The sequence below is a fragment of the Amphibalanus amphitrite genome, unplaced genomic scaffold (genome assembly GCF_019059575.1).
Source record: "Amphibalanus amphitrite isolate SeventyFive unplaced genomic scaffold, NRLGWU_Aamphi_draft 000429F_arrow, whole genome shotgun sequence".
Lineage (NCBI taxonomy): Eukaryota > Metazoa > Arthropoda > Thecostraca > Balanomorpha > Balanidae > Amphibalanus > Amphibalanus amphitrite.
In genome coordinates, this window is record NW_024881923.1 from 216,585 (window position 1) to 327,401 (window position 110,817).

The 110,817-nt window shown below is 48.4% G+C and overlaps 1 protein-coding gene and 1 long non-coding RNA gene across 2 annotated transcripts; both read right to left on the reverse strand.

The window, feature by feature from the left end:
• Window positions 1–11,058: 11,058 nt before the first annotated feature.
• LOC122391280 lies at window positions 11,059–27,273 on the reverse strand. The gene is made up of 5 exons (XR_006258319.1): window positions 27,241–27,273; window positions 17,202–17,339; window positions 14,911–15,045; window positions 13,261–14,505; window positions 11,059–12,729 (listed from the first exon to the last, which is right to left on the reverse strand). It is a non-coding gene; the product is annotated as an uncharacterized LOC122391280 (long non-coding RNA).
• Window positions 27,274–35,649: 8,376 nt separating this feature from the next.
• On the reverse strand, window positions 35,650–61,252 carry LOC122391286. Its single transcript, XM_043385077.1, has 7 exons — window positions 60,990–61,252; window positions 60,215–60,474; window positions 49,453–49,590; window positions 48,259–48,468; window positions 37,008–37,145; window positions 36,559–36,601; window positions 35,650–35,656 (listed from the first exon to the last, which is right to left on the reverse strand). The coding sequence occupies exons 1-7, from the start codon at window positions 61,247–61,249 to the stop codon at window positions 35,650–35,652; spliced, it is 1,056 nt and encodes a 351-aa protein (XP_043241012.1). The 5' UTR covers window positions 61,250–61,252.
• Window positions 61,253–110,817: the final 49,565 nt, after the last annotated feature.

Consider the following 110,817-nt stretch of genomic DNA (forward strand, 5'->3'; position numbering starts at 1 on the left):
CAAGACATGGCGACGTCATTTCGAAAATTTTCTTGACCTGAACTTCGAAACAGCAACAGCACAACACAAGCCAGAGCCACATTTGGCCATCGATTCTACTCACTCGTGGCAGGACGTTGAAGACGAAGCTTCTAGGGTACCCTCGTCTGAGAGGTAGTGGACGGCCCTCCTCGTTCAGCCGACACCTCGGCCCAGAGACGGCGGTCTGAGGAAACGTCCTCACCCGAGCACCGTGACCACTGGAAGCGCTCGTCGCCGACGCCAGTCCCACTATCTCCTCCAGTTCCGGACCCTCGGACAGTAGAGGCGATGGCACAGCGCGTTAAGCGGCAAAATCGCCCCTCGGAGCAACTCCGCAGCAAGAGGAAACTGACGCACTAGTCGGTCGCTGCGCGGGGACCACATCCTGGGCCGCTATCTGCAGCGGAGGGGCTGAAAACATGTCAGCCCGGACGGACGGCGCCTCGGCCCCGCACCAGTGTCTCCCGGGCAGACACACTGAAAAATTTTGAACACCGTTAACTGGGTAAGTGGTTATTCTGCATACCGGAGTTTTTATATACCCGATAATGGGTGTTCAGGGAGCGTTTCACACCTTTAACCGTGTATGACAGGCTTCATGACACTGTAATAAGTGTCACAGTACACATTTAAAAGTGTCTGACACTCATCATACACTGCAAAAACACCCGAACCCGGTTTTTAAATTTTCTCAGTGCAATATCGATAATACTAAACAATGTTTCATGGCTGCGACAACTGAGCTACATGCAAAACAGCTATCGCAACGCGACCCAAATCGTAGCCACATGAGACTCAAGAAAGGCACGAAAACTTGCCAATTAGGACCTCAAATGCTTTCATTTTGACCGCCTATATCACAGAACGGATATTACACAGAGGACGGCCGGAACAGCCAAATGTGGTGAGGGAAACGACTAAGGAAACCGCCGTCTCCGGGATGCACTCAGATAGATCTCTAACGATTTGAATGAAATCGTTCCTTTCAAAGACTGAGTCAAGCTTTGAAGTTACACTGAAAAAAATAAATGCCTGGGGAGAATTTTTGAGGTATCGGACACCGTTATGACACCCGTGAAGGTGTACGTTCTGCTAACATATATCTCACATATCTTTATATAACTCCTAATAAGCATTCTTAGGGTGTATTTGGAGTGTCAGATACCCCAAAAAACACCCATGCAAAGTGTCAACTTCATTATCAAAGGGAGTTTGCGAGGTGTACAAAACTAAGCCAACACCTTTAAGAGTGTCAGTTTGATATTTGACACCTACATAATGCCAGCATTACTCCCCACAATAATTTTACAGGTATCTGGAAGGTGTAAAAAATCCCATTTACAGATTTCAGCAGTGTTTTAGGGGTGATGAACACCGTTCATATTACCATCGTACTCCCTTGACGACTTTTTGAGGAATATCCCTCGCCCTGGCAGGGCATTTTTCATAACACGGCCTGGCAGGGGGGGGGTCGATGCGACCCCCCCCTCGCGATTGGCTCCTATGGCATCTAGAAACACCAAATTTGGTAGGTAGGTGGGCCACCTAGAGTCCTCGCCGTCGCCCCTGTGCAAATTTGGTTGCTCTAGGTCAATATTTAAGGGGTTTTGGGGGTATAAATGTCAAAACTTCGCTAAAAACAGGTCAAAAGTATTTTCGCCTATAACTTTAGATTTAATTAACCCGCGCCGTGCTGGGGGGGGGCGTTTTTACGCCCCCCCCCCCTCAGGTTTTTCGCGAATATCTCAAAAACGGCGGCGCGCAGCGCCGCCGTTTTTGGTACACGTGTTCCTACATCATTTCCGCACATGTAAAAATTTCAGACCTAGGCCGTCCAAGGTCAGGTCACCAGGTCACGTCAAGTGACCTTACCTCAGAAAAAGTTCAAAGGCTCGCTATAGCTACACCGACTGAACGATCACTTTGAAACTTTCAGCGATTGATATGAGTAACAGTATGTATAAAATGTATATCTCGGATTTTTGATATCTGTGACCTAAGGTCAGGTCAATTTTGCGACCTCTCCATTATAAGTCAATGGGAGAAAATTGAAATGCGCCTCTTTTGGACGAATGTCGTTCAAAACGCTCTCAAACATCGGTTCATAGGTAAACATGACACACTGAATCGGAAAAATGCACCTGTGACCCCTCTGTATGCCCCTGAGGTCATCTCAGGTCATGAACGGTCGCCAGCAGTTTTTTTTTGCTATAACTTTTGATAGAGACGTGCTAGAGCGGTGAAAACACGTCAGATGTGTTCAGCTCGACGATACGGATCGACTGATATGCAACATGACCCTTTTCGGTCTGGTCATGACCTTGACCTGAGGTCAAATTTTCAAAATGACCTTTCAAGGTCAACAAATAGTTCATTCGACGCGTCTCGACGAGAGGAACACGATGCTGGCAAAAGTAATGTCGTGGCTCTCTTGAGTCAAAAGTTATTGCCGAAAAACAGTTTTCGTGAAAACTGCTATTTTTACAGTTTTTGCCCTCTGGAGGCTAAACCGTTGACCTGAGGTCAAATCTGAGAACATTACTCAGAAAGGTCTGTAAAAGAGCTATCGAATGCGCTTTTCCGCGGCGCTGTAGGTTGGCAGTTTCCAAAATTATCGAAATGAACTAAATTTGACCTTTGATGACCTCTGGTGACCTGACCTTTGACCTGACCTTAAAAATGACCGAAGTGTTTTCTTCGTTATTTTTGACGCTCTTTCGATTGCCGCTTACCGCGTGTCGCTACGTGGCCCAGGAGCCGAGTTAGACGGGGGGCGTGAAAACGCTCCCCCCCAGCACTCGGCGGAAAGTTCAGGCCACCAGCACGGCGCGGGTTAAGATAGAGCAAAAAGAAAAGCACCAGTGAACTTAGCAGTCAGCACGTCAAGGTGCGTCAAATGATGTGCTTTTAAGCTTGCTTAATTGTACTTAAAGTTTTGCTTAATTTTTAAGTAAACTTAAATTAATCAATTAAGTTAAAGTTAACCAAATTGCATCATATCGCATATCATTCGATTCGGCTGACCATCAGGAGCACAATGATACCATTTTTTAAGCTCTAGCGTCATTATGTGCCAAGTTATTGGCAAAAACGTCATTTAACCTCAGTTGACCTCATTTGACCTGACCCATGGATAAGTACACCAAACAAAGAAGCACCAAGTGACCTGCTGTTAAGTACTGTGGTTTTTAAGCACAAAAGTGATAGAACGAAGCTGATATCTCCAGTATTTTCCGAATTTAGTATTTTCCCATAGGCTTAACATTACGACGTAATGACCTCTAACTGCCCTCAGGTCAGTGACCTAAAAAAAACGAACTATATGTTATACAGGGCTGTCTCATCCCTATCTCCGTAACGTGTCGTGTGCGACCAATGACGTCACGGCATTGCGGCGTTCTGATTGGGCGGCAGCTCTGAATCGCCCGACTGGTGGTCCCCGCTCGACAAGCGCACGTGCGCCGACTAGACATTTGTAATGGCATTAACGGCAGAAAAAGTGAGGTAATGCAGAGCTCTGAATATACTTGAATAGAGTCTAAGCCGTTAGTAATACGTAAAAACGTCAGATAGGTTTCTTGTTCGTCTTGATTTGAGCTTTTATGTGATATAACTTTTACCTTAGTGTCGAGGTTGGCAGCTATGTGGGAGAGCCCTAAAGTTGGGTCATTTTCCATAGGATTGCATTACAGCCGTCCGACCCTTCGTACCAGTGACGTCACGGAAATCGCTGCTTCGGCCTAATGAGCATACCTTCTATATAGGGCCTTGTATGTTATACAACTCGGTGAACTTAGCACATCCTGAAAGTTTGAAGGAAATCAGTCAAAAACTGTGAGTTGGACAGCTGCAAAAAAAATTGAAATTTGACCATAACCTTGTACCGGTTTTTCTGACCTGGTGACCTGACCCAAGGTCACCCGGACCTGAAATTTTCAGGTCATATGTAAAAAGGCTGCCCCATAGGCTGTGCCGCGCTGCCGTTTTTACGCTATCTTTGAAAAACCTTAGGGGGTCGCATCGACCCCCCCCCTGCCAGGGCGAGGGATATGCTAGGTGTAAATCGCTTGATAACACCCATGAAGGGTGTCAAAAGATAATGGTAAAACACTTGTTGTGAACATCTCCAGTGTCAGACACCCCTGAAACACCTCAAATAGTGTACGTTCTGCTGATACCGACACCTTAAGAGTTCCCCAGGATAATGTATCGAGGATATTGGGGGTGTTAGACTCCCCATGGATATTCCGGCTCGATGAATGACACCTATGTAACTTGTACGCAGTATCCACAAAATTTACGAGTATCTGGAAGGTGCATGGAAAGATTCCGAAACAAAATCTATTTTTTCATAGTGGCAGTGTCTCGGGGATGACTAACACCGTTCGTATTCTTTTGGTACTTCATGTAGTTATAAATGTTATTGTTTAGCTGGGACAGAGACATTCTAGCATAGAAATATTCAAAACACCAGCTTCGTTTATTAGTTACGGGAGCTTTCGAAAGACGTTCGTCTTTCTTCGTCAGCCTGTCTTAAAAGCATTTAACACGCGCACCGACGGGGGGGGGCGGATATCCGCCCCCCCCCCCTGAGGTTTTTCGCGAATAGCGGGACCATCTCGTCCACGACATGTCATATCCCGGCCCCACCCCGTGCCGTGCTGCCACCACACCACCGAACGCCACTGACCAGCCCTAAGGTGTCGGCGGGTGTGCCTCTTTTCTACGGCCATTTTCCAGCGGCCGGCCGGAGCCAGTCGCGGGAGGCGCTGCTGATTGGTCCGTGCGTAACGCGAGAGCCGCAGAGGCGTCTGTTGATTGGTCTGTGCGTGGCGCGCGAGCCGCAGAGGCGTCTGCTGATTGGTCTGTGCGTGGTGCGCGTGCCACCGGCGCCGTCTGCTGATTGGCCAGCTGCCTGGGCTGCGCCGTCTTCTGCCTCCTTGGCCGGGACGCTCCACCTCCTGGTCAGTGGACGTGGCGCCGGCCGAGCGTAGCCGCAGGACCAGTGGCGGCTTCTGGTCCTATCTGTCCGTATAGTTTTGAGACACCAATCCGTAATTTTGTTAGAAAATCACACTTCTTTGTTTGTAAGAATTACTTTTTACTACAGCAATAAAGAGTAATTTTTGCATCATTCATTTTCGTTGATTAATAATAATGGATTCAAAATTGGCATCCATGTAATGTGTACCGCTCTTCAGTAGGCATTCAAATAACAATACAAATATATGCACAGCCATGCCATTTATTAATATGACTCTTAACCCTATTAGTGGCAGGGGGGGTTGTTTTTATCCACCCCTCAGGTTTTTCGGAAATATCTCCGAAACCGCTGAAGCTACGGTGCTGAAATTTTCTGCCTTTTCTTAAAACTAAATTGGGCACATTCCCTGAAAATTTCAAGTTCATAACTTTACCAGGGACGGCTCCAGAGCACTGGGAATTGGGGGTCCTATTCGTGAAGCGAGTCATTTGGGCGAAGATCACGATGCTGCACCAGTTTTACGAACAGTGAATGAAAGGTATCATGTGATAACATATACAAAGTTATTGTGCATCCTCTTTTGACACGTTTTTGCTATAATAGGTGGATCCAGGCGTCCAAAAAGGGGGGTTATTTTTTACCTCCCAACATAGGTGCCCTGACACCGCCTATGCATGACCAATACAATTTTAGTCGTTCTCTCATAAGAAAATTGTAACATAACAAGACCATTGCCACCCTTTTAGAAACAGTGCCAACAAAAACCTTATTTACTATACTTTTTGTGTACCCCCAATCTCAATGATCTGTATCCGCCTATGATTTTTGAAAATGCATATTTTTAGGATCCATGTGAATTCCTGGTTCATTCTCTATCGATCGGCAAAAGTTGCGTTAAGATTGGTTCAGAAACCTGGCCGTGATAAACAGTCTAAAATGTATCTGCAATTTGCCCGTTTTTACCCCCCTCTACCCCCCTATTGACATTTTTTAATTTCATTTTTTTTTAGAAATGTAGATCTCGTTGAGCCAAATCGAATGCCGTTTGAATTTTGAAAATCGGCCGGTTAGATCTCGAGATATCAAGGGGGGTCGTAAACAGCCCCCCCTGCCACTAATATGGGGTAGCCAGGAGCCTGCCACTAATAGGGTTAAAAGGAAAAGCGTATCTTCAGAGGCTGCATTTTTATTGTTCTTGGGACCCATCCATATGACAACAAATCGATTATAACATAAGCATAGACGTCCTTCAAATTGCAGTATCATGCCATAACTGCGATGTGTATCGTTATGCCACAGGCAATACAGTGGGCATGTCAACTACGATCAGATGTAGCCGTGAGTCCATCTACCGCTCGCTAAGCCTGTTGTATGTGAGTGAGTGGTCAGTACGGGGAGGCCGATGGCACGCCGCCGCCGGCCCGGCCTGACCAGTGCAGCGTCTGGCTATCGTCCAGCCGTGCACGGTGTGTTCCGTTTCCGGCGGGCTGAGTCCCTCGGCCGGGCCGGGCCGGCCGTGGCGCGTCTCGCTGTGGCCGTCTGTCCGATCGGCCGCGTCCCCCTCACCGCCCCCTCCGGCCGAGACGGGTCCGTCTGGCGAGACGTTCCGAGCCGTGTGTCCATGTGGAGTGAATGCACTGCTAGCCACTGCAGCTATTTGGTGCCCGGCTGCCGGAATAGAGTGTCGGAGCGGCGGCAGAGGAGTGACGGCAGCTGTTTGTGGTGGATTCTGACGGAGCTGACCACCGGCACAATAAGACTGCAGCGGCACCAGCCACGGGGAGGGGGCTGCAGCTGGGAGTGTCACCGGACCGCTCTCCGTGCCGGCAGCTGACACTGACCGGTGGCCGGTCTGACACTGTCAGGGGCTGCAGTGTCAGTGTGTCAGTTCAGCTGACAGTCGGAGCACCAGCAGCTGGACACAGCTGACACTTTTTTTTAATTTAGTCTTCCCGGCATGCCTAAGGCAACCGCCAGGGAAGGGGAAATTACTAAGGCTGGCAATGAGCCAGATCTTTCGTTTTACTTTACTTTACTGTCAGCTATTTAATTCTGACCCAAGCAAGAGAGAGAAGCAAACTTTACTTTAATTCGGCTCATGTGGCGTCCGATTAACAAGGCAAGGGTGTCCAGAAAGGGGTAGAATATTCATACTTGCTGCTGTAAATCTTGCTGCTGATGGTGTGAGGTGTTGCAATGTGTGATGTTTGCTGTGGGATGTATTTACCAGGAAAAGTCCTAACTAGAAAAAACCTGGTGCCTAAGTCAAGGGGCAAAAACTGTCGAGTACAGTAAAAATCCCCGCAATAGCTACGTTACGTTATATCTCTAATGTGGACAGTGAAAGTGTAATTGCGCAGGCTGTTCGCAGGGATCGGCCAAAATAAAAACCGGCCTACCGAGTGAGACAGCCAGCGGGTTATGGCAGCCGGTGTGACCCGGGTGCCCCAGTCATGTCCCGCCCGTCTCAGGGGTACAACTTTGACTGGAATTTGGTGGCTCTGGAGGAGTAGCCGTGAGGCATAGCTCGACTCCTAGGCAGCGATGTTGGTAGGACTAGTGGTTACCCGTTGGAGGAATTATCTGAAGGAAGATACGGCGTCCGTGGTGAGGGGGTCCGTCAAAATAGAAGCCAGCCACGGCTGCCCTGTACGCTTTGGATTCTGGGCGAAGGTCAAGGTCGTATAGTCGGATTTCATGGTCAAACCAGTAGAGGGTGGAGGGAGGGTAGGAAAGTCGCCTGCCGCTGGCGTACTCAAACTTCAGCGACCCGATGTCAGGTGGAGGGATCTCACCCCTGGGACGTCTCTTCGGGATCAGGTCTGGACCGGGATCGTCGGTGTCGTTTCGGGGGCTGTCAGGCTGGAAGCTCGCCGTGTAGCCTCGGGTGAACGGCCTGCTTCGAGAGCAGCCGAAGTCGTCGGGGTCCGTGGTTGGTGTCGATGAGTCGGGGGTGTCAGTCTGGACTTCGGCAGAGACCAGTCGGGCGGGTCGAGTTTGAGAGGTCGAGTCGAAGGTGGTCAGTTTGGTCGTTTGGGTGCTGGCGTCGGTCGTCTGAGAGCTGGCTGTCTCGGTCTGGGTCTGAACAGGGACTGCGGTCGCCTTAGGGGCCATGACCTCACCATCTGTCTGGACAGAGGCGTCTGTGCGAGCCGGAGGGGGCTGCATCGTTCGGTGCTGACTCTCAAGTGGAGGCCAAGCTGTGGAGTTGAGCGGCGGGGGTTGGAATGGCGCTCGCTCTCGAGTTTCTCGTTTGGTGGTTTTCCAGACGGGGCAGCTGTTTCGGTATATATAGACCACTGTCACTCGGACACTGACACGGACTGGGACGGCACGACGGTGTGACGTCACACTGGCCTCCAACACGGCCTCCAACAGCTGCACCCGGCTGTGGGCACGGACACACCGGCTGCAGCCAGTAACGCTCGCCGCTGTGCTGGAGCCGCCCGCTGGACACAGCAGGGACGGGGGCTGACAATCGTCCCGCACTGCAACGGAAAGGCCACACGACGGCAACGGGGGTGACTGCTGTGGTGGGATTTTCCGATAAATACGGGAATGGTGGTGAGCTCGGTGTTATTTTGTGTGTATTTGACGAGGGGTGACCGGTTGATTTGGTGAGTGCGTCGATGGACAGGCGAGGGTGATTGGCTGATTTTGTGAGTGCGTTGATGGCCTGGTGAGGGTGATGAGTTGATTTTGTGAGTGCGTTTATGGACATGCGAGGGTGATAAGTTGATTTTGTGAGTGCGTTGATGGACAGGCGAGGGTGATTAGTTGATTTTGTGAGTGCGTTGATGGACAGGCGAGGGTCATTAGTTGATTTTGTGAGTGCGTTGATGGACAGGCGAGGGTGGTTAGTTGATTTTGTGAGTGCGTTGATGGACAGGCGAGGGCACGTGGTTGACAGCGAGACAAGCCGGCTGCTGGATGTGCTGTGACAGTGTGTCGGTGCTTGTTGTCGGTGTCTGGTGGTGCAGCTGGCGGCGGCCCGCTGCCATACGGGAGCGGTCGGTCGGCAGGCCGCTCGGCGGCTCGTCCAGCCGGTAGTTGGTGTCAGATCTCTGAGGCCGGTGTGTCAGAGCCGGTGAGCCCGGTCAGGGCACGGCCGGAGCACGGCCACGGCCCCGGCGGCGGCACGGCGTGCTTGTCAGTGGGCCGGCCGTGACCTGGCGGTGACCGGTCGGTCTGTCTGCCGACCGACCACCGGTCGAGCCCCGACCGACCACTGGGACGGCACCGGTGGATGATCAGGGGGCGGGCGGGACATTTGAGACTATTGACTTATGGAAGACCATCGTTATTCGTTCGTGACTGCTGATTACATAGTTCAGAGCGTATGTTCTGTATGTTTCTCGATAAACAGGGGCAGGTGTGTTGTATGTGAGTGAGTGGTCAGTACGGGGAGGCCGGCTGGCCGGCGGCCGATGGCACGCCGCCGCCGGCCCGACCTGACCAGTGTAGCGTACTGGGAGCAGCGAGGTCTGAGGCTGTCACCTCGGCGCCGCGGGCAGCGTCGGCCGGCCGCCGCCTGCCCTGTCCTCTCCGGTGTGGACGGAGACGAACATCGGACATAGGAGCGTCCCCGGCGGCCGTTTGTCCCAGTTGTGGGGCCATGCCGGCGCGTCGGACGGCACGGAGGGGAGTCGGGTCGTAGTCATGTGACTGCACGGTGGTGTGTAAGGTCGATCGACGAATACAAGGTGCATTGGAGAAGACACCCAGTTGACCACGTGACCTCGAGCGACCCTACACAGCGGACTGGGGAGAGGAGAAGGACAGGGTTGGGGGCTCAGCGGCCGCCGCAGAAACGGACACTCACATATAGGGTAGGGACAGTCGGCAGAGACAGTCCCACCGGTCCCACTCATGGGGTAGGGACAGTCGGCAGAGACAGTCCCACCGGTCCCACTCATGGGGTAGGGACAGTGGGCAGAGACAGTCCCACCGGTCCCACTCATGGGGTAGGGACAGTCGGCAGAGACAGTCCCACCGGTCCCACTCATGGGGTAGGGACAGTCGGCAGAGACAGTCCCACCGGTCCCACATATAGGGTAGGGACAGTCGGCAGAGACAGTCCCACCGGTCCCACTCATGGGGTAGGACAGTCGGCAGAGACAGTCCCACCTGTCCCACTCATGGGGTAGGAACAGTCGGCAGAGACAGTCCCACCGGTCCCACTCATGGGGTAGGAACAGTCGGCAGAGACAGTCCCACCACTCCCACTCATGGGGTAGGAACAGTCGGCAGAGACAGTCCCACCGGTCCCACTCATGGGGTAGGGACAGTCGGCGGAGACAGTCCCACCGGTCCCACTCCTGGGGTAGGGACAGTCGGCAGAGACCGTCCCACCGGTGCGCGCCGCTCAGTGTCCCAGAGGGTGCGTCGCTGAGGTGCCGCGGCGCGCCGCAGCCCCGGCTCCGGCCGGCCAGCACCGCTCAGGTGACTGACGGCGGTCAGCCCAGCCGGCAGCGAGTCGCCGGGACCGGCAGCTCGGCCACCGGCTGCAGTCCGGGCCGCCGACAGACGAGCGGCCACGGCCGGCGGCACCGCACCAGTCGGCAGACAGCTCTGCAGCCGCGCCGCACCGCTGTATGGCCGGGACGGGGGGACTTGGTGCTGATTATAATACCACATCAGTCGAGTAGTTCTGACTTTCACTCATCACTTGTTTCGCTGTAGCTCGAGTGGATATGGCCGGGCAGAAGCCAGAGACCGTGTATGTCCGTGTCGAGGTGTCTCTCCGTGTCTGTACGTGTCGAGGTGTCTCCCTGTGTCCGTGTCGAGGTGTCTCCGTGTATGTCCGTGTCGAGGTGCCTCGGTGTCTGTCCGTGTGTGTCACTGCAGTGTCTGCAGTGTGTACGGCTGCTGTACGGTCCGTATATGACGGGTACGGAGACGGTGTACGGAGACTGCCGCTCCGCTCCGCCGGGGCGGACTGTCTGTGACCGCGCGGGGCGGGGCGGAAAATGACGGTTCACAGCGGGGCGGGGCGGAAAATGACGGTTCACAGCGGAGCGGGGCGGACGGTGCAGTCGGACAAACACTCGGCACACTGCTCATTGGTTTATTGAAGGCTACATATATGATACAGCTCAAGCAACTCCTCTCGTGTATGTATAGTAGACAGAGAGTAGAACAGACACCCGCTTGCCGGAGCGGGTGGGCGGGCGCGGCTGTGAGCCGCCGTCTCAGCTGACACCGCCTATACAGCTCGGACGGCCTGTTATCCAGTAGTATATTGATATATACCTGTCCGTGTGAGTGTCACAACACTCACCCTGAGCACTCAACATGGCGCGCTGTGCACTCGAGATGTCAATCGGATACCAACGTTTTGGTATACCGATACCAAACCGATACCAACTTGGTACTTGGTGTTTCAATCGCAATGTGTTTGGTATTTTGTTGGTATCATAAACCCTCGCTAATGTATAAGAGGCTAATAAATCGGTAAAAAGTTGGTATTTCCCTCATTTTCCCAAGTTGGTTTGGTTTCGGTATTTTCCCGGGATTTTCGTTGGTATTTAGTTAGGAATCGGTATTCTGATTTTCTGTAATTGACATCACTACTGTGCACCTCGGTGCCCGGTGAGACAGCGTCCCCGTCCGACTGCCCGCCGAGCCGACCCGGCACGGCGGTCACGTGACCGATCCGTTCGACCCGGCACGGCGGTCACGTGACCGAGCCGGCCGACCCGGCACGGCGGTCACGTGACCGAGCCGTCCGACTCCACCGGGGGACGGTCACGTGACCGAGGCCGGCCGTGCCGCCGGGACCAGGCGCGGTGAACCGAGTCGGACGGTCCGGGATGGCCCGCATTCATACAGCTCAGCTAAGATGTGGGTTCCATATACAAAATATCGCAATGTCGCGATCAGTTTCTACACTCAATCACATCACTTTTCACTGTCCCATTACCCACAATACCCGCCCGGTAATTACCCACTGGGTCACATCCCTCCAGCCAATTACCCACAATACCCGCCCGGTAATTACCCACTATACATCACACCCGTGTGCTAGTACTACATCTACACTACTACTACTACAACTACATGACTACACTAGAGCGGACACGGGGGCCGTGTGCCGGCTGACCGGCGCCGCTCTCAGTGCCGGCTGGTGCAGCACACACGGCAGCAGTCAGCTGGCGGCCCCGGCCGACTGGCTCGGCCTCTCTGCAGTCAGCTCATCACTGCACGGTCGGTAGTGCAGCGCATCAATCCCTCCACCAATACACTCCGACCCCATCGCCGGACTGGCTCTCCAGCTGACGGTACAGCTCCCCTGTGAACAGAGCAGAGACACGTCTGAGGTGGACACCTCACACACAGACAGACACACAGACAGCGGTACAGCCATGTCCACACACCGCCGGACAGTGACGTCACACACAGGACAGACGGCTGACGTGACGTCACCGTCGGCCGTGGTGGCCGTGACGCGTCACGTCACCGTCCGTGACGTGGCCAGCGGCGGTGGTCGAGTGTGTGTCTGAGAGGCCGGTGGCGCCGTGCAGCGTCTGTTGTGAGGGACTGACTGGTCAGAGGCGCGGCGCGCGGCGCCCTCTCACCTACCGGGGACACTGAGACGGATGGTACGGGTCCAGCCATTACTGTCCCGCAGGTCCGCCTCCTTCAGGGCGGTCAGCACGGCCCGGCCGGTGTCTGCCGTGCAGTGAAGGTACAGATGGCACAGCTTCCGACACGACTTCACCAGTCTGTAACAGAGCAGAGCAGCAGAGCCGTCACACACAAACACAGCGGCACCAGCCGGCCGGACGTACGAGTCAGTGTCAGTGTCAGTAGTTCAGTGTCGGTGTGTTGGTGTCAGTGACAATGCGTCGGTGTCACTGTGTCAGTGTCAGTGTGTCAATGTCAGTGTGTCTATGTCAATGTGTCAGTGTCAGTATGTCAATGTGCCTGTGTCAGAGTGTCAGTCATTGTGTCATAGCCGGTGTCAGTCAGTGAATCAGTGTCAGTGAGTCGGGGTTAGTATGCTGATGTCAGTGTCAGTGTGTCAGCGTCAGTGTGTCACTATCAGTGTGTCAGTGTCAGTGTGTCACTATCATTGTGTCAGTATCAGTGTGTCAATGTCAGTGTGTCAGTGTCAGTGTGTCAGTGTCAGTGTGTCAGTGTCAATGTGTCAGTGTGTCAGTGTCAGTGTGTCAGTGTCAGTGTGTCAGTGTCAGTGTGTCAGTGTCAGTGTCAGTGTCTGACAGGACACCCCTCGCCAGTGTCTGCTGACTGACCTGGTGACCGCTGCTGCTGTGAAGGCCGTCTCTGCCGGCCGCTGGCGGTCCCCCAGTGTAAGGAACAACAGCCCGGGGCAGCCGCTGAGACTGTCCAGCACGGAGTCAGGGACGCCGCCGGACAGGGTGAGATACTGCAGCTCAGGGCACCTGGTGAGGGGCTCCAGGCTCACGGTGTCAGGGACGCCGCCGGACAGGGTGAGATACCGCAGCTCAGGGCACCTAGTGAGGGTTTCCAGGCTGCCGGTCGTGAGATCAGTACAATCTGGAAAACACACAGACACATATACAGACAGGATCAGTTGGCTGTAATATATGTCAATATATGGAAAAAAACGAAACAGCTATGAATTCGCATGGTTTTATGGACACAGACGATGATATAACAATGGTACCTACTTGCTCTCTAATCGTAACAATGCCTGCATTCCCGTGCTGGCCGCCTTCGATCGTGGCGACACCTATACTGTGTATAACCGCCGCGCCAGGGCCGCGGCCAGTCGGGGCCAGTCAGTCTGCTCAGACTCGTCGTCAGCGAGCTCTCTCTATGTAGTCAGTCAGTGTCAGTTGTCGATCAGGCGTGCGTTCGACATCCGGAAAATGAGGGATAATTATCCCGGATCACCGGTAATAATTTGGTATTGCAAGGACTATCGATGCAAAAAGTCATATTTTTATATTGCTTTTGCTTCAGTAATGGCTCTTTTACTCATTGGCATGTGCGTTGTGCACGGTGTCAGCCTAAAACACCGAATGATCCCGTTGATCCCGGAAAATTATCCCTGATTTTCCGGATGCCGAATTCGCACTAATACTCAATACTTTTGTTCGGAAATTTGCTGCTTGTGACAATGCAACTATCGCTAGTACCTCAACTTTTAAATCACCCCGTGACGTTACACTAATATTCCACGCATATGCCACAAGCATGGACACTATCGAAGGGCGTGCATTGAACCCCTTCCCCCTCTCACCACAATACGAGACGAGTAATATACACGATTAACGACGAAACTTGCTAGTTGAGGCTGATCAGTTCGTCCATTTGCCGTCTCCCCTGTTCATTTGCATATACCAGCATTACATGTGTGATCCGTGGTATATCACCTCTGACATTGAGGAGTATGAGGCCCTCCGGCAGCTGCCCCCTCAGTCGCGGAAGGTCGGCGGCGGTGACTGATAGGCATCGCAGCTCAGGGCACCTGGTGAGGGGCTCCAGGCTGCCGGCCGTATGATCAGTACAATCTGGAAAACACGCAGACACACATACAGACAGGATCAGTTAGCTGTAATACATGTCGATATATAACAAAACGAAAAAACACCTAATTCACATGGTTTTATGGACACAGTAGACAATGGTAAAACAGTGCTATTATATGATATATGCAATCAGTTCAGCAAATGCATTGAACTTCATTGAACAGTGCAACACGATTGTTATGAGTATGATCAACTAACTCTGAACGAATATGTCACTGAGTGAACAGTCCTCCATTTTGGAGCTCAATTGGCTTCATTATTTCACAAAGCACATTGGCTATGTATCACTTCTGTCTCCATAAGGTCCGACAATGGCACACCGTTACTCGGTGGCCGCCATTCGCTGAGCCCGTATATCAGCGGCCTGTCCGTGCTGCCGCTGCTCACCGTATATCTCCAGTCGTGTGACCCTCCGTCCCAGGTCAGGCAGGTGACTGATGGTGTCGGCAGCCACCCCCTGGAGCGACACTAACAGACCGCCCCAGTACCATCCCGGCCACCTCGGCTCCGTCACCTCCGGCCCTGTCGGCCAGAGCTGTGTCAGCTGACTGCAGTCGGACAGAGCTGCCGCCAGCTCCCCGCTGCACTACTGACACCAGAGTGTCAGACACTGACACAGCCAGCACTGATACAGCCGAGCGGCAGCACAACAATGCCTAGCAACAGCAGTTGACTTGCAGTCATATGTAGAATGTAAATATGAATATATAAAGTATATGCGATAAGTATATGCGTGATACAGTAGTCTATGAAACTACTTTATATATGCAACTACCAGTGGTTGCGCTGTAATCATTCCTCATTGGAACAACTGCCTACTAACTGTAACCATGCCTGCATTCCCTCCCGTGCTGGCCGCCTTCGATCGTGGCGCCACCTATACTCTGTAACTGGTTCAGTTGTCATGGAACCACTCTGTATAACCGCCCCGCCAGGGCCGCGGCCAGTCAGTCTCGCCAGTCTGCCAGGGCCTCGGCTAACATGTTAACTACTGGGGCAAATGCCCCAGTAGAGTCGAGACTCGAGGAATGCCCCAGTAGTGGTCAGGCTTTGCCCAACCTCCACAAAATGAGAATACATCAATATTAACGCACATTCTTTCATTCAGGAGCGGTTGAAGACGTTTATGGCAAGAAATCAGGGGCGGCGGAAGAGGGAGTGCACGGCGTGCAGCTGCACCCTCAATGTCTATCCAAAAACATAGGCGTGCATTGGATATCTTTTTGCACCCCATAACCCATCTTCATTCGAAAGAGCGTCAAAAATAATGACGAAATTACTTCGGGCACTTTTTTGGTCAGGTCAAAGGTCAGGTCATGGTGAAGGCCAAATTTCGCCGATTTTCAGGTCGAATATCGACAGTTTACAAGATGCCGACGCATAACTCGGGAACCAATTAGAGCTACAGCACCGCGGAAAAGCGCATTTGATAGCCATTTTATGATATTAGCATGCTTTCTGGTTATTTCTCTTAGATTTGACCTAACGTCAACGGTTTTGCCTGCAAGGGGCAGAAACTACCAAAATAGAAGATGTCATGCCTTGCACGAGCTTTTTTTTACCGACATCGTGTTCCTCTCGTCAAGACGCATCAAATTAACTACAATTTCACCTTGAAGGTCAACGTGGAAATTCGACCTCAGGTAAGGTCATGATCTGACCGGAAATTGTCATGTTGCATATCAATCGATCTGCATCGTCGAACCAAACACAACTAAGGCATTTTCATCGCTCTAGCATGCCTCTTTCAAGTTATTCGCGAAAAACTGTTAGATACCATAAACCATTCGTGAACTGAGATGACCTCAGAGGCATATAAACAAGGGTCACGGGTGCTATTTTCATGTTCAGTGTGTCAAAGTCACGTACAGTGTTTTATAGTGTTTAGAACGACTTTCGTCCAAAAGAGGTGGTTTTGAATTTTTCCCATTGACTTATAATAGAGGTCGCAAAATTGAGCTGACCTTAGGTCCCCGATATGAAAATTCCGAGATATAAATTTTGTACATGCTGTTTCCCTTATCAATCGCTGGAAGTTTCAAAGCGATCGGTCACTCGGTGTAGCTACGGCATTCATTGAAACATTTTATGAGGTGAGGTCACTTGAAGTGACCTGGTGACCTGATCTTGAATGACCTTGGTCTGAAATTTTACAACACGTGTAGAAGTGATGGATGTTGGAGCGCCGCCGTTTTTGAGATATCCGCGAAAAACCGCAGGAAAAACTGCAGGTGTTCAACCTCCCCCCCCCCCAGCAGGGCGCCAACACACTTTGACGATTTGCCCCAGTAGTCAAATTTCCTTAGCCGAGGCCCTGCAGTCTGCTCAGACTCGTCGTCAGTACGCTGTCTATGTAGTCTGTCAGTGTCAGTCGTCAACCCAGACTAATTACTTTTGTTCGGAAATTTGCTGCTTGTGACAATGCAACTATCGCTAGTACACCTCAACTTTTAAATCACCCCGTGAAGTTACACTAATAGGTATTCCACGCATATGCCACAAGCATGACTACTATCGAAGGGCATGCATTGAACCCCTCCCCCCTCTCACCACAATACGAGTAATATACACGATTAACGATGAAACTTGCTAGTTGAGGCTGATTGGTTCGTCCATTTGCCGTCTTCGCTGACCATTTGCATATACCGGCATTACATGTGTGACCTGCGGTATCTCACCTCTGACATTGAGGCGTCTGAGACCCTCCGGCAGCTGCCCCCTCAGTAGCGGGAGGTCGGCAGCGGTGACTGATAGGTCCTGCAGCTCACGGCACCTGGTGAGGGGCTCCAGGCTGCCGGCCGTGAGATCAGTACAATCTGGAAAACACACAGACACACATACAGACAGGATCAGTTGGCTGTAATACATGTTGATATATGACAAAACGAAAAAACACCTAATAACTCACATGGTTTTATGGACCTAGTAGACAATGGTAAAAGTAAAACAGTGCTATTATATGATATATGCAATCAGTTAAGCAGATGCATTGAACTGCATTGAACAGTGCAACACAATAGGGTTGGGAACTCGATTTTTGAAGAATGTATAGAAATGATCAGACTATTTTTGCAGAATTTATGGTGCATACAGTTTCCTCATAAAAGCATTATGCTGAGAGAAATGGGGGAAGACAGAAAGAAAACATATTTTTTAAAGTTCTTGAAAAAGACGCTCTTGATGCTGTTACGTCACATGTCACCTTCTGCGGTTGACAAATAATGGCGCATCTGGCGCACCACCGATCACATGTTATTTCTATATGTGAAAGAGGTTGTTTGTTTCACTCTGCCATTCGCGCTGTTTTTAGCTTTAAATTATGCTAAAGCATTCACGAATGAAAGTTTCAGTGTCAAAAATTGATGCGTCTGCCGTGTACTGTTCCCATTTAACATTGAGCGCGTGGTAAACATTTTGTGAACCTCGAATTTTCAAATGAAAAACATGATGAATCGGAAGATGCTGAGGCCTCTTGCACCAAAATACCTAGCTAGGTAGAATCGGCAAAATACCTACCTACCTAGTAAAACTACCTACGGCGGTAGCTTCTCTTGCACCATCCTACCTACCTACCTAGGTAAATTTGACAACTCGCGTTTTTAGGATTTGTTTTGATTGGCTGTTTGGCGACGAATTATTTGTGGGCGCAAACAAATATTAACTTAAGAAAACAATTAAATGGATATTGTTTTTATTAATATACATTTTGGTATTATGAAATCATTTTTTATTTACGTAAATACCGATCGAAGTTATTTTGATGTTAAATTACTTGAACAGATAAGTTTCGTTTCCATGGCAACGAGTGAGTCTTGCACCTGGCTGTTCTGCTGCGGAGGTTTATCGCCTTGGTATGGAGAAGCACCTCTGTGAACCCATGGAGCATTTGGTCAATTATATTATTATTCACTCATAAAACATTGATTTATCATTGTCTAAACATTTTGTAATGCCTAATTTACATAAACGTACCCGTGGATTATCATGTATTGTGCCTATTGTTGCTAATTGAATCATTTTACCTAAGGTTTTGCTAGTTATTTTGGAAGCCCGCGTTTACTGTCAAACCGTGAACAATTCCTCCGCGAGTACTTCTTTCCGGCTTTCTGTGCAAGAGGAAAACAGCCAGTCGGACTTTAACAATTGGTAAGTTGTTATGCCGCTCGGTAGAATTTCTTGGTAAATTTTCACGGTAGCGTTTTTTGGTAGGTAGTTTGGTGCAAGAGAATCTAGGTAAAATCTGAATTTACCTAGGTAGGTAGTTTGGTGCAAGAGGCCTCTGAAGGGCAAAAGCCTTTCCAATACGCATTTGGCCTAATTTACAATTAAAATTTTAACATTTCTCTAATCTTATTAATAATTGCTTTGTTCTTTTTTCATAAAAATAAATTAAGGCGTTGAGAACCGAGGTAATTTCTATCTACCGTGCCTTAACTTACCAGCAACAGCAACCTATCTACGCCCTACGGTGGCAAGGGAGACTGTGAAAGAAGCGTAAGATGGATTCTAAACAATTATTTTGTGATATACTGAAGGGCAAAGTGCAGAGAAAAGCGTACAAGTCCTGTTTTGTGTCAGGCTGTTGCAGTAGCACTTATGAAACTCCGAAAACGATCTTCGTTTATGTCCCGAACAACATCACCCTGAGGAGATGATCGTCTGCAATAGCAAGAAGAGCTGATGCAAGTACTTTGAAATCCACTATCAAGTCGGAGATATTGTAATGATCACTGTGAGGTGAGATATTTTGTGCAAGGGCTGAGTGTAATGCCCAGGAGATGACCTCCATTCGCCCCCTGACCGGTCAGGGTTATAAAATTTGAGTGGATGGCGGTCCGTTTGGGGTTCAGAGGCCTCTTGCACCAAAATACCTAGCTAGGTAGAATCGGCAAAATACCTACCTAGTAAAACTACCTACGGCGGTAACTTCTCTTGCACCATCCTACCTACCTACCTAGGTAAATTTGACAGCTCGCGTTTTTAGGATTTGTTTTGATTGGCTGTTTGGCGACGAATTATTTGTGGGCGCAAACAAATAGTAACTAAAGAAAACAATTAAATTGATATTGTTTTTATTAATATACATTTTGGTGTTACGAAATTATTTTTCATTTACGTAAATACCGATAGAAGTTATTTTGATATTAAATTACTTAAACAAATAAGCTTCGTTTCCATGGCAACGAGTGAGTCTTCAACCTGGCTGTTCTGCTACGGAGGTTTATCGCCTTGGTAAGGAGAAGCACTTCTGTGAACCTATGGAGCATTTGGTCAATTATATTATTATTCACTCATAAAACATTGATTTATCATTGTCTAAACATTTTGTAATGCCTAATTTACATAAAAGTACCCGTGGATTATCATGTATTGTGCCTATTGTTACTAACTGAATCATTTTACCTAAGGTTTTGCTAGTTATTTTGGAAGCCCACGTTTACCGTCAAACCGTCAAAAATTCCTCCGCGAGTACTTCTTTCCAGCCTTCGGTGCAAGAGGAAAACAGCCGGTCGGACTTTAACAATTGGTAAGTTCTTGTGCCGGTCGGTAGAATTTCTAGGTAAATTTTCACGGTAGCGTTTTTTGGTAGGTAGTTTGGTGCAAGAGAATCTAGGTAAAATCTGAATTTACCTAGGTAGGTAGTTTGGTGCAAGAGGCCTCAGATGTCAATTGTATTTTGTTACTGTCAAACAATACATGTTATGCTGGCAGCGAATGTGTGTAACGTCGGTTTTCGAAACAGAAGTTTGAACTGTAACGGCAGAGTGCTTGCTGGTCTCATCGTAAGTATTGTAACAGCATTGTAAGCATTGTCAATATTGTAAGTATTGTGAGCATTGATGTATGGTAATTGGTAGATATCACCTCACATGATCTCGCCCTCAGATAACCCTCTCCGTTGTCCCTGTCAGTAAATGGCACCTGGATCATTACAGATTAGATAATTTGTCATAATTCTTAAAGAATTGGGCGGTTTTGACTCGTTTACTCGAGGCAGGTCGCATTTCAATATTTTTTTTTCATAGGCTTGCAATGTAAAGGTCACGACTCTGACCTAACCTCAGGTCACAGATAAAAAATTCTGAGATATACAAACGACACATACTGCAGGTACTGTTTTGAAGACTTGATGAGAGGAAATAACTTCGTGAAAAACTCAAGCTCTGACGTGATTGCAAACTTTTCTGAGGTGGGGTCAACAAACCCGCTCTGGTTACCTGACCTGACCTGACCCGTCATTTTTTTTTTTTTGCTGAGATGTGCGCAATGAGCCTTTAGGAAAAGTCACCAAATATGAGCTGAATGTCTCGCGGCGTTTGACAATTGTACAAGAAAATCCTGAAAGGCCTCCCCCGTCCGAAATAGGGTTAATGTGTATATGAAGAGTTGCAGATGCTAAACATACCCAGATCTAAGACTGCAGTTCCCAGCGCCGCTGCAACGTTTTTAAAACAAACATACATACATATAACATACAAACATGTTTATTTGCCTCTGTTTTGAATAATAGCAACTCATGGAGCCATCACCCGCGAGAACTGTTAGGATTTGAGATATATTTTTATTTAGACCATTAGTTTGGCTGTAATGTTTATTAATATTAGTTGGGCGGAGTTTGGTAGTTTTTTATTTAACTTGTGGTATGTTGTGCTGATTGCGGGTTGTTCAAACCTTTCAAATGTAAGGACCTTATTGAGCTCAACCCTACCCCTACACTACCCTCTGGACATTTTCCAAGCCCACAAGCATCACGACGCCGAGATGGCATGTAGCCGGGAAATCACCCTCGCCATCTGCTCTAGAGCTAATCGGTGTGGGGCGGCGTGTGGGGCGCCGCTTAGCCTATGGGGGTGCACTTCTAGTGGATGGGGGACGGGGTGCACCTGCACCCCTTTCATATGGAAAGTTACTTCCCTGATTACAGCTCTAGAGCTAATCGGTGTGCTAATCGGTGAGCTAATCTAGAGCTAAACTTCCCTGATTACAGCTCCCCGTATTGCACCTAATCAGGGAACGGCCAGCAAATGAAGGAACTATTTCTGGATGACAGGCGAATAGCCGCTCACGCAAGGAGCGGAGCTCCGCCCCGTCCAAAGTGGCCAACAAAGCAGAGACAGAGGCAGTATCACATCTTCCATCAAAGAACTGGCTTCTGACTTGGAAGATGAGCTCCATCTTTGCATCTGAGTCGGTGCTGTCAGGAATCAGCTGGTCTAATGGAGTGAGACGACTAGCCATCGTATCAGAGCTGCCTGGTCCTCGTAGCATTTGCACCGATTCTTCTCGATTGGACTCTGAATTATGTCCCTCCTGCGTATTACTTGAGGCATTGCTATGTAGCTAAGTCTTTGGCAGTTTCGTTATCCATGCTTTGCAAACAGTGCCATAACAACGCAGTTAATTAATCACCAAGCTTCTTTGCAAGCTCCAATACAGTTGAATCGCACGCGATTTGAGTGCAAAAATCAAGAAAAGTGCCAACTTGTTCCCGTAAAATATTTTGAATATTGACCTAGAAAATGAGTAATTTCCAGATAAAATAACAGCGGAATCAGTTTTCGCCTGCCAATAAAACTCACAGATATTGAAGCTCCACTATTAACCCGCGCACCGACGGGGGTCTGCGCCAACTTCGCACCGACGGGGGGGGGGGCGGATGACCGCCCCCCTCCCCTGAGATCTCGAGAACGAAGCAAGATAGCGACAAGAGGTAAACGGCATCGGATACGCACGGCCGAGATCTACAATTTTTACAAAGGTCATTTTCAGGTCAGGTCAAAGATGACGTCACAGGGGTCGAAAAGGTCAAAATGGCGGCGCTAGATATGGAGAGAGTTTTTCTCGAATAACTTTCGAATTAGTCAAGATAGGAACAAACTAAGGGCATCATCGTGATCCTCTCGTCAATCCGCATCGAATGATATATATGTTGACCTCGAAAGGTCAAGGTCAAAGGTTGACCTCAGGTCACGTGACCTCGAGGTCATCATGTATATCATTCGATGCGTCTTGACGAGCTGAACACAATGAGACCATCCACGCGTCTGTATCTTGTTCCTGTACGGAGTTATTGGCCAAAAACCTTTGGTGACCTTTGATGACGTCACATGACCTCACAGCTGCCCAACAGCAAAACAGACCTCAAGGTAGTGAAGGTTGATCGTATATGAAGTCATGTATGGTATATGGGGCCATTCCGACCCGTTTTAGTGGTAAAAACAGGGAGTTGATTTTTCCCCCATTGACTTATAATGGGGCGGTCGCGAAATTGACCTGACCTTAGGTCACCGATATCAAAATTCCGAGATATACAAATTGTAGCTACTAATGACCTAATAATATCCTGCGACTTTCAAAGGCCTCCGACATCTACTGTAGCTCTGGCACGGTGACAAAGTTGCAAAAAAGTGACTTGAGGTTGGGTCATTCAAAGTGACCTGGTGACCTGAGCGCTATTGCATAAACATAAGATTTACTCCACCGGAGTAGATCGTAACTTTTTTACGAAACGGCCATACTCTACGAAGCACCGTAAAACCTGTTGCATAAAGGCCGTGACCTACTTCGTAAATATTTGGAAAATCTAGGTATGACGTCATACATGAATGAAAATAGTGCCGGATCTCATCACGAAATGCAGAAGAATGGTGACAATAATGAAAGTGATTAAAGTCCCAGTGTACTGAAATGTGTGAATCACGTTGTGTGGATAAGTGGTTCAAATCACCTTGAATTGATAGCGACTTTAGAAAACCTTTCGTACTTTTCAATATTCATGCGCCGTCCCACATCAAGCGGCGGTCGGCTTGGTAAACAACATCGATCGCGGCATCTTGGGAGTGTGGGATATTCTAAGATCATAAATAATTTGCCCTCGCTATGGGTTTCAGTCGATATTCTACATAAATTTGCATAGAACTGAGTGCACTGCATCCGTCTAGAACAGCGCCGTAGCTGCTACTGCCACCTTTCGCCAATTAACCCTATTAGTGGCAGGCTCCTGGCTACCCCTATTAGTGGCAGGGGGGGGCTGTTTACGACCCCCCCTTGATATCTCGAGATCTAACGGGCCGATTTTCAAAATTCAAACGGCATTCGATTTCGCTCAACGTGATCTACATTTCTAAAAAATAAAAATTAAAAAATGTCAATAGGGGGGGTAGAGGGGGGTAAAAACGGGCAAATTGCAGATACATTTTAGACTGTTTATCACGGCCAGGTTTCTGAACCAATCTTAACGCAACTTTTGCCGATCGATAGAGAATGAACCAGGAATTCACATGGATCCTAAAAATATGCATTTTCAAAAATCATAGGCGGATACAGATCATTGAGATTGGGGGTACACAAAAAGTATAGTAAATAAGGTTTTTGTTGGTACTCTTTCTAAAAAGGGTGGTAATGGTCTTGTTATGTTATAATTTTCTTATGAGAGAACGACTAAAATTGTATTGGTAATGCATAGGCGGTGTCAGGGCACCTATGTTGGGAGGTAAAACATAACCCCCCTTTTTGGACGCCTGGATCCGCCTATTATAGCAAAAACGTGTCAAAAGAGGATGCACAATAACTGTATATGTTATCACATGATACCTTTTATTCACTGTTCGTAAAACTGGTGCAGCATCGTGATCTTCGCCCAAATGACTCGCTTCACGAATAGGACCCCCCAATTTCCAGTGCTCTGGAGTCGCCCCTGGTAAAGTTATGAACTTGAAATTTTCAGGGAATGTGCCCAATTTAGTTTTAGGAAAAGTCAGAAAATTTCAGCATCGTAGCTTCAGCGGTTTCGGAGATATTCCCGAAAAACCTGAGGGGTGGATAAAAACAACCCCCCCCTGCCACTAATAGGGTTAAGTAAGCTGAGATTTGTACACTCGCCGTCCGGTGGTTGCTAGGTAGGACACGAAAGTAAACAACATTCCAAAGAAGAATTTCAAGCCGTTTGGAATGCAAGATCGAGCAAGATCATCATTTGGTGGCTGAAAATGAAGAATTAAGATAACCAGGGCCCAGAGACAAGTAAGTTTTCTATTATAGCGAATTTGGTTAGTGAACAATTGTGGGTTCATTGGCGGCGACAGTTCATTGCACAGTGCACTGCTCACTGCTGGTAGCCCTTTCAGACCAATCGTGAGCTTTTTCAATAGTTAATGGTTAAAGGTAATGCTGCTACAATTCCTGAACTATATTTTCTTTTGGTGTATTTTGAATTTGGCATCGTGTTTATTAGCCTCAGCAGTCAGCCCTCAATTACTCGCGACATTCCAATGTTCTGTCGCTTTTTTCTTCACCATTATCTACAATTAGGTATGTTGAAATGCCATATCATATTGATATGGTGTCTAATCAGTAAAATCATCTAAATATCCACAAAATTACGTTTAATTATATATTTGCAAGCAACAAGCCTTCTTGCGCTGAATTAGTAGGCACAAAACGGAATGCATAAGCTAGGTATTACAAGATGTAGGTACATATACCTACCTATTCGTCTGTGGGCTTGCATGATATTTTTCAGTTTCAAACGTAAGCATTAAGATTTAAGGGCATATCAGCATAGCATCTAGACACCTACTGGAGTATTCTGAGTCTGCCAGTGAATTGCTTATTACTTTCAATTCACTGGCTGTAATTAAATGGCTAATAAAATTTAATTAAATGGCACTGGCTAAAATTGGCTTTAAAAAGTCAACTTTGCACTAGTATAGCAGGGCACAGACCTCTATGCTTGCATTCAAAGAAGTCTGAGAGGGAGGAGATACATGGTGTCATAAAAAGTTCATTATTCGCTCGATTTACTTTTTCCGCCCCTGTCTATGTATTGCCTCTTTGCTGATTCCCTCAGTCCTGTCCTCTCTCCTATTTCATGCTCTGTCAGCCACTTTGCCTTCGAAAATGATCTCCTCTCATTCCATTCGTTCTTATCTTTCTGGTACTTACCGACATCTTTATTTCTGTTTCAGGAATTTCTATCCGACTTCGTGGAGGAGTCTTCTGACCACGGTATTCGGCTGTTCTACATGAAGCTTGAAGAATCCCGCTGGGTTCAGCCGACAGAGGGCTCTGATAAACCGCCGATAGATGGCGGATGCTACGCCAAGAGTCACTACCTTCGTTGAAATCGTCATATCAGCAGCGTCTTATCCCGGTGTTGGCGCACTCGGGAAAAGTGAGGCTGTGCAAGCTCAGCATCATTTGTTCCTTTTTTAAAGAAGCGCTCTGCGTGTTACGATTACAGTGACATGTCAAGTTTACGTGGATCTCTAGCTCAACTTGAATCGCGGCCGTATTGGTGCACCGACGTTAATCTCTGATGTGCATACGTATTAGAATCTGAGGCGAGTGTGTTTGGATGTTCACTAAAATAGTCAACGGAATGTGGGAAACACAAATAAACATCGACACGGCTGATATGTTTGATGACTAATGCGTCTGCAGTTCCTCAAACGAGCTACGAGCGTGCTTTAACGTCAGTCACCACCGTTGTAGTACGATTGTCAGGAACGACCATGCTTATGTCATGCTATTGCATTGGTTGAGAAATGAGAGGTGCGGTTGCAGTCTTTCTATACATTGTTCGAGGATAAGAAAGCATCAGTGTGTAAAGGAGTTACCTTCATGTGCATTCTTAGCTGTATAAGGACTCAAAAACTTGGAATTCGGCGTCAAACAGCTGCAATAGCCGACATTTGGCTAAAATCTACGGAGCCCACCCCCTCCGTAGAATATTTTACGATTTCTACACATTTGGTGCATCTGCGACATTTTCTGCGCGCTTCGGCGAACTACTTTTTCGTAAATCGTAGGTTTAATGCAACAGAAACCCCCAAAAGTTACGTCACGTGCTGGAGTAAATTCCTTGCTCTCCGTACTATTTTCAAGACCTTTGTGAAACAGATCGGCGTAGAATAAGTACGATTCTAAGACAATTCGTAAAATATCTGGTGCCGTAAGTTTTATGCAATAGCGCTCTGACCTTAAAAGGTAGGAAGTTCAAACTTGCACACCATGTGTAAAATTGATGAGGTTATAGTCATACCAAATTTCGCGGCGCGTAGCGCCACGGTTTTCCCTCTATTCGCGAAAAACCTCAGGGGGGGGGGGGCGGATATCCGCCCCCCCCCCCGTCGGTGCGCGGGTTAAAGGAACATTTTTGTATATGTCATTCTTGATAAAACTTCTTAGCCACGCAATACCAGCGCAAAATAAAGAGACACTGAATAAACGACCAATCACTCCGATTTACCATAGGGAAATACATAGAAAATGTATGCCTCAACTGCGCCAAATATACAGACAGCTATATACCTACATGTGACGTCATGATTAGCCCGACCAATCAGAAGCAAGTTGTTTTCAGTCACAATTAATTAATTTTTGAGCTAACTAGGCATTTTTTTTTTAACAAATTGATTTTAAATTAAATCATTAAAAATTCTGAGCTTTCTTATTTTACCAAAACATACAGAGCATGCAGATAGGTCCCAACCCTATTGCTATGAGTAGGTATGATCAACTAACTCTGAACGAATAGGTCATTGGTTGTACAATACTCCTCCATGTAGGAGGTCGATTGGCTTCATTATTTCGCAAAACACATTGGCTATGTATCGCACCTGTCTCCATGAGGTGCGACAACGGCACACCGTTACTCGGTGTCCGCCATTCGCTGAGCTCGTATATCAGCGGCCTGTCCGTGCTGCCGCTGCTCACCGTATATCTCCAGTCCTGTGATCGTCCGTCCCAGGTCATCCAGGTGACTGATGGTGTCGGCAGCCACCCCCTGGAGCGACACTGACAGATCATCCTCGTTCCATTTCGGCCACCTCGGCTCCGTCACCTCCGGCCCTGTCGGACAGAGCTGTGTCAGCGGACTGCAGTCGGACAGAGCTGCCGCCAGCTCCCCGCTGCACCACTGACACCAGAGTGTCAGACACTGACACAGCCAGCGGCTGCACAACGATATTTTTATCAAGAGGGACAGCATTACGCGCAGCGTAATAAGTCAATTTTCATTGCAATCGGCCCAGTAGCGGCCGAGTTATTGCCAGAATAAATTTGGCGTCTCCTCTTGGCCGGCGGTGCCCTGCGCCGGTGTTCATTGCCAAAGGTCAGTGACCTTCCGGCTCTGATTTCGCTCAGTTTTGCAAGCGAAGAAACTGAGCCTAATGCGCGTGCACACTGCTCGGCGACGGCCGCGGCCCAAAATGCCGCAAAGATGCGCCCGCCACGTGCAAACCGCTGCACGCACCCCCTCGAAAAGTTGATACAACAAACAGATGCACGCGTCCGACTTACGTTCAAAATTTCACCCCCGTAGCCCGCACCGTTCCACAGCAATAGCCCGCCAAGCGTGACGGACGCGTCACATACATACATACATACATACGGACATTTTGACATAACAGCAGTGGCGCAGCCAGAACTCTGGCGACGGGGGTGAGAGACGTTCCCGATGGGCCCCCCAGCAAAGTGGGCCCCCCTCAGCCTAATAGGGGCCCCTTACCAACAACGAAAGGTCAGATCATAGTCCTGATCATTACACGCGAAATCGGGGGAAAGGACAAATATCTCTTGATCATGGGCGCCGCCACCGGGGGGGACGGGGGGGACGCGTCCCCCCCACTCTCAGAATGGAAGGGGGACGTCCCCCCCAAACTCATGACGGAGCGAGCGAAGCGAGCTTAGTCTTTCGTAGATAACGGAAATTTCTGAGTACATATGAGCGGCCGGCACGCTTTTGCGAGGCTTATATCTCATCAGCCACTTGACCGAATTACATGCCATAATTTTCGGTAGGGTAGCTTTATTCCTTCTAACAAGTGTTGGACTATTCCCGATGCATGTGGGTGACCCCTTATGCACGTGCCACGTGAAAAAATGAAGAGGTGTCAGTTTTGTAACAATTGCAATATCTCGGTAACTACTGGGCCGATTGCGCTGAAAGTTGGCATGTATAGGTAGGTACCCACTAGGCAATGCATATTCATGTGCTACAGTTGGGGTGCTGCTGCACGTGCGCACGTGCAGGGGTCGATTCCAGATCTCGAGAACGGCTGAACCGATTGTGCTGAAATTTGATACATGGTTAGGGACCGGTTAGTAGGGTACCGTGCAAATGTCAGTTGGGACCCATTTTGCACGTGCGCACGTGCAGGGTGCCGCTTCCAGATCTCGAGAACGGCTAGGCCGATTGCGCTCAAATCTGGCACATCGTTAGGGACCGGTTAGTAGGGTGCAGTGCACAAGTTAGTTGGAGGTACCCCCTTGCAACATCGCACGTGCAAGGCCCACCCTCTCGCTCGCTCCGTTGGTCGCCTCAAAAGGTGTTTTACTGGTTGTTATCCATACTCGAAATTTGCTTAGGCCCTTCTGTCCAATGAGACCATTTCAGAGCCGGAAGGATGAAAGAATTAGTGGGAGACATTGGTCTGGGCAGCCACCCCAGTGAGCCACAATTGGGCTGAACCCGACCAATTGAACAGGCAGCCCAGCCCACTGGCATTCACTGCACCCGGCAAAGGACTATAGCTCCAGTGGAGCCATTCCTGCATGGGATAGTTGCCCGTCCAGCCCGGAGCAGTGGGTTGCGGCGTGGAGGAGAAGGATTTGACTGTCCTGAGGATGGAAGAGATAGAGCGGTGCCGAATCTGAGAGGGTCCAGGAGGTTTACATACTCAGTATATGGGGTGTGGGCCTACATGCATTGGTCTGACCCCTGACACCTCGGCCAACAAAATATCCAGCTCTTGTCCGACCTGTCATCGCGGAACTGCCGATTTTTGATATCGTGATCAACGTGTGTCGTATAACACGACTGGCCGAAAATGGGCCTAATATATTTCGTCAAACCAGCCAAGAGAGCATGACTTTAAACCAATCCGACATCGGAGTCAAAATCCGAACAATTTCGAAGACTTCAACTCCGACTCTAGCCAAAACTATCAACTCCGACTGATTCCGGCTCCGACCCCACAGTTCTGCAGTCACTCGACACTAAATTTCCAGCTTCTAAGAAATAAGCTATACGGTTGAGAGGACAACAAAACTTTGAGGCGACTTGACTACTTCACTTGGTGACCTGACGTAAGGTTTTCTGGTATCAAGCTTGTTATACGGGCTGCAAAATCTGTATTTTGGAGCAGTTTTGCCTGATGTTTTTTGCCAATTTTCGCGGCGCTTCGCGCCGATTCATGCACAACCAGAAAAGAGAGATTGTTACTATACAACGCCCCCTCCCCCACGCGGGTATGCAATATGCATTTCCTATGCAATATGCATTACCGATCAGATTAGTGGCATACATCAGCAACTATAGCCTGATAGAGCACTGGAGGTTTTGCCTTGTCAAATTGAATCGGACATCGGATGTATATATATGTAGGTAGGTACTTGGTGGGAAATCGATCTATAGACATACCTACCTAAACTACTTTCCTCAAACCAGTTGTTTTGCCACATTTATGAGTTTTTATGCTTAAAATGGGCAGAAAATAACGTAATGAATATTTGCAAAGAGGATTTTATTTTATTTTTGCATAAGAACTGTTTTCCATCTTTCGTAGAGGCTACTTATATTGCAGCGGAAGCTGATTATACGCGTTGACCAAGCATACTCGTATTACGTAGTTCAAACCAGCTGAATGCTGATTGGCTAGCATTTTTCCGTAAGGGAATGGATTCCTCGGTAATGGAATGACAAAGTGTAGTCTATGGGAATGACTTCAGTCTTCAAACCTAAAATCGATACCGATATCTTTGGCTAGGGTGATTGTTGGGCCATAAAAGCTCTTGATTTGTTAATTCTTGTCTCAGCTCAAGCTACAAAACTGTTACGTCAGTTTAAAACCCCATGCTAAAAGTGGCATATTTGCTTTAAACGTTCAATACATCGGACCGAAAAAGCCACGGTAAAAATGTCTATTTTTGGGTTTTAAGTTGGTCAGTCCGTCCCCCCCCCAGTCAAAAATCCGTGGCGGCGCCCCTGCTCTTGATCTGAAGAGGCACGTAAAAAACAACAGCATATTTACAGAAACACGACCATTCTGCCCATATTTGATGGACAGCGTGCAATTGATGGCCAGCGGTCACTCAAATGGTCGGGCTGGGTCAAAAAGCTTTTAAAAAAGCTCAACATCAGTTTTTCGACTATTACTATCAGGTATACTTTTGATATAGGAGACGAGGTAGAGTAATGAAATTGTCTTGAATGTGTTGATCATCCATATGGATCAGTTGATGACCATCATGAACTTCTCAAGTAAGGGCATGACCTTGATCTGCGGTCACATTTGAAGTTGAACTTTTTATGTGAAATTATAGGTGTTAACGTAAAATGCGACTATTTAGATGGTTTTGCCCTCTGCTCTGTTGCCAAACCATTGACATGAGGCATTGAGGTCAAATCTTAAAAGCGAAAGCGTTTTAAAAAGCCTATCGAATGAGTTGTTCCGCGAAGCTCTAGCTCTTTGGTTCACGAGTTATACGGTTATTTGTGAAAATATAAAAACAAGAATTTTTTCGTCATAATCTTGTCTTTGTGTTTATCATAATTTTATCATTATTTCATCTTCAATGACCTCAGCGATGGCCTAATCGAAAATTGAAAAATGACCTGTACGATTCTGAAGCATCCTACAGCTATCTGTTGTTTTTCTCGTCTTTCTAGCCTTCTTAAATTATGATCGGGTTTGGCCGATAGCCCCCCCCCCCATGGCTGATTGCACTCGTTAGAGAGCTATCGAACCCACTTTCAGCGCGCTATAGCTTTATATGTCCTTGAGTGTCGAAATAGGCGACACTTTTCCTTCGATGAACCGATGATGACGTGGGCTTTGGTCTGAAGTGCAACATGACTGAAGTAATTTCTCCATGATTTTCGACGCTCTTTAGAAAGCCGCCTACCGCCGCACTTGTCGCTACGTGACCCTGGAGTCAGGTTAGAAGGGAATATTCAAACACCCCTCAGGGGCGTAAAACTGGAAAGCCTAGGGCCCTGCTCTGCGGGGCGCGGTCGAGCTATGCTTGAGCCAGTTCGGGATGTTTACAAGCCCACGTAAAGCACTCAAGAATCTGCATAGAGCACAGGCCTTCCAAGACTTGGGGGTTTAGGTATCAACAATCGACATGGTCTTTTGAGACCTGCGTGGTGGCTATCAGAGGTCGGTGGGCCCCTCAAAAGCCGGTGCAGGAGCCTCAGGTGTCAGTTTGTAGCCATCATGGACCGGTGTGGAGTCCTGATGAATACCTAGGCGTCAAACCCCTTGACGTCAGGGTGGGGTCGGGCGGTGAGGCAGGCACAGGTCTGAAGAGAAGAGGAATTTTCAGATGTCGGCTTGGCATCTTAGGGCCCTGCATGGCTTTCTCAGAGGCTGACATATCGTACTGCGGGACCTCCATGAGCCTCTAAAACCTCTATGGGCCCCCTCACGCTTGGGGTAGGCTTCCTGAAGCATAAAATCTCTGAGTCTTGAGATGGGCCCATTAGACATGAATGGGCCATCAATATACATGTGGTGAGTTGACCTATATCAAACATGATATCGGCTCAATCAGGATTGGGATAGGCCCTCTCAGACCCAGACCAGGCACGGAGTACGGACCCTCCCACACATAGGATGATCCTTTCATTCCTGGGATGTCTTCTCAGGCCTGAACTGGGCCCTCTCAGACCTGAAATGGGCCCCTCTCAGGCCTCAACTAGGTCCTCTAGGGCCTGAAATGGGCCCTCCCAGTCCCGACATTAGCCCTCTCAGACCTGAAATGGGCCCCCTCAGCCCGGAAATGGTCCCTATCAATTATCATGTCGAAAAAGGGCCCCTCATACCGTAACTGGGCCCTCTCAGGTCTGAAATGGTGCCTCTTATGTCTGAAACGGGCCCCTCTCAGGCCTCAAACGGGCCCTCTCTTGCCTCAAACGGCCTCAAACGGGCCCTCTCTGGCCTCAAACAGGCCCTCTAGGGCATGAAATATGGGCCCTCTCAAGCTTGAAATGGGCCCCCTCAGGCCTGAAATGGGCCCTACAGGCCTCAAACATGCCCTCTAGGGCCTGAAATGGACCCTCTCAAGCTTCAACTGGGCCCCTTCGGGCCTGAAATGGGCTCTCACAGACCTGAAATGGCCCTCTCAGGCCTGAAATGGGCCCTCTCAGGCCTGAAATAGCCCTCTCATGCCATGGAACGGGCCCTCCTAGGCCTTGGATTAGTTCAATCGGGCCTTGGATGTACCCTGTTAAATAATAAAATGGGACTATAACCCTCGCCCGCACATGCCATTTTCCCATCCTAGAACGCACATGGGGGGGGGGTGGTTGCCACCCCCCCCCTTCCCGCGCCATTTCGTTCCTGTTAGAGATAGAGCTTAGCAGTAAAAACCAAAAAGATTCTTTGGGAAGAGACGAATCCAATGATACCCAGTTTTACCTTCTCAGGTCAGTCATTGACCTTCCAGGTCAGGTCAAACTAAAAAATGTTGCTGTTTTGGGTCACCGTTGGATATCAAGTGCGCTGCTTATCAAATACCGATGACGATGCTGTTTTCTGGTGCCAAGCCAGCTAGAACCTCTTTGTCACACTATCCGACCAGAATTTTGCTGCTGAGGTCATTACAGGTCAAGTTAGGTCAAGGTGAATTATATGTGTTTGTATGTCTGTGTGTGTCTGTGTGTATACTGATGTGTGCACCGATTGTTTTTGGGTCCATATCACATGAAATCATGATCTGAGAAGCTTTTACCAAAAATGCAGTCAAAAAACTTCACAAAAAGTAAATTCCGCTTGCCTAAAACGCAATTATCTTAGATGACCTAGGTTGACCTTGACCCTGACCTTGACCCCTGTACATCGTCGAACAACATGTTCCATGATAGGTGGGAGGTAAGACTGGCAAAAAAGGCCGAAATCAGGGTGTCAAAAGCTCACAAGGCCCATGGCAAACGCAAGATGTTGAGAATTGGCCATTTGGGTCATGACATGACCTGAAAAACAAGGTCATATCTCCGAAACCAAAAATCACAGAAACTTGAAATTTTCAGTGGACATCAAGAAAGGATAGACGAGCAGCTATACGAAAAATCAGCCTTCTAGCTCTAAAAATGTTGAGTGCAGAGCAGAAAGACTGCCTGGGGGGGTGGCAACCACCCCCCCCCCCCATGTGCGGGCGAGGGATAAATCCTAAAGCGGGGCTATCAAGACTGAAAACTGTTTTTCAGTCCAATGACGGACCTTGACATTAGTGATAAAAAATTGTCAGGCTGCATAACGTTACAGTTCGAATCGACGGTGGGCCCCTAGGATAAGAGACGGGGGTGAGATCTCACCCCTTTCACCCCCCCTGGCTGCGCCACTGCATAACAGCATACATACGTGAATATGCAAATATGAGCAACATAAGTATTACGCAGGGGGGTGCCGTCCCGGCATTTGGAGCCGCCCAGGGGCCAATTGCATTACCCGGCGCGATTACGTCACTGGAGACCTGGTCTCCAACGGCTCTCATTGGTCGGTGCTTAAAACGCTGCAACGGCCATTAGGCTGCAAATTAACAGTATGTGTGTGCGCGCGCCTGCGTGCATGCGAAGCTTGTGTTGGTGCGTGCATGTGTTCTTCTGTGTGTATTTGCATATCCTTTTTAGTGACATTCATTGGGAATGCGCGCAAGGTCCATCTAAAGTGTTTACTGCAGTGCGGAACGTTCCAGTAATGCCTATAAATCGCACATCAAGGTTATAAAGAAGGCCCAAGCTGAGACATTTCATGATCGCTGAGCTCATGCAGTCTTGATCGACGAACCCGACTCGCTCGGACTCGTCTGACAGGAGGGGGAGGGTGGCGATACATTGGGTCTGAACCAGCCTGTCACCGGTCACTGGCTCTGGTGCCGGTGTCGCTGACGCTAGCTACGGTGGCCAGAGACGGTGACGGCTCGGAACCCAACTAATTGTTCATATCCACGTTTTAGGACAAAGTAAGATCGTCTTTATCGGACGGTTGGATTGCACACTGTCTCCAGACGCTGCTGATCGGAACGGCTGTTCTCATCTTATGCCGAGCAGAAGCGGACGCTGATTGTCGCCCCCCTCCAGCCCGACTGCTCTTGGGCCTCCTATAAGCTGCGCGCCGTGTAACACAACTCCACCTCCCTCACAGCCTCTGCATGCCCGCAGTTCAGCGTCGTGTCCAGCTCACCAGCCGTAACTCAAAACCGCACGCCAGCGGCGGTGTTAGTGTCACTGACCACGGCCCCCGTCGCTTTTACCGAAGGCGTTACCGAATCTGGGGGTGCTACTGCTAGGGTACATCGGTCATCCACGTGGTGTGATTCAGCCTCGCATATGTGGCACGTGTTTCCACGTATAGCCTCGGCCCGACCCATTAGTAGCTGCCGCACTATAGTGCGGCCTATAGGCTGACCGCTGGCACTCAGATCCCACAGCACCTCTAGTGCCCGGCTCGGCAGGACCCCTAGGTACTGGTTGACCTGACTTGACCTGACCCGACCTGGCCTAAATGCATAAAGACATCATCTGTGATCAAAACTAACGTGATATTCGTGATCAGCGCCCCGAAAAACCCCATAGCAGCCACCCTTTACGACGTTCTAAGAGGTCCCGATTTTCCCGACTTTTGGGTCATTGACCTGACCTGGGAGGTCATCCAATGACTTAGGACCTTAAAATTGGGCATCATCGGCTTGCTCTCTTTACGGGCAACACGCTCGTTCTTTCCGCGAATCTCTAGCTCAATCAGGGTCCAAACGCGAGGGGGGGGGGGGGTCGTAACACGCCAGGGCTGAAGGAATGGCGTTCGGGGATCGAGGAGCAGGCTACCGGTCCGAGGCCGCGAGCTACATTACAGTTAGGTGGGGCTGGCAGAGGGGTAGCCGTTCCTGTAAATCCATTAAACATAATGAATGTGTAATAGGTACTCGAAACTCCTTCATTTACGACGCCTCGCCGGGATGCCTAACCCTCATACATAACCATGCAGCGCCGCCGACCGTCGGAGCGCCGAAGTCTCCAGTGACGTCACGTAATGTTAAAGTTTTCGGGCGGCAAAAACCCCGGGACGGTTTTACCTTCTCTATACGGCCTTGAGTATTACGATTTTTGCAAGGCACATTGGCTTAGGCACTGGGCAGCCAGTCATGGTATAGTAACGGATCAGGTTGGTAGACTACATAAATATATGGTTCGCAGTGGTTGCAATGAAACCATTTCAAATTACCATAATTGCTACAATAATATTTCATGCATGCACTTGATGCTCACACTATATGCAAATGCATGCATTGCATCACTCTAACAATACCATATAAAGCGGCACTTGTTGCGCGCAAAGCAGCATATACCACCGCGTGCTACAAAACGTTTTAGTCAAACATTTAAAAATCATTAGATATCTGAGCTGACGTCACACATTCAGAGGGGTATTCCTATGCATTAGCCCCTCTGAATCAAAATGCTGCAATTTTGAAATTCAATATTTCCGATTTAAGGCATTTCTCGATGTTGTGAGTGCCGAAACCGGTAATTGTGAGCCAGGGACCCCATTTTGGCTATCTCAACTCAAATATAATGTTAAGGTGGGAGGGTCCCTTTAAAGCGAGCTCTCTATGTACCTAGTCAGTCAGGGTCAGTCGTCGTGTCAGACTAATAACTTTTGTTCGGAAATTTGCTGCTGGTGATAATGCAACAATCGCTAGTACCTAAACTTTTAAATCACCCCGTGACGTTACACTAATAGTCCACGCATATGCCACAAGGATGAACACTATCGAAGGGCATGCATTGAACTCCTCCCCCCTCTCAACACAATACGAGTAATATACACGATTAACGACGAAACTTGCTAGTTGAGGCTGATTGGTTCGTCCATTTGCCGTCTTCGCTGACCATTTGCATATACCGGCATTACATGTGTGATCTGAGATATATCACCTCTGACATTGAGGAGTCTGAGGCCCTCCGACAGCTGCCCCCTCAGTCGCGGAAGGTCGGCGGCGGTGACTGATAGGCATCGCAGCCCACGGCACCTGGTGAGGGGCTCCAGGCTGCCGGCCGTGTGATCAGTAAAATCTGGAAAACACACAGACACACATACAGACAGGATCAGTTAGCTGTAATACATGTCGATATATGACAAAACGAAAAAACACCTAATAATTCACATGGTTTTATGGACACAGTAGACAATGGTAAAACAGTGCTATTATATGATATATGCAATGTTAAGCAAATGCATTGAACTTCATTGAACAGTGCAACACAATTGTTATGAGTATGATCAACTAACTCTGAACGACTATGTCACTGAGTGAACAGTCCTCCATTTTGCAGCTCAATTGGCTTCATTATATCGCAAAGCACATTGGCTATGTATCACTTCTGTCTCTATAAGGTCCGACAATGGCACACCGTTACTCGGTGTCCGCCATTCGCTGATCTCGTATATCAGCGGCCTGTCCGTGCTGCCGCTGCTCACCGTATATCTCCAGTCGTGTGACCGTCCGTCCCAGGTCAGCCAGGTGACTGATGGTGTCGGCAGCCACCCCCTGGAGCGACACTGATAGATCATCATCCTCGTCCCGTTCCGGCCACCTCGGCTCCGTCACCTCCGGCCCTGTCGGACAGAGCTGTGTCAGCGGACTGCAGTCGGACAGAGCTGCCGCCCGCTCCCCGGTGCACTACTGACACCAGAGTGTCAGATACTGACACAGCCAGCACTGATACAGTAGTGTTGTTAAAAAAAAAAACGAATTTTGGAAAAGTATATGGGCTCATGGCTCATGTGGTGCGGTATTCTTTTTTGAGACCAATGATACCCTTTTTTCTAAAAAATATTAACTGTTAGGGGCTCCTCAAACGGCTTAAAGAGGACCATGCTACGCCCGCCGACCGGCCGGTGTCAATGAACTCGACGCCGCGCGCCGGCGGCAGCGCCTTATCGGCACCGCGCGCCACGACATCTGCCGGGCGGCCGGCTGGGCGGTGGGAAGTTATAAGTGCGTGGTCTTATTGCACACGATCGGGGTGAGCTATCCCATGTTTTCGGGGCGGAAAGTTTCAGTGCAGCATCGGTGCGTCTGCCACGGTAGTCTGTGTCGATGGTATAGAAAATAACTCAAGCAGAGCTCAGAAAAGAGTGAGTGATTCTGGGTAGTTACCTCGAAACAATCCGTTTTAAGAATACAGCTGCCTTCTTAACGTACCGTATCACTTGTTAATTCTTCAAAAAACAAACTCTGAGCAATAACACACCTCTTTGCATTGCTGTTGACAATTTACGTTAGTTTTTGACGGTGGCTCGCACCCCCAATATGCTGCCGCGCAATTTTATTCCAACGGCGAAACGGCAACTTCGCGAGAATCGAAAATTCACGATATACGTACAGCAGGGGCTGGCAATGCAGTATGCACAAGGACAGAATATGGAGGAGACCCGACAGTCATCGGCCCAAGTTTGGGGGTGGCTTTGACGAGCATAGGCGTCACCAATGTCATTATTCAGATACGTTGATGTCAGATGCTGGGGCAACAGAATCGACGCCAGGTGTAGCTTAGATTAGCGGGTCGAAAGAAAACATAACATGTCTGGGAATGACAGGGTGGCCACCCTGACAGTGTGACGAAGTGAGACATGAGTAGAGACATTCGCCGGAGTACCTACTCATATAAATGAAGCGCCGTTTATCCAATCCTTCGAGCATAAGCGACGCCGGCAGTCCGGCCAGGGCGGCCGTGCCCACCGATGCCGATCAAGACCCGAATCCAGACCCGGCATAGAACACAGCTCTGCCCTGACGTGACACATTACCCCGGTGTGTCACTCATGACGGATAGACCAATGCAGGAGCCTTGCCAGCTCCTGTTGTACCTACTTCGTTAAATTTTCGATTCTCGCTACGTTGCCGTTTCGTCGTTGGAATAGAGTTACGCGGCAGCATATTGGGGCTGCGAGCCACCGTCCAAAAGCAACTTAAATTGTCAACAGCAATGCAAAGAAGTCTGTTATTGCTCAGAGCTTGCTTTTTGAAGAATTAACAAGTGATACAGTACGTTAAGAAGGCAGCTGTATTCTTGAAACGGATTGTTTCGAGGCAAGTACCCGGAATCATTCAGTCTTTTCTGAGCTCTGCTTGAGTTATTTTCTATACCATCGACAAAGACTACCGTGGCAGACGCACCGATGCTGCACTGAAACTTTCCGCCCCGAAAACATGAGATAGCTCACCCCGATCGTGTGCAATAAGACCACGCACTTATAACTTCCCACCGCCCAGCCGGCCGCCCGGCAGATGTCGTGGCGCGCGGTGCCGATAAGGCGCTGCCGCCGCCGTGCGGCGTCGAATTCTCGCCCTTATTGACACCGGCCGGTCGGCGGGCGTAACATGGTCCTCTTTAAGCCGTTTGAGCAGCGCCTAGCAGTAATACTTTTCGAAAAAAGGGGTATCATTGGACTCAGAAAAGAATACCGCACCACATGAGCCATGAGCCCATATACTTTTCCAAAATTCGGTTTTTTTGAACAACCCTACTGATACAGCCAAACGGCTGAACAGCGCTATTTAGCACCAGCAGTGATATGTAAAATGTACATATGAACATAATAAGTAGATGCGATAAGTATATGCATAATACGTATACAGTAGGCTATGAAACTACCTATACGACTCTTATTGGTTGCACTACGTCTATAATCATCCCTCATTGGAAATAACTGCTCACTAATTGCAGCAATGCCTGCATTCCCGTGCTGGCCGCCTTCGATCGTGGCGCCACCTATACTCTGTATAACCACCGCGCCAGGGCCGCGGCCAGTCAGTCTCGTCAGTCTGCTCAGACTCGTCGCCAGCGAGCTATCTATATAGTCAGTCAGTGCCAGTCGTCGATTAAAGGTAGTGTGCCACCTTTGAAAGATTTCCCATTTTATTTTTCCTAGGATAAGAAGCTTCTGTTTTTACCTAATATCGCAAAAAAAATCAAAAATGGGCCTGGAATAGTGCCTTTTTCGCCTAAAAGTTTATCGGTTTTTAGATATGTATAACAACTGTAGTGGGCTCACCTGCAAACAGGCGTCGGGCAACAATCGCGAATGCGGCGCACTTGTAACAATAAGCAAAGGTCATTATAGTGTTACGACCATACGACGTACGGGAATGAGTTATCAGCTGTCTAATCGTAGACAACACAATGTCGAGCCTTAAACTGTAAGCCCGTATTGGTATTGTTTCTTTTATTTGGCTGTCGAACATTATTTATCCCTCGCCGGACCTATTGGTTTTCTACATACGCGCCGGCCGAGGGGGGGGGGGGGCGGGTACGACCCCCCCCCTCGCCGTTTCGCCCCTGGTGGAGCTAGCGCGTCGCGGAAAAAACGAGCGTGTGCGCCGTTACGAGACGCAGAGATTGGTACCCGATTTTAAGGTCCTAGGTCAACCGGTGACCTCTGAGGTCAGGTCAAGTGCCCCAAGGTACGGTTCAGTTTTTGGTGAATAACTTCGCAAAAAACGGCCACAGAACGCCGATTTTGGCAGCATCGTGTTCGTCTCGCTCAGGCGCGTCGAATGATATACTTTTTGTCCGGGTCAGGTCAACTTGGGGTGTTGACCTCAGGTCAAGGTCAGGTCAGCACCCCCAGGTCACGAAGTTGGTCGAAAGAGGTCATGTCGCATATCATTCGATTCGGCAGGTCTTCCTGAGTCCATTGGTGGCTTTCCCGACTCGCTAGCTCAATTTGATTAAGAGTTATTGACGAAAAACTAATATGACCTTGATGACGTCATAAATGACGTCACGCAAGGTCAACATTGCAAAAGTGACGCATCTAACCTTGCAAGGAGTGCATCAAATCACGATTCTGTGTGCTTGAGATAGTTGGAGATCGTTCCCGGCGCCAGAATAGCAGTTTTCATTTTTCCCCATTGACTTATAATGGTGAGGTCACGAAAATGACCTGACCTCATATGACCTTAAGGAAAAATCCGAGATATACAAGTTGTGGGACTCATAATGGATACTAGATCCTGCAAGTTTCATTTCCCTGTGACATCTCCTCTGGCAGTGAGGGCGTTGCGAAGTTGCGACATCTGAAGACCGTGCAGAGGTTCACTTATGACGTCATAGGTCAGTGACCTGACCTGACCCAAAAATGCGATTGGTGTCAAAAGATCCGGCTTGGATCAAAGGTCAGGTATGCCAAGTTTCAGCTCTCTATCGCCAGCGTGTTCGGAGCTATCGCGAAAAAACCCTATGGGGGGGGGGCGGCACCCGCCCCCCCCCCCCCTCGGCCGGCGAGGGTTATGGTTTGAAATATAATTTTATGTAAAATAATTGATATGAAAAAGCCGTCTTATAAGTTATGACCCCATTTCACCACACGCAAGTGGCAGAAATGACAATGATCAGCTGACGCATTTTTCTTGGCCGAAGTCAGAGCGCGCAGCCCGACGCACCACCACCGCACCACAAAGTATGAGCAGAAGCCGCGCCCAAAGCCAGGGCCCCGGTAACGTGAGGTAGCCGAGTCGGGGCAGCGTGCGCTGATCCAAGCCGGGGCCGCAGCTTTGGGCGCGGTCTACCGCATCCCCGCGGGCAGCCCCGGGCTATCACATGACACCGGGAGGACGCGCGGCTCCGGCTTGGGTCAGCGCACGCTGCCCTGTCTCGGCTACCTCACGTTACCGGGGCCCTGGCTTTGGGCGTGGTCTACCGCACCACCTAACAGGCGTGTTCGAAACCGCAGGAGCTGATGATGAACGGGTTTATCGAAACTTGATTGGATGAGCATATCGGTAGTAGCGATTTCAGTGTGTGCATTTATTGTTCATAGTGGTGTGAAATGTGATTGGGGTACGACCGACAACCCGTCGGGGCGAATTTCGCACTGGGGTACTCAAAATTTGAAGAATTTAACCCTCGCCCGTAAACGGCGATCTGCCACCTTCGCCCATGCAGGGGGGGGGGGGTTGGTGCGACCCCCCCCTTGGCGTTTGAAAACGGAGCGTCGTAGAGCTTAGCGGAAAAGACCAACGGATTGCTCTCGCCGAGATCTCGCGATTGGTGGTATATTTTTTGGTCCTAGGTCAACATTTGACCTATTTTTGACCGGTCAAAGGTCAAATTTTCGGAAAAATAGACTTTTTTCAAATTTTCCGCGGCGATTGCGGCAAAACGGTGGGAGATATCGACTTGAAACCTTCACTATCGTGTTCCTTGATCAATTCTCTATCGTTTGGTATGTATTTCGTTTCCCTAGCTCTAAAAATGGCGCGTTGGGAGCGCCGGAAGTCGGCAAGGTCACAGTCGGCGGCAGAAATTCGAAAAATCAAAATTTAAATTTTTGAAATCTGATTGTATTTTTGGATTTGGGATGTCCATTTGCTCCCTATAGAAGCTAATATTGCTGCATATTCCCATTGAGGTGACAAGAATTAGCAAAATAGTGGTTCGGGCGCTTTTCAAAAATAGTAGGGGAGAGCGGGGCCAGTTGAACCACTTTTTATATATTGACATGCACAGCGAGATCTAGTTTTCATATCGAAAAATGCACAATGCCATGAAAAAAATATGATCTTTTGGCTTTATTTTAAGATATGTAAAATTATGTTTCAAACATATTTTGCTGCCAAACGCATGCTTATAAAACAGCTCTACGCCCGTTTCAAATGACCCCGATGCGAGGGTCAATTGAACCAGCCCATGGGGTCAATTGCACCTATCCTTAACAATGGTATGTTTTCCTCTTTAAGGCTACTTTCTTAAGGAGATATTTTGTCCGGCTTACTTTTCCAAATGCTACATTCAATAGGTCGTTGGAAAGCTAAAAGTGCAAAGTTCCTCATAATAGGTGACATAAAGTACATAGACTATGGTAAAATGGGCGGATGAGGAAAATGAGAAATATCTCAGGCTATAGTGTGCTTTCAAGCAAAAGGCTGGAGAAAAAGGGGTAAAAAATTGAGCTCTATTAAACTACTATTTCAGTTTAACCCTCGCCCGTAAACGGCGATCTGCCACCTTCGCCCATGCAGGGGGGGGGGGGTTGGTGCGACCCCCCCTTGGCGTTTGAAAACGGAGCGTCGTAGAGCTTAGCGGAAAAGACCAACGGATTGCTCTCGCCGAGATCTCGCGATTGGTGGTATATTTTTTGGTCCTAGGTCAACATTTGACCTACTTTTGACCGGTCAAAGGTCAAATTTTCGGAAAAATAGACTTTTTCAAATTTTCCGCGGCGATTGCGGCAAAACGGTGGGAGATATCGACTTGAAACCTTCACTATCGTGTTCCTTGATCAATTCTCTATCGTTTGGTATGTATTTCGTTTCCCTAGCTCTAAAAATGGCGCGTTGGGAGCGCCGGAAGTCGGCAAGGTCACAGTCGGCGGCAGAAATTCGAAAAATCAAAATTTAAATTTTTGAAATCTGATTGTATTTTTGGATTTGGGATGTCCATTTGCTCCCTATAGAAGCTAATATTGCTGCATATTCCCATTGAGAAGACAAGAATTAGCAAAATAGTGGTTCGGGCGCTTTTCAAAAATAGTACCGGACGCTGTTCCTCTTGTGACGTCATAGCTCCGTGACCTGACCTGACCCGGTCAAGTTTCTTATACCATATGATAGCCAATACTTGCCCCAACATGCATGGGAAGTTTCATCACGATCCATCAACCGATGTCCGTACCACCGGCAGGAAACCTCGGGCGTTGGCACTCAGTTTGTGAAAATCCGGCCTGAGGCTGTTCCCTTTGTGACGTCATAACTCCGTGACCTGACATGACCCGGTCAAATTTTTTTTTATTAAAAGATGCGCAAGGTTTGCCCCATAAGGTACCTAAAATTTGGCGGCGCTGCGCGCCGCCGTTTTTGCGCTATTTCCGAAAAACCTCAGGGGGGGGGGGGTTGCACCAACCCCCCCCCTACATGGGCGAGGGTTAAAAGCTCATTTCAAAGGTGGACTATTTCCTTTGAAATGAGTTCACCTTCACAGCCCCTGAACAATAACCAATGCAAAGGTCACCGGGGTCCATTGAAACGGCCTGTGGCCCTGTTTCAACTGACCCTCAGAGAAGCGTTTCAATTGACCCCATCCGCTCCCGCCATCTCGCACGCGCCGTAAAGCACATGCCAAACGAGCTGGAGGGACGGCATCATGCTGAATGAAGGGCCAAATAAGGTGTTATTCCGGAGCCAGGAGTTCTTCTTTCAGCAAACAAAGGTATATGAGATATCACAAAATATTCATGAAAACGATTTCTCCCAAACGCCCCTCAAAAACACAAAAACAAGTGTCAAATCAAAATTACCGTCCGTTTGCCGCCCAAACGCCGTTGACAAATGAAGTGGTCGAGCGTGGATGCGCACTGGTGTCGGCAACGCCATATGTTGCATACTGTTGAAAATAAAGCCATGTTTCATCTGACCCCGTGTTTCAACTGGCCCCGCTCTCCCCTACCGGACGCTGTTCCTCTTGTGACGTCATAGCTCCGTGACCTGACCTGACCCGGTCAAGTTTCTTATACCATATGATAGCCAATACTTGCCCCAACATGCATGGGAAGTTTCATCACGATCCATCAACCGATGTCCGTACCACCGGCAGGAAACCTCGGGCGTTGGCACTCAGTTTGTGAAAATCCGGCCGGAGGCTGTTCCCTTTGTGACGTCATAACTCCGTGACCTGACATGACCCGGTCAATTTTTTTTTTTTTATCAAAAGATGCGCAAGTTTTGCCCCATAAGGTACCCAAAATTTGGCGGCGCTGCGCGCCGCCGTTTTTGCACTATTTCCGAAAAACCTCAGGGGGGGTTGCACCAACCCCCCCCCTACATGGGCGAGGGTTAAGACGTTTCCATGAGTTTTGAATGTATGGATAAGTTCTAAAAATCCGGTTCTCCTTATCTGGGCCATTAACTCCATACGGTCCAGGAAAGCTGGCACACTACCTTTAACCCTCGCCGGACCTATTGGTTTTCTACATACGCGCCGGCCGAGGGGGAGGGGGGGGGGGGGGGGGGGGGGGGCGGGTACGACCCCCACTCGCCGTTTCGCCCCTGGTGGAGCTAGCGCGTCGCGGAAAAAAACGAGCGTGTGCGCCGTTACGAGACGCAGAGATTGGTACCCGATTTTAAGGTTCTAGGTCAACCGGTGACCTCTGAGGTCAGGTCAAGTGCCCCAAGGTACGGTTCAGTTTTTGGTGAGTAACTTCGCAAAAAAACGGCCGCAGAGCCGCGATTTTGGCAGCATCGTGTTTGCCTCGCTCAGGCGCGTCGAATGATATACTTTTTGTTCGGGTCAGGTCAACTTGGGGTTTTGACCTCAGGTCAAGGTCAGGTCAGCACCCCCAGGTCACGAAGTTGGTCGAAAGAGGTCATGTCGCATATCATTCGATTCGGCAGGTCTTCCTGAGTCCATTGGTGGCTTTCCCGACTCGCTAGCTCAATTTGATCGGGAGTTATTGACGAAAAACTAATATGACCTTGATGACGTCATAAATGGCGTCACGGAAGGTCAACATTGCAAAAGTGACGCATCTAACCTTGCAAGGAGTGCATCAAATCACGATTCTGTGTGCTTGAGATAGTTGGAGATCGTTCCCGGCGCCAGAATAGCAGTTGAATTTTTCCCCATTGACTTATAATGGTGAGGTCACGAAAATGACCTGACCTCATATGACCTTTAGGAAAAATCCGAGATATACAAGTTGTGAGACTCATAATGGATACTAGATCCTGCAAGTTTCATTTCCCTGTGACATTTCCTCTGGCAGAGAGGGCGTTGTGAAGTTGCGACATCTGAAGACCGTGCAGAGGTTCACTTATAACGTCATAGGTCAGTGACCTGACCTGACCCAAAAATGCGGTTGGTGTCAAAAGATCCGGCTTGGATCAAAGGTCAGGTATGCCAAGTTTCAGCGTTCTATCGCCAGCGTGTTCGGAGTTATCGCGAAAAAAACCCTATGGAGGGGGGCGGAACCCGCCCCCCCCCCTCGGCCGGCGAGGGCTAACCCGCGACCTGGTGGGGGGGCTATTTGTTGCCCCCCCCCCCTACAGACTTTTCGATATATCTCCAGAACCGCTGCGCCGATCGTCACCAAACTTTCAGTACCCTCCCGGACATCAATTTTACACATTGTGACCAAAAAAAATTCCAAAGGCTATGATAGGTTGGCCGGAAATGACGTCGGAGTGACGTCATGTTCTGCCGTTTTCGACCCAAAAAAGGGTTTCGCGGGAAGAGCTGTCAGGCCTATAGCTTTGCAAATACAGAAAAATGATAAAGACATAAAAGCTGAAGAATGAACAGGGCTACAAAACTGGTATCTCGGATTTTTGAAATTTTTGGATTTTGACCCCAAAAAATCAAAAAATATTTTTTTTTGATATAATAATCGAAAAATCCGAAAAGTTTTTTGAATTTCGCAAAAACCGGAATATATGTGATAGTCCTTACCGCCTTCCATCCACATACCAAATTTGAGATTGATACCTCTTTTTTGGCTAAGTTATAGCGAAAAAACTGTTCAAAATTGATGACGTCAAATTTTCAAACTCAATTTTTAGCAATTCTAGACCCCGTAGCGCAAAACAAAGACCACCTTTAGACTCCCCGTGACGAGCTGCATCGAATCAATACCAATTTTATGCAAAACTATCAACTTTAAAATTTGACCTTTTTTGGCCTGACCTTGACCTGACCTTGACCTGCACTTCACCAGAAAGTGACCTAAGCCGTACCTGATTGTCTTATAACCAACACCATTGAGTTGGAAATGAAAAATTGGCCATAAAACATGCATTACACAACCTTAGTAAAGTTGGGCTCATGTGACCTGACCCGTGACGGCCGTGACCCTTGGAGACCTGACCTGTGACCTGACCTGGTATTGTCAGTGACCTCTAACAGCAACATATCTACTAGGCAACTGACGCCCTATCGCTGATTCTCGACAAAATGCGTTTTCCTCGGTGTTATAGCGCATTCCCTAGAGGACCCGTGAACGGTGAAACATTTCATCTTTGACCTGACCTGTGACGTCATCGGTGACCCCGAGGTCAATGAAATTTGGTTTCCTTCGACAAATTTGACAGGCCTTTCGAACGCCGTTTGAATTTTGCGGATCCGTCCAGTAGTTTCGGAGATACGAGGAGGGCAAAAAATAGCCCCCCCCCCCCCCCCCACCAGGTCGCGTTATAAACAGACCCCACCAGGGCGCGGGTTAATGCTCAATACGTTTGTTCGGAAATTTGCTGCTTGTGACAATACAACTATTCCTAGTTCCTCAACTTTTAAATCACCCCGTGACGTTACACTAATATTCCACGCATATGCCACAAGCATGAACACTATCGAAGGGCATGCATTGAACCCCTTCCCCCTCTCACCACAATACGAGTAATATACACGATTAACGATGAAACTTGCTAGTTGAGGCTGATTGGTTCGTCCATTTGCCGTCTTCGCTGACCATTTGCATATACCGGCATTACATGTGTAATCTGCGTTATATCACCTCTGACATTGAGGAGTATGAGGCCCTCCGGCAGCTGCCCCCTCAGTCGCGGGAGGTCGGCGGCGGTGACTGATAGGCATCGCAGCTCGGGGCACCTGGTGAGGGGCTCCAGGCTGCCGGCCGTGAAATCAGTACAATCTGGAAAACACACAGACACACATACAGACAGGATCAGTTAGCTGTAATACATGTCGATATATGATAAAACGAAACAACACCTAATAATTCACATGGTTTCATGGACACAGTAGACAATGGTAAAACAGTGCTATTATATGATATATGCAATGTTAAGCAAATGCATTGAACTTCATTGAACAGTGCAACACAATTGTTATGAGTATGATCAACTAACTCTGAACGAATATGTCACTGAGTGAACAGTCCTCCTCTATTTTGTTTGGAGCTCAGTTAGCTTCATTATATCGCAAAGCACATTGGCTTTGTATCACACCTGTCTCCATGAGGTGCGACAACGGCACACCGTTACTCGGTGTCCGCCATTCGCTGATCTCGTATATCAGCGGCCTGTCCGTGCTGCCGCTGCTCACCGTATATATACAGTAGTGTGACCGTCCGTCCCAGGTCAGCCAGGTGACTGATGGTGTCGGCAGCCACCCCCTGGAGCGACACTGACAGATCATCCTCGTACCGTCCCGGCCACCTCGGCTCCGTCACCTCCGGCCCTGTCGGACAGAGCTGTGTCAGCGGACTGCAGTCGGACAGAGCTGCCGCCAGCTCCCCGCTGCACCACTGACACCAGAGTGTCAGACACTGACACAGCCAGCACTAACACATCCGGGCGGCTGCACAACGATATTTTTAGCAACAGCATACATACGTAAATATGAAAATATGAGCAACATAAGTATTACGATTTTTGCAAGGCACATTGGCTTAGGCACTGGGCAGCCAGTCATGGTATAGTAACGGATCAAGTTGGTAGACTACATAAATATATGGTTCGCAGTGGTTGCAATGAAACCATTTCAAATTACCATAATTGCTACAATAATATTTCATGCATGCACTTGATGCTCACACTATATGCAAATGCATGCATTGCATCACTCTAACAATACCATATAACACAAACAAGGCTGTAAGATGTTGGCTGAATTCGAACGGTTCGTCCATTTGCCGTCTGTCTCCCTGTTCATTTGTATATCCATATGCATTGTCCATTATACCGGCATTACATGTATGATCCGTGGAATCTTACCTCTGACATTGAGGCACCTGAGACCCTTCGGCAGCTGCCCCCTCAGTCGCGGGAGGTCGGCGGCGGTGACTGACAGCCGCTCCACAGTCTCCCGTGAGCTCCGCAGCTCCGTCAGCTCGCTGTCACCGACTCCGGCCGGAAGGATGATAGTGTTTGGGTCCACCATGATGATGGCACCACGAAGTTGACTTGGAATAGTAGTAATTTGTGCTGGAAAGGTGATTGAACCAATGTCAGGCATTTGTCTAGGTCAAACATTGTACACTTACCTACAGGTGTAGAAAACACACAGTGAAAACTGTTTGTGGCTACAATGCTGTGATAATTCCGTGTCTGAGTAAATATGTATGTACTTTATCAAAACGATGTGAATTTCATAAGTTACTTTCCGTAACATAATATTCAACAAATACAATGATAATGGGTCTTTGACATATAAAACAAAATCACCACTAATTAGTCCATTATATTCCAAACTAGGCATATTTTCATGATGTCAATTGATCAATATGACATCATGGTGAGTTTTTGAAACCTTTTCACATAAGTATTTTGTTCAGCACTTATGTGTAGCTAATTATAACAATTTTGTATCGTTATAAAATTTGTAGCGTAAATATTACGTCCAATAGAGGCCCAAATCATTGACCATCACCATTCACCACACGGCACACGACTTGTCATCCTACAGCTTGCCATGGCTTATGGCTTCCGTCTTACCTTAGGATGAGGCAGCATTACCTGCAATACATGTAATATGTGTTGTATCCAGATATTCTTGGTTTGATTTAGGCTTCAGATTTTCAGGGATAAACTGCTTCTCCACGTTATTTATGAACATATGCTAGAAAAAAAAGCAGTATCTTAGAGCAAAAATCACAAGCAAGGAACGGTGCCGCCGGCCTGTTTCTCCGTTCTTCGTGTCCCCGTGTCGCCCCCTGCCCCTTTCAGGAGCGCCCGGCAGCGCCACCTGCACCTGACCAGTCCGACAGCGTTTGGGGTCGCCACGCATGCACCACCGACAATCAGCTGACGCGGCCGGCGGCGCGTCTCAAGGTCACTGGAGGTCAGCCGGGCCGCGGCCCGCCGGGGTGGCCGTGACGTCACAGCCAGCGAATGCTAAGCGCCGGAACAGCTACTGTTGTTTATCCCTTCCTAGCCATTCATATATGAGTAACTTCAACCGCTGCTCACCATCCGTGACTAGTAGGGTAATCCGTGACCCCAGCTCCGTGGCCAGGTGACTGATGGTGTCGGCAGCCACCCCCTGGAGAGATACCGACAGACCACTCCCGTACCGTCCCGGCCACCTCGGCTTCGTCACCTCCGGCCCTGTCGGACAGAGCTGTGTCAGCTGACAGCAGTCGGACGGAGCTGCTGCCGGGTTGGGAGGCGGCTGACACTGTGGTGTCAAACCCTGACACAGACGACACTGACAAAGCCAGGGTCGATCGGCAATGTTGGACAGTAATTGAAATTGAACATTGTGCACAATGCATGCGCTACGCTTATACATGCGTCAGTTAAAACCCGCGCCCAGATGGGGTCTGCCGAGCAACGCGGTCTGATGGGGGGGCATTTTGCCCCCCCCCCTCAGATCTCGAGAACCACGCAACATAGCGACAAGCGGTAAACGGTGTTGGATAGCCCCAACGGGGAACTACCTTGTGACCCAATTTCATTGACCTCGGTCAAACCGATGACGTCACAGGTCAGGTCAAAGGTCGAATTTTCACCGTTTACAGGCATTTCAAGAAATGCGTTGTAAAATCGTGTAAAATGCATTTCATTGAAAATCATCGATGGGGAAATGTTCTTCAAACACATATTCTGCTATTTGAGGTCACTGATACCAGGTCAGGTCACAGAGGTCAGGTGACTGGCGGGTCACAATATGAAAGTGTCGTGTGATCATAGGCGGCGGAACGGGGGGGGGGCACCGGGGCACCGTGCCCCCCTTGAATTCTGCAAGGGGGGCACCAATAGCAAGGTGCCCCCCCTTAAATTTGATGTATTAGTACCAGGAGCAGATTCGGGAAAACTCCAAGGGAAGGGTCATGAATCGAAGTGGTGCCCCTACCTATACCCAAAATGAAAACCTCAACGGATTTCGGCCACTTAATTTTGGTGGTGCCCTATTTTCAGTTTTCTATTTTCTTTATTTTTGGTTAGTCGTGTGATGACTGGTGCCTCTGCTAGGCCGCTGGTGCCCCTGGAAAGATTGTGGTACCTACCTACCCTGCCCCCTGACAAGCCCACGGTGGGCCCTGGGTGCCATGGGTCCTAACAGGCCCGTGGTGCCCCTGACAGGCCTGTGGTGTCCTTGCTAGGCCTGTGGTGTCCCTGGGCCTTGGCAGGTCTGTGGTGCCCCTGGCGAGCCTGTGGTGCCCCTGTTAGAACGTAGGTGCCCTTAACAGGTTTGTGGTGCCCCTGACAATCCTAAAGTGCCAACGACAGGCTTGTGGTGCCCTTGACAGGCCCATGGTGCCCTTGCGAGGCTGGTGGTTCCCCTGCGAAGCCGATAGTACCCCTGGCAGGCCTTTGGTGCCCCTGGCAGGTCTGTGGTGCCCCTGGAAGACCTGTAGTGCTTTTGCTAGGCCGATGGTGCTCCTGACAGGCCTGTGGTGCCACTGACAGGCCCGTGGTGCCCCTGCTAGGCCTGTGGTACCCCTGGCGGGCCTGTGGTGCCCCTGTCGGCTGTCAGGCCTGTGGTGCTCCTGGCAGGCATGTGGTGACCCCAGGCCCAAAGTCATGACCCATGTGACCTCCCCCCTGGGATTCGCCACTGATTAGTACTGCAATGGCTTCTTGGTAATTTGATACATGTAGGATTAACCCTCGCCAGGCGAGGGCCTTTTCCATAACACGGACGGCGAGGGGGGAGGGTTGGTACGACCCCCCTCGCGATTGGCTCCTATGGCACTTAGAAACGACAAATTTACAGGGTAGGTGGGTCCATGGGAGATCTCGCCCCTAGGAAAGTTTGGTGACTCTAAGTCAATATTTAGGGGGTTTTGGGGGTATGAATGCAAAAATTTTGCTTAAACATGTTAAAAATTTTTCGCTTATAACTTTTTACCTAGCAAAGATAGAGCAAAAATAAAAGCACCAGTGAACTCAGGACGTCAGTGCGCATCGAATGGTATACTTTGTTACCAATTTTAGTGAACTTTGGAATTCAGTTGCCGCTAAGCTAGTCCAATTTTCCCCTGACCTTGTACCGGTTTTTGTGACCTGGTGACCTGACCTGAAATGACTGGGACTTAAATTTTCAGGAAAGGTGCGAAAATGTTGCCCCAGAAGGTATGCCAAATTTGGCGGCGCTACGCGCCGCCGTTTTTACGTTATTTGCGAAAAACTTTGGGGGGGTTGCATCAACCCCCCTCGTCGGGCGAGGGTTAATGGAATTTATCAAACGAGAATAAGAAAGAGACAAACACATAGGTACTTGAGGATCAGCTTCAAGTTAACCACACATACGGGAGTGTTCTGCCATTTTCGTTTAGTAAAAAGAAAAAAGAAAAAAATCATCGTGTCAGGGCTGTGACGAAAAATAAGTGGCCTAAATCCGATGAGAAAACAGGATTTGGGGGTACCCTAGGTTTGGCTCCTTGAGCTGGTGCCCCCCCTTGTCTCAAATCGTTCCGCCGCCTATGCGTGTGATACATGTTTTATGGTCCATTTTACATGACAAATGCGATTATGTGGATCACACAGACTTTAGGGCCAGCTTAGGTCACGTTTTGGTCAAGGTCAGGTCAAGGTCAGGTCAAGGTCAGGTCAAATTAGGTCAAATTTCAAAGTTGATATTTTTGCATAAAATGGGTATCGATTCGATGCAGCTCGTCACGGGGAGTTCAATGGTGGTCTCCGTTTTGCGCTACCAGGTCTAAGATTGCTAAGAATTGAGTTCAATATTTGACGTCATCAATTTTTAAGTTTTTTTCGCTATAACTTGGACAAAAAAAGAGGTATCGATCTAAAATTTGGTATGTATATCGAAGAGTGCAGGGACTTTCACATATATCCCGGTTTTTTCGAAATTCGAAAAAATGGATTTTTTTTAAGTTTTTCTAAAAATTCAATATTTTTGATTTTTGGGGATCGAAATCCCAAAATTTCGAAAATCGGAGATAGCAGTTTTGTAGCGCCGTCTTTTCTCTACACAACCACATAAAGAACTTTAAAATTGCTTGTTAACTGTAGAATTGGTGAGCGTTTCAAGATGTCATGTTTTTTGCTCATTTTTACTCGAACATGACCTCAGTTTGACCTCAATAACTCCTGACCTGAGGTGGCCTGTGACTTGAAATTTTGTGTGAAGGTGTCAAATTGATGCCCGGTAAGGTACCCAAAATTTGGCGGGTTCTGCGCGCCGCCGTTTTTTCGCTATTTAAGAAAAACCACAGGGGGGCCAAAATGCCCCCCCCCATCAGGGCGCGGGTCCTCGCCCGCACATGGGAGGGGACGTTGCCACCCCCCAGGTAGTCTTTCTGCTCTGCACTCAACATTTTTAGAGCTAGAAGGCTGATTTTTGGTATAGCTGCTCCTCTATCCCTTCTTGATGTCCACTGATAATTTCAAGTTTCTGCGGTTTTTGGTTTCGGAGATATGACCTTGTTTTTCAGGTCATGTCATGACCCAAATGGCCAATTCTCAACATCTTGCGTTGGCTATGGGCCTTGTGAGCTTTTGACACCTTGATTTCGACCTGTTATGCCAGTCTTACCTCCCATCTATCATGGAACATGTTGTTCGACGATGTACAGATGTCAAGGTCAGGTTCAAGGTCAACCTAGGTCATCTAAGATAATTGCGTTTTAGGCAAGCTAAATTAACTTTTTTTGAAGTTTTTTTACTGCATTTTTGGTAAAAGCTTCTCAGATCATGATTTCATGTAATATGGACACATAAACAATCGGTGCACACATCAGTATACACGCAGACACACACAGACATACAAACACATATCATTGACCTTGACCTAACTTGACCTGAAATGACCTCAGCAGCAAAAACCTGGTCGGGTAGTGTGACAAAGAGGTTCTAGCTGGCTTGGCACCAGAAAACGGCATCGTCATCGGTATATGATAAGCAGCGCACTTGATATCCAACGTTGACCCAAAACAGCAACATTTTTTAGTTTGACCTGACCTGGAAGGTCAATGACTGACCTGGGAAGGTAAAACTGGGTATCATTGGATTCGACTCTTCCCAAAGAATCTTTTTGGTCTTTATCGCTAAGCTCTATCTCCAACAGGAACGAAATGGCGCGGGGGGTGGCAACTAGAGTTGCAAAATTTCCCCCAAAGGCTGCTACCGACACCGCCCCGCCCCACAGAAATTTTCTGGGATACCGGCATGCTACCACGACCCAAGCAAAAACACCACCAAATTACCGGCACACTAAAAAAACCTCCAATGTTGATTCTAGCTTACCCCTACAAGAGATGCCACACTTTGGCAATTTCAGTACCCATCCCAGTTCCCACCCAGCAGCCACCCAATGTCCAACCTAACTACGAAAGGATGATTTTGGCTCAGTTGGCCCCACAAATATCCACAATTTTGAAACTCAGTTCCAGTCTATAACTGTTAAAATATCACGTGTAATCAAAGAGGTATTGCCTACAAAAAAGCAGTAAGAAAAAAGCATCAAAAAAGCAATGACAAAAATAACTTAAATTACTGAATTGTTTCTGAAGACTGGACAGTTCAAGTTAGCAGTAATCTCATTAACATTTCAGAGGTGTTCTACTATTCCACATTCTCCTAAAATGTTGCAGGAACCCACCAACCAAAATCAAATTTTGAAATCTAGATGGCCACAACATAAAAGTACCTACAGATTCGGCCATGTGCCTGAGGAAGCGAGATCAACACCTTTTTTTCCTTTTCGCCATGGCTTGCTGGCTCATGAATAAGATACGAATCATTTGAAAAATGTGAAAAACTCACTTGTCCTGAGAACAGTCACCAAATAATATGCATAAAAACGATATAATACCAGTAGGCGGAACTATGGTCAAGCGTACCCATTTTCGGGAACGCATTTTCGTTCCCATGTTTGGGAGCGATAAACCCAAATATGGGAACGCCATGTAGGCATTATTTAAAACAAGAAAAAGAACCGTTAAATGACGTCCAAAAAAATATAAAACGATCGTGAACCACCTGATATTTGTCCCAATATTGTTGGGAAAGAGTTTGATGTTGTAAGGCCCATCGTAGTTTCAAATCGTTCCCCTATTTGTAAAGCAGTCCATCATCCGGGCCGCGAGCCCAAATTTGGGAACGCTCTCGTACACTGGCGCTGCAAGCGTTCCTTATTATGGGAACGGCGTACCCAAAATTGGGAACGATTTTACCGACGCCTTTCAGGGGCTCTTTTCATTAACAAGCATCACGTCCAACGCCGCAAATTATTGTTAACGCAACAATCATCAGATGACCTTTCCGGCAAGACCGTCGCATGTTTCGCCCGGTCTTCTGCGCTTTTATTCCCGTCGATCTCGCAGCGGGCACGCCCCCCTCTGCAGGATTACGTAATTCACAACGCTCAGCGATGTTCAACAAGGTCTTCCATACCTATATCCACCGTCCGCGCCGAGGGTGGAGACATGTCAAGCACCTGTCTGTTTATCACCGATAGTTGACGAGCACAAGGGAGTATCCAAAAATGGGAACGCTGAATATGTTACACCCTCAAAACACCTAGTCCCAATGAAAATCTAGTTTTTTCCTTTCTTGATGAGTGTAAGTGGCAAAAGGCCTGGTAGGATGGGCACGAGGAATGATCGAAATCAGCATAAAAATTATAAATAAGCCACACAGAGCGACCTATATAAGAGAAATTCCCCCAAAACGATCACGCTTAGAAACACGGAAGACAAAAACCACGCTCATGACGCTCCTTATAAAACAACTCTAAACAGCTAGCATCCAAATAAAATATGTCTATCTGGGATGATATAATACAGCTGAATAATTTTAAACCACTGAAACTAAGTTTACAACAGTAGTTCGGTAAAATCACTGACGTTCCATGCGGTCGTGCGCCCCGACACCAAATGTCACCAATATTACCCCCGGACTGTCCGCGTGTTCGCTTGCATATGTCAGCATCTGGTGTCGCTAGTATGAAACTTCATAACCAGGCGAAAATTATTATACTTGACCTCAAAATGTAAAAACCGCTTCATTTTCCTTAAAATTGCAAGTTAAATGTAGTATAACCCATGTTTTCAGCATTCCGTCATTTCAAAAAATCATTAAAAATATCATTCGACGGTCAATTTCCTTGTGCAACGGTCAGATTAAAGATAATTTTATAGAGACTTGGTAGATACTTAAATTAGCGTGCACTTTTTTGAGACGTGATGCACTAATGAGTTTTAGTGGGCGAACGGCCGAAAAATTACCTTCCGTTCCCATAAATGGGAACGCCCGTTCCCATATTTGGGAACTCCGTTCCCAAAAATGGGAACGTTCCTATATTTGGGTACTCATGACCATAGTTCCGCCTACTGATACCCGCTTTCTCGAAGAATCTTCCTCTTCAAACACAAGGTTATCAACTATCAAAGATTTCGAAACAGATGCGCCATAATAACAGACTTTTAACCAGCTGATTAAATTGCTGCAAAAAAAGTTTCTGAACTGTAGCAAACTGCCTCATAAATGATTTGTTGATGTAAATGATCCAAAACGATATTGAATTCTGATGTAATCAACATTGTGAGTTTAGTTCACTACAAGAAAATGCATTCCCTCTCAGGAATTAAACCAAAAAGGCATACGAATAAATATTACGTCATCATCTTACATCCTTCCATCAGGGGAGAGAAGATCTAAAAAGTAAATCCTTGGAACCAAGGCTTGGTTCCCCTGTTATTCTGCGCCACTTTGTTTATTTTGTATGCATATTGTGTTTTCTTGTAAAGATGAGACAAAATGCCAGTTTATTTGATTTTCATTTCATTTTTGGGACCAAAGTCAGACTCAGGGCTACCTAATACCTGCCTTTTCAGCTGGATTTTCAGTGTCAAATACTTTGTAGAGTATCTCAGACCACATCTCAGGACTCAAGGCCAGTTTCCAAACAATGTGTTTTGTGGTGTTTTGATTCTGCCTTTTCCTGTAGGAACGTTGTCATGAACATTTATTTATTTTGTTGTATTTTACCTATTACATACCATTAGACTTACTGATTGATCGAGCTTTTGCAGCATGAATAAAATTCTTCCATTTACCTATTGACCACAGTAGATTCTTGACAATCCTAATTATAACGAAACCTGTGAATCGCTGAGGTCCATAATGTTATCCCTACCCTTAGCAATGTAACTTCTACCACAAATTGTATTTTGCAGTGGCTAATATTGCTGTTATTATAATTTGATAGCCTCTTAGTGCCCAAAGTTTAAACCTATTAGAAGGATGAATAACCTGTTGCTCATTTCTATCAGAAATAGAAAAAATAAACCAATATATATTCGGGCGTGGCCCTTCTTCAGTGGTACAAGATCACAATAAAACAAGAGAGACGTATGTGACACACATGAGGCAAAATACAATATTTTGAATCAAATCACTCACAGATATTTTGCATGCGCTTCCAAGATAGGCGTCGATGCGACAACAGCACCAACAGCAGCCCCAGCAGCAACAACAGCAACAACAACCCACGCACATAAACAACCCTAACAACGACAATGATCAAAACAGCCAGCCTAGTATCAAACAACTAAACTTAGCACCAAGATTTAGTGATACAGACACCAGAATGGCACCAACCTCTGACCAAGACACAGAACGTGCACTCAGAGCACTCAAACAAAAGGTCATGAACTGCTTCAAAAACCATCGCACCTCGAACAAACCTAACCACTCAAAAGAAGATTTAGACGCTTTAGATGCTATTCGCTCCGATCCAGAAATTATTGCAAAACGCTCTGATAAGGGCAAAGGATTTGTTCCTAAGGATACATATGTTCAAAAAGCACAGTCTATCACATCCCAGTATGAACAGATGCCTAAGAATCCCACACCCCGACTTGAAGCTGAGACAAAAAGAATCATTTCGGCAAACCTAGCGGGGAAAGTCAGTGACAAAGTCGTCAACGCGATAAAACCCTCCTCTTCTAGGACTGCTGAGCTATACGGTCTACCAAAGAGCCACAAGCCCGATATGCCCCTTAGACCTATAGTTTCAGCCTGTGGTGACCCCTTGGATAAACTGACATGGTTTTTGGAACGGCTCATAACCCAACTTCTGATCTTCGTCCCAGCTCACTTGAAAAACACCTACGAATTTCTCAACCGCTTAAATGAATCCTTCCCCAGACGTGTGCCAACTGGTTCGATTTTATTCACAGTTGACGTAGCGAACCTCTACGGAAACATTCCCATAAGCGAAGCGATAGATTTCACGATGAAGCTTATCTCTAAACACAAGGAAAAGATAGACCTTTTAGACCTTAGCCCACCTATCATAGAAAACCTCCTGAAGCACTGTTTGACCAACAACTACTTAAGATTCGGACAACAATACTTCAAACAAACCCATGGGATTGCCATGGGCAGCCGCGTGGCTCCCCCTTTGGCCATTATATTCATGGACGCGATTGAAAGTATGATCCTCGCTTCAGCAAATCTACAACCAGCCCTATATGTAAGATATATTGATGACATTTTCGGAGTCTGGACACACGGACCTGATACTCTAGACGCCTTCCTCGATTACCTCAACAACTTCCATCCCTCGCTTAAATTTTCTATCGAACGCAGCGACCGATCTGACAAAAAACAAATCCCCTTCCTCGACACCTTGGTAACGCTGGAAAAAAATAACTCATTAGCCACTGAACTCTACATAAAACCCACGGCCGCTCCCATCATCCTTCCATTCACATCAGCCCATCCCTTCCAGACCAAAAGATCGGTGCTCTACTCTCAACTTCTAAGAGCTCAGCGTCTCGGAAGTTCAACATCAGCCCAGGAACGCGGCATGAACAGAATTGAATCGCTGTTCATCGCCAACGGCTACCCCACTAAGCTCATCAGAAAAACTAAATTCTCAGTAAAAACGAACAGCAAAGTCAAAACGAGTGATAAAGAAAAGATGAGCCCGGCACAAAAACTATCTAAAAGCCCTAGTGACATCACGTACGTCACCCTTCCCTTCATAGATGATAACCTCTCTAAGAAAATCGAATCCATCGTGAAAAAGTCCAACCTGTCGATGCGAATAGCATGGCAAAGTGGCCCCACCCTCTCACAGAAACTCACCAGCTCAGCTCTAGAAAAGCCACCGTGTCCAGCAGGGAACAAAAAATGTCACTGCTGTCTAGCTGGACTCAAGGGTAGATGCCACGTAAAAAACGTAGTCTATCAGATCATTTGCAACCTCTGCACCCAAAAAGTCACCTACATAGGTGAAAGTAAAAGAAGCGTTAGGCTCCGCTTTAACGAGCATCTACGTGACGCCAAAAACCACACAAGAAACACCCCTTTCGGAGAACACTTCATGACCTGCCATTGTAACGTAGAGCCGAGCCACGATGCCCTCTCCATTACAATTCTTCAAATCTGCAAAGACGTAGCTGAGCTGAAGATCGCCGAGTCCATCGAAATTCGCAATCATCGCCCCACACTCAACACAATGACATCATCTTGGACGCTCATCAAGCCAGTACCATACTCAGAGCTATAGACGGTCTTGTGATCACGCCAGATAGTACATACTTAGATTTTGATTAGATCACATTATTTGACGCCTTCACTCACACATCGTCGGGACTAATTCCCTTACTCTTTCTTGCTTTTACCCATTCATCCCCCAATCTTCACTTACATATTCACTTACATATCCATGATTAACACATACACAAACATAGCCCCCCCCCCCCCACACACACACACCTACACTTACGCTCATGCACTCGAACTCACAAACACATAACAGTGACCATACTGTCTGATGTCTGATGAGGCTGATGTCGAATAGTTAGCAATGTTATACAAAGTGCTATTCTTGGTATAGGCTATGGTGACAGTATAGGCTATGGCGAATATCATGCCCCGATGTACAGGACGATGATTCGATAAAATGACATATCTAGGCATATAAATGTTGTTATGCAAACCGAGCTTACCTGTATCGTATTGAACTGTACCTATATATATGTATGTATGTGCCATATGTATGTACTGTGCCACCATTTATTAGCTATTTATTACTATATAAATCTAGATCGACGCCTATCTTGGAAGCGCATGCAAAATATCTGTGAGTGATTTGATTCAAAATATTGTATTTTGCCTCATGTGTGTCACATACGTCTCTCTTGTTTTATTGTGATCTTGTACCACTGAAGAAGGGCCACGCCCGAATATATATTGGTTTATTTTTTCTATTTCTGATAGAAATGAGCAACAGGTTATTCATCCTTCTAATAATCTTATTAACAATGCTCAGCTCAACGTTCAAATACCTGAAAGTTTAAACCATATGCTGATATTTTCTATTTTTGAGCAAAATCAAAAATACCGGCATGCTACCGGCAAGACATGCCAGATACCACGAAAAAAACCTGCGGAAGTGAAAATTTACCGGCATGCCGGTAGTGCGGTAGGGAAACTTTGCAACTCTAGTGGCAACCCTCTCCCCCCCCCCCCATGTGCGTTCTAGGATGGGAAAATGACATGTGCGGGCGAGGGTTAATTAATACAGTTCAGTACATACAGGTCATACAGGTTCAGTACATACAGGTTCGTTTGCAAGAGTATAAAGTAGGTATGTACAATACAGTGGCTAATGTTTGTGTAGCATGTAGGTAGCATGGCACACATATGTCCGCTGAACGTTTATCACTGAAACTGTTACTTTATGTACTATGTAAGTACCTACCACCATTCAGAAGTAATAGTACGCGTTTCCTCAACTACTTCTCACCGGCAACGTATAGCGTCCTCAGTGACGTCGGCAGCAGCCGCAGCCACCGCCCCGTTCCGAAGGACGGGACCCTGACGGTCAGCTCCTCCAAGCGGGGAAGACTCTGCAGGAGCGCCGTCAGCTGGTCCTCGCCAAGGGCTGACGGAGCGTCGAACGTCGTCACGGTCCTTAGCGCCTCTCTCAGCACTGTGGTATCACTGTCTGCCGGTGGCTGCGGCTCCGTCTGTACTGTGACGTCATGACACGCTTTTGAAATTTTACTGAAAAGACAAGAAAAAAGGAACATAAATCAAAATGCAAAAGAAGTTTACAACTTTAGTTGGCTCCTTTGATGATCCGATATGCATTTACATATCGTCGTCAGCAATAGTATGTTGTCAAATCTATTCAGTTGTATAAAATCGTTCAGAGTTGATTTCATACGAATCTGAACGATTTGATGCGACCGATTATATTTTGTGACACGATTGTTGATGAAGACATGTAAATACGTGCGGGATATGATGTCCCGATCTGGCCAACTTTATGCAGGACGGCTGTCGAAAACTGGAACAATATGATCGAGACTAAACGGCTAACTTGCGAAAGATGGTACGAATTCAAGGCATGTTTCTTTGATTGGGCGGAAATTACAATTACAAGCTACTCGACCTTCAAGGACCTAGTTATGTTTTATTTTTTTTACACCTTCTACAAATAAAGTTTACTTTTCACCATGACAGCTCTCCGAAATATCTCAGCCCCCGCAGCCACCCCTGCTGCCTCCCAGTCTCACCCCTGGGGACGGCCGGATGGCGCCGCTCGCCGGCGGACGCAGTAGAAACACACCAAACCGAGTAGAAACACGCCACACGCCAAACCGTAGCGATCCTCCACCACGGTCTGGCGAGTGGTCCGCTCTTCAACCAGTGCTTGCTCCAGGAGGACCACCGCACCGTGTGGTGCGGCGTTCTCCCCCTGGACTTTGGCCACCTCCTCGCGAAGGGAGGCCACCTCCCGGCGAAGGGCGGCCAGGTCTTCACGCACATCTGTCATCTCCATCTGGAACGCAGAATTACCGTTTTTTTACGTTTCTACTAATCATTTAAAGGTGACTTAGTACGTAGCGTTACGTCGTACGCATTACGACATGTCGTGCAGCGTCGTGTCTAATCATGTCACAAAACGACGTGTTATATCGTATTACGACATGTTTTGTCATGTAACCCGCACTGTTGCATACCAGGCAGGCAAGCTTGGCAGGCAGGCAAACAGGTCTTAGGTAACCAATATCAAAATTTACTATCGTTACTACTTTTTCGCAAAAAAAAAAGAGATAATAAAGACACGTTTATCACTACGAATGTTTACCCCGTGGCCAGGCCTTTTTCATAACGCGGACGGTGCAGTGGAGGGTCTGGTTGTACGACCCCTGGCGATTAGCTCCTGATGTACTTAGAAACACCAGATGTATACTTATAGGATGGATCGGATGTATAGGATACAGCCAGTCACACAGCAGGACTGACACAGTCACACAGCAGGACCTCGGCTAAGGAATTTCGACTGGGGGATGGGGGACAAACCAGACTCCAGAAATCAGAATGTCATATACCACCTAATATGCACCGTATAAGCGGACCTTTACACCATACCTAACATTCATACCATATACCGTAGGTAACGGTACACCAAAATTCTGCCTAATCAGTTAAGCATACGTAAACATGTCTAAACAAACTTCTATCAAAGGTTTGGAGGCCAGCGTAGGGCCCTCAGAAGCCGAAGTCGAGCCGTCGGAGGCTAGCATGGTCATTTAGAGTCCGCTTTGGGACCTTAAATAGCCAAATGTGGACGTGGGGCCCAAAGAAGCCAGTGCGTAGCCCTTTAGACCAGCGTGGGGCAATATAAGGGCAGCGTGGGTTCCTCTAAGACCAGCGGCGTGGGGTCTTCTAAGGCCAGATTGGGGCCCACTGGGAACAGCTCAGCTTGGGGCTATCTAAGGACAATGTAGGCCCTCTTAGGTTAACGTGGGGCCCTCTGTCCTCTGAAGTCTAAGGTTGGCGCTGGGCCCTCAGAGGCTGGCTTTGGGCCATCAGAGGCCACCTAGAGGGCCTCGACGGTCAGACTGTAGCCCTTATGCATGTTTAACCCACGAGCCGCTGGGGGGGGGGACATAGAGTTGCCCCCCTTTACGTTTTGCGGCATATCTCCGAACCCTGATAAGCTACGAACGTGAAACTCAAGGTAGCTTCAAATGAATACCAAGGCAATGTTTGAGCAAAATTTGGTGGTTGTAGCACTTAAGATGACGTCACAGTGACGCCATAAAATATTGTCGTTTTCCTATACGGACCGTTTCTGATGTCGCTGAGCATGAAACTCAACTGTAAATGAACTAGACAGCAGACATGTGCATGGATCCGAGTGGTGAATCTATGATCTCAGTGGATCTCGAAGCAAAGTACAGGTTGGGATCTATGATCCCACCGGATCCGGCGTGAAAAATACATCTTGGATCTATGATCTCATATGATCTGACGATAAATTAAGAACATGGATCTATGATCTGAGTGGATCCCACCATGCACCACATTTGAAACCATGTTTTAACCCTATTCCTGGCGGGCTCCGCCGGGACAAGAAACTGGCGGGGGGGGCCGATTCGGCCCCCCCCCTGAGATCTCGAGAACGAAGCAAGATAGCGACAAACGGTAAACGGCATCGGATACGCACGGTCAAGATCTACAATTTTTACTAAGGTCATTTTCAGGTCAGGTCAAAGATGACGTCACAGGGGTCGAAAAAGTCAAAATGGCGGCGCTAGATATGGAGAGAGTTTTTCTCGAATAACTTTCGAATTAGTCAAGATAGGAACAAACTAAGGGCATCATCGTGATCCTCTCGTCAATCCGCATCGAATGATATATATGTTGACCTCGCAAGGTCAAGGTCAAAGGTTGACCTCAGGTCACGTGACCTCGAGGTCATCATGTATATCATTCGATGCGTCTTGACGAGCTGAACACAATGAGACCATCCACGCGTCTGTATCTTGTTTCTGTACGGAGTTATTGGCCAAAAACCTTTGGTGACCTTTGATGACGTCACATGACCTCACAGCTGCCCAACAGCAAAACAGACCTCAAGGTAGTGAAGGTTGATCGTATATGAAGTCATGTATGGTATATGGGGCCATTCCGACCCGTTTTAGTGGTAAAAACAGGGAGTTGATTTTTCCCCCATTGACTTATAATGGGGAGGTCGCGAAACTGACCTGACCTTAGGTCACCGATATCAAAATTCCGAGATATACAAATTGCACATACTGGTACCCTAACTAAAGCCTGAAGAGAAGAAATTGATCGGTCAAAAACTCTAGCTCTGGCGTGATTGCAAACTTTTCTGAGGTAGGGTCACCAAACCGCCTCTGGTGACCTGACCTGAGGTCAGATCAACTCAAAATTTTCAGACATGTTGCGTAGAAGCCTTTTAGGAAAAGTCAGAAAATTTGAGCTTCCTAGCTCAACGCGTTTGGGAGAAATAACCAAAAAACCTCAGGGGGGGGGGGGGCTCCTGAGGCCCCCCCCGCCAGGAATAGGGTTAAAGGGTTTCTTTGCCAATAAGTGACACAAAGCTATGGATTATGACGTGCGATTACATAAAATCACTAAAACAGAACGTTTGTGAGTTGAAACAAGTGCTTTTTTGGGATGTATGTGGTAACAAAAAATAAGTGAGGATCTATGATATCACTGGATCTCAAGCAAAAAATGAGACTCGGATCTGTGATCCCTATGGATCTCTCGATAAATTACAGAGCTGGATCTATGATCCCGACGGATCCGAGATCAGGATCCGTGGGATCAGATCCCAGATCCATTTTTTCGGATCCATGCACATGTCTGCTAGACAGCACCTGCTGTCATCCTGAAACACCTAAATACACTTCCATCTAGGTCCTGACCAATAATCGGCCCTTTATATACGGTCCCATATATCTGATATATCGTGAGGAAACTGGAGAGTCGCAAATCTATAATTTCACTGATGACGTCACTGTGACGTCATTTCAGATGAAATCGACATTAAATTTGGACACAACCTCGGCTATGTATTCAGGAAGATATGTGCAAAGTTTCGCTTCTCTATCTTTTCGCGTTGCGACGATATCGTCGCAGAAATAAAGGGGGGCAACTATATGCCCCCCAGCGGACGGCGGGTGGCGCGGAGGCCCAGCGGCCGCCGGGTACTTTAAACAAGGATTACACAACACTTTCATATTGTGGTCCTCAGTGACCTGACTTCTGTTACCTGACCTGGTATCAGTGACCTCAAGTAGCAAAATATGTGTTTCACGCGCAATTCTTGCGCCCATTCCGGGCGCGGGAATTGCAAAAAAACCGATCTTTTTGTTTTGCAAAACTAAAATGCAAACCAAAAAGATCAGTTTTTTATTTTGTTTTGCATTTTAGGGGATTATTTCAAAAGTCACTTTTTTAACCCTCGCCCCGTTGGGGGGGGGCAATTTGGCCCCTCCCTGTGGTTTTTCCTGAATAGCAAGAAAACGGCGGCGCGCAGCGCCGCCAAATTGTCAGTACCTTCCAGGGCATCAATTTGACACCTTCACACCAAATTTCAAGTCTTAGGTCACCTCAGGTAAGGAGTTATTGAGGTCAAACTGAGGTCGTGTTCGAGCAAAAATGAGCAAAAAACATGCAATCTTGAAACGCTCACCAAATCTACAGTTACAAAGCAATTTCAAACTTCTTTATATGGTCTAGTCGACAAAAAGCGGCGCTACAAAACTGTTATCTGGGATTTTTAAAATTTTGGGTTTTTGACCCAAAAAATTCAAAAAAATTATTTTTTTCCAAAACTAAAAAAAAATCAAAAAATTCTCCGAATTTCGAAAAAAAACGGAATATATGTGATAGTCCCAGCGCTCTTCTACATACATACCAAATTTCAGATCAATATCTCTTTTTTTGGCCAAGATATAGCGAAAAACTGTTCAAAAATGATGACGTCAGATTTTTTTACTCAATTTTTAGCGATTCTAGACCACGTAGGGCAAAACAAAGACCACCATTGAACTCCCCTTGACGAGCTGCATCAAATCAATACCCATTTTGTGCAAAAATATCAACTTTGAAATTTGACCTAATTTGACCTGACCTTGACCTGACCTTGACCAAAACGTGACCAAAGCTGGCCCAAAAGTCTGCCTGACCCACATAATCGCATTTGTCATGTAAAATGGACCATAAAACATGTATCACGCGACACTTTCATATTGTGACCCCCCCCCCCCGCCCCAGTGACCTGACCTCTGTGGCCTGACCTGACATCAGTGACCTCAAATAGCAAAATATGTGTTTGAAGAACATTTCCCCATCGATGATTTTCAATGAAATGCATTTTACTCGATTTTACAACGCATTTCTTGAAATGCCTGTAAACGGTGAAAATTCGACCTTTGACCTGACCTGTGACATCATCGGTTTGACCTAGGTCAACAAAATTGGGTCATAAGGTAGTTCCCTGATAGGGCTATCCAACAACGGTTGCCGCTTGTCGCTAGGTTGCGTGGTTCTCGAGATCTTTGGGGGGCAAATTGCCCCCCCCCAACGGGTTGCGTTGCTTGGCAGAGCCCAACGGGGCGCGGGTTAATTTGGGGTTCAAAATCAAAGCAAATATATAACAAACAAGATAGCAATTTTTTAGCGCTGCTCGTTTTATATCTTTTTGTTTTTCAACATTTTCCTTTATCTTTAAAACTTTGGTCTTGACAGCTCCTCCCATCAAACCTCTTTTGGGTCGGAAATGCCTGAACGTGACGTCACTCTGACGTCATTTGCGGCCAACCTATCATAGACTGTGGAAGAAAAGGTAACGAGGTGTAAAACCGATTTACAAGAGGGTTCTGAAATTTTCGCGGTGATCGGCGCATTAATTTGGGAGAGAGTGCGAAACGACTGGAACGGGGGGGGGCATAAAACACCCCCAACCAGGGCGCGGGTTAAAAAGTTTCCACTGGGTCCTCTAAAGTAAAGGTAACCTCAGGATTGTGGATACGCCGCTGGATGTTCTCTACGATATTAGACTAAGAGCAGTGTAAACACGGGCGACAAAATATGAAAAGGAATTAGGATTGATTGACTTTCACATTGGGTTTGACAGCTTGGAGAATATTTATTTGAAGCGCATTATATTTACTCCGACAGGGTGAGCAAAATCTCTTCACTGCAGAGGCAACTGGCAGCCACTGCTGGACATTTGTCCCCTTGCAGTAGAGCGGAACACCTTTAATTAAGGTGGGGGGGCGGGGGGGGGGGGGGCATTGCCGACTTTTGGTCCCATTCTTTCCATGCAACGCCCATAGGGCTTAAGTTAAAATGCCGAAATCAAGGGGACACGGTTCCCCGGTGCACCCCTTCCCCCCGTTCCGCCCCTTATGCCCTCTTCCCCGTTAATGCATGTAAGCACCCACATCCAAACACTCAGACGGGTACCTAGCACACAGAGAAGACACACAAAGACTCACAGAATCACATACACACCGTTACATAAACACCTATGGTCTGACTATAGACACAGACGCACAAAACACACTCAACAACAGACACAGGGACACACAGATCCCCCCCCCCCCCCACACACACACACACACAGGTCGGTCCTGCTCACCTGATATTCGCCGCCTCCGCCGTGTTCGGCTCCGGTGGACAGAGCTCGGTACCGTCCACACACTGTTGGACCACCCGCTCTGTCCACTGACCCGGCCGGTGGACGCAGTGCAGCTCGTGCGGCTCCGGCTCCTCCGTCGGCCTTTGTCCCGGGCTGGAACTGCACCGAACATCAACACCGCGAGTCGGTGTGTAGGGAGAATCGATCGTGTTCAGTGAGTCGGCGGCGCGGTGTCCTGGCCTGATGACGTCAGTGGGGGGTCACCAGGGTTACAGGGACAACACGGGCCGCCGGTCGATGTGCAGCACCCCCCCCCCCCTAACCACCCCCCTTCCCTTCCTCAGTACCCGGGACAACTCGGCAACTCGGCAAAACAAAACATAGTGACGAACAGACATGTGCAGTGTGCAGGGATGGAAGAGGCGGGTCTATGATCTCAGCGGATATCTAGACAAAATGGAGGGTTCGGAGTCTCGGACCTACATCTCATCCCTCGCCCGGTCAGGGGTTGGGGAGGGGGAGATTGATTAACCCGCGCCCGCACATGGGGGGTGGTAACCACCCTCCCCCCAGGTAGTCTTTCTGCTCTGCACTCAACATTGTTAGAGCTAGAAGTCTGATTTTTCGTATAGCTGCTCCTCTATCCTTTCTTGAAGTTTCTGTGGTTTTTGGTTTCGGAGATATGACCTTGTTTTTCAGTCATGTCATGACCCATATGACCAATTCTCAACATCTTGCGTTGGCCTTGTGAGCTTTTAACACCTTGCTTTCGGCCTTTTTTGCCAGTCTTACCTCCCACCTATCATGGAACATGTTGTTCGACGATGTACAGATGTCAAGGTCAGTGTCAAGGTCAGCCTAGGCCATCTAAAATAATTGCGTTTTAGGCAGGCTGAATTTACTTTTCGTGAAGTTTTTTGACTGCATTTTTGGTAACAGCTTCTCACATCATGATTTCATGTAATATCGACACATAAACAATCGGTGCACACATCAGTATACACACAGACACACACACAGACATACAAACACATATAATTGACCTTGACCTAACTTGACCTGAAACGACCTCAGCAGCAAAAATCTGGTCCGGTAGTGTGACAAAGAGGTTCTAGCTGGCTTATCACCAGAAAACGGCATCGTTATCGGTATATGATTTGCAGCGCACTTGATATCCAACGGTGACCCAACGGCGACAACGGTGACGAGGGTTAAGCGGGAGGGGGGGGGGGGGAATGAAAAGCTTTTATACATAAATAAGTAAAAGTCTTTTCTTGAATGAATTGGAAACGGTTAACCTTCCAGGCGGTGGGGGAGGGGCATTTTTTTGCCCCCCCCCCTTTAGTTTTTCAATACAGGGTGTCCCAAAAAAATGTACCTCATTTGAAATGAAGATATCTCAGTGTCTGAGCATACAATGATCCCAAATTTGGTGCCATATGAAAGCTCATTCCATAGCATTTTGTTTGATATAAACTATTTTGCTGTACGTTACGTGACAGCCGAGTAATAACGGAAGAGCAAAACCCTTGCAATTTCGCTCTTCAACTATTTCCACGGGTCTTCCTGGGAAAAAAAAAACTTTCAATTGTTTTGCCGATATTTTCAGCAACTCAGAAGAAAACAATTAGAAATATTGAAAATAGGTTTCGTTTCATTCATGCATTGCTAACATAACAAGCACACATCGCATCACATCCCAGTTAAAGGTTCAGCCGTGCTAACGCTCGAAGTGCCCTCCCTTTTGCTCGGCACACATGGCGGAGCGTCTTTAGGACTCCGGCTACGCGTGCACATGTTTCAAGCGGGATTTTCCGGATGCATGTCCAGGTCGAGTTCCTCAGCTTGCCCAGAGTTTGAGGATTCTTTGCGTATACCACACTCTTGAGGAACCCCCACAGATAAAAGTCAAGGGGCGATAGGTCTGGGGAGTGTGGCGGCCAGCTAACGTTGGCACGCTGGGATATGATCCGATCACCCATGCGCTCGTTGAGCCAGACCATCGTTGATCTCGGAAGTGTGTGGAGGAGCCCCGTCCTGCTGTAGCCATTGGAGGCTGATGGTGTTCACACACTTTTTGCACACGTGTGGGAGGAGCTTTTTTGTTTGTTTGTTTTGAAGTGGGCCTTTAGTTTCCGCTGTGTTTGCACCACAGAGCCGGTTTGGGGGTAGGATTTTGCAACTTGAATCCTTCCCTCCTTGCTCAGTTGCCCTATTGTGCAAAATGAAAGATGTGGAGCATTAATTGGCATGAAATAGCTTTAATAAAATATATTAAAGCTATCATCACGTGCGTATTTTCTGAGATGTCTTCAGTTGACATGAGACACAATTTAGAATTACTTGTGGCAGTAATTCAAGTGCGAAATTGCAAGGGTTTTGCTCTTTCGTTATCACTCGGCTGTCACGTAACGTACAGTAAAATAGTTTATATCAAACAAAATGCTATGGAATGAGCTTTCATATGGTACCAAATTTAGGATCATTGTATGCTCAGACACTGAGATATCTTAATTTCAAATGAGGTACATTTTTTGGGGACACCCTGTATATCTCAAGAACCGCTGCGCCGATCGTCACCAAACTTTCAGTATTCTCCCGGGAGCAGCTAGCGCACATGGTGACGATTTTTTTTCCAAAGGCTACGATAGGTTGGCCGCTAATGACGTCAGAGGGACGTCATTTTTGCCATTTTCGACCCCAAAAAAAGGTTTCGCGGGAAGAGCTGTCAGGCCTACAGCTTTAGAGATACAGAAAAATGTTTCGGACATAAAAGGTCTGGAATCAAAAGGGCTACCAAACTATTATTTCGGTTTTTCGATTGTTTTTTTTATTTTGACCCCCAAAAATAAAAAAAAGATTTTTTGAATATAATAGCCAAAAAATCCAATTTTTTTTTAAATTTCAAAAAAAAAACGGAATAAATGTGGTAGTCCATACCGCCTTCTATCTACATACCAAATTTGAGATCGACACCTCTTTTTTTGGCCAAGTTATAGCGAAAAACCTGTTCAAAAATGATGACTTCAAATTTTCAAACTCTATTTTTAGCAATTCTAGACCTCGTAGCGCAAAACAAAGACCACCATTAGACTCCCCGTGACCAGCTCCATCGAATCGATACCCATTTTATACAAAAATATCAACTTTGAAATTTGACCTTTTTTACCTGACATTGACCTGAACTCCACCAGAAAGTGACCTAAACCGTACCTGATGGTCTTATAACCAACACCATTGAGTTGGAAATGAAAAACTGGCCATAAAACATGCATCGCATAACCTTAGTAAAGTTGCGCTCATGTGGTGACCCTTGGTGACCTTTGGTGACCTGACCTGTGACCTGACCTGGTATGACCAATGACCTCTAATAGCAACATATGTACTAGACAACTGACGCCTTATCGCTGATTTTCGACAAAATGCGTTTTACTCGGTGTTATACCGCTTTCCCTAGAAGCCCCGTGAACGGTGAAACATTTTATCTTTGACCTGACCTTTGACGTCATCGGTGACCCCGAGGTCAATGAAATTTGGTTTCCTTCGACAAATTTGACAGGGCTATCGAACGCCGTTTGAATTTTCCGGATCCGTCCAGTAGTTTCGGAGATACGGGGGGGGGGGGGGGAATGCCCCCCCCCCCACCGCGCGGAAGGTGGCTAGTAGGCCCACCACCTGCCGGGTTAAAATGCACAAAATACGGGGGTCACAAATGCGGTTCACTGAATCGTTCTCGTAGGGCCACGTCGGCCGCGTCGTACGTAAGGCCACGTCGGCCACGTCGTGCACCGGGCCGTGTCGCACCGGTGGAGTCCCGTCGAAGACTGTCAGGCCCCCGTCCCGTCTCAGCCCTCGTGGTAGCACAACACGTGGGCCTGAGAACCAGGACAGGGGCCAGATGACACATATGTGCGCGGCGCGGCGCGGCGGACCGACCGCCGCGCTCCGAGCGCCGGCCGTCTTTGCGAAAATACCTAAAAATACCAACGTATTTACATGCTAACACCAAGGTTTACCAATGTTGTACAGGAGGGACATTTTTATTGGTCCACCTAGTAGGGGAGAGTGGGGCACATTCGTGCATGGGGCACATTCGTTTTTAGCAGTTTATGGGAAGACGAGTGACTGCACGAGCTAAAGGTAAATTATGAAAATACGTCTATCATTGCCGCCCTTCGTTCACTGTAAAAGACAACACTGTACCTGCTGTCATGCTTGATAAAAACGCAAATTTGTCATATTCGTGCGCTTTCCAAACTTTTCTCATATCATCCATCTTCGTGATCCTGACTCGGAAATGTGGTTTAACTTTTCAAAATTGGGGGCGAAGAAGCTCACTTTATTCCCGGAACTGCTTCAAACTTGTTTGTTGAAAAACTGTCATTTTTTCAATAAGAAATTTTGAAATATATTACAAATAACGCCGTGGGGCAGGTTCGTGTACGCACTGCCTAGGGCACATTCCTCCATATTTTTTTCCGTTTTTGCGATTTATGACTTTATCTGTAGTAGTGACGCTCGCCTGACTACGTCTGGGCTGCTTGCGACGTCGTGACAAGTAATTCACGTGACCTTGGAGAGGTCACGGAGGCGGGCCGATGGCCGGCAGTTGGCACATTCTTGTTGGCCAGCCCATTCTTTCTACATATGTTGTGCAATGCATTCTTGTCGAAAGGAATCAAGTGAAAGGACCCCCTGCCAATTTCTTTTGGTAAATTTCTGGCAATGCCCGGTAATTCCTCGAACTTTGCAGGGTGCACGGAAGTGCCCCACCCCTTGCACGAATGTGCCCCATACCTGGGGCAGTTTCGTGCAAACGTTCAGAGTTATTAAAAGTCATATTTTTCTAATGGAAGCGATAACTTTAGAGGATAAATTTTAAAGAGGAAAAATATCTGCAATAGTTCCTTCCCATACTACAATCAACAATTTTGCCATTGCACTAACCGACGAACAGATATATGGATTTATCCATTTTTTGCACGAATGTGCCCCACTCTCCCCTACCTACCCTTTAAATATCGTGTTTCTAGATGCCATATAAGTCAATCGCCGGGGGGTCATACACCCGTCTCCTGGCCGCTCGCATTAGGAAAAACGCTCTGGCATTGAGAAGAATCTGACACACCTACAGCGTTATGTCGGACTTACAGCGAAGTAATAGGTACTGTGTATTGCAGGGACCGTGAAATTTTACACCGAATCATGTCACCTTGCATATCAAAACAATGTATTTCCAAACGAACAAAGAAGTAGCTGTTCAAACTACCTATGTATCAATGTGGGACGTACCGGCTGGGGACGTTCCGGCTGGGGACGTACCGGCTGGGGACGTACCGGCTGGGGACGTACCGGCTGGGGACGGCTGGGGACGTACCGGCTGGGGACGGCTGGGGACGTATAATCTCTCTTGAAAGTATTGCGTCATGCGCTGCGGCGGCTCGGCGAACTATTCCGTTCAGTTTGAGGACCCCAGCAGTGAGGTCATGGCCTGTATCATAAAAAGTACGCTCTAGCACGATCCTACGCCAGCGGTAGAAGGAAACTGCTATATGACGCAGGCACCAGCGGCTGACAACTGGGTCGAGGCAGGTGGAGGCCGGCCAGAGGTCAAGCTCGTATCGCTCTCCGTTGACCCGGTCCACCGCCCCCGGCGGATACCTGTGCCGCTTGGCTTCACCAGCCGAGCGCTCATGGTGGGCGCCCATCACGTGACGTGTGAAATCGCAACGGAGAGCAAAGCTCCGCCATAGCCCTACTCTGAAAGGATCTCTGAACGACTTTACAAATTACAGGTCATGGGAGGGGGTGGCGTGCAGCCTGGCATTTTTTTCTATGCCGTCACCCATTAGCAGGTGACCAGGAGTGCCCCATCCCTCTATCCCAGCGACACACAGAACCTTACGTTAACACCATAATAACTTAAAATTGCAAGTCGCGGCACTCCCTGCAAGGAAATGAAATGTAACATAAAAAAGCAGAAGGGAGAAAGCCATACGAATTAGGGGAACAAAAAAGAAGCAAAGTAGTCAACACTGCAATCAGTGGTGACTGCCCACTACTGAAAGCCCCCAATTTATCAGCACACTCACACATTCATTACATTCATAACATTCATACACGTTGGGGAAAGTGTCCAAGTCCACTGGGGCAGGTTAGTTAGAGGGGGATTCACAGTCATAGCCAAGTCATCATCAAACTCTGGTCAAATTCAGCGTATGTCAGCAGCAAGGTAGCCCGGGCTCCCAGAGCACCCAACGAAGCGAGGCTTGTTGTCGGGCGCTCCAAGGTCCCAGGCCGCCAAACAGATGGGGTGGCATATTACAGTATCATGCACACATCACACTTACACACTCATTTACACAAATAAATGATATGCACAAATCTATGTCCACAAATCCAAATCCATCCATCCATGCACAAATAAATGCGGTGAGGGCGACTTTAGCGAGTGTCATTCGAGCGAACGTCATTTGAGCGAACCATTTTCAGCGAAGGCAATTCAGCGATTATCAAGTTAAGCGATTATCAAATATAACGATTATCAATTTTAGCGAAAGCTAAGTTTCAGCGATACCTATTTCGTCGACTACAATGTGAGCGACTGTCAGTTCAGCGAAACACTTCATCGTCCTATTACGGTGTATTTTTTTTTTTACTTTTGCCAGCGCATACGTATAATAGTAAAGTAACCGTGCGTACGTATGTTTTCGGAGTTTCTCATGGTTATCCGGAACTGGATGGCGGATGTCACGTTCTAAGGTCAGACATTGAGTTCCAAATTTAATGCTACATTTCTAAAAAAAAAATCAACGGTTCAATTCCACTCCCCTGCTCTTTGCCAATAATGGTGACCAAACATTTGTTCAGAGATTCATATCGCTTGCGCTGTTTTTCACGAAATCCCCCCGCTTGAATTTGGATCAGTTCCCATGTTGTAAAAATTTGTTCTTGCCCCAAGCACCGTACAAATTTCCAGGTATTTGGGTGAGGTCCCTGAAACATAGACTGGATTCCCCTGTGCCATCTCTCTAGTTTGTTATTGGTCCTTGGCATTCCTTCCGTCGTCCTATCTCTCACATTCCACATTTTCAATTCAAATTTTGCCCGCCTCCTTCCCCTCCCGCCCCTTGTTGGTCGTCCGATGTACGTGTCTTCAAATGATGCGTAAAGCGGTGCAATAATTTTCAAATCACTTTGTTCCCGAAGTTCGTCCAGCTGCTCAAAACTATTGACCACAAGCTGAGAAGCAGGGCTGTCTCATCCCTATCTCCGTAACGTGTCGTGTGCGACCAATGACGTCACGGCATTGCGGCGTTCTGATTGGGCGGCAGCTCCGAATCGCCCGACCGGTGGTCCCCGCTCGACAAGCGCACGTGCGCCGACTAGGCATTTGTAGTGGCATTGACGGCAGAAAAAGTGAACTAATGCAGAGCTCTGGATATGCTTGAATAGAGTCTAAGCCGTTAGTAATACGTAAAAATGTCAGATAGGTTTCTTGTTCATCTTGATTGGAGCTTTTATGTGACATGATTTTTACCTTAGTGTCAAGTCTGGCAGCTATGTGGGAGAGCGCTAAAGTTGGGTCATTTTCCATAGGATTGTATTACAGCCGTCCGACCCTTCGTACCTGTGACGTCACGGAAATCGCTGCTTCGGCCTAATGAGCATACCTTCTATATAGGGCCTTGGCTGAGAAGGAAGAAATGCCGGAAAGCCAAGGACTTAACCCTATTCCTGGCGGGCTCCGCCGGGACAAGAAACTGGCGGGGGGGGGGGGGCGATTCGGCCCCCCCCCTGAGATCTCGAGAACGAAGCAAGATAGCGACAAGCGGTAAACGGCATCGGATACGCATGGACAAGGTCTACAATTTTTACAAAGGTCATTTTCAGGTCAGGTCAAAGATGACGTCACAGGGGTCGAAAAAGTCAAAATGGCGGCGCTAGATATGGAGAGTGTTTTTCTCGAATAACTTTCGAATTAGTCAAGATAGGAACAAACTAAGGGCATCATCGTGATCCTCTTGTCAATCCGCATCGAATGATATATATGTTGACCTTGAAAGTTCAAGGTCAAAGGTTGACCTCAGGTCACGTGACCTCGAGGTCATCATGTATATCATTCGATGCGTCTTGACGAGCTGAACACAATGAGACCATCCACGCGTCTGTATCTTGTTCCTGTACGGAGTTATTGGCCAAAAACCTTTGGTGACTTTTGATGACGTCACATGACCTCACAGCTGCCCAACAGCAAAACAGACCTCAAGGTAGTGAACGTTGATCGTATATGAAGTCATTCCGCATATTTACGTCTGGACAACGAGTTGCGTTGGAGAGGCCGGAAATAGTGGCGATTTCAGGACCGCAAGAATGGACCGTCATTGGAATGATTCTTTTTTAAACCGTGCACTGTTTTCGGCCGGAATTTAATAGTTACTACAAAATGTTTTGTGATTACGTTTCCACCAAGAATGAATGCCATCAGGGCTAAATTTTTACTACTTTTGCATTTTGTCAAGAAGCATATAGTGCTGTTATATTGCAGTTTTAGCGCGTTTGTTACAAAATATGAAGCGAATAAGCGTAAGTGCAATTCATCAGTGTCAGAAATTGACTTGAGGGGAAGCTATGCTAATTGCTTTTGTCCATCCACTAGAAGTTTTTAAATATTTTGCTTTGTGTATTCCAAAAGGAGAGGGAACTATTTTATTTGTGCCTTCATGTCTGAATTGAAGGTAGATCATGTTGAATGATGTTGAGGGTTTCTTTGAAAATGAGCCCCATTATTATTAAAAGATAAGCAAGTAATAGCCTTTGGCTCATTGTATAATAGACAAAATATTCAAAATAGACAAAAAATATATGCACATATATTCTTTTCCATTTCTTTTGTCTATTATACAATGAGCCAAAGGCTATTACTTGCTTATCTTTTGAAGGTAGATCATTAAATTTTCAAGGCAGTTTACAAACAAGCATTTGGTCTTTCTCGTATATAAGCAGTGGCTAAGAAGAAAAGGTTGATCAATCCTGAAGTTCAGTCATCTACCTCCACTTGGCAGCAAGATCCCCAAGGACAGAGGATATATTGTGTACCTGTCCTGTAAATCAAAGCATTTTTGTGCTTGCAAAGGCTTAACCCTCGCATGTGTAGGGGGGGGTCGGATGGACCCCCCCATGGTTTTTCGCGAATAACTCGCGTAAAAAGCGGCCGATCGCGACGAAATTTTTAGTACCCTCGCATTGATCAATTTTACACCTACCCTGAAAATTTCATGACCCTGACCCAAAGGACCTTTGACCTGTGACCTCTTTTCCGAGACCATGTTTGGCCGGAATCGCGATTTCGCGTATGTCGGCTCGCACTAGCCGCGTGTTTGCAAGCTTTTTGTGGTTTCAAACGTTCAAACATGTGATTTGATGTTACTCCCGTGTGTGTCAAGGTCACCTGAGGGTCAGGTCAGGTCATTGACCTTTGGTGACCTCGGGTGACCTCGGGTCACTTTTTCGAGTTTTACATGTTTCTAGGCTAGTTTTTGGAGCTGAATTCGAATTTAGCAACCATTTGAACATTTACGAAGTAGTTTTGGTGACTTCGTAACATGTTACGAAGCTGTCAGAGGCGATTGACACGTACTACGAATACCCGTCACGACGCCTACTGGTTGACCTGACCTGACCTGACCCGACCTGGTCTAAATGCTTCAAGACATCATCTGTGATCAAAACTAACACGATATTCGTGATCAGCACCCCGAAAAACCCCTTAGCAGCCACACTTTACGACTTTCTAACAGGTCCCGATTTTCCCGACTTTGGGTCATTGACCTGACCTGGAAGGTCAACCAATGACCTAGGACCTTAAAATTGGGTATCATCGGCTTCCTCTTGTCACGGGCAACACGCTCGTTTTTTCCGCGAAGCTCTAGCTCGATCAGGGGCCAAACGGCAAGGGGGGGGTCCAACCGACCCCCCCCTACACATTAGAAGCTGGCAAACGCCGCACACATGCGAGGGTTAACCCTATTAGTGGCAGGCTCCTGGTATACCCCTATTAGTGGCAGGGGGGGGGGGCTGTTTACGACCCCCCCTTGATATCTCGAGATCTAACGGGCCGATTTTCAAAATTCAAACGGCATTCGATTTCGCTCAACGTGATCTACATTTCTAAAAAATAAAAATTAAAATATGTCAACAGGGGGGGTAGAGGGGGGTAAAAACGGGCAAATTGCAGATACATTTTAGACTGTTTATCACGGCCAGGTTTCTGAACCAATCCTAACGCAACTTTTGCCGATCGATAGAGAATGAACCAGGAATTCACATGGATCCTAAAAATATGCATTTTCAAAAATCATAGGCGGATACAGATCATTGAGATTGGGGGTACACAAAAAGTATAGTAAATAAGGTTTTTGTTGGTACTGTTTCTAAAAAGGGTGGTAATGGTCTTGTTATGTTACAATTTTCTTATGAGGGAACGACTACAATTGTATTGGTCATGCATAGGCGGTGCCAGGGCACCTATGTTGGGAGGTAAAACATAACCCCCCTTTTTGGACGCCTGGATCCGCCTATTATAGCAAAAACGTGTCAAAAGAGGATGCACAATAACTGTATATGTTATCCCATGTATACCTTTCATTCACTGTTCGTAAAACTGGTGCAGCATCGTGATCTTCGCCCAAATGACTCGCTTCACGAATAGGACCCCCAATTCCCAGTGCTCTGGAGCCGCTCCTGGTAAAGTTATGAACTTGAAATTTTCAGGGAATAAGCCCAATTTGGTTTTAGGAAAAGTCAGAAAATTTCAGCATCGTAGCTTCAGCGGTTTCGGAGATATTCCCGAAAAACCTGAGGGGTGGATAAAAACAACCCCCCCTGCCACTAATAGGGTTAAGTTCTTTGTGGTGTGTTCGGAGTGAGGCTATATGGCCGTTTGTTGTATGTTTATGTGGAGATTGAATATAACTGTGACCCTGTGCTTGTTTGTATACTTACTATGGTCAAATAGGGAACAGCACATTCACATAACATACTCACCTAGCACCTAACTCATAGCTGTACGTTGCAGGATCTGTAGGTACTTGTTCATGTCTCGAGCATTAACAAAGCACTAAAGTAGCTTAGTAATCATTTCCCACATTTTCTGAGCATCTAACATGACATACAGCAGCTTGCAGAGCAGCTTCAGAGAAGAAACACTTTAAATGCACAGACTCACACCAGCCACCCAATGAGCCAGTTCCTCAGTTGCCTGTTTCCCTGGATGCAGCTTGGCAAGGTGAGCTAACTATTGGCAAGTTGAAGGTTAGCAGGTAAGATTGAGTTAGGGTGAGTACCTACCTGTAACTGGGTGCTACTGCTATGCAGGTCTTGGCCAGGCTGCAAATATGTGTGATGATTGAGGTTAGGTCAGCTGTCAGGTTATTCAGGTATGCTCATTGCTCAGGTCACATTTTTATGGACACTTGGCAACCTAAAAAACTAACATATCCTAATCTAAGCTAACCCGACTAAACCTACACAACTGCTGACTATAGGAACTAAGCACCTACCTACTTGTGCCTACATCTCATACCATGTCAAAGTAGAGTTCCTTGGTGGAAGATTACCCTCAGTACTTTTTATCCCAGCCCTGTGAAGAAAACTAATACTTCTAAGCTCTGAGTCACTGCTGGCCAGCCACAGGCAGAAACGCTGAAACTGAGAGCTTTGCCATTGTATATTGGACCAACAATCACATATCACGAATGACTATGAACACATTATATGATCACATCGTTGCATGGATTGTCACATTGACAATTTTATAACAATCCTTTTTTTCAAGAAATACAGTAATGATTAACTTCAAAATCAACATAAAGTGGATTTAGTGATCCAAGCTTTCTCCTCCAGTAGCAATGGAATGACCCCATGTTTCATTTGCCAGACACTGAGTACCTGATGCACATATTACAATCTGCATTGCATCTAAGCATAGTAAAGCTGCCAAAGTCCATTCATTCTAGATTTTTAACTTGATAGTTAGCACTAATTTATCTTGCTGTTGTAAGTTATCATTAAATATTCATACCAATCCAATACATCAATATGCGCTCATCAGACAACATTTTCTGGCATGATCCTGCTCAGCGCGCTCTTCAGTATTGCTCCAAGATCTGCAATATCATAGCTTGTTTTCGGCCAATAAGCTCTTTTAATTTTACTTTTTCTTGCTGATATATGAGCCCGATCAACTTGTGTTTATCAACCAAAATTTCATAACTTCATCAAGGTCAACTTGATATTGATATTGTTCAGGAGTCAGGACCTCTGTCAGCTTCCTGGATACTTCGGATTGTTTTCAATCACATGCTTTTTAAATATGATATAAGTCAATCTTAAAGGATTCAAAACATCCAACAAAACGACGTACAAGAGTACGGAAACAACCAGATAAACTTAAAAAGCGCCTTGGAACAGAGCCAAGTGGTGCTCCATTTGTTTGTTTACAATGATTGTAGTGCTGATGTATTTTTAGGACTCTGAATGTCGGCTTATAAAAAATGAAACGTTTTTACAAAAGTTGTAAGGTGATTAATATTTATCTGAAAGAACTAAAATATTCAAAAGCCAAACACTATGAAATACATGAATCGGAACGAAAAAGTAACCCCAAAATCCAGCCTAATTACCGGCTCCTAAAACTGCAACAAAAGCAGCACTTTTCCCCGCAACTCGTTGTCCAGACGTAAATATGCGTATGGTATATGGGGCCATTCCGACCCGTTTTAGTGGTAAAAACAGGGAGTTGATTTTTCCCCCATTGACTTATAATGGGGAGGTCGCGAAACTGACCTGACCTTAGGTCACCGATATCAGAATTCCGAGATATAAAAATTGCACATACTGGTACCCTAACTAAAGCCTGAAGAGAAGAAATTGATCGGTCAAAAACTCTAGCTCTGGCGTGATTGCAAACTTTTCTGAGGTAGGGTCACCAAACCGCCTCTGGTGACCTGACCTGAGGTCAGATCAACTCAAAATTTTCAGATATGTTGCGTAGAAGCCTTATAGGAAAAGTCAGAAAATTTGAGCTTCTTAGCTCAACGCGTTTGGGAGAAATAACCAAAAAACCTCAGGGGGGGGGGGCTCCTGAGGCCCCCCCCGCCAGGAATAGGGTTAAAAGCAAATTTATATTTTGCCGCGTGCAGCTTGAAGCATGACACCTACCAAACGGGTATTCCAAGGGCAAGAATTTCCGAGAAGTAGCAAATGATTGACTTTTGTCGCGTTCGGTTTCGCTGTAACTGCATCGCTCAATTGGTCTCCCATTGACCACCATATACTCGCTCAATCTGGTTTTGCTGATTCTGGTCCTCGCCAAAGTTGATAATCGCTGTGATTGAATTCGCGGACTTGACAATCGCTGAAAAGGTCAATCGCTTAAATTGAAAATCGCTGAAAATGTTTCGCTCAAATGTCGTTCGCTGAAATGACGCTCGCTCAGGTGTCGCAGAACCAAATAAATGATATCATGCAAACCCAGCCAATGTAGGTATGCGCCCTAGCTTAGGCACATATTCTTACACACTTGTGTGTACTCAATTCAAGCATGATAAAATGCCATGATGAACGGTTGAAAAACAAAACCGATGATAGGCGTAAATGGGTAATGGTGAGCGGTGGCGCAAAAGGACCGCTCGATTTGCATAGGCCGCGAACAAAGGGTCGCCGCCGCCGCCGCCGCCGCGGAGTCGCGGTGTCGCGGCCTGCAGCCGGCAGCGGCCCCTCCCCGTCGGAGCAGCGGAGGAGGGTGCGTGCCGCGGGGAGGGGAGCCGGCGGCGGGGGAGGGCGCCGGCACCTGCCGACCTCCTGGTGCCCCGCGGCGCCCCGGCGCCGTCCAGCCAGGCGTGACCGCGCCGCCGGCGCCCTCCCCGCCCTTGACCCGACATAGACCCACCGCCGCCGCTGCGCCGCGACCGCCGCCAGCGCGAGCCGACGGTGACCATTGTGACGCACACCGGGCGGGGCGTGCGCCGCGCTCGCCCCCAGTGCGCCGCATTCGTGCTCAGCCGTCCGTGAAATCCCATTTGGCGCATTGTGCGAGCGGGAGACGCGTGCGGCGCCGGTGAGAACAGGTGGAAAGGTTTCCCGGCGGTTGGGTCACAGCGCGCCGGTCAGCGGGCGGCCGCGGGCCGGGACGACAACCGAGGTCCTTCGGCGGCCCGCCGACAACGCTGACAAATCGTGTTTTGTATTTTACACTCGCACAAGGTCACACGGGTCGCCAGTGCGACACTGTGCGAAATTTGTTCTCAACGAGATTAAAGTGAGTCGGTGACAAACAAAAATCGGCACGAAGCACCGTACCGGAACTTATCCCTCGCATGTGTAGGGGGGGTCAGATGGACCCCCCCCCCCATGGTTTTTCGCGAATAACTCGCGTAAAAAGCGGCCGATCGCAACGAAACTTTCAGTACCCTCACATTGATCAATTTTTCACCTACCCTGAAAATTTCATGACCCTGACCCAAATGACCTTTGACCTGTGACCTCTTTTCCGAGACCATGTTTGGCCGGAATCGCGATTCTGCGTGTGTCGGCTCGCATTAGCCGCGCGTTTGCAAGCTTTTCGTGGTTTCAAACGTTCAAACATGTGAATTGATGTTGCTTCCATGCATTAGGGTGGGTGTCAAGGTCACCTGAAGGTCAGGTCAGGTCATTGACCTTTGGTGACCTCGGGTGACCTCGGTTCACTTTTTCGAGCTGTACATATTTCTAGGCTAGTTTTTTTAGCTGAATTCCAATTTAGCAACAAGTTGAACATTTACGAAGTAGTTTTGGTGCCTTCGTAACATGTTACGAAGCTGTCAGAGGCGGTTGACACGTACTACGAATACCCGTCACGACACCTACTGGTTGACCTGACCTGACCTGACCCGACCTGGTCTAAATGCTTTAAGACATCATCTGTGATCAAAACTAACACGATATTCGTGATCAGCACCCCGAACAACCCCTTAGCAGCCACAATTTACGACTTTCTAACAGGTCCCGATTTTCCCGATTTTGGGTCATTGACCTGACCTGGAAGGTCAACCAATGACCTAGGACCTTAAAATTGGGTATCATCGGCTTCCTCTCGTCACGGGCAACACGCTCGTTTTTTCCGCGAAGCTCTAGCTCGATCAGGGGCCAAAGGGCAAGGGGGGTCCAACCGACCCCCCCCCCCTACACATTAGAAGCTGGCAAACGCCGCACACATGCGAGGGTTATGGCCATTTAGCACGTTTTGTCAGTTGACCCGCGGACCATGTAAAAGGCACAGTGGGTGGCGCCATTCCTTCTTTCACTGGTCGTTTGCCGCTAGCACTGTCAGGGAGCCGACCAAGGTAACTACCGCCCCCTCTCGATAAACTGCAGGAATTGAGCTGAGCTGCTCACACCTCGGTACATACCGAGAGACAATGGCGCCGCGTCTCCCGTGGGTGAAAACCGACAACTTTCTGGCTTTGAAAATTGCAGCCTGCATTTGAAAAAAAATGCATTTGCATTTGAGCCTGCAGTGAAGTATGCAAAAGTCAAATAAATATGTGACGCCTCAATCAAAAATGAATTTATCGGTGCTTTTGATAAAGCTATTTTAGATTTACACCGAAAGAGCTTGAACCTTGCTTGAAATAATCGTGCTTCTACCTCATGCTGCTTGTCACGGAAAATTTATTTTCTACCGTGGATCTGGTAAAGCACTAATGGCTCTGTCTACCACCAACGGTAAGCCACCAAGGCTTGTGGTAGGTTATCATCACTGTAAGACATCATGGACTGCCACCAATCAGGGTGCAGTCACATTGATCTGTAAAGAGCTGCTGACGGGCCCCGGCAGCTCTGTTTGCTATACACTTCGTCAGGCGTGTGACACATTCATGGCAGCTGGGACCTGACCGATAAACTGTGGCAAACGGTGGCGTGCAGATTTTTACCGTGAAACCCACCAACCCTACTCTTTCTCTTGATATGCAGACATTAAAAATCCGACAAATAGTTGCGAAAACGAAATCGAAAGTCAGGAGCCATTCAATGCATAACGCCTTAATTCCGCTGCATGTTGCTCCACTACGTCACCACACGGCAGTGTGTTGGTAGCTCAGTGCTCCGCCCGTCTGTGCCCACTGCACGTGTAGCTGACCACGTGTGCTGCACCCCCACCCGGTGCGGCAGGCCAGAGGTGCACAAATAGCCCAGACTGTCTCCTACACGGTCTCCGATGGCTCCGGTTTGTCTCACCGATCATCCTTAGGTATATCCCAACATATCTATACTTTCAAGTAAAGCTGGTTATTTACATTACAGTTATTAATATTTACAGGACGTAAACGCTATTCCTGAAGTGTTTTTATTTCTGAAGCTATCCGCAGATATATCGTCATTTTTTAAGAAGCCGACAGACATACGGTATGCGCTGATTTGGGCAAAGTGCGCGGCAGGACTTGGTACCTACACCTCCACCTGCAATGCATACTGGTGGTGTATAGACTAGAGTGAGGCGGTCTGGTTGTTGACTGTGTCTGGAAACACTGGAAAGTCAAGAACTACCCTCATAAAACCACCGGGACGCTCAATTAATTCCTCTCATCCAATGAGGGTTCAGTTCCACATGGACCAGACGGGCGTCCATCTGCCGTCCCATAGCGTCCCTCTCCCGTTTAGTCGGGCAGTTACTACTTGGCGGGCTGAAGGTGAAGTGACCTAACGCTGCAGTGTGCGGTGCACATCAGTGTTTCTGTTTAGGAATATGAAACTTTAAAGGAAAAGGGCCACCTTCGTGAAATATGAAGATATCGTTGTTTTTCATTTTGACATTATTATTTTACATTTTCTTTTTAAAACTGGTGCCAGAAGTGCACAATTCGCTAAAAAGTATTTAAAACTATTTAACATATTGGTACTATGTTGATACTCTCTACGGCACCTACTGTTTGATGGCATAGCGATGACGTCACACTCAAGCCAATCAGCGTTCAGAAGACAGACTCGTCGGATTGTGTCAGATAAGCTGATTGGTTAAAGCTGAGCTGGTTGGAGCTGATTGGTAAAAAACCAAAGCCTCGCCGCGGGTGGCTGTATTGTCGGATAAGAACGCATTCCTGGGATAAGGACGCATTCCTGGCGTATTTTCTTTTAAAATTGCCGATAACTACGAATGGAAGCCGAAATCGGCCGTAAGGAGGTAGACGGACAGGTTTTCGGACACGGGCTACAAGATGGCTATCTCAGTTTCAATCCCCATGTTAAAGGTGGCCCTTTTCCTTTAAGGAGTGTGTAACAAGTTTTTTCCTGGATCAACATTACTTCATTTAGGTAAGAAAACATTATTTGAGGACGATTTTGCAATATTTGCTAATGGGACGAAGCCCATTAAATTGCTATGGAATACCTATCATATTGAGGACTACAAACGTTCAGAAAACGTTTTGACTGTAGGCTTTAAGAAGCGGCTTTAAATCCTTTTATAATCCATCGCTGACTACATCTACACCGCAATCTATACACATTTCACGTGCATCGCTAATCTCTTCGCTAATACAGATCCTGGTCTATTTTTTCTTGCTTAGCAAACCTCAGCTGTCTTGTAAAATTTTCACGACGCATTCATACATTACAGTTTAGAGGCAGATAAATCCGATATTCCTGTTTTCTGCGTGGCTCTGTGAGGTCGGTCCCTGCCATGGATGGTGTGAGACCATCCATGCTGCCGATCGTTCGACGCGCTAGTTTTATTGGGGGTTATATGACCGAAGGACATCGACCGTCGACGGCCGACGGAACTGCCTCGCCTGACGGGGTCACCAATGTGGAACACGCTGCCGGTTTTTCCGAAGTAAAACTGGAGATTTGCAAGACAAAGTTAGACTAAGTGAAATTAATGTAGTTAGCCATATGAAAGCAAATATTTGACAGAAAGTAAGCGGCCATTTTGTCGCTGCTGGAGACAACTGCCGGAAAACTAACTGCATTCCCGCAACATCCAATTACTCATCGATACGTATCAAATGAAGCAGGGCAGATTACCATATTATTTTTCTGAGGATTTCGGAATATAACAACATGTTAACCCTCGCCCCGTTGGGGGGGGGGCATTTTGGCCCCCCCTGTGGTTTTTCCTGAATAGCAAGAAAACAGCGGCGCGCAGCGCCGCCAAATTTTCAGTACCTTCCCGGGCATCAATTTGACACCTTCACACCAAATTTCAAGTCTTAGGTCACCTTAGGTCAGGAGTTATTGAGGTCAAACTGAGGTCATGTTCGAGCAAAAATGAGCAAAAAACATGCAATCTTGAAACGCTCACCAAATCTACAGTTATCAAGCAATTTCAAAGTTCTTTATATGGTCTAGTAGACAAAAAGCGGCGCTACAAAAATGCTCTCTCGGATTTTCAAAATTTTTGGTTTTTGACCAAAAAAAATTCAAAAAATTGATTTTTTTAGAAAAACTTTGAAAAAATCCAAAATTTTTCCGAATTTCGAAAAAACCGGAATATATGTGATAGTCCGAGCGCTCTTCTATATACATACCAAATTTCAGATCGATATCTCGTTTTTTGGCCAAGTTATAGCGAAAAAACTGTTCAAAAATGATGACGTCAAATTTTTTGAACTCAATTTTTAGCAATTCTAGACCACGTACGGCAAAACAAAGACCACCATTGAACTTCCCGTGACGAGCTGCATCGATTCGATACCCATTTTATGCAAAAATATTAACTTTGAAATTTGACCTAATTTGACCTGACCTTGACCTGACCTTGACCTGACCTTGACCAAAACGTGATCTAAGCTGGCCCCAAAGGCTGCCTGACCCATATGATCGCATTTGTCATGTAAAATGGACCATAAAACATGTATCACACGACACTTTCATATTGTGACCCCCCCGTGACCTGACCTCTGTGACCTGACCTGGTATCAGTGACCTCAAATAGCAAAATATGTGTTTGAAGAACATTTCCCCATCGATGATTTTCAATGAAATGCATTTTACTCGATTTTACAACGCATTTCTTGAAGTGCCTGTAAACGGTGAAAATTGGACCTTTGACCTGACCTGTGACGTCATCGGTTTGACCTAGGTCAATAAAATTGGGTCACAAGGTAGTTTCCCGTTGGGGCTATCCAACGCCGTTTACCGCTTGTCGCTATGTTGCGTGGTTCTCGAGATCTTAGGGGGGGGGGGGGCCAAAATGGCCCCCCCCCAACCGGGCGCGTTGCTCGGCAGAGCCCAACGGGGCGCGGGTTAAAATACCAAAAAGGTGCAATATCCTTGTTTATAACACAGCCTTTGTTCCGAGTCTGTGCCTTTGGATGGATCTCATGTGCTTAAAATTTTCAGAAAAATGCACTAAGTATCCATTTGAATTATTACTTATGCCAACATGAATGGTAGAAAAATAATCAATTGTAATTTGTTGTCAAGTCTAGATGTGTTTTCTCCACTGTCAATGACTGATTTCTTCTTGCTGAGTAATGTTTTGCAACCTATTAATTTCTATGCCAGTGGTGGCTCAAATATTGCTGTTATAGCTATGCAATGTGTAATCTTATATTGTTTAAATAAAGTTAGGCAAATTCAACTGAAATCATGACTGTAATATTTGAAATATGTCATCTGATTGACCTTCATCATACCAACATATAGCCTGGGCAAGGATTATGTCAAAAATGGCAAGGCAAGAGGAAAATAGAACAAGTCAGATTGTATTGCCACTCCTTTAGTCAGAGAATGAGGACAAGTTATAAGCAAAAAACGCAGATCACCTTGAAATCTTGAAATCAATGTCAAAGCCTACCTACCTGACAACTTGTATGGTCACCCTCTTTTTAAAGTAGGTAATGCAATGCATTAGGTAGGTACATTGCTAGGTGTGAAATTTATGGAGAACTTCACAAACCCCATTACAAATCAGTTTTATAAGCATATGCTTCAAATTGCTATGCTTCCCACACTAACTGAAAGGTTTTTGGGCAAACTTATGAGCAAACTCCATGCCAGCATATCTTGTTATTGAGTAAACATGTTGACTACTTAACTGACCATTCCTTTTTCTATAATTATATTAATTACAATTCTACACAGACCGGTAGACAATTCATGACACATTTTCCACCCACAAAATTATTACATACACAACTGAACACAAAGCCTATGTTTAAAATAATCACATATCTGTTGCATTTTTGCTGTATACATAGGTACCTGTCTATAAAACATGAATAATTTGATGTTGTGAGCCTTGTGCCCAGATGAATGTTTGTGGTATTGGTGTTACAACAAGGAAATTGAAAATTTGTCATGCAGTTTAGGGAAGTTATACCTAGGTAATGTTCAAAATGTAGTGAAATGCCTTCATTTACTAAATCTCCGCATTGAAGAGCTATATATTTTTTTGAAGGAAATTATTAGGTACCTATTTACATTAGAGCTAGGTAGGTAGTTACCTGCATGTTAGCATCTTTCAATGTTGTTCTTTATCAATCAAAATGAATGGAAATTTAAAAAAAAAAATAAGTACCTACAAGTGATCAGATAGGATAGGTAGAGCAATTTTACAATTCATTTGACTTTCAGTTTCAGTTCTCATCAAGCCAATTAGGTTAGGTACCTACCAGCACCTCCATAATCGCTCCCCAAAATGCCCCCTGCCACGAACCTCTTATGAAGAGTTTATAGAAGTGCAGGCTGCAGATTTCCGGCCCATGCAGAGTTTTCAGTTCTTTGGCAATTCCTTAACTCCACTTGGAGCTCACAACCTTCTATTACCACACCATCACATCACAAAATATAATGTGAAAGTCCTTATACACTTTGCTTACACTGCACAAGACACACATCCACAGCACAGTACAGCAACTGAAGCGAGCTGTTCACTGTTACAATTCTCTTTCAAATTCAACTGACACCAATAGCTGGTTACCACGCAACGCGCTAGCAAATGGCGTCAGCTTGTCCCACGAATGGCGGTTGCTGTGGAAACCAGCTGACGAAACTTAACCAGAACCCATTTTCGAACAGGAGTTTTGTTAAGGCGCCCCAAGAATTTGTGCGCCGTTTTTCGAAACATGCCCACCACTTTCGCAGTTTTTCATCCTACATTTTACCTACACGGTGTCTCATGAGACACAATGTTAATCCAATGGGAACTGTCTCGTGGGTGTCTCATGGAGGAGATTTGTAGGAACTGTTTTTGAAGACACGTAAAGAAATGTAATGACCAAATACCGTTGACAGCTGATTGTACCGACCAATTGCTACCAGTTAGCTGTTTTTATAGTCATTTTTGTACAGAAAACACAAACTGAAATCTGTCTCGCGGCTACCCTTTTCGGCTCTTTCCTGTCTCCTACATTGTAGGCAAGTAGGAAGGTTTGTGCACCTCTGCGGCAGGCGGCCCCTGTGTGCGCCCGCCGGTGTGACGGCCTCCCTCCGGCCCGGAGCAGGCCGGTCAGCTCTGGCGTCACGGCCCGTGACGACCGTCACCGCGGCGGCAGGGGAGCGTCACGGCCCGGCGCCGCGGGCCGGTGAATCGGGCCACCCGGCGCCGCCAGACGGGCGGGAGCGCGGGACAATTACCCACTGCCCACCGCCGCGGGCCCACGATACAGGCCAGTGATAGAGTCGCTGCGCCAGTCAAACCGGGAGCCATCACTGCCATCAAAACCATCAACACCAGCTCCATGGTCAACCCTGGCCGTCAGCCGGCAACAGCCCGACGTTGTTTGACGAAGACCGCAGCTCAATTCAGTGCCGTAAAACACGGCGGGGTCAATTAGGCAGCGACAGCGTTGTCAGATTTCTGAATAAGATTTCAATACTCCGATTATCTCATGACTGATGACATGTTGTGAACCGAGACGCATGTAAGCCACCGCGAGGAAAAGTAGGCCACACCACGGGAAGGAAACGCTCTAAGCGCTGTATATGTTACAGGCCGTATGAAAACTCAGTCCGTTTGCAAACGGCCTGGCCCGATTCAGGCCGTTTGCAAACGGCCTGGACAGCCCAGTCAGTATGCAAACGGACTGAAAAGTCAGGCCGTTTGAATACGGGCTGAAATTCCAGGCTGTATGCAAACCGCCTGAAATTTCAGGCCGTTTGCAAACCGTCTAGGCCGTATGACAACTTTCCAGACACCAGGCCGTTTGCAAACGGTCTAGGCATTTTGAAAACAATCTGGTCTGCATAAAGTTACAGCTGGACAATGTTGAGTTTGTTGAAGTGCAACCGTTTCATGACATTACATGGCACCATGAAATCCTGAGGTGCATTCGGCATCCGGAAAAATATTGTCACTCGGATATTCTCCGCCGGAAAATTATTGTTGAGCGCTTATCTTCAGCATGTCTCGCTGTCGCGATACCGTTCGTGATCCCCGATGATTCTCGCTAGTTCCGGAAAATTCTCCCTGATTTTCCCGATGACGAATGCAGGCCTGGTCAGGAAGAGATAAGCAGAACTGAGACCCGGCCCGTAGAGCGCCCGGTCGACCTGGGCTTCCTCGCCTTCCACCGCAATGGTCAAGTATGTATTGCCGGCGTACGCCACCGGCCAGCCGCCGGCGGTCGACCGGGCGCGGTGAGGACCCTAATGTGAACCAGTGTGGCGCGGGAACTTCTTCCAGACTGGGGGGGGGGGGGCTGAACCATAATAGAGATCAGCCTAGGGTACCCCCAAATCTAGCTTTCTTACCGGTTTTAGGCCACTTATTTTTCAGACCTTGGCCTTTTCAACAACAAAAAAAAAAAACGAAAATATTTGCAAAAAAAGTCAGGTATTCCATCTCAGTTGAGTGAAGAATCTACCGTTTTGGCAGCCTCGAATAAAGGTTTTAATCTGCCAAATGAGTTGCCGAGCAGGTGGAAGAGGTGGATTTTTCACTTACATGCTTTCTTCCTTCGTGACCCACAACCCCTAATTTGGGGAGGATAAGCTGCCCCAACGGTTCCTGACCTCATGAAAAGTTGTGGGGCACCGCCCCAACGGCCCCAGAGCTGTGGGAGCAAGCTTCCCCCACTGCCCCCTCCCCGGTTCCCGCGCCTATGTATGAATCTATGAAATTATGTTGGTAGATTTCCGATTTCGATTCCTCCAGCTGGGGGGGGGGGGGCTCAAATACATTACGAGTCCCCCCCCTCCCAGCCGAAAAGTTGGAGGGGCTCAGCCCCGCTAGCCCCCTCCCCCCTCCCCGGTTCCCGCGCCACTGATGTGAACTCTGATGTCCATTGCGCGCTCCGGCGTTTTATGCCGCAAAATAATCGGTGAGTCTTGTAGTGATACCTACGTTTCACCAGAACTCACCACACCAGTAGTGGCTTCACCAGGCTCCATCAACTGGATGGCCGTACACAAGCGGACCGTGAACTTGTATAATTAGTAATATTGCCGAAAAACGGCCGGGCCGAGCATCAACACAGTAAGAAAATGTTCGACGTATGCAGACGAGTCATTTGGCATGGAATGCGCAAGCATTCACATGGATACAACCTGATCATCGACCAACCTGGATCCATTAAGTTTAATCTTCAGAGGCTGTTGTACTTCGCCAGACCGTTTGAAAACTGACTAGGCCGTTTTCAAACTGTCTAGGCCGTTTCAAACTGCCTAGGCCGTTTTCATACGGCCTGATATTTCAGGCGGTTTGCAAACGGCCGGCTTTTTCAGGCCGTTTTCAAACGGCCTGACTGGGCCAGGTCGTTTGCAAACGGACTGGGTTTTCATACGGTCTGTAACATATATACCACACGCAACTCAAGTTGGGCGCCAGTAGTTCGGTCCAGGTCTCTCTTACACCCCGAGGTCCGGACTGGGAACAGAGCCGGGCGCGGGACCCTCAGGGATCGCTCGGCCGGGGGCGTCGGGCGCGGCCAGTAGGACAGTCAGCCGGCCGGCTGGGCGCCCCCCACACACAGCCCATGTCACACCGCTGATGGAGCGACTACCGACTCAGCCGCCGCCGCCGCCGCCCCGGGCGCGGCCAGTAGGACAGTCAGCCGGCCGGCGCCCCCCCCCCCCCCCACAGCCCATGTCACACCGCTGATGGAGTGACTACCGACTCAGCCGCCGCCGCCGCCGCCCCGGGCGCGGCCAGTAGGACAGTCAGCCGGCCGGCCGGCGCCCCCACACCCAGCCCATGTCACACCGCTGATGGAGTGACTACCGACTCAGCCGCCGCCGCCGCCGCCCCGGGCGCGGCCAGAAGGACAGTCAGCCGGCCGGCTGGCGCCCCCCACACACAGCCCATGTCACACCGCTGATGGAGTGACTACCGACTCAGCCGCCGCCGCCGCCGCCCCGGGCGCGGCCAGTATAGGACAGTCAGCCGGCCGGCCGGCGCCCCACACACACAGCCCATGTCACACCGCTGATGGAGTGACTTCCGACTCAGCCGCCGCCGCCGCCGCCCCGGGCGCGCTCACTACTGTTCATTAATAAAGCCTGATTAATGTCCTCCTCGTCTGCCTATTGCTGGGCAGTTGCGGAATTTAGTATCGGCCTTCTGTTCTCTGTAATTACGGTGACGATAAACAGCGGACGATGGAGAGAGAGCAGGAGCTCCGATAAACTCGTATATCGCCTCCGAGAGGGCCGTTCCATCCTCGCCCGATCCACGCCGGCCCTCACCCATTCGACCGGTCGTAACCCACTCCAAAGCACCTTCCCAACTCCTTAGGCCTGGTCGGAATCGGCTGCTGTGCTGTTGTCAGCTGAGATCCAAGCCCCTGATTGGTTGAGGTATTGATGACGTATCACACCTTCCCGCGCTCTGACGTCATACCTCTGCTGACAGCCGGCTTTTCGGCTGCTGGGAGAGGGCAGCAGCACGTCAGCCGAAATTCAAAGTGGCTCGAAAGTGGCGCATGTGTAAGTCAAAGCGCAGCTATATAGTGCAGGTGGTTAGTTTTTTATATAGGTACGATGTTTTTGACGTACCTATTTTGTATTTAACCCGCGCCGTGCTGGTGGCCTGAACTTTCCGCCGAGTGCTGGGGGGGCGTTTTCACGCCCCCCCCCCCGTCTAACTCGGCTCCTGGGCCACGTAGCGACACGCGGTAAGCGGCAATCGAAAGAGCGTCAAAAATAAGGACGAAAACACTTCGGTCATTTTTTGGGTCAGGTCAAAGGTCAGGTCACCAGAGGTCACCAAAGGTAAAATGTTGACTATTTCAACATTTTGGAAACTGCCAACGGCTATCTCGGGAACCGATAGAGCTACAGCGCCGCGGAAAAGCGCATTCGATAGCCCTTTTACAGACCTTTCTGATTAATGTCCTCAGATTTGACCTCAGGTCAACGGTTTAGCCTCCAGAGGGCAAAAACTCCAAAAATAGCCGTTTTTACGAAAAACGTTTTTTCGTCAATAACTTTTGACTCATAAGCGCCATGACATTACTTTTGCCAGCATCGTGTTTCTCTCGTCGAGACGCGTCGAATGAACTATTCGTTGACCTTGAAAGGTCATTTTGAAAATTTGACCTCAGGTCAAGGTCATGACCTGACCGAAAAGGGTCATGTTGCATATCAGTCGATCCGTATCGTCGAGCTGAACACATCTGACGTGTTTTCACCGCTCTAGCACGTCTCTATCAAAAGTTATAGCCAAAAAACTGCTGGCGACCGTTCATGACCTGAGATGACCTCAGGGGCACACAGAGGGGTCACAGGTGCATTTTTCCTATTCAGTGTGTCATGTTTACCTATGAACCGATGTTTGAGAGCGGTTTGAACGATATTCGTCCAAAAGAGGCGCATTTCAATTTTCTCCCATTGACTTATAATGGAGAGGTCGCAAAATTGACCTGACCTTAGGTCACAGATATCAAAAATCCGAGATATACATTTTATACATACTGTTACTCATATCAATCGCTGAAAGTTTCAAAGTGATCGTTCAGTCGGTGTAGCTATAGCGAGCCTTTGAACTTTTTCTGAGGTAAGGTCACTTGACGTGACCTGGTGACCTGACCTTGAACGGCCTAGGTCTGAAATTTTCACAACATGTGCGGAAATGATGTAGGAACACGTGTACCAAAAACGGCGGCGCTGCGCGCCGCCGTTTTTGAGATATTTGCGAAAAACCTGAGGGGGGGGGGCGTAAAAACGCCCCCCCCCCCCAGCACGGCGCGGGTTAATATTTTTCGCGAAAGATAGCAATTATTTCTTTTTCATGGCGCAATGTGCGAATCAGCCTGAAAACAGCACCTACAAATCGAAATGCCAGCACCGCCTCAATTATCAATCCTGTTTTTTTTTTCTATAGCCTCGGCAAATAAATCTCAGAAATATAATGTAACGGAAGATAGTCGTTGAAAAAAGCGCGAAAATGCTACCTCTCCTCAAGTCTCAACCCTATCTGTCGAGAGCCATCTTTGGCTGACGTTTCCTGTCAGCCGATTATGAACAAGCCCGTCAGCAGCGCGGTGTGGGCGGGGCTTATTCTCGGCTGACAAAGTTCTGTCAGCCGATTCCGACCAGGCCTCTTGAAACACCCTCTTCCCGTGCTGAAGGAGCCCCGTCGCTGAGCGGCAGGGGGACGCCGCTGAGGTCATCCATCAAGACCGCAGCCAGGTGGGTATATCGGCCGCGGGCCGGGACGAGGGGCCGACTGACGTCTTTTTGTTGGCGGGCGGGCCGGCGCGGTCGGCCCCAGTGAAAGCAGGGCCGGACGGGTCGGGGTGACTTGGTGCAGTTGACGTCATGTAGAGTGGTTCACCTCGTCAATCAGAGCCGCGAGTGGAGAGGCGCCGACTTGGAGTGCTCGGAAACCGGCGGAGTTTGTGAGGGATTTTGGATCTGAATCTGAAGGAAGGAGAGTGAATGTCCGCCGCCTTATTGGTTGTGGAAGGTTCGGAGCCATGCTACGGCATTTGTTGGAATGGAGTCAGGAATAAATAGCATTGTTAGCTAAAGTGTGAGTGCAAAAGGAAGACCAAAAGAGACAAGACATGGCGACGTCATTTCGAAAATTTTCTTGACCTGAACTTCGAAACAGCAACAGCACAACACAAGCAGCAGCCACATTTGGCCATCGATTCTACTCACTCGTGGCAGGACGTTGAAGACGAAGCTTCTAGGGTACCCTCGTCTGAAAGGTAGTGAACGGCCCTCCTCGTTCAGCCGACACCTCGGCCCAGAGACGGCGGTCTGAGGAAGCGTCCTCACCCGAGCACCGTGACCACTGGAAGCGCTCGTCGCCGACGCCAGTCCCACTATCTCCTCCAGTTCCGGACCCTCGGACAGTAGAGGCGATGGCACAGCGCGTTAAGCGGCAAAATCGCCCCTCGGAGCAACTCCGCAGCAAGAGGAAACTGACGCACTAGTCGGTCGCTGCGCGGGGACCACATCCTGGGCCGCTATCTGCAGCGGAGGGGCTGAAAACATGTCAGCCCGGACGGACGGCGCCTCGGCCCCGCACCAGTGTCTCCCGGGCAGACACACTGAAAACAATTTGAACACCGTTAACTGGGTAAGTGGTTATTCTGCATACCCAAGGGAGTTTTTATATACCCAATAATGGGTGTTCAGGGTGCGTTTGACACCTTTAACCGTGTATGACAGGCTTCATGACACTGTAATAAGTGTCACAGTACACATTTAAAAGTGTCTGACACTCATCATACACTGCAAAAACACCCCACCCCGTTTTTAAATTTTCTCAGTGCAATATACGATAATACTAAACAATGTTTCATGGCTGCGACAACTGAGCTACCTACAAAACAGCTATCGCAACGCGACCCAAATCGTAGCCACATGAGACTCAAGAAAGGCACGAAAACTCGCCAATTAGGACCTCATTAATGCTTTCATTTTGACCGCCTATATCACAGAACGGATATTACACACAGGACGGCCGGAGCAGCCAAATGTGGTGAGGGAAACGACTAAGGAAACCGCCGTCTCCAGGATGCACTCAGATAGATCTCTAACGATTTGAATGAAATCGTTCCTTCATTCAAAGACTGAGTCAAGCTTTGAAGTTACACTGAAAAAAAAAATAATTATGCCTATGGGGAATTTTTGGGGTATCGGACACCGTTATGACACCTGTGAGGGCGTACGTTCTGCTAACATATATCTCACAGATCTTTATATAACTCCTAATAAACATTCTTAGGGTGTATTTGGAGTGTCATATACCCCAAAAACACCCATGCAAAGTGTCAACTTCATTATTAAAGGGAGTTTGTGAGGTGTACAAAACTAAGCCAACACCTTTAACCCTCGCCCATGTAGGGCGGGGTGCAACCCCCCCCCCCCTGAGGTTTTTCTTAGCTACACGCCGAACCGTTTCAGATAGCCTGCTCAAGTTTTCAGTACCCTATGGGGCATCCTTTGCGCAACTTTTGGTTTTTTTTTTGTCAAGGTCATGTCAGGTCACGGAGTTATGACGTCATAAAGGGAACAACCTCCGGCCAGATTTACGCTAAATTGGAGATTGCTTCACATTGGTATAAATGCCGACTGACCTGACACACTGATGGATTTTTTTGAATCACAACTGGCTGATTTGACATTGGCACAATGTCCGATGACCTTTTCAAGGTTACTAAAGGTCAAGGTCAGGTCAGTAACCTCGGTTGACCTGTAATGACTTCTTGCACTTGTATGCCTTTTCGTTTTTTTTTTTTTGATGCCCTGAATTCGAATTTGCTATCCATTTCAGGCATCGTTGGTTGTTTCTTGAAGTTCATTTTGGGTCAGGGTCAGGTCAGTGACGTCACACGCCTGACGTGACCCAATGCACAAATGACCTTCCAGACTTCCGATGCTCCCAACGCATCATTTTTAGAGTTATGACATCGAAATACACACCAAACGATAGAGAATTGATCAAGGATCACGATAGTGAAGGTTTTAAGTCGATATCTCTTACCGTTTTGCCGCAATCGGCGCGGAAATCTGAAAAAGTTAGATTTTTTCCTAAAATTTGACCTTTGACCGGTCATAAGTAGGTCAAATGTTGACCTAGGACCAAAAAATATACCACCAATCGCGAGATCTCTTTGAGAGCAATCCGTTGGTCTTTTCTGCTAAGCTCTACGACGCTCCGTTTTCAAACGCCAGGGGGGTCGCACCAATCCCCCCCTGCATGGGCGAAGGTGGCAAAACACCGTTTACGGGCGAGGGTTAAGAGTGTCAAGTTTGATATTTGACACCTACATAATGCCAGCATTACTCCCCACAATAATTTTACAGGTATCTGGACGGTGTATAAAAATCCCATTTACAGATTTCAACAGTGTTTCAGGGGTTATAAACGCCGTTCATATTACCATCGTACTCCCTTGACGACTTTTTGAGGAATATCCCTCGCCCTGGCAGGGCATTTTTCATAACACGGCCTGGCAGGGGGGGTCGATGCGACCCCCCCCTCGCGATTGGCTCCTATGGCCTCTAGAAACACCAAATTTGGTAGGTAGGTGAGCCCCCTAGAGTTCTCGCCCCTGTGCAAATTTGGTTGCTCTAGCTCAATATTTAGGGGGTTTTGGGTGGTATAAATGTCAAAATTTCGCTAAAAACAGGTCATACATACATACATACATAATACATGAAGGTTTATTTGACCACGTGACAGTCAACGACTGGTAAAAAGGCCGTACATGAGCTGTGCAATGATGGCACCACATGAAGAAGTGAAAAGCATCACAAAAATTAAAAACACAGTGCATTTCAAAAGAGCTCCGAACATATCTACGTGGGGATCACATCCTGTTCATTAGATCTATGAGTACAGGCACAGTGGACTTTTTATACCGCTCAGTTTTGGCCCGCGGTACGACAAACTTTCGCTGCCGGCGCAGAGGGCGCCTCACATTTGCCAGCTGCTCGCCCGGGTACAGTGGGTGGGCGGGGTTGGCGAGGATGTCGGCCGCCAGCTTGCAGAGGACAGCATCGCGACGCTCACTAAGAGTCTCGAGGTTGAGGAGCTGGCAGGCAGAGGCGTAGTCGGTGTAGTTTTCGTATCCTATCATGATTTTGCAAGCTCTTTTCTGAACTTGCTCGATTGCTTGTGCTTGTTGCTGTGTCAGTCCCGTGTGCCACAGTTGAGAGCAGTATTCCAGACATGGACGAATGAAGCTGATGTAGACGGCGCGGATATCGCTCAGATCTGCATGGAACTGACGGAGGACTGTGAGCATGAACAGCCTGCGAGAGGCGTTTTTTGTGATATGATTTGTATTTGCCGTCCACTTTAAGTCAGAAGTAATATGGACTCCGAGAAGTTTCATGGTAGAGACGACAGGTACTGGTTCGTTGTTAATGATTACTGTGCCGTCCATATCCGTGTTGTGAGAGAAGTTGCAGATGAGTATATGACACTTTTTTCCGTTGATCTTCATGAGATTGTTCTCTGACCATGTTTCCAGAGTGGATGCGGCCGTCTGGGCTTTCTGAAGGACAATGTTTGCATCTCTTGCAGGAGACAGGATGCCGATACTGAGGTCGTCCACATACTTCCACCGATGATCTTCGGTAACTGCGCAGTCATTTATATGAGCCAAAAATGCAATCGGGGCGATTTTTGTCCCTTGGGGCGTTCCACACGTGGTAGTGAGCTCTGATGAGACAGGATTCGAGCCACCAAGTCGAACGACCTGTTTCCGCTCGTTGAGGAAGCTGGCTACTGTAGGCACGATGGAGGGACGAACTTGCTGGTCCAGTAGTTTCCTGAGCACGACATCATGGCTAACCAGGTCGAAGGCCTTGGAAAAATCGATCGCCAGGATGGCCGCAGCGTTTGAAGAGCTGTCTGTGTTCTTAGCCAGGAAGTCATATAGCGAGATCAGGTAATGTACCGTAGAGTAGCCTGGCCTGTTTCCGAACTGGTGTGGGTCAAGTGATGGGGTAATGTCAGCCATGATCCAGGTTGTCAAAAATCCTTCAAAGATTTTGGAGAAGAGCGGGGTGAGTGAAATGGGTCTAAGATCGTTGAAAGAGGTTGGAGGGTTGACCTTGGGAATGGGGGTGATGAAGGATAGCTTCCAAGCAGACGGAAATTTTCCGGAGGATAGCGAGGAGTTGAAGATGTGAGTGAGTGGCTGCGATAATTCGAAGGCAAACTCCTTGACCAGCCGTGCTGGTAGCTCATTCGGTGTGGTGGAGATGTTGGAGCGGATGCTGCTCAGTTCCCTCTGGACGTCAGCTCGTCGGATGACCGGTGGGGGTGCGTCCGCCGGTAGGTAGGCAGGGAATTCCTCCAGGTTGAGTGCCGGCAGCTGGGATGAGATAGATGCGAAGTGCTGGTTGACCGCTTCCGCCAGCGCCCCACCAGTCTCATACTCAGCGAAGTTTAGCTGTTCGTTCTTTACTCGGCCGGTCAGACTCTTGATTTGACGGTACCAAGTAGCCGGCTTTGCTGTCCTCATTCCTCGTATTTTCCTGTCGTAGAATTCCGCCTTGGCTTTGCGGCACAGATGAGTGGCCTTATTTCGTAGATGTCGCCACCGGACGGACATGCCCTCGAGTCGGAAAACTCTGTGCTTCTGGGCAATGGCGTGTCGGACGGTGGCGGTGATGTGAGGCTTCCCTCGATGTCGCACTGGCAATGTCTTGGTAGGCAGAAACCGGTCTAGAGCAGTGGAGAGCGTTGACTGCAGCACCGCCACCTGTTCATCGGGGGAAGACGCCTCATATACGGGGGTCCAGTCATGTGCTGTGATCCACCTGCCGAATGCTCTAACTCCCGAGTCCGGCAGCATTCGCACGGTCGTTCGTTCCCTCGGTGTCGGCTGGATGGTGCGCGGTCGAGCGTGCACGATGACGTGCTTGGAGCGCCCGAGGGGCGACAGCATCACAGGCTCGTGATAATAGTCACCCAGATCGGTCAGGATGAGGTCCAGAACTGAGTCCCCGTGCGTGGGGGCTGTTACAATTTGATGCAAACCATTGAGCCGGCAGAGGGACTCAACTGGAAAGCTGTTGAAATCACCGCAGATGATAAATCGAGGGCAGTCATACAGGGTACGGAGCTCATCAATGGCGAACTGAAGGTGCTCCTCATATTTCACTCGCAGCTCTGCACACGAGCCTGGTGGGAAGTAGACTGTGGCGATGCAGATATTAGATGAACCTGCCGGAAGGTGTTTAGGCCGTAATTGAAGCCATATCACTTCAACGTCTTCCTCAGAGGGTTGGAGGCTATTCAGTAGCTTCACTGGAATAGACTGTCTGACGTAGCAGCCGACGCCACCTCCCCGACGATGCAGTCTGGGTCGCTGAAAGAAGCTGAAGCCGGGGAAATTTGCCTTGTCCTGATCGACCTGCCAGACTTCCGAGATGCAGACAACGTCAGGGGCATACTCCAGTATGTTCGCGTATAGCTCGTCCAATTTATTGTTGAGTGACGTGGGGTTGGTCAGGAAGATGGCTGGTGCTAGCTGTTTCCCTGATCCCAGTACCCTGCGAGTCTCCGCGATGCTGAGTCGGGCTGGGACCGTGATCGTTCGCTGTTGGTATCCTGCATCTCTAATGGCGATGGGACGGGGCCGCCGGTTAGATCCACAAATGGCACGGATTGGCTGATGTGAGCGGCGGACCAAATGTGTCAGGCGCGCTGGGAGACTGCTTCGGATGGTCTGGGCGATTTTGCTATTCGCACCACCCCTCACCCTCTCACGCACCGCTAGAAGGTAAGCCCGGTCGTACGTGTTGTCAGCTGGCTTTCCACTGATGTTTGAATGACCGATGCTCAGAGTGTGCCGGGGCAGACATCGGTTGGTTTCACCCAGTGAAGGGTGGCGCTCTACACGGCGGGACTCACTGGCCCCAACGCCTTCCTGCCGGCTGCTGTCCGCTGGCAGGCCCGGCCCATCCCGGGGTTCAGCCGTCCGGTCTCGTCCTGCATGGGCGAGTCCGGGGCTGCCTGTTAGGGGGATCAGGACACGGCCGCGGCTCGGGCGCCGCTCGTACTCTATGGCACGTCTGCGGCGAGCCTGGACGTGGCGGCCGGCCCGTCTCCCCCTGCAGTGCCGCCTTACTCCGCCGCTGGGCGGGAGATTAATGGGTCTGTCCATGAGGGTTTCGCCCCTGGTCCGAGTGTCCGACGACCGTCGGAGTCGACGACGGTGAAACGTGCGGCGCGTGAGGCGGTAGATGACGACCGAGCCGTGTGATTGGCTGGTGGAGCTCTTCTAAAACCGGTAGAATTTTGGTCGAACGAAACTAGGGCCATTGCATAGGCCTTCGATGGTCTTGAAGAGTAAAAAAAAAACTTGAATATTATTCGCAAGCCCACTAGATGAGGGACGAACGAAAATCACCACGCATTGCCGAAGCTAGCACCGTTCGATATCGCTGATACTTGAAAGAACACTGGCACTATTTCCGCGGAAAAACTAGTAAAACGACAGAGCGCGCGCAGGGGGCGGCTGCCAGCGAAGGTCAAAAGTTGTTCGCCTATAACTTTTGATCTAATTAAGATAGAGCAAAAAGAAAAGCACCAGTGAACTCAGCACGTCAAGGCGCGTCAAATGATATACTTTTAGGCTTGCTTAATTGTACTTAAAAATTTTCTTAATTTTTAAGTAAACTTTAATCAATCAATTTAGTTAAAGTTAACCAAATTGCATCAAATCGCATATCATTCGATTTGGCTGATCAGCAGGAACACAATGACACCATGTTTTAAGCTCTAGCGTCATTATGTGTCAAGTTATTGGCAAAAACGTCATTTGACCTCAGTTGACCTCATTTGACCTGACCCATGGATAAGTACACCAAAAAAAGAAGCACCAAGTGACCTGCTGTTAAGTACTGTGGTTTTAAAGCCCAAAAGTGATAGAACGAAGCGGATATCTCCAGTATTTTCCGAATTTAGTATTTTCCCATAGGCTTGACATTACGACGTGATGACCTCTAACTGACCTCGGGTCAGTGACCTAAAAAAAACGAAGTATATGTTATACAACTCGGTGAACTTAGCACATCCTGAAAGTTTGAAGGAAATCAGTCCAAAACTGTGAGTTGGACAGCTGCAAAAAGAAAATTGAAATTTGACCATAACCTTGTACCGGTTTTCTGATCTGGTGACCTGACCCAAGGTCACCCGGACCTGAAATTTTCAGGTCATATGTGAAAAAGCTGCCCCATAGGCTTTGCCAAATTTGGCGGGGCTGCGCGCCGCCGTTTTTACGCTATCTTCGAAAAACCTTAGGGGGTCGCATCGATCCCCCTGCCAGGGCGAGGGATATGCTAGGTGTAAATCGCTTGATAACACCCATGAAGGGTGTCAAAAGATAATGGTAAAACACTTGCTGTGAACATCTGCAGTGTCAGACACCCCTGAAACACCTCAAATAGTGTCCGTTCTGCTGATACCGACACCTTAACCCTCGCCCGCACATGCCATTTTCCCATCCTAGAACGCACATGGGGGGGGGGTGGGGTGGTTACCACCCCCCTGCGCCATTTCGTTCCTGTTGGAGATAGAGCTTAGCGGTAAAGACCAAAAAGATTCTTTGGGAAGAGACAAATCCAATGATACCCAGTTTTACCTTCTCAGGTCAGTCATTGACCTTCCAGGTCAGGTCAAACTAAAAAATTTTGCTGTTTTGGGTCACCGTTTCATATCAAGTGCGCTGCTTATCATATACCGATGACGATGCCGTTTTCTGGTACCAAGCCAGCTAGACCCTCTTTCTCACACTACCCGACCAGGTTTTTGCTGCTGAGGTCATTTCAGGTCAAGTTAGGTCAAGGTCAATTATATGTGTTTGTATGTCTGTGTGTGTCTGTGTGTATACTGATGTGTGCACCGATTGTTTATGTGTCCATATTACATGAAATCATGATCTGAGAAGCTTTTACCAAAAATGCAGTAAAAAAACTTAACAAAAAGTAAATTCCGCTTGCCTAAAACGCAATTATCTTAGATGACCTACGTTGACCTTGACCTTGACCTTGACATCTGTACATCGTCGAACAACATGTTCCATGATAGGTGGGAGGTAAGACTGGTAAAAAAGGCCGAAATCAAGGTGTCAAAGCTCACAAGGCCCATAGCCAACGCAAGATGTCTAGAATTGGCCATTTGGGTCATGACATGACCTGAAAACAAGGTCATATCTCCGAAACCAAAAGTCACAGAAACTTGAAATTTTCAGTGGACATCAAGAAAGGATAGAGGAGCAGCTATACGAAAATTCAGCCTTCTAGCTCTAAAAATGTTAAGTGCAGAGCAGAAAGACTACCTGGGGGGTTGGCAACCCCCCCCCCCATGTGCGGGCGAGGGTGAACCCTCGCCCATGTAGGAGGGGTTGGTGCAACCCCCCCCCTGAGGCTTTTCGGAAATAGTGCAAAAACGGCGGCGCGCAGCGCCGCCAAATGTTGGGTACCTTATGGGGCAAACCTTGCGCATCTTTTGATTAAAAAATTTGACCAGGTCATGTCAGGTCACGGAGTTATGACCTCACAAAGGGAACAGCCTCCGGCCGGATTTTCACAAACTGAGTGCCAACGCCCGAGGTTTCCTGCCGGTGGTACGGAGATCGGTTGATGGATCGTGATTGAAACTTCCCATGCATGTTGGGGCAAGTATTGGCTATCATATGGTATAAGAAACTTGACCGGGTCAGGTCAGGTCACGGAGCTATGACGTCACAAGAGGAACAGCGTCCGGTACTATTTTTGAAAAGCGCCCGAACCACTATTTTGCTAATTCTTGTCACCTCAATGGGAATATGCAGCAATATTAGCTTCTATAGGGAGCAAATGGACCTCCCAAATCCAAAAATACAATCAGATTTCAAAAATTTAAATTCTGATTTTTCGAATTTCTGCCGCCGACTGTGACCTTGCCGACTTCCGGCGCTCCCAACGCGCCATTTTTAGAGCTAGGGAAACGAAATACATACCAAACGATAGAGAATTGATCAAGGAACACGATAGTGAAGGTTTCAAGTCGATATCTCCCACCGTTTTGCCGCAACCGCCGCCGAAAGTTGAAAAAAGTCTATTTTTCCGAAAATTTGACCTTTGACCGGTCAAAAGTAGGTCAAATGTTGACCTAGGACCAAAAAATATACCACCAATCGCGAGATCTCGGCGAGAGCAATCCGTTGGTCTTTTCCGCTAAGCTCTACGACGCTCCGTTTTCAAACGCCAAGGGGGGGGTCGCACCAACCCCCCCCTGCATGGGCGAAGGTGGCAGATCGCCGTTTACGGGCGAGGGTTAAGAGTTCCCCAGGATAATGTATCGAGGATATTGGGGGTGTTAGACTCCCCATGGATATTCCGGCTCGATGAATGACAGGTCTATGTAACTTGTCCGCAGTATCCACAAAATTTACGGGTATCTGGAAGGTGCATGGAAAGATTCCGAAACAAAATCTATTTTTTTATAGTGGCAGTGTCTCGGGGATGACTAACACCGTTCGTATTCTTTTGGTACTTCATGTAGTTATAAATGTTATTGTTTAGCTGGGACAGAGACATTCTAGCATAAAAATAAAACACCAGCTTCGTTTGTTAGTTACGGGAGCTTTCGAAAGACGTTCGTCTTTCTTCGTCAGCCTGTCTTAAAAGCACTTAACACGCGCACCGACGGGGGGGGCGGATATCCGCCCCCCCCCCCCTGAGGTTTTTCGCGAGTAGCGGGACCATCTCGTCTACGACATGTCATCACGGCCCCACCCCGTGCCGTGCTGCCACCACACCACCGAACGCCACTGACCAGCCCTAAGGTGTCGGCGGGTGTGCCTCTTTTCTACGGCCATTTTCCAGCGGCCGGCCGGAGCCAGTCGCGGGAGGCGCTGCTGATTGGTCCGTGCGTAACGCGAGAGCCGCAGAGGCGTCTGCTGATTGGTCTGTGCGTGGCGCGCGTGCCGCAGAGGCGTCTGCTGATTGGTCTGTGCGTGGCGCGCGTGCCGCAGAGGCGTCTGCTGGTTGGCTCAGGCTGCGCCGTCTTCTGGCCGCGTCCCCCTCACCGCCCCCTCCGGCCGAGACGGTTCCGTCTGGCGAGAGGTTCGGGGCGGTGTGTCCATGTGGAGTGAATGCACTGCTAGCCACTGCAGCTGTTTGGTGCCCGGCTGCCGGAATAGAGTGTCGGAGCGGCGGCAGAGGAGTGACGGCAGCTGTTTGTGGTGGATTCTGACGGAGCTGACCACCGGCACAATAAGACTGCAGCGGCACCAGCCACGGGGAGGGGGCTGCAGCTGGGAGTGTCACCGGACCGCTCTCCGTGCCGGCAGCTGACACTGACCGGGGGACGGTCTGACACTGTCAGGGGCTGCAGTGTCAGTGTGTCAGTTCAGCTGACAGTCGGAGCACCAGCAGCTGGACACAGCTGACACTGTATATATATATATATATATATATATATATATATATATATATATATATATATATATATATATATATATATATATATATATATATATATATATATATATATATATATATATATATATATATATATATATATTGTTAGCGAGCAAATAGGCATTTTTGATATCTTCGCAAAGACGGCCGGCGCTCGGAGCGCGGCGGTCGGTCCGCCGCGCCACGCCGCTCACATATGTGTCACCTGGCCCCTGTCCTGGTTCTCATGCCCACGTGTTGTGCGTACCACGAGGGCTGAGACGGGACGGGGGCCTGACAGTCTTCGACGGGACTCCACCGGTGCGCGACGGCCCGGTGCACGACGTGGCCGACGTGGCCTTACGTACGACGCGGCCGACGTGGCCCTACGAGAACGATTCAGTGAACCGCATTTGTGACCGCCGTATTTTGTGCATTTTAATCGTTTCCGTTTCATTCAAGAATAGACTTTTACTTATATGAACAATAACTTTATGGTCCTCCGGGTGACGAAAGAGAACGAGTGAACGATCACGAGCACGCACGAACATTTCCGTATTGAACGGGTGAACTGTACGATTCTCACGAACATTCTGGTCCTCCGGGCCGGATATCAGTGAACTAGTGTGCGAATGGATTTACAGTGACGACGCGGTAGTGTGAACTGTGAGTGCAATGTCTGACAAACGGTCACGACATGCCAGTGATGCGAAATCACATCAAAGCCGCCGAAGCTCGTATCACACGAGGAGCGAGGCGAGCTTCAGCACGGCGTCCTCCGGTCTCAGTGAAGCCCGCCGACGAGCTGCACTTAGCCAGCTCCAGGCGGAACAGGCCCAGCGCACCGCCGCGGCCAAGGCTGAGCTGGCCCGGCGTCAGGTGGAGCAGGCCCGGCTACAGGCGGAGCAGGCGGAGGCGCAGGCAGCGCTGCAAGCTCAGGCGGCGAAGGATGAAGCAGAATGCCGCCAGCTGGAGTTGGAGCTGCTGGAGCAGGAGGAGCGGGGTTCACAGCTCGCTCGTTCTTACGCTGCACCATCCGGCGCCGGCCTCCCGGTGGTTGCAACAGAGCCACCGGCGCAGGTATGCGTGTCTCGACAGACGGACGAGTCGGTCACGCGCACCCGACAGTGGCTGACTCAGTCTCAGCTACACGTGCCACCAGTGGATACGGCTCCCGTCAGCGCTGTGCCTCCACCTGCAATGCGTCTGCAGCGCCCGTCCAGTGACGACAACCGAGCGGTCCCGCATCTGCCGCGCATTACGCTGGAGAAGTTCGGCGGCTCTGCCATCGAGTGGCCGCGGTGGATAGCCCTCTTCAAAGCGCTGGTGCACGACCGCGCTGATCTCACCGACGTGGAACGGCTAACCTACCTGCAGACTCACCTGACGGGGCCGGCAAAGGAGTCTGTGCGCGGCATGCTCTGCGACGCCAGTCTCTACAGCACCGCCCTGGGTGAGCTGGAACGAGAGTTTGGTGACCCGTCCCGTGTGATACACGCCACGATGAAAAGACTCCTCACAGCGCGGCCGGTGAAAGATGGCGATCTGTCAGCGCTGACAGAGCTGTCTCGTGAGCTCCACACCGCGGTGAGCGTCCTACAGTGTTTGCACTACGAGCACGACCTTGCCGCCGCCAAAAAACGTCACCACTGTGACTGGGAAGCTACCAGCCTCCCTCGCCTGGAGGTGGGGCGAGCACATGGTGGAAAACGGCATCACTCGTCCGACGCTCGTCGATCTCGACGAATGGCTTCGCCGTCATGTGTCAGCTGGTCGGTTGGCCTTGAACGTGACCACCAAGCAGCTGCCGAAGGTCGAGGCTAATGACGCTGAGTGCCGCCCGAGACGCGTGTTTACCACCACGTCGGCGCGGCCCACGCCGGCGGCTGTAAAGCGGGAGAGGACAGCTGCCATAAAGTCATCAGCGGACGGACACAGTGACTGGTGTACCATGTGTCAGCAAACACACGAGCTCCAGCACTGTGACGAATTTCTCGCGCTGACTGTGAGTGAGAAGGCAGAGTTCGTCGGCAGAAACGGACTGTGCTTTAACTGCCTGGGTCGCGATCACATCAGCGCCACGTGTCCCAGTGATGCACGATGTGACGCGGAGCACTGCGGCAGGCGTCATCACACGCTGTTACACAATGGAGGACGAGTGTTTCCGCTGCGCGATTCCGATGATGGTACGCCGTCATCTGCCAAACATGTCGGCGCCGCATCGGCCGAGCCTCGCAGTGATATTCTCCTGCAGGTGGTGCCCATCACCGTAAATGGGCCGGCAGGTAGCCGCACCACGAACGCACTCTTCGACCTGGGCAGTCAGGTCACACTGATCACCGACGACCTGTGTGACCGGCTCGGCATCTCGGGGCCCACCGACAAATTGGTGCTGAGTACGCTGAGTGGGACCCAAACGACGACGTCACGACGCGTATCCTTCGCCGTCGAGGCTGTGGGCGGCGACCGCAGGGCACACCGTATACGAAACGCCCAAACGACGCCGACGTTAAACGTGTCAGCCAAGGCCATGGACTGCACAGTAGCAAAGGAGAAATGGCCGCACCTTGCCGACCTGGATCTCCCCAGCGCCACCCACGGCCCAGTGGAGGTGCTCCTGGGAACCGACGTCATCGAACTTATTGTGCCGCGGGAAGTGATCGAGGGACCGACGGGAACGCTGTGCGCCGTAAGGACGCTGTTGGGATGGACGGTGACCGGGCGGGCGTCGGAACGCTCGGTGCTCGATGGTGAACACGTTGTCAATCACGTTCGTGTCAGTGATAAAACGAGTGCAGTCGCTGACCTTCACACCCAGGAATCATCAGAGACGACCCAGTGGTGTCACGCAGCCGAGCCGCCGGGCCCGGCCGACATCTTCAGCAGAGGCGGCCCGGGGACGGACCTCGCCCCCGGCGGACCGTGTATACGAGGTCCAGCTGCGCGGTCCGGCCCGGCCGCCCTCTCCGACGACGAGACGAGGGTGACAGCGTGCGTCACCGAGCGAGCGGAGCCGGTCGTAAACGGCAGTGACTTCTCGTCCTGCCTTATGGACTCCGGCGGCCTGCTCAGAGTCGGTGGCCGTCACTGGAAGCGGAAGAACACGCAGCCGCAGGATCGCTCCTGGCGACGCCGGCGGCGAGAGTGTCTCCCCGCGCACGCCGACCGCACACTGCATGTCGATCATGGACACGACCGAGGTCAGGGTTGGCGAACTAGTGCGACTGACCGACGTAAACGTACCACGTGGACATTGGTCGGTGAGATGAGCGGAGTGTGTGACCCTGGTGTGGGCGGTCGTATTCCCGCCGTTGACGTGACGACTGATACCGGCCAGTACAGGCGGCCTGTCTCTCGTCTCTGCCGTCTTGAGTGCGACGGCGACGGACAGTAAATGGACTCGGAGAGATAATGTGCGCGCACGTGGGACGGCTAAAGTGAGTCGTCTACGACCGCACTGTGCCGCCGGCGAGCAGTGTGGAGATCGGAGCGTTTATTAGTGTTTCCTGCGCCCACCATTCGCGGTGCTAACGTGTGTGTGTGTGCGTGAGAGAGTGAGCCGCTCATTCTGTCCGCTGCGAATGGTCATTTGTGTTGAGTGTTCACTGTTCAGCCATTAGCTATCAGCTGTGAGCCGTGTGACAGTTCTTGGACGCGCTAGTAGTTTACGACCTTAGCAGTGTTATATTAGTTTATGATACGCACCGTGTTAGTGCTATTGTACGTCCGCGTTTGTTCGCTTCGCCGCTTCGGTAACGTAATGTGTGTCGTGTTGTACTTTGTGTGATGGGTGTTTGTTGTGTGTCGGCCATGTGACGGCAATGTCACTGCCGCCGATGCCTCTCGGCCCAGCGTGTGTAGTTTACGACATGCGTCAGTGTGTGACGGCACCCGGCTGCCGAGAACGCGCCGTCACCAGTTTTATGACTGGGTGATTGCTGGCGGGGATAATGCCTGCCTCAGTCAGACATTGTGTAGTGCGTAATGTGCATTGTCTGTGAGTGTATGTATATCGCGCATGTTGAACGGATCGTTACGAGTGTGTGCGTGCGTACGGGACGCTTGAACGATTGCTCGCTAGTTGTTGGATTTTCCGCGGATGATCGCGAAAAACCGGGCCGGCTATGTTAGCGAGCAAATAGGCATTTTTGATATCTTCGCAAAGACGGCCGGCGCTCGGAGCGCGGCGGTCGGTCCGCCGCGCCACGCCGCTCACATATGTGTCATCTGGCCCCTGTCCTGGTTCTCATGCCCACGTGTTGTGCGTACCACGAGGGCTGAGACGGGACGGGGGCCTGACAGTCTTCGACGGGACTCCACCGGTGCGCGACGGCCCGGTGCACGACGTGGCCGACGTGGCCTTACGTACGACGCGGCCGACGTGGCCCTACGAGAACGATTCAGTGAACCGCATTTGTGACCGCCGTATTTTGTGCATTTTAATCGTTTCCGTTTCATTCAAGAATAGACTTTTACTTATATGAACAATAACTTTATGGTCCTCCGGGTGACGAAAGAGAACGAGTGAACGATCACGAGCACGCACGAACATTTCCGTATTGAACGGGTGAACTGTACGATTCTCACGAACATATATATATATATATATATATTTTTATATATATATATATATATATATATATATATATATATATATATATATATATATATATATATATATATATATATATATAGACCACTGTCACTCGGACACTGACACGGACTGGGACGGCACGACGGTGTGACGCCACACTGGCCTCCAACACGGCCTCCAACAGCTGCACCCGGCTGTGGGCACGGACACACCGGCTGCAGCCAGTAACGCTCGCCGCTGTGCTGGAGCCGCCCGCTGGCCACAGCAGCGACGGGGGCTGACAATCGTCCCGCACGGCAACGGAAAGGCCACACGACGGCAACGGGGGTGACTGCTGTGGTGGGATTTTCCGATAAATACGGGAATGGTTGTGAGCTCGGTATTATTTTGTGTGTATTTGACGAGAGGTGACCGGTTGATTTTGTGAGTGCGTTGATGGACAGGCGAGGGTGAAAAGTTGATTTTGTGAGTGCGTTGATGGACAGGCGAGAATGATTAGTTGATTTTGGGAGTGCATTTACGGACAGGCGAGGGTGATCAGTTGGTTTTGTGAGTGCGTTGATGGGCAGGCGAGGGTGATTAGTTGATTTTGTGAGTGCGTTGATGGACAGTCGAGGGTGATTAGTTGATTTTGTGAGTGCGTTGATGGACAGGCGAGGGCACGTGGTTGACAGCGAGACAAGCCCGCTGCTGGATGTGCTGTGACAGTGTGTCGGTGCTTGTTGTCGGTGTCGGGTGGTGCAGCTGGCGGCGGCCCGCTGCCATACGGGAGCGGTCGGTCGGCAGGCCGCTCGGCGGCTCGTCCAGCCGGTAGTTGGTGTCAGACCTCTGAGGCCGGTGTGTCAGAGCCGGTGAGCCCGGTCAGGGCACGGCCGGAGCACGGCCACGGCCCCGGCGGCGGTACGACGTGCTTGTCAGTGGGCCGGCCGTGACCTGGCGGTGACCGGTCGGTCTGTCTGCCGGCCGACCACCGCACAGTGTGGCCGAACGCCAGATTAGCGCGAATTTAATCAAAAAACGAATTTTGGAATTTTGACTTTTTATAACCATCAGTCGATAGGAAATTGTCCAAAGTATGTAAATATCACAATACTTTGGTTCAATGTCTTCCTTTCGGTGTCCAAAAAGCTAGCTAAAGTGGACATACGCAATGCCGGTCCCGGCTGTGCTGAAATCGTCGAAAACCCGCGTCATGTTTACAACACATTTTGGCGTAATTGTCGGAAAGGTTTGGAAATAATTGGAGTGGCATATGACTACTGAGCCTATATTTGATAGTATACCCGAATTCTATAGGTATCCTTGGACTAACCGATGAGTTATGCTCATTTGAAAATGACCTTTTCAAACATCCCCTGAAAACACTGTCCATCTTAAAAACGTAGAGATATAAGAAAATGGCCAAAAAACTCCACGTCAAATCTACCATGAGAAGATTCGCCACACTTTTCTGGACATGACCCATTCAAGAAACCCTGCCCCAACTTGCCCCCCGGCCTTTGGCTCAGCAATGAACGTATCGGGTTGGCCCGCCCGGGGAGGTCCGGCTACAGGGTGGGCGGGGCGGCGGCTCCGTATACGTTACGCGGATGGCTCAAACGCTGTATTTCTGACTTGTTATATTGCAAAATACGGTCGCCAATGAATAAATCTTGACAATTTTTCAACCCTCGCCCATATAGGGGGTGATGGTGGGGGTCGAAAGGACCCCTCTCGGTTTCTCGCAAAAAGCTCATGTAAAAAGCGGCCGATCGCGACGAAACTTTTGGTACCCTCGAGTTTATCAATTTTACACCTACCCATTAAATTTCACGACCCTGACCCCAATGACCTTTGACCTGTGACCTATTTCTCGAGACCATGTTTGGCCCGAAGCGCGATTGGGCGTATGTTTGCTTGCATTAGCCGCGCGTTTGCAGTCTTTTCGTGGTTTCAAGCGTCTAAACATGTGATATTATGATGTTGGTCCCATGCATTATGGTCGGTGTCAAGATCACTT

Excerpts from the sequence above, each read along its gene's own strand:
- LOC122391286 (XM_043385077.1), bottom strand. The coding sequence starts at position 61,249 with ATGACAGATGTGCGTGAAGACCTGGCCGCCCTTCGCCGGGAGGTGGCC. Across the intron at positions 49,591-60,214 it reads GAGGACGCTATACGTTGCCG|GGCCGGAGGTGACGAAGCCG; the intron begins GTGAGAAGTAGT and ends TCTGTCCGACAG. Across the intron at positions 37,146-48,258 it reads CAGGTGCCTCAATGTCAGAG|GGCCGGAGGTGACGGAGCCG; the intron begins GTAAGATTCCAC and ends TCTGTCCGACAG.